This window comes from Saccopteryx bilineata, chromosome 8, assembly GCF_036850765.1.
Source record: "Saccopteryx bilineata isolate mSacBil1 chromosome 8, mSacBil1_pri_phased_curated, whole genome shotgun sequence".
Lineage (NCBI taxonomy): Eukaryota > Metazoa > Chordata > Mammalia > Chiroptera > Emballonuridae > Saccopteryx > Saccopteryx bilineata.
The window spans coordinates 50991102-51135280 of NC_089497.1; the positions used below are offsets into that span (position 1 = coordinate 50991102).

The following is a 144179-nucleotide window of genomic DNA, read 5'->3' on the forward strand; positions in this document are numbered from 1 at the left end:
AGCTGAATGAGTTCCCTTGAGGAGGATGAGACAAGGAAGAGCACTACACTGGGAGTAATAATAACTGGCTCTTCCACTAGAGCAAAGCAAGTTGTGTGACCTTGGACAATTTACCTTCTCTAAACCTCAGTCTTCTCATCTGTAAAAAGAAGGAGTTGGATTACCCCTCAGCTAAGCCTCCCACCACTTCTCATTCTCTCACTGGATTACTCTATGTCTGATTTATGAGTTACCAACTCTCCCTTTCCTAACCACCCAGGAAAGGAGAGGGCCAGGTTAGGACAGCCACTTACTTGCCATGACAAGAAATAGGAGAAACAGAAACAAGACCGCCTGTCACTTGCACAAGTTGCTGCTTCAGCGAGTTGTGGATTTAGATGAAAAGCGTGGTTATAATTAGAGCAGCAGCCCAAAGGCTCCAGCAGCCTCGGTGAGCACAGCTGGACCTGCAGGCAGCACGCACAGCAGCCTGAGAGGCTGCTCTCGCCGTGAAAATGATCTTTCTTACTTGGATTTTCTCCTTCCTCGAGGGGAAGAAAACTCATTGATCTAAAACTTCACTTCCCTTCCGGCTTCCCCTGCTAAATGGCACTCCAGTAAAGACTACTGTTGATAATAAATACAGGGGACAGAAAAAATCAGTAAGTTGAGCCGGGTCACATTGCCCCTTGTGATATAGTTTTATTTTTAACTTCAAAACACTTGAACTATTTCTGTTGAAGTTTTCTGTCCTTTCCCTGCCTCCACAGCAGGACTCTGTGCTCTGTGCAGCTGGTACACCTTCAGCCGCCTCCCGCGACCTGCTTGCTCACAATGGGGGGATGCAGGTGCAACAGATGCTGACTCAGCCCATGCCATTAAGGTAAGCTTTGCAGATGTGAGCAGGTGCACCAAGGAGACATTTGGAGTAGTGAACATGGGGACTCGGGCTGAGCTGCACATCACCGTTTTTGCTCTGGGCAAGAAGGTTGTTAAGCAAATTAATTACACATGGGCTGGTATATGTGCGTGTGTGTGGTTGGGGGGAGAATGTTAGTGCTGAGAATGAGACCCAGCCCTGAATAAACTCATGTTTTTAAATCAAAAAATCTTAGAGCAGGAGATTACCTGCTTTCTGACAGTTTATGTTCTTTCTTCTGCAATCAGCCAGAGAGGTTATGCAGTAAGTCTAAAGTGACACAGTGGTGATGAGGGGACACAGGGTTGAGGGCAGGCAGTGGTGAAGAACTGGATGGATGACCAAAACTCACGATTTCTATTTTCTAGAGTCCAAATGCTGTGATCTTTTTACCAATTCTCAAATTTTCAGCATTTGTTCTGTTAATTGCAAGTCATCCTCCTGTGGTTTAGATCCCATCCCTTGTGTCACGCTACCAGTTAATGCAGCACTATTGTGTTTACTGCATGTACTATTTAAGCTCTGCCTGCGAAGTTTAAAGCCTGCTTTCTTCTGATAACACTCCCTAAATATGGCTCTCTCCACCCCAGGGCTTTTGAATCCAAAATTCATCCATGGAATAAATTATGAAAGTATTTTAATAATCTTTTTTTTTTTTTATGAAAGGAGAGAGATAGATCGATTTACTGTTCCACTTATCTACGCATTCATTGGTTGATTCTTGTATGTGCCTGGACTCAGGATCGAACCCACAACCTGGCATATAGAGACAGTGTTCTAACCAATTGAGCTACCTGGCCAGGGCCAGAACTAAAAATATACGGCTCACAAAAATTAGGGGATATTTTATCGCTTCATATTTATTTCTAAAATATCCCCTAATTTTTGTGAGCCGTATATTTTACAAATTTGTTTTTTTGGCTTTCTTAAAAAAGATTTTATTTATTGATTTTCGAGAGAGAAAAAAGAGAGAGAGAGAAAGGGAGATAGGAGGAGCAGGAAGCATCAACTTGTAGTTTCTTCTTGTATATGCCTTGACCAGGCTAACCAGGGCCTCAAACTTATACAGACTTTTGCATACAAACCATAAATTATTACAGACTTGTCACTTGCACATCCAGAAGGACAGATGCAATTAATAACAATTGAGGAATTAGAAGTTGTAAAATGTAGCTTTTGGAATAACTGCATAGTGTTGGCAGGGATAAGGGAGCAGTGCTCATTTTCTTATTTTCCTCTGAGCCTTGCTGTGGGGTTACATAGTTTGGAGTTCAACTAAGGACATGCTGGGAAGTGGCTTATGCAGCAAAAGTGATTCTCTACACTCTGAACTTTGAAGTACCCGGGCTAAAGCCACCAATGCCAAGTAAAAGGAGATCTATCCAGATACCCTAACTCCTAGTTCCTGCCTGCCTGCCTCTGTAATATCCAGGCACATCCCATAACTCTGCTGTGGGTGTCTGGGTTAGAATTATGCCTGTTTGCGAGGTACAGTTAAGTGCATTTAATCCTGACGGGGTTTCCAGGGCACCAAGGTCTTCGAGGTGTTTGCTGGGGTGCTTTCCTAGCAAGACTGGGAGTGTTGGCTTAGGAGTAACCAAGAAGACAAGCTGATTAATAGCTACCCCGAGGTAATCCATTCTTGGCCAGTAATAAACAAATGGTAATTTAAAATACTAATACTAATAATATAAGCACCAGATATAAGCATTAACTAGCTAATTAAATAACCAAAGTTTAAAGGTAGAGAGATTTCTAGCATAGGAAGAAGACTGCTGGTAGTAAGGTTGAATAGATTTTGAAGGAGGATGGTTATATTTTTAAGTTATAGTGAAAGTGCTGAGATCATAGCTCGAAAACCCGAGACTATGGGACCAGATGTAAGAATTATCTTCAGCCAACTGGTTATGGCTGAAAAGAGAGCCTGACCAGGCGGCTTCACAGTGGATAGAGCATCGGACTGGGATGCGGAGGACCCAGGTTTCAAACCACGAGGTCGCCAGCTTGAGCGCGGGCTCATCTGGTTTGAGCAAGGCTCACCAGCTTGAGCCCAAGGTCGCTGGCTTGAGCAAGAAGTTACTCAGTCTGCTGTAGCCCCCCGGTCAAGGCACATGTGAGAAAGCAATCAATGAACAACTAAGGTGCCGCAATGAAGAATTGATGCTTCTCATCTCTTTCCCTTCCAGTCTGTTTGTCCTTATCTGTCTCTCTCTCTGTCTCTCTCTGTCTCTATCACACACACACTCACACACACACACAAAATCTTGAGACAAAGGGAATACTTTAATATTTAACTTTATACATTTGCTTTCTCTAGAATTAAATATCTCCATAATGGGGAAACATGTTTATAATGTATAATTAAAGTAACTAATTAATTGACTAGTTAATAGGTTAAGAGTTAAAGAATACCTCTGATGCTTAATTTTGACCTTGTCACTTCCACTGGCATGAAAACTCAGGAATAAATAATTATTGCCAGATGAGAAGGCAAAACAGTTAGTCACTGACATCATGTGAGGGGTGCTGAGAGGGCCCCTTGCCTAAAAATATCTCCCTGACATCAACCCTGTTTGCCAACTAACTTTAAAATTATAGTAAAGAATGTTAAAACTATTATCTGTTAATCCCATTCTCTTTTTGCTTGAGTCAGTGATTTAAATATACCTGCCACATGCCTTCTCATGACTTTCTTGGCCAGCGACACTTAGTTACCACCTCTTCCTCATTCCTCCAGGCTCTGTCCTATTTTGTCCTTGGTACCAGCTAAGTTGCCCACATGCCCTTGGCCACCGCCACACAGGTACACAGTGTGTGGCACTGTGGTTTCTACGGAATCTCTCAAAACATCAAGTTGAAGAGTGTGGGCAAGACACGTTACTTTTCTGGGCCTCAATTATGAAAATGAAGAGGTTAAATTAGACCCTTAAAATTTTTTATTTATTTATTGACTTTAGAGAGAGAGGAACATTGTGTGTGCTCTGACAGAGGATCAAATCGGCAACTTCTGTGCTTGGGAGCGATGCTCTAACCAATGAAGCTATCAGGCCAGGGCTAGATCCTTTTCTTTCAAAGTGAGGTGCTTGGACCATCAGCATTGTCTGAAACTTACCATTTTGAAAGGCTCAGACCCCACCCCAGTCCTACCAGATCAGAATCTGTATTTTAAAAATATTGCTCGGGTGATTTCTACATTCACAGAGGCTTTCTTCTTACCTGCTTGACCCAGATTTCTGCTTTGTCTCCAGGGTTTAGAACAAGTACACAGTCCCCTGAAAACAGTTCTGGCAGCATTCTGAGTATCTGTGATGAATTGAGTCTCCTGAAGTCTTTTCCATTCCGTTAAGGCTATATTAACCTAATAAAGTTGAAATTATTTCTTTTCCTTACTTAAAAAAAAAGCCCCAGATTAGCATACATCTGACATCATTACACTTTTGTCCTAAATTTGTTTCAAATTGCTGCCTTTGAAACAGGTAGCTCGCCTGTGTAGGCAGTGATACAATTAATAGAGCATTAGCCTGGGATGCTGAGGACTCAGATTTGAAACCCTGAGGTCACCAGCTTGAGCATGGAGTAGCCAGTTTCAGTATGGGATTATGGACATGACCTCATGGTTTCTTGCTTGAGCCCAAAGGTCGCTGGCTTGAGCAAGGGGTCACTGGCTCAACTAGAGATGCCACCATCCCCCCATCAAGGCTCATATGAGAAAGCAATCAACGAACAAATAAAGTGCCACAATTATGAGTTGATACTTCTCATCTCTCTCACTTCCTGTCTCTCTCTCTCAAAAAAAATAAGAAGGAAGGAAGGAAGGAAGGAAGGAAGGAAGGAAGGAAGGAAGGAAGGAAGGAAGGAAGGAAGGAGAAAGGAAGGAAGGAAGGAAAAAGGAAAGGGAAGGAAAGGAAAGGAAAGGAAAGGAAAGGAAAGGAAAGGAAAGGAAAGGAAAGGAAAGGAAGGAGGAAGGGAGGGAGGGAGAGAGGGAGGGAGGGAGGAAGGAAGGTTGCAAAGAAAGAAAAAGAAAGAAAGAAAGAAAGAAAAAAAGAAAGCAAGAAAGAAAGAAAGAAAGAAAGAAAGAAAGAAAGAAAGAAAGAAAGAAAGAAAGAAAGAAAGAAAGAAAGAAAGAAAAAGGGAGAGAGGAAGTGGTTCTTTCAAAACACTGCCATCTGTTGGATTCTATTCAATTTCATTCAATCAATCCTTATTCAGTAAATGTTAACTGAGTGCTGGGAGCAGTGTTAGCTGCACTCACTCTCTCAGTCCCTCAGCAACCATTTCACACATTCTCAGGTCATTTGCACTTGCTCTCCAGGCTCTCTTGATATTCCAGACAGAGCTCCTTCTGCTGCTGCAGGGAAAGTTCCCCTGCTCAGAGCACTTCTGCTGCTTTTATGGCTTCATCAGGATCTCCCTCCACCCACCGTCAGAGCAATGCTTCTCTCAGGTTGTCCTGATTCCCACAGCTAATCACAAGACAGAAGCAGCATCTCAATTGACACCTTCCTCTTTCTTTGTTTTCTTTCTTAATGAGCAACATAATGTAGGCAAATGTAATGCCAGTGGCCAAGGCCAGCCAGGTCCACATTGGATTCAGGCAGGTGGTAGAAAAACTACGGTGCAAAAAAGCATTGGGCCATTTTGTTTAATAACGTCTCACAATGACAGACAAGCACACAGGAAGGGGGAAAATCTACCCACATCTGTGTTTGGGTAGCCTTTAGAGGTCCATTTCTCTTGTTAGTCAGAGGGCAACAGCTCTCACAGCCTTATGGTCCCATGCTATCTTCAGCTCCCCTAAATCTGCCACCGTCTGTGTAACCACGTTGATGGGCTGCCTCACATAAGTGCTCTTATAGCAACTAGTGACCCAAAAAGGGATGTCAGGGCACTATAGAGAATAAAGTCCCTCGTCCCTGCCATGAACACTTGCTCATCTGGCCCACAGGACCTCCGGTTGAAAGCAGCATTCTTCATACCTAGTTCCCAAAGGATCTGGGCAGCTCAATATAGGACTGCCACCAACTCACTCCCCCTGGCAAGTCCCCAGCATTCTGCCCGACTGTACAAATGGCAGCCATCACCCATTCTAATAGGGTATGGTTTCCTGGGTTGTCATGGCAGTTCTGAAGATACTGCCTCAAGGAAGAGGTCATGGTAACAGCAGCCAATTTCTCCATCTCTGTTCCAGAGAGCATGATGCCATTCACTCCCATGTCCTACAATTCCAGCAACCAGGCTGCCAGGGGCCCGGTGGGTTTCTGCCTGAATTGTGACTCTAACTCCATCAGCTCTGCCTGGATGTAGGGCCAGATCATAGAGTGCTCCACTACCTGCAGAGGGGATTGTGCCCCTGAGGTGTTCTTGGCTACTAGGTTTTTACCTTCTGGGCGACCACCAGCCGGGCTCTGAGTCTACTGATGGCAGTCTCATCCTGAACTTTCTCCTCCTCAGAAGAGTAGGAAATGACTACAACTGTCAACTCAGAGCCACTCTGCCGGCACAGATGTAGCTCCACCTTCAGCACCTGCTTTGTCTCCTGCAGATGCCAGCTCCCAGCCTGAAGCTGGAACTTGAGCTCTTGAACCCACAGTTGTTTCTCTAACAACTGTTGCTGCCAACATTCAGCTTCCAGGGCAAATTGCAGCTCACAAAACCATAATTCCTTCTCCAGTGACTGTTTCAATTCCAGGTGCGTTGGTGCTCAGCTTGCATCTCACACTGCAGCTCTTGAAAGCAGTCAGTCTTTTTTTCCAGCAACTGTTATAGTTCCTGCCACTGTTGGTACTCAGTCTGCAGCTCATCCTGTAGGTTTTGAACTCTGGAAGCCTCTCACACAGAGCTTTTGGTTTCTGCTCTCAGGGCTGTAAAAACCACCCAGCCCACAGTCCCCAACAGGACAGCAACCAGGAGCAGCCACTCCTCTATTCCACCCTTCAAGTGTGTCGGCAGCTCCATACCAATGTAATCTGAATCCTGCCAACTACTCCAGATGTAATGCCTGTGATTGAAGCCAGTCAGGTCCACATTGGACTCAGGCAGACAGTAGAAAAACTGTGGAGCCAGAAAGCATTTGGCCATTACTGTTTAATAGATTGTCACAGTGGTGGATGAACAAACAGGCAGGGGAAATTGCTTCTCAGACAAACAGACAGCAAAATGGCCCCTCACAGAGGTGGGCAGGCATGTCACAGTCCACAATCTGTGCTGAGCACAAGCATCCATAACCTTACATAGACTATTTACACGTGGTACTGCCATGTGCTCGCACACTAATCAAGCAAAGTGCTTGCAACTAGTAAACCAGCAAGCAAGCCTAACAGCTGTTTTTCCAACAGCAAACATTTAAATTACAAACTTCAACCTAGAAAACAGATCCCTCAAGTTGCCTCTTTGACATCTGGAAGGTGTTCCTGGCTCATTCAGTATTGCTTGAATTCCTAAATGTTTAAGAAATAAATGCTTTGTGATGATTACTAGGAGCCACAGAGGGGAGGTGTAATGCCAGTGGCCAAGACCAGGCAGGTTCACATTGGATTCAGGAAGAAGATAGAGGAACTGCAGAGCCAGAAAATGTCGGGCCAATCCTGGTTTATTTTTTGTTTTGTTTTATTTATTTATTTTGTTTGTTTGTTTGTGACAGAGACAGAGAGATAGACAGATAGGGACAGACAGGCAGGAAGGGAAAGAGATGAAAAGCATCAATTCTTTGTTGCGGCATCTTAGTTGTTCATTGATTGCTTTCTCATATATGTGCCTTGATTGGGGGCTACAGCAGAGCAAGTGACGTCTTGCTCAAGCCAGTGACCTTGGGCTTGAAGCCAGCAACCTGTGGACTCAAGCCAGCGACCATGGGCTCATGTCTATGGTCTCATGCTCAACCCTGCACTCAAGCTGGTGAGCCCATGCTCAAGCTGGATGAGCCCACGCTCAAGCCAGCTACCTTGGGGTTTCGAACCTGGGTCCTCCGAGAACCAGTTAGACACTCTATCCACTGTGCTACTGCCTGGTCAGGTGAGACATATCCTTTTAATAGATACTTCCAATGTTTGACAAAAAACCAGAAGGGGAAAACAGCTTCTCATGGAAGTAGGTGAATGACCAGCAAGTGATCCACACCAAGGGCAAGCACCCATAACCTTACATAGGCTACACACACGTGGCTCTGCCATGGCTTATGCACTAATCATGCAAAGTACAAGCAAGCAAGCCTAACAGATGTTTTCCCAACAGGAGGGATTTGAGGGAATTCACATTCTTAAAGAAGTAAGGTAAAAAATATTTTTTACGATTATTCAACTAGCAATTTTATGTAAGATACATTTGAGTAAGGGAGAACTGAAAATCGGAAGGCCAGCCAAGAGCTGTGGGAATGATGCAATGGGAAGAAATAAAGGCCTGGACAAGGAAAATGACCATGGAAATGACCTTCCTGGTAAAGGAATGACTAACAACTGAGTAAGTCTTATATTAGACACTTTCCCTACTTTATCTCATTTGATCCTATGGGTTATTATGACTCCTATTTTATGGATGAATAAATTAGTGGTAGAGAGATTAAATAACTTTTCAAAACTTAATTAGCTAATAAATGAGAGTGTTTGTTTATTTACTGTATATTGGAGATTTCAGATAAGATCTCTTTGTGGAAGAAAATATAATCTGAAGTTTAAATGGCAAAAAGGAGCCCATAACATGAACAAAGAACAAGGGGAGAATTTTGGGAGAAATATCAAGTAGAAAGGCCCCTATACAGGATTAAGCAACAGGTTTGAACTATGAGCTCCAGAGAAGAAGAAAGAAACAAAGAAGCAAGCAACGGACACTTCCTTATTGCAGTGTAGATGTTTAACCCTAAAAACTTCACTCTCACCTGACCTGTGGTGGAGCAGTGGATAAGGTGTGGACCTGGAATGCTGAGGTTGCCGGTTTGAAACTCCAGGCTTGCCCAATCAAGGCACATATGAGAAATAACTACTATGAGTTGATGCTTCTCATTCCCACCCCCCTTCTTTCTCTCTCTCTTCTCTAAAATCAATAAAGAAAATCTTTAAAAAAGAAATCACTTCACTTTCACATTTGTATTTCCTGAAATGCAAAAGCATGGGAACTAAATACTCTTATTTTCTCAGTTCAGATGGGCACAGTATGGACATGGTCCAGAGGAGGACAAAAAAAGGTCATCAAATGGAAGAAGATGCTTCCTAATGAAGAGCATCTGGCTCCTGTACAGTTTGGAAAGATCCTACACATCGATACTTTCTGTGTCCTAACTGAAGGGGAGAGACTCCTTCTCTGATAGGCTCTAGTCATGGGCTTGCTTTCTTCCCAAATCATGGGAATGGACCACACAATGTCTCTGGGTCTCCAAGGGGACACAGTATGATGTAGCAAAGAGGACAGAATTTGAAGCCGAATAACCTAGGATGTGTGCGTGTGTGTGGTGTGTGTGTGTGTGTGTCCCGGAATCCTTGTCTGTAAACTAGAAATGGTAATACCCACCTTACATGGTCATTGTGATAATTAAATGAGATGTTATGTGAAAGCACATGTTAAGCACTAAAATCTTGTACTTCTTTTTCCATGATGTCCAAAATGCAGAAAAATCAACCTAGGAAAGTCAGACAAACCCCAGGGGGGATAAGGATCCTGTCACTGTACTGGAACAGAGGTTAGGAGAATGGGACATCTTACTCCCAAGACAACCAATGATTTATTTAATGTGATCAACTTGAGGCAAGAGCATTTGGCTCCAAATAAGGTGATCAATTAGCTGTTCAAGTTTGCCTGGGACCAAGAAGCATCCTAGGCCTGAGGACTTCCAGTGATAAAACCAGGAGAGTCCCAGGCAAAGCACGGCCATTGGTCTTTCTGCCTACCTAGCAATAATTAGACTATCAAGAATTTTGGACTGTCCTTTATCTCAGTGAGAAAAATTTTCTCCAGATATACAACAAAAGGTTCAGATGTGAGTTTTATGCCCTTAGGTTGTATTTACCTTTCTATATCTACCTGTCAAACTCCTCCAAAGAGTTGTCTCTATATGCTGTGTCTTTTTGCTCAGCACATGTCCTCTCTCAAAGTCACTTATCTGGTGTAGATCCAGAGACCGGCAGAAGATCTTTAAATAGCAACATTAAAAACAAAACCAGACAAAACAAAAACAGCAGCATTGTTTTCTGCATGCATTTAGTTTATTATTTTTTTTCTTAAAGGGGTATTTTCAAATAACTTCAAATATACGGAGAAGTTCCCCAACAAATGTTTCCTGATTCAATAATACTGCTCCTAAGATTCACTTTATAATGCTGAAGGATAAGAAATGAGTGGGCATCAAGTTCATCACCACTGTCCAACCAAATGTAATAAATTGGCCTTAAAGTTATCCTGGTTCAAAAATGTAAAGCCTATATGAAGTTTTGGAGAAATTTGAATATAAACTATGTATCACATGATATTAGACAATTATTTTTAGTTTTCTTAGATAAAATAATGGTATTGTAGTTACCAAAAAATGTATTTATTCTTTGAAAATAAGTGCTGCCCTGGCTGGTTGGCTCAGTGGTAGAGTGTTGGCCTGGCGTGTGGAAGTCCCAGATTTGATTCCTGGCCAGGGCACACAGGAGAAATGCCCATCTGCTTCTCTACCCTTCCCCCTCTCCTTCCTCTCTCTCTCTTCCCCTCCCGCAGCCAAGGCTCCACTGAAGTAAAGTTGGCCTGGGCGCTGAGGATGGCTCTATGGCCTCCACCTCAGGCACTAGAATGGCTCTGATTGTGGCAGAGTGACGCCCCAGATGGGCAGAGCATCGCCTCCTGGTGGGCATGCTGGGTGGATCCCAGTCAAGTGCATGCGGGAGTCTGTTTGCCTCCCTGCTTCTAACTTCAGAAAAATACAAAAAAAAAAAAAAGAGAGAGAGAGAGAAAATAAGTGCTGAAATACTTAAGGATGATGTGTCATGGTAACAGCAATTTATTTTCAAGAGTTTTGGCCAAAAATGTGTGAATGTGTGTGTGGAGAGAGAGAGAGAGAGAGAGAGAGAGAGGGAGAGAGGGAGAGAGAGAGAGAGAGAAAGCAGGAAAACAAAAGTGGCAAATACTAACAATTGTTGAATCTAGGTAGAGTATATTTGGGTGTTTATTGTATATATTCATTCACATTTAATGTATATTTGAAAAAAAAATTAAAGTTGAAGGAAAATTCACCTACAATGAATTGGAAAATCCTAAAGTAAATTAAAATTAAAATTTTTTTTTTCTTTTTCATCTCTTTTTTTTTTTTTTTTTTCCTGAAGCTGGAAACTGGGAGGCAGACAGACTCCCGCATGCGCCCGACCGGGATCCACCCAGCACGCCCACCAGGGGGCGATGCTCTGCCCATCCGGGGCATCGCCCTGTGGCAACCAGAGCCACTCTAGCGCCTGGGGCAGAGGCCAAGGGGCCATCCCCAGCGCCCAGGCCATCTTTTGCTCCAATGGAGCCTCGGCTGCGGGAGGGGAAGAGAGAGACAGAGAGGAAGGAGAGGGGGAGGGGTGGAGAAGCAGATGGGCGCCTCTCCTGTGTGCCCTGGCCGGGAATCGAACCCCGGGACTTCCACATGCCAGGCCAACGCTCTACCACTGAGCCAACCAGCCAGGGCCAAAATTAAAAATTTTAATATTGCATCTGCGACTTCTGAGTGCTAACCCTCTCCTAGACTAACCCAGTGCTGAAATTTTACTACAAACCTGCAGTATAGACCTTATGTAGGCTGCGTACATGTTTTTCCTTGGCCTAAAGAGTTGTTCTTAAAAATATTATTTGCCAACATTCAAAATTCCAAGAATTTTTATCTTGATATATTATGTAATAAAATATTTTGTAATATAATGAAATATAAAAACTTAGAATAGCAAACATGTGTAGATGACTTCCTATGAGACACATACTGTCCCAAGAGTTTCAGGTACTGTATTTAATTGAACTCATTTGCTCCTTACAATAATTAGGTACTATTATTACTCACCCTTTATATATGGAGAAACTGATGAACAAAGAGGTTAAGGAACTTTCCCAAAGTCTTGCAGATACAAACTTGTAGTGCCAGGGTGAAATCCTATGCTATCTGTGCCCTACACCATACTACCACCCACAAAAATCTGCACCCCAGTTTCTCTGGGAAGATCAGAAGACCTGGCAACACATTCGCATATGGGACCAACTGACCAGAGCCAAGAACTATGTTGCTCTGAAGACAGGGCATCTTCTCTTATGCTTGACAGATACCCCTTCAGCCTGCTTCTGAGGTCTTGGGAGTCTGGCCCTTGCACTAGCCACAGCACAGCTGAATATACTAGAGTGAATGACATGTGAGAGGTATTTCACAGACACCTGTACACTGCCCAGACTAAGCTGGATATCAGGCTGTCTTCTAAGTGGATTTGAAGCCCCAGTGAGATAGAGACCAGATGTTGGTGTAAGGGGGAGGTGGGGCTGGGGGATGGAATGTCGGGATAATTGTCAGTAGATAATGGAGGAAAGTTACAGGAAGCAGAAGTTACTGATGCCATGGTTGTTAAGATGCCCCATCAGAGGGCAGTGTGGATTGGTGAAAACAGTATCGACTAGGATGGCCTGGGTTGGGACCTGATTCCCACATTTAGCGGCTATATAACCGTGGACAAACTATTGAACTTCTTGACTTCCCTTTCCTCGACTAAGAATGGGGCAATGACACCGCCAGGATGGTGGAAGGAGTTAAATAAGAGAGAATATATGAAATCTCTCTGGCCTCTATTAACATAGATGGCCAAAATACTTTCTTACTAATCATTCATATTTATCTTTTTATATTTCCCCCTAGAGTTACAAAGCAAGAAGCAAGTAGGAAGCTATGGTAAGTATCAAGTTTGTCTTGGATCTTTACATTTTAGAGGTCCAGGTCTGGTTTCATTTAGCCTACAGCCTAAGGAGCTGGCAGACTGAGGGTTGCTAGAGCAGAACCTGGAAGAAGTTGAATGGGAGGAGCAGTGGGTGGAGCCGAGAAGGATTTGTGAGCAAAGATTTTTAGTAAAACTCTAAAAATCAGAAAAGCAAAAACTGCAGCAATAATCTAAATGCTAACAATTTCTTCACTTAGCATATTAATGAGTACCTACAATGATCCAGGCCCAGTGACAGGTGTTAGGGACGCAAGTGTGAACAACACCCGACATGGCCCCTGTCCTCCCAGCATGTTCCCTGGTGGTAGTTGGTTAAATAAATGACAGCACTCTCATTCTGGAATGTTACACTGCCATTATGAAGGAAGTTTGTAGAAAATAATTAATAAAACAGTCTAGTCTCATGTTATAATAACAAGTTAAAAAGCAGGACTCAAAATAGTATTCATAGTATTAATTTTGTAATATAAATCACCCATAACCCACAACCTAAAAATTACAATTGTCAACATTCCCTGGCTGGCTGGTTTAGTGGATAGAGGTCGACCTGGCACGTGGATGCCTCATGTTCGATTCCCAGTCAGAGTACACAAGAGAAGTGACCGTCTGCTTCTCTCCCCATTCCCTCCCTCTTCCCCTCCTGCAGCCAATGACTCAGTTGGTTAGAGTGTTGGCCCAGGGTGCTGAAGATAGCTCATTGGTGCCAGTGTCAGCATCAGGCATTAAAAATAGCTCAGTTGATTTGAGTATCGGCCCCAGGCAGGAGTTGTCAGGCAGATCCCAATCAGGGCACATGCTGGGGTCTGTCTCACTATCTCCCTTCCTCTCACTTAAAAAAGAATTGTCAACATTGAATTTCATTACATTCAGCATTTTTTTTCTTTTTCTTTTTTTTACTATCCTAAACATCTCTACTATATACATAAAATAAGCTATTGGAAAATACACAAAAGAATCTTAGAGTTATTATTTCTGGATTGTGGGATTATTAGTAATTTTTGCATTTTTCTCTATGATTTACTATATTTCCAAGGTTTCTATAAGATGCATGTATAAACAGGAAGTAAGTCAATTTAAACACAGTCACAGACACACTAGATCCGCTCTTCCGGCAGTCCTTTGTTTGATCTTTCCCTTTGCTTTTGGTGTCCGCAGGGCAGGGCACGCAAGCCTCCGCCTGGGCAGCACAGGCATTGTGAGAGATGCTTCAACCGTCACTGCCACATTCCTGTGGAGCTCAGTGTCTCCTGCATGGTGATAAACTGCCACCTGTCCTGTGGTGCCACCTTCCACATGTGCAAAGAGGCAGAGCACAAGCTGCTCTGCCCTTTAGAGCAGGTTCCGTGCCTCAACTCTCAGTATGGCTGCCCCCTTTCCATGTCCCGCCACAAGCTGGCCAAGCACTTGCAGGTGTGCCCCGCCAGCGTAGTCTGTTGTTCTATGGAGTGGAACCGCTGGCCAAACGTGGACTCTGCAACAACCCTTTATGAGAACATCATGAAAGAAACACCCAGTGAGGAGTGTTTGGACACAGCCTTGGCGCTCCAGGATCAGAAGGTCCTTTTTAGATCTTTGAAAATGGTAGAACTTTTCCCAGAAACTAGAAAGCCCACTGAGGAGGAACTTTCTACTAATGGCGAACCCAGCTGGGAGGAAATGGGAGGAGCCGTGGGTGGAGCGAATGCCGGTTTAGTACCACATAGCTTTCTGTTGGCCAAGAAGGGAGAGATGGCAGAGCTGAGTCAAGAAGAACGGGAGGTGTTGGCCAAAACCAAAGAAGGGATGGACCTGGCCAGTTTTAACAAGTGGGAAAATATTTTCAGCAAAGAGCTTGCAGCCTCTGCTTTAACAAGCTCATCAACGAGCTGTGAGAGCAAGAGCAATAAGGTCCCAGGGAAAGAACAGATTCCCAACAGCAATAACAAGGTAGGAGAGGACTCTGCCAAGGGGAAGGAACCACAAGAAACCCAGAAACAGCAGGACTGTCAGGCAGCTGTGGAAACGATGGGACTTGCCCCCTGGCAGGATGGTGTTCTGGAAAGACTGAAAACAGCTGTGGATGCCAAGGACTATAATATGTATCTGGTGCACAATGGGAGGATGCTTATCCACTTTGGTCAGATACCTGCTTGTACACCTAAGGAGAAGGACTTTGTTTATGGCAAACTTGAGGCTCAGGAAGTGAAGACTGTGTATACCTTCAAAGTTCCCGTGAGCTACTGTGGGAAGCGGGCTCGCCTTGGAGATGCCATGTTGAGTTGTAAGCCAAGTGAACACAAGGCAGTAGACACTTCAGATTTAGGGATCACCGTGGAGGACCTGCCCAAATCAGATCTCATCAAGACCACCCTCCTGTGTGCTTTGGAAAGAGAGCTCAAAGGTCATGTCATCTCTGAATCAAGGAGCATTGACGGGCTGTTCATGGATTTTGCTACACAGACATATAATTTTGAGCCAAAACAGTTTTGCTCAGGAACAGTGCTGGCTGACCTCCTAACTGACAACCCAGAGGGCCTCCATGTGGAACTCCACAGTGAGTGTGTGACCAGGAGGCACAACAAGAGCAGCTCTGCCTTCACTTTCACTTGCAACAGATTCTTCAGGAGGGATGAATTCCCCCTTCATTTTAAGAATGTCCACACAGACATTCAGTCAAGTCTCGATGGCTGGTTCCAGCATCGGTGCCCCCTTGCCTACTTGGGATGTACATTTATTCAAAACCATTTCCGTCCCCCAGGGCAAAAAGCAAAAGTGATCTATAGTCAAGAGCTCAAGAACTTTGCTATCAAGCCAGAAGTTGCTTCAGAGCTGAATGAAGGAAAGAAGAACAACCACCTCTCAGACCAGGGAGGAAAGAGCCAGGATTCTCTAACCAGTCTGCCCTTGGAGATTTTGCAGTACATTGCTGGGTTCTTGGACAGCATCAGCCTGTCTCAGCTCTCCCAGGTGTCTGTGCTGATGAGGAACATCTGTGCCACTCTGTTACAAGAGAGAGGGATGGTCCTCCTGGAATGGAAGAAGAAGAGGTATTCCCATGGAGGGACCTCCTGGAGAGCCCACAGAGAGGCAAGTAAACATTCATTCATTTATCCATTCATTAAACAAATATTTAAGACCCTTGTGTGCGCCAAGCACTGTACTAGGTAGGCACTGGGATTGTTCTAGATCACTGGAAATAAGATACAATTCCCAGGCTCAAGGTCAGTCTAATAGGAAAGACAGACCTATAAACATATTACTGGCAATGCAAATGGTAGTGCCTGTTTATGTGTGTGTCCTGGATATCTTCTGTTTGCTGACACACTCTCCAGCCTTTTCCCCAGGAGGCTGATCGCTGCAGACTGCCGCAGCTGGCTCCCTTGCTTCCAGTTAGGCTAAACTAATGGCAGCGCATCAGCAGGGGATGGGAGGGAGGGAGAAGAGTGAGGCTGACATTTCTATTCTTCTGGCTCCCTCACTGCATGCATTCTCCCTTCGTGACACTTAGCAGTGGCTATGTCCCTCCACAGAAGGTGGCTGTATTAGGTGGCTCTCACCACACAGTTTCTTATTCTAGTCCAGTGATCTAACCTTCTTCTTCCCTTTCAGGCCTACAGTAGTAAAACTCTAGATTGTTACCAACCCAGGTACTTATACTGTATCTGTGGCTTTCCTAAACCTTGTCCACAATTAGTATATCCTTCCTTTTTAAAATTCTATTCAAATTACCCCATTTGAGTGTGCCATCTGTTTCCTGCCTGGACTCTGATCTAGCCTGCCAACAAATTCCCCTCCATCCCATGTCATTTAATTTTTTAAAACAGTTTTTGCCTTCATTAAAGGCATTTTGAAATTCTCACATAATGTGGTCCACTGATTTCCTTGTTCAAATGCCTAGTAAAATTTTTCAAAAACACTCTGCTCCTTTTTCCCTGTCAGTTTATACTTGCTTAACAGTATTATCTCTTCTATCACCTTATACCATACAGGTGTGAAACTCCTAATTTATTGTAGTCAAAGTAACCTTAGCATCCTTTTCTCATGGTAAATATGTTGGTAATATGAATCACAAATTTATGTACCCAATGAGGTCAGTAATTCTATAATCTCACAGTTGAGTTTCTTCCCAATATGTGGCTGTTTGCAAACTGACATTGGAGAGTTAGAGTTGTTTACATCTATTTTTATTAATTATTTCTAAAACATCTTGTATACTTACTATTATTTATTCCCTGAGCAGTCTTCCTCAAACAATAACTGAGATTCTCCCTCATGTATCCATACCTGCATCCATGTGTTAAAAAGAAAAAAAAACAAACATGCAGCTGTGCAATAAAACAAGAAGGGGGACATGCGGGAAAATGGGTGGGGTTTAGACTGTGGTCCTGAGACAAGTCTTTTGTGCGGAGTTTGGAACGCTGGGTCCTGTGGGGGCAGAACGCTGCCCTTGCAAGCACTAGAAAAATTGTGTCAAGGAAAACAGTTAATCCCTATAGCCCTTCCTTACATACCTGAAAGACATTAGTTAACTACCCTTCTATGCACCTGAACCCAGGTTCTGTTAATTTACCTATGAGCAAAGAGGCCAATAAATTTGATGAGGCTGGCCCTGGCCAGTTGGCTCAGTGGTTGAGCGTCGGCCTGGCGTGCAGGGGACCCGGGTTCGATTCCCAGCCCAGGGCACACAGGAGAAGCGCCCATTTGCTTCTCCACCCCCCCTTCCTCTCTGTCTCTCTCTTCCCCTCCCGCAGCCAAGGCTCCATTGGAGCAAAGATGGCCCGGGCGCTGGGGATGGCTCCTTGGCCTCTGTCCCGGGCGCTAGAGTGGCTCTGGTCCCGGCAGAATGATGCCCCGGAGGGGCAGAGCATCGCCCCCTGGTGGGCAGAGAGTCGCCCCCTGGTGGGCGTGCCGGGTGGATCCCGGTCGGTTGCATGCGGGAGTCTGTCTGACTGTCTCTCCCTGTTTCCAGCTTCAGAAAAATAAAAAAAAAAATTTTTTTGATGAGGCTGCAGTGATCTGGGCTCTCAGTCCTAGAGGCTGGGAGTCTCCCGTACCCATCTTTCTCTGTAAACAAACAAACAAGACACTGACTGCCACCCAACCAAGTGCTAGAAAAGCATGATTGAGACTAAGCCCCTGCGAAAATTGTATAGTCTAGAATTGCCTAATATTTTCCTCTGTAAAATAAGGTACAAATCATTTAATTTACATACTAGAATTCCATTATTTTTTGGCTCATATTTGTTCCCAATGCAATGATTGCTGCCCGCCCTTGAATATCATTTGGGGTAAACAAATTTCCTTGTAGTAAGAAAGAAAGAGTTTAACTGGAGTATCCTTTAACTCCAATTAAATTCTCTTTCTGGAGTTAAAATGGCCCTTTAAAGTAAAAAAGGATATTGTTCTAAAGTCCCAGGAAACACTTTTCTTACATAAGAACAATAACGAAAAACTGAATGTGAAGTGGTCAGATGGGAAAGGTATCAGTGACTTTGCCACCACATCTTAGGTAGAAAGAACAGAGGGTATTTGAGTACCAGACTCCCAGATTGCTACTCAGATTTCTGTTCTAAGATTTATTGTATGTCATAATACTTTTAGTTTCAAGCAATGCAAACCAACTTAAAGTGGTATAAAAAACAAGAAAAATTTATTGGCCCCAAATAATTAAAAAGTCCAAAGGGAATAGCTTCAGGTAATGCTTGATCTAGCAACTCAAGAAAATGCCCCAAATGATATTTTCTTTTTATTTATTTTATCTTTACTTCCTCAACAGTGGCTCCATTCTAAGACATAGTGCTCCCGTGGTGGTCCCTGGTGGTGGCCAGCAGTTCCTAAGACAGCAGTTCCCCAGTCTAAGTATAGAGGGGGAAAGAGAATCTGCTTCTTGATATCTCAAAAAAGGCAGTTCTGGAGTAGAGCCTCATTGAAACTAATTGCCCTGATTTGAACCAAGTATCTATTCTAGAACTGGCGTGTGTGTGTGGTGGTAGTAGTGGGGGGGGTTTCAATATGCAATATGCAGATCAGTATTAATCATTCCAACACAACCGCGTGGCCAGCTAGGAAGATCGTCAGTGGAAGTGGGGAACCAATAGTTGGGTGCTAGAGAGGAAACTAGCAAAATGTCTGCAGTAGCCACTAACCCCTCTCTGGAAACTAAGAACAGGAGAAACAGAAAGGCATTTACTTATACTGTCCAAACAAAGCAGGCCCGATGGGGATTGCCCCAGTGTTCACTTTCGAGCTTCTGTCTTTCCCAACAGGTCTGGCAGTTCAGCAGTCTCTTCTCTAAAATCCACCGCTGGGAATTTAATGAAGTCGCCTCCATGTCTGAGCACCTGAAGGCCTGTCCTTTCAACGTTGTAGAGCGCAAGACTGACCCAATTCTTTTGACCAGCATGTGTCAGCCCCGTGAGCAGGCCCAAGAGAGCTTAGTCACCACCTTTAGAGCCAGACCACAAGGAAGAAAAGCCAACTAAAGATTCAGATACCACCATTCTTGAATTCCTCAGAGTTGCTGAAAGTAGGACAGAGCACGGCTTGGGGGACTTCCCTCTGTAAACTGCATATGTGCTTATCTGGATGGATTAGAACATGCAATGGCCTTCAAAACCTGAGCAGTTGCACAAGGTCTAAGACTCTCCTAGGTCCTGCCTTATACAATTGCTATAGTGCCATGTTGATGACTTTTTTTCCTTTCCTTTTTTATTTCTAAAATAAATCAGTCTGAAGAGAAATGGGTAACTCAAGGTCATTGAGGAAGATAAGCTCCATTTCTTAAGAGATGAGAGAGCAATGAATGCTATAACCAGCATAGGTCTGCCCTTATATGGGGGAGGGGTGTTTCAGGTTACAGGCACGTTCAAATTTGTGGGGCAGGCAATGCAGAGATGCCAACTGAGGTGCCAGTCCTCCATGGGGAAGGTTCTGGAGCTGAGGTTGTCCTGATGTTCAAGTCCATGGCTGTTTTTAGTTGGCCCACCATCCCTTAGCCCAGACAGTGCAAACACAGCCCGATGTAATAGAGACCTAGGCTAAGCACAGCACCCTTGAGGACACCACAAACCAAAAGATAAAAGACAGAAATAAGGTCACAGTTCTTTTTGTGTGTACTCTTGGCAACATATAGGATGACCTTAACAAATGAAGAGTCCAAAAGGTACACTATATTTGTGGAGAAAATTAGGACAAAAAAATAGCCTTAAGCCTACATTTATACATTTTAATAATGACAAGAGCCAAGATTCTTTTCTTCTGAAAATTATATTCTAGGTCTGGATTAGGGAGAACATAGGCATAGCCCAGAACCAGCACTCACTGCAGGTCCTGTGGCACCAGTCTCCTGGTCCTAGACACCAGTGGAGTGGCCCGTGGGGCAACCTGGGAAGGAAGTCATGGAACATAGTGGTTCCCTATGATTGCTTCTACCTATTACCGGTCATGACTCCAGACTGTCAGAAATGGGTGACACTGCCAGTCTGGGGTAACAAGGAGTGAATACTCACAAGAACAAAAGTAAGAGAAAAATGCATAATAGAAATTGACTTCCCCTAAAGTAGGCTTTCTGGGAACTGCTGACATTATGCACTGAATATTCTTTGTCGTGAGGGACTGTCCTGTGTGTTACAGAATACTTCACAGCATCCTTAGCCTTTAGTCATAGATGCCAGTAGTATCCTCACAGCTGTATCAACCAAAAATGTCTCCAGACATTGTGCAATATCCTCTGAGTCACTCCTGATTGAGACCCACTGCCCTAAAGGATGACATACCAGTGGCAGTGAGTTAGGATCAGCTTCTTAGGACAGCAAATCTTTTCTCTCACACAGTTATCTGTGATGATTGTATCCACTTTTCTTTATTTACTAACTAGGTTTTTGTTTTTGTTTTTAAGTGAGAGGAGGGGAGGTAGAGAGACAGACTCCTGTATGTAACCCAACTGGGAACCACCTGGCAACCCCCATCTGGAGCTGATGCTCGGAACCACCAAGCTATCCTCAGCACCTGGGGAAAATGCACGAACCAATCAAGCCACTGGCTGCGAGAAGGGAAGAGAGAGAAAAGGAGGAGAGGGAGAGAAAGAGAAGCAGATGGTTGCTTCTCATGTGTGCCCTGACTGAGGATCAAACCTAGGACATCTCCATGCCAGGCCAATGCTTTATCCGCTGAGCCAATCGGCCAAGGCCATTTACTAACTAGGTTTTAGAAACCTGATGATTTTGAGTTGCGAAGCAGATGGAGCTGATTTGTTTGTGGTCGCTTCATGTTCTTGGGTCATGTGCTAAACCATATCCTTTCAGCCCTTTCTAGTGGAGCTGAAGCCAGAAAGATTAAGCTGCTTATCTTATGTTTATATCCCTTTCACCTTAATTGGTGCCATTTTCTCAGCAGTTTCAGTTGTCCTCAAGCAAGCGCAGAAAGGGAATGGAGGACAGGCATTGTGGGGAAGTAGAGAACAAAGAATTTAGCCATCCACACAAGTTTAATCTCTCTCAGTGCTTGCTATTGCCTGACTCTCTCTCTCTGAACATGGTTCAAAGCTGGTGCAGAGGAAGTAGAAGGCACCACTGAGAACAGTCAGGAGGCTCTCAAGCAAGTCCCAGGACAGAAGTAGGCTCATCTTTTCATTATAATGTGCTGCTTGGTACTATTTGGTAATGTAACTATTTTTCCTCCTCCTTATTGTTCGATTTATATCTCACATTTGTATATAAGGCACGATTTTCTAAAAATATAACTAGAGTATGAGCTAAGGTTTTATTCAGTGAAGACGAGTAACAGGAAACAACTAAATACTACAGTGAGGGGGAAAAAAGGAGGAGAGTTCTCAAGTATCAGTTCCATTGTTTTGGATCTAGCCCTTCCTCTATGGAGAAAGAGAGCTCCTAAAATCCATTGTGGGGGTTTTATTTTACTAGAAAAAAATGAGAGGAGGGTGCTATAGGCCAAAGGAGATGAAAAGTGGGGGCTCCTGTGATGGTGAAAAGTATGGCGGAAGGAAGGGAGCAGAGGGTCTCCCTGCACGATGGGGGGGGGGGGGGGAGGCAGGAGAGTGGGAACAGGGCCACACTGCTGTGGGCCGCACACTTCCACTGCCCGTGACTTTCTCTGTTGCCGCCTTCAGAGCAACATTCAATTGATCAACATCATCAAGCCCATTTTATAAGACATATCATTGTATATGTTGTAACAAAGCAGGGTACTGTGGTGCACGCACTGCTCAACACAAACAAGCACAGTTTATGGTGAGAGGCCAGTTGGAGCAAAAGGAAAACCTTTTACAGAGACTGAATGAGATGGAAGATGACCTGGCCGGTGAGATGAGGCTGTAGCGAGCGGCATGAGCAGTGGGCATCATCAGACAGGGGCAAGACAGTGAGTCATGGCTTCAGACCAAGAAGCATGGAGGGGAGTGAAAAGGGACTGTGTAACCAGGAAGAGGAGCCTGGATGCAGAGATGTCTATGAGTAAAGCCCTTGATGAGCATCGCTACCAAAATATTCAGTTCAGAGTAGCAATCAGCCAAACTCGGAGGGTGAGGTCTGTAGAACTATTGCTCTAATAGCATAGGGAACTGGAGACGTTTCTCTCTTAAAACAAAGGGAAATGTGAAGAGTAAGGTGGGATGTAGAGATGTAACCAGAAAATCACTGCAAAATTCTGATCTATGTGTGATGTCAAATAAAACTGAAGTCAAGAATGAGATTGTGTATCTATGGTGACTTAGCTCTGTATATTGGAAATCCCAATGTCCCTATAAACAAATAAAAGCTGTTGTATGGCCCTGGCTGATTGGCTCAATAGATAAAGTGTCGGCCCAGTGTATGGCTGTCCCGGGTTTGATTCCTAGTCAGTGCACACAAGAGAAGCTATCATCTGCTTCTCTCCCCTTCCGTCTCCCTCTTTTCTCCATTCTTGCAGACCATGGCTTGATAGGTTTGAGCATCAGCCCCAGGCACTGAGGACAGCTCTGTTGATTTGAGCATTGGCTCCATATGGGGGTTTCTGGGTGGATCCCAGTTGGAGCACTAGTGAGTCTATCTCCTCTCCTCTCATTTAAAAGAAAAAGAAAGCTGCTTTGCACTCTGAAAGGCTAACTGGGTGAATCTTTTAAGTTGGTCTAGAGACAGATATGTGACTCACCAGCAGAAGTCATTGTGGAAACAAAGGAGTATGTGTCCTAAAGAGAAGACAAGGAACAAGCCTAAGGGATACAGTGTTCTGGGCACTGAGGAAGTCCTGGAGCCCATGTGGGTCTTGGTCACTGCTCCTAACTCCCACTTTCTTCTTCATCTTTTATTCAAAATTATTATTATTTTTTTGTGTGTGTGTGACAGAGAGAGAGAGAGACAGAAAGAGGGACAGACAGGCAGGAAGGGAGAGAGATGAGATGGATCAATTCTTTGTTGCGAAACCTTAGTTGTTCATTGATTGATTTCTCATATGTGCCTTGACCTGGGGCTACAGAAGACCACGTGACCCCTTGCTCAGGCCAGTGACCCTGGGTTCAAGTTAGTGAGTCTTGCTCAAACCATATGGGCCCGCGCTCAAGCCGGTGACCTTGGGGTTTCAAACCTGGGTCCTCCACGTCCCAATATGATGCTCTATCAGATTGCACTGTGCCACCTCCTGGTCAGCTCTTCATCTTTGAACGCTGGACTCAACTTCGGACACTGGTTACAGCACAGACTTCTATGTCTTACCAACCAAAGATTCCCTACACCAACCAAATCCCTGTCTTCGATTCACATTTTGTTTGATTTTGCCTACCATCTCCTACCCATAGCCTTACAGAGCCCAGCGGCCTGGGCTAGGATAAACCCACTGTGCCCTGCCCTCTCATTCCCCCTCATCTCCATACTTGGCTTGGTGATTTCCTTTTTGCCCATCACTGGCTGTCCAAATGTCCTCATCATTTTTCTTCTTTTTTTTTTAAATTTTTTAATTTATTTATTCATTTTAGAGAGAAAGACAGAGAGAGAGAGAGAGAGAGAGAGAGAGAGAAAGGGAGGAGCAGGAAGCATCAACTCCCATATGTGCCTTGACCAGGCAAGCCCAGGGTTTCGAACCAGCAACCTCAGCATTCCAGGTCGATGCTTTATCCACTGCACCACCACAGGTCAGGCATCCTCATCATTTTTCCTGTCAGCCTCAGCCCTGAACCACACAGAAGCTCATGAGCATCTTCCATCTGCCCTCTCACTTGGCTGTCAAATTCAGTCCTCCAGCTACAAAGAAGCCTGGACTTTCCTGAGCAGAGGACAGTCTCTGGCTCAGTCTCCTTATCACTTCATCGAAGCCTGTATTCAGTTATCTTTTGCCTTTTTGTTGTTGTTGTTGCCAAATCTCCCTTTTCCCTCCTTCGTAATCCCTAATGTGTGCTGCTTCTTCAAGAATCATCATGTCCTAAAAGAGTGTAGTCATTACTCCCAGGCAGGCCTCTCACAACTGCTCAAGCCAGTAGAAGCCGACACAACCTGGCCTTCTGTTTTCCCACCTTACCCCCATTCCCTAGGCTGATCTATTTTGGACTGGATATAACTACAGCGGAAGAAAAAGGCCCAGCCCTAGACATCAAGTCACAGGGGAGTGGGCAGTGGTAGGAGGGAGTCTTCTGGATATGCCTGAAAGAGGGAAAGGGAATTGGAGCCTTGAGAGTCAAAGCCATTGAGGGATGCACAAAAAGCACTATTTACCCCAGCAGAGAGGTGAAACATAGTCCCATTTTATTTCCAATTTTAAGACTGAGCAGAGAAACGACATCTCTTCAGGGAAGGAAAGTAAGCCAAAAGCACAACCAGGTAAACCAGGCAATCTACATATACCTTCCCAGGTATGCAAACCAGCAAGCTCAGAGCTCACCAAAGCAGAAGGCAGAGCTTGGGGCGTCAGAGGGAGCATGCATGGGGAAGGAGGAGGGACAAGAAAAGTGTCTGTGAGCTCACAGAGGGTAGAGAGGACACTGGAGGAGAGCTCCTTCCTCCTGCTGTCTCTGCCGTGAGCCCTAATGGAGAGGGAGAGGGAAATCTGCCTAAAGCCTCAGGCAACTCATGACATCCTATCAGACACTTGCAGCAGGACGGGAGTGGCTGGACGCAGAGCCACTTTGTACATGGGAAGTCACCGTGCAGAATACAGAAGGGCCATTTATTGGAGAAGGTTGACGTAATTTGCAGGGAAGAGTCCAAAGCGGCCGTGGCAACGTCCCCGCCACCAGCCCTCGTCCACCATCTCAATGTCAGTGATGATGTCATCTGGATCAAAGGAAATCTCATCACTTCCCTCTGGAGAGGAAATTAACAGGATGTTAGGATGGTCAGACAAGAATCTCCACCCCTGTGCTCACTCTAAGCCTCAGGAAGGGAAAGAGGCCTGGTCTTCTTGATGCCAAGCACGGACCCTTCCCTGACCCTCAGAATTCATCCCCCTCTCTTGTTTCAAGGGCCTTCAGGCACAAGACCCCTCAGGCACTCCCAACCTACCTCCTTGGTAATCATACAGGGCTACAGCTGAGATCCCAACCCCAGCCGGACAGCCTGACGATCCTGTAGTACGAGAAATATAAACATGGTCTCACCAACATGGAGAAGAAAAGCAAACAGGTTCTTCTGGGTAATGGGACAATTCTTCCTCTTAGCCTCCCCTGGACCTGACAAAATTCAGGAGCTGATTCTCCCTTGACCACTCACCAGCCTGCAAGGAGGGAAGAGAGGGATTCTCAGGCTCCAGCACTTCCTCGTAGTCCCCTTCTGCTTCATCATCTTGCTCATATCTGTCCAGCTCCCCGACATCCTCGTAGTCATTCTCAGGCTCAGGCTCAGGCTCAGGGGCTGCTTCATACACTGGTTCTTCCTCTACCTGGAGGCCTTCCAGAGTCCTGGGAGGCAAAGCTGGGGCCTCCTCATTGTCCTGAGAAGAGAGTGTGGAGCAGGGTGACTTGAACCCACCCGGGGTCGCATCTCCAAAACCTCCCAGTGGAGAACTGCTCAGACCCCACCCATCAGCATGCTTCCACTTCTACCCTCCACCCTTGCTTCTGTCCTCTCCCAGGACGCACAGTCTCTCACCCATTCTTCATTCCTTAGCTTCCTCCCACACCTGTCCTCTCAAAAAAAAAAAAAAAAAAAAAAAAAAAAAAAAAAAATATATATATATATATATATATATATATATATATATATATATCAAGAGATGACAGGAGGGGAATGTAAAATGTGTGAGGGAGGGGAAGTGGGAAGCAAGTCAGATCCCTTGAAAGACCAAGAAAACAATGAAATAAAAGCACATTGTTGGGAATACCACAGCTAGGATCCCTAACTCTCCTAGTTTTTCCAGGACTGGGTGTGTTGGTCAAATAAGTTTGTAAATATGATATAGAGTATGTCTGTAAAGTCATGGTGCACTTTTGACCGGTCACAGGAAAGCAACAAAAGACGATAGAAATGTGAAATCTGCACCAAATAAAAGGAAAACTCTCCCAGTTTCATACCTATTCAGTGCAGTTCAATGTGGGCTCACGTACAGATGTTTTAGGGCTCCTTAGGTAGCTATCCCGTATAGCCTCTATAGCAGGGGTCCCCAAACTATAGCCAGGGCCGCATGCGGCCCCCTGAGGGCATTTATCTGGCCCCCCGCAGCACTTCCGGAAGGGGCACCTCTTTCATTGGTGGTCAGTGAGAGGAGCACAGGATGCATCCACATCCTATGCTTCTGGAGTACTGTATGTGGCAGCACTGCAAAGCGCTGCGTCACTCACATACAGTACTACTTCCGGTGACCCGGGACGCATGCATCATGGCTCTGGAAGCGCATCATATCACTTGTTATGGCTAACAGTGACAAATATGGAACCGGACATTGACCATTTCATTAGCCAAAAGCAGGCCCATAGTTCCCATTGAAATACTGGTCAGTTTGTTGATTTAAATTTACTTGTTCTTTATTTTAAACATTGTATTTGTTCCCATTTTGTTTTTTTTTACTTTAAAATAAGATATGTGCAGTGTGCATAGGGATTTGTTCATAGTTTTTTTTTATAGTCTGGCCCTCCAACGGTCTGAAGGACAGTGAACTGGCCCCCTGTGTAAAAAATTTGGGGACCCCTGCTCTACAGACTCGTCACTGACTGATGGCCTACCAGAACGGGGTTTCTCCACCAAACTGCCGGTTTCCTTCAACTGCTTATTCCACCGAGTAATGTTATTCCTATGTGGTGGCACTTCGTTATAAACGCGCCGATATTCACATTGCACTTTGGTCACAGATTCGAATTTAGTGAGCCACAGAACACACTGAACTTTCCTCTGTACCGTCCACATCTCGACTGGCATGGTCATGGGCTGCTCTGCTATATACACGGTGTTACATCATCATCTGCGCATGTGCACATGCTGCCACATCATCCTACAGAAACTGGGAGGGTTTTCCTTTTATTTAGTGCAGATTTCACGTTTCTTTCATCTTTTGTTGCTTTCCTGTGACCGGTCAAAAGTGTACCATGACTTTAGGGACACACTGTATATGTTTGCTCACTTATAGTTTGCATTGGGTGTGGGGGACAGGCTGCAAGCAGGCAGGATCGTTATAGACTAAGGCTTAGGGAGTTTTTGGGGTTTTTTTTTTTTGTATTTTTCTGTAGTTGGAAACAGGAAGGCAGTCAGACAGACTCCCACATGCGCCCGACCAGGATCCACCCGGCATGCCCACCAGGGGGCGATGCTCTGCCCATCTGGGGCGTTGCTTCATTGCAACCAGAGCCATTCTAGTGCCTGAAGCAGAGGCCATGGAGCCATCCTCAGCACCTGGGCCAACTTTGCTCCAATGGAGCCTTGGCTGCAGGAGGGGAAGAGAGAGACAGAGAGGAAGGAGAGGGGGAGGGGTGGAGAAGCAGATGGGCGCCTCTCCTGTGTCCTCTGACCGGGAATTGAACCCGGGACTCCTGCACGCAAGGCCGATGCTCTACCACTGAGCCAACCAGCCAGGGCCGACTAAGGCTTAGTTTTAAGACTAAGGCTTTCCCACCCTAAGTGACTTTGTATCAGAGACTTCCTTGTTTGTATATTGGATTAAAGGTTTTGATTTCTACACTATAAAATGGGACAGACCCAGAGCTTGCTCTCTCTCGGTTTCTGAGATTAGCATTAGAGGAGAGATCAGAGAAAGGAGAGTAGAGAAAGGCTATGTGGAGGAGAGAAGAAGTAGTCAAGATGGTAGAGTGCTGAAGGAGAAGCCAGTTTGTGCAGAGAGAAGGAGATGGGCGACAGAGGTGAATAAGGTTGGTGAGGTAGAAAACTTTGATTCTAGGAAACTCAAATAAGTCAGTGGCTTTGGGAGCCATGAATGGAAAGGAAAATGTTTTCCCATTGTGTGTATTTCTTGCCTGCCAGGTGCAAGCTAGAACAAAGATGATGGCCCACCAGTTCTTGGCTCCGTTGTTTCATTACCATCTGTCTGAATCAAATGCGAACCTGCATGGGCCAGGCAGCTGTGATGGTGGCTGTGGCTATTGGCTTTACAGGGTGGTTTCCCAGAATGCAGAACTATCAGTATTAAGATCAAGACAGACCCAGACAGACAAAGATGGTTGGTCATACTCTATGGTCACCTTCATATGACATGAGGAGATGGGGAAGGAACAGAGAATCTCTGGGGCTCTGCTTACCTCTGGGGCTTTCTGCCTTGAGGGCAGGGAGGGCACTGGGGGTTCCCTGCTGCTTCTCACAGACTCAGGCTCTGACAGTGGAGGTCTTGAGGGCAGGGTGGGCTCTGGATACTCCTTGCTGGTTCTCACAGGCTCAGGCTCTGACATTGGAAGTCTTGAGGGCAGGGAGGGCACTGGGGGTTCCCTGCTGGTTCTCACAGGCTCAGGCTCTGACATTGGAAGTCTTGAGGGCAGGGAGGGCTCTGGATGCTCCCTGCTGGTTCTCACAGGCTCAGGCTCTGACATTGGAAGTCTTGAGGGCAGGGAGGGCACTGGGGGTTCCCTGCTGGTTCTCACAGGCTCAGGCTCTGACGATGAACTCCCTGCTGGAGGCCAGACCTTTGGAGAATAAAGCATCTGTCCAGTAAGCAAGCAAGCAAGCCTCCATCTTCTCTCGTATACCGTCCTACAGCACCTCCCTCCCACCTCTGCCAATCCAAATCACACTCAAGACGGGCTCTGATCTGAAGCGGTGGCTCCTTTCTCTTAGTTCCTACAGGAATAATGGGCGGCCCTGGCTGGTGGCCTGTCTTCTGTTACACTGCACACATCTTGTGGCTTTTTTCTACCATTCTAGTATATATGAGAACCAATTACACAATCAGACTGAACTCTTCCTGAAGACGGGAACAGCACTTATGTAGAATTTGCTTAACACAGGGGAAGCCTTTGCTTTATTTTCTACTAGTGATTTGGACCCTTCAGGCCCCTATCTAGGCAAGGAATCCTGGCTATGAATCCCAGAGCGCCAAGCACTCACCTCTGAGGAGATTTTCTTAGGCAGCGGGGCTGGCAGCACCGGCTCTTCCACGGTGGCTGCTGGCTGCTGAGCCTCGTGGCTTATCTTTACCAGGGCCTTTCTCTCCTGCTGCTGTCTGGCCATCTGCTGCGCTCTCTCCTCTTCTTCCCGCTTCTTCTTCTCCTCAGCCATGGACTCGAATTTTGCCTTCAGCCCACGGGCACCACTAGAAGCTATAGACACAAGCAAGAAGAACTAGGGTTCTGTTGGTTCAGGGGAAAGGTGGGGTTGTGGTGCTTGAAGGAAGAAGAGCCATCAGTTAATCATCCAGGAGAACAAATGGAGAGGGAACTTAAGGAAGGGAAGGTAGAGAGGTTGATGCAGGAACGAGGAGATTATAGGAGGGTGGTGAAGCCTTGAATCCTAGATTTCTGTGAAGCCAAGCCATGTGACCTCAGACCCTTGTCCTTTTTAAACCATAAGACTTGGTCCTCTAACTTGCATCCTTCCCTGCTCACATTCCTTAAATCTGTGCACCCTCTGACCTCCACCCACCCTCTTCCTATCATCCCAGCCATCTATCCCTATGTGTTCTTCCCCAGTGGCTCCTCATCCCTGCCTCCCTGGGTCCTCTGCTCACAGTTCCTCCTCCAGTGTCACTCTGCCTTTTTATCCACTTAACCTAATTTTTCTGGGAGAGGGAATCCGGGAATATGAGGGTAGGGATCAAGTTTACATCAGCTAATCTAGATAGGCTAACAGAGGAGGTGGTCTGGGGAGAAGACTGAGAAGGGAGACGCAGATGAGGAGCATAGAGAAAGGGAATTATTACGACTTACCAGCCTCTATGGGAGTTGTCTTCTTATAAGCTGTGGTTGGGGCCTCCATTTCATTGAAGCCAACAGCACTCTGCAGGAGAACAGGAGGTGTGTGTGTGGCGGGGGGTAAGGAAGTTGCAGTGACTCAGAACGCAGTATAGAGATTGAGGCCACCGTGGGAGGCATCCTAACCACTTGATACTCAATAGTTGGCCAAGGTGTTCTAATACCATTGTTTTGTGGCAGAGAGAAGGAAAGGGGGGTTTGAAACTGCTCGGCTCAGCTCTCCTTTTTGAAACACAGTGGACCTAGAATCTCAAATCCGGCCGCGTGGCATGCAGCAAAGCCTCTGAGTGATGCACGAAGAGGACTGGTGTAGGGGAGGACAGCGGCGTGGAGTGGAAAAAGACAACAGATTGGGATAAACGATGCCAAACAATCAATGAAATTTTAGAATTTTTTTTTTCTTTTTCTGAAGCTGGAAACGGGGAGAGACAGTCAGACAGACTCCCGCATACGCCCAACCGGGATCCACCCGGCACGCCCACCAGGGGGCGATGCTCTGCCCCTCCGGGGCCTTGCTCTGCAGCGACCAGAGCCACTCTAGCACCTGGGGCAGAGGCCAAGGAGCCATCCCCAGCGCCCGGGCCATCTTTGCTCCAATGGAGCCTTGGCTGCGGGAGGGGAAGAGAGAGACAGAGAGGAAGGAGGGGGTGGGGGGTGGAGAAGCAAATGGGCGCTTCTCCTGTGTGCCCTGGCCGGGAATCGAACCCGGGTCCCCCGCACGCCAGGCCGACGCTCTACCGCTGAGCCAACCGGCCAGGGCCCAATGAAATTTTAAATAAATTCCAAGCAATCAATAAACTTCCCTTGGAGTTTATCTGTCTCCCTGTCTCCCTCTGCCTCCATTCCCTTTCCTAAATTAAAGCTCAAGCCTCAGAAGACATGCTCATTAGATGCCGAGGACAGTTGATGGGGGAGTGCAGGTCACCAGGAGGACTGCACGGTACACCTAGCTTTTTTCCATCTTTTTTTCCATCTTTGCCTCTCACTCTTTTCCGTGCACTTCTGGTGCAGTTTGGGAAGTGATTCTCAAAACATTAGTGTTCTGGCACTTTACCTTATCCACTCGGTCCTTCTGGATTCCATACTGACCACCAAAGCCCTTGGCATAATCTGCAGGACAGAAAGCCTGGGAGTCAGACAGGAGTTAAAATGCTGGAAATGAGTGGGAAGAGGGAGCAGGGGGAAGAAAGATCAGAAGACAGGAATGTGGAAAACAGAGAGAAGGATGAGGAAGTGTGAGAATCAGAGGATAGGGAGAGGCATAGATGGGAAGAGAGCCAAGAGGGTGGGGAGAAAACACTTGGGAGTGGATGGAGGGGAGAGAGCTGGGAATTGGAAACATAGAAGGAAAAAAGTGACAGAAAAGAGAAAAATGTAAAGGAAGAAACAGAAAAAGTGAGGAATGCCCTGGGCAGGTAGCTCTGTTGGTTCAGCATTGTACTAATACACCAAGGTTGCGGGTTCAATCCTCAGGTGGGACGCACACAAGAATCAATCAATGAATGCGTAAATGAGTGGAACAACAGACCAATGTTTCTCCCTTGCTCTCTCTCTCTCTCTCTCCCTTTCTCTTTCCTTCCTTTATCTCTCAAATCAATCAATAAAGAAATAATTAAAAAGAAAAATACGAAGGGCAGCCCTCCAGCCACCCCCAAGTTGTCCCAGAGAGGATGGGGACCTCGCTCTTGAAGGGCCTCTGCTGAGGCAGAGGAGCCTTTGAGAATCACAGCCGTCACGCTCCTCACCACCAGGCTGTCTGTCTTCATCCATTTTTCAATAGCCTCTTTTCCTTTTCTCTTTTCTTTTCCTTATTTTTTCTTTTCTTTTTTTGGCCCCCTTTCCTTTAGCCTCCCTCTTCTGCCCTGCCCCTAATCCTACTGTTTTCCTCTCCAGCCCTTTCGGTTTGCCGCCACTGGCCCACCCACACATCCACTTACTACTACTCTTCACCCACCACCTCCATCGCACACCTGCCCTGTGTTCTGGGTCCTCTCTGTCAGCTTCCAGAAAGGAAGGACGAGGGCCCTGTGGTACCCTCTGACCGCCCTCCTCTCCAGCCCCAACTTACCTGTCTGGGATTCATGTTTCTCTGTTTCTCCCTTGTAGTCATACCCCAAAGCTGCCTTGTCCCGTTTATCCTTCTCTACCCCGTAACGGCCGCCAAAGCCATGAGAGTAATCTGTGATGGAAGGAGCAGTCATGAGAGCCCTCTCTAGACCCACAGGAAAAAACCATTGAGGACAGAAGTCAAGCAGAACGGGTGATTGGGGTGGGAGGAGAGCAGGGCTCAAGTACAAGTGAATTAAAGAGAGAAAAAGGTGTTCTAAGCCATCTTTGGCAAGCTTAATTGTTCACTCTTTTTCTCTTTTCTCTCTTACTTAAATGCCAAGATGAGAAGATCATTTCAATTTTCTCCCTTCTTCAAGAAAAGGCAAAGTAGCCCTGGCCGGTTGGCTCAGCGGTAGAGCATCAGCCTAGCGTGCGGAGGACCTGGGTTCGATTCCGGCCAGGGCACACAGGAGAAGCGCCCATTTGCTTCTCCACCCCTCCGCCGCACTTTCCTCTCTGTCTCTCTCTTCCCCTCCCGCAGCCAAGGTTCCATTGGAGCAAAGATGGCCCGGGCGCTGGGGATGGCTCCTTGGCCTCTGCCCCAGGTGCTAGAGTGGCTCTGGTCGCAACATGGCGACGCCCAGGATGGGCAGAGCATCGCCCCCTGGTGGGCAGAGCCTCGCCCCTGGTGGGCGTGCCGGGTGGATCCCGGTCGGGCGCATGCGGGAGTCTGTCTGACTGTCTCTCCCTGTTTCCAGCTTCAGAAAAAATGAAAAAAAAAAAAAAAAAAAAAAAAAAAAAAGAAAAGGCAAAGTATAGAGAATATAAGAGGAGGCTTCCCGGGCGGTGAAGGGTGGAAGGCACAGCCACATGAAATGCACGCCTTTCCCGGCTCCCATATGAACACTTAGAAATGTCAGCTAAAATATAACAATCTGTTTTGTTGTTGTTGTTAGTCATGAAGCTCAAATGAAAATAAGAAAAAATTATCCTGGCTCCAAAAACAAATAGCTAAGTCAAAGCAATAGATATGAAAATAATTATGAGCTGATGTCCCGAAAACCCAAGGATATTTTAAGTCCCATATTTAATGCCTAGAGTCAGAATCTAGGGTCTGGGGTTCTAATGTCAATAAAAGAACAGAAGGCTGAGGAGCATGAAATGAGTTTCTGCCCACTGCTATAAAAGAGTTCTAGAAAAATTCTAGTCACTTGTCCAGGGAAATGGTAAGGGGGCTTATATTTATAGTTTGTTCAAGAATAACCTATAGGGGGGAAATTTACCTACAAGATGTGGAAACTACAGGCCCACACTTGAGTGTATGGAATACAAATATCCAATTTTATGCTACTTACATGTACAAATTCTAAGCTGAGAAATTAATTTAAATGTTTACCTAAGAAAAGATATACCGACCAGGCGGTGGTGCGGTGGATAGAGCGTCGAACTGGGATGCGGAAGACCCAGGTTTGAGACCCCGAGGTCGCCAGCTTGAGCATGGGCTCATCTGGTTTGAGAAAAGATCACCAGCTTGGACCCAAGGTCGCTGGCTTGTGCAAGGGGTTACTCGGTCTGCTGAAGGCCCATGGTCAAGGCACATATGAGAAAGTAATCAATGAACAACTAAAGTGTCGCAACAAAAAACTAATGATTGATGCTTCTCATCTCTCTCCATTCCTGTCTGTCTGTCCCTATCTGTCCCTCTCTCTGACTCTCTCTCTGTCTCTGTTAAAAAAAAATGCATGCTACCAAGTATTAAAAGGACTGATATTGCCACCAGTGACACATCCTTGACCTTGGAGCATAGAAATTTCAAAGAAATAAAGTTACCTTTCTCAAACTAGAAGCCCTTAAAGAGCTTTGCTGTTGAAGTTGCTCTGTGGTAGTTTCAACAATGAGGTAAAAAAAAAAAAAAAAAAAGAAAAGACATACCACAGAAAGAGTAAGCATCAGAAAAATGTCAAAAATATGAGACAGGCCCTGGCCGGTTGGCTCAGTGGTGAAGCATTGCCTGTTGTGCAGGAGTCCTGGGTTCGATTCCTGGCCAGGCCACACAGGAGAAGTGCCCATCTGCTTCTCCGCCCCTCCTCCTCTCCTTCCTCTCTGTCTCTCTCTTCTCCTCCCGCAGCCAGGGCTCCACTGGAGCAAGGTTTGCCTGGGCTCTGAGGATGGTTCTGTGGCCTCTGTCTCAGGCGCTAGAATGGCTCTGGTTGCAGCAGAGCGGCGCCCCAGATGGGCAGAGTATCGCCCCCTGGTGGGCGTGCTGGGTGGATCCCGGCGGGGCACATGCAGGAGTCTGTCTGACTGCCTCCCCGTTTCTAGCTTCGGAAAAATACAAAAAAAAAAAAAAAAAAGAGACAAAGTAGACCTTAAAACTAAATGCATTATATGAGATAAGAGAGCTATAATACAATAGTAAAAATATTCATCAGGAATATGAATGTAGATATAAAACTATTAATAGAATTAAAATTCATGAAGCAAAAACTGACAGAAGAAAAAAATAGACAAATTCATGATCATAGTTGAAAACTATAACACCTTTCTCTCATTAATTGACAAAAAAATTTAGACAAAGGAATCTAAAATTATAGAAGGTGCAAATTACATTATCAACTAGCAAGATCTAATTGACATTTACAGAACACTACAGCCCAAAACTGCAAACAACACTGTTTTCATGTATCTAGAACATTCACCAAGATTCTCTTCTTGATTTCTCTCTTTTAAAATTTTAGAGAGAGGAGACAGAACAGGCATGGGAGGAGGGTAAGAAATATCAACTTGTAGTAGTTATTTCTGGTATGTGCCTTGACCAGGCAAGCCCAGGGTTCTGAACTGGTGACCTCAGCATTCCAGGTCGACCTTTTATCCACAGCGACACGACAGCTCAGGCAATGATTAGTTTTAAATTTAAGTCAAAGATACATGTTAAAACTTAAGGATAACCTCCTAAAATAAAGGAATAGAATACCTTGTTTTCAACCCATTAGAGAAAAAAAGGGCCCAAGAAAACTTAATCCCATAGAAAGTGATAAAGGAGAAAGAGGCAAGTACACACTTGGATTTAAAAATAAATGAAATAGTGAGGAATTGGGTCATGGAACTAAAAGGGAGTTGATAGCAGCTGTTGCTACTGAAGACTGAGCAGAATGGCAGGGCAGTCAGACTGCTAGGGCTGAAGGGCAGGGTCCTTGCCTTTCTGGGATGTGTGTTTTTCCACTTCTCCTTTGTAATCAAAGCCAACTGCTGACTACAAAGAAAAGGAGAGAGAATTTGTTAGAGTCGGAGCTGACAATTTCCTCCCTCTCTCACCTAGCCTTACTCCCAGCTCAGCCCAGAGGTTCATTTATAGGGGCCCAGGGCTGTGTATGGGGTTTAATGTAGAAACATTTAGCGCTCTGACAGGCTGGTATACCGACCAATGAACATGGGCTCTGGAAACAGAGAGTTCTAGATCAAGCCCCACCTCCCCTACTTTTAGTTGTTTACCTTTAGGTATGTCCTTTAATATTTGAGCCTCAGTCTCTCCAAATATAAAATGAAAATAGGTATACCTGTCTCAATAACCTCAACTGTGAAATGAAAGAAATGATCCCTCTTTGTTTGGGATATTGTGGGAACTAAATGGTGCCAGCTATGTGAAGTGTTTGCATTGGGTTACCCAGTAAATTAGTGCTTTTCTTTCTAACTCCTGTGAAACTAAAATGAGATAATAGAGCCTTGTAAACTATAAAGCATATTCACATGTAAAAGAGAATATTCTATTCCTAATTAATTACACTTTGCCTCTTTTCACTTCTTATACAAGAATGTGGATTTTGGTGGGATGAGAGGCAACCGGGAGAATCTGGATCCTAGCTGCTCTTGGGACTGGAGAAAAGTTTTGACCAGCACCTAATATTACCACCTAGCTACATCTCCAACTGGCTCAGTAACTATGGGTCTCTAAGCCTAGCTTTTGCATCTTAAGAGCTATTAGTACGTACTGTTACTTTGTTTTATGACACACTGTTTGTTTAGGTGATTCACTGAATCAATCACCATAAGTAGAAAGAATGAACAATGAAGCATTAGGCAAAGGCAGAAAGGAGCCAAGATGGAAGAAAAATTTCATCCTGATTAGAGAAGACTGTAACATGCTCCATATTCCATTACTACCTTAAAATTTACCCTCTACATGTTTCCTTTCCTTTATAGTATGTTTTTAATTTTTCTGATATTTTTTCCATCTACAACAAAATAACATCTAACACTTAGCTGTAAGGATTCAGGCCCACCTAACAAACAATGAAAGGTTAAAAAAGAATCCCAGCTAACTGTAAAGGAGATGTCCTCTGTGTGTGCAGCTGTGGCGGAGACACTATTCTGCACCATAAAAGTAAAGATCAAAGAATTTGTTCTACTAAGTCAGTGGTAGTCAACCTGGTCCTTACCACCCACTAGTGGGCATTCCAGCTTTCATGGTGGGTGGTAGCGGAGCAACCAAAGTATAAATAAAAAGATAGATTTAACTATAGTCAGTTGTTTTATAAAGATTTATTCTGCCAAACTTAGCGAAAATCTGACACAAACTATTTGGTAAGTAATTATTATTATATGCTTTAACTTGCTGTAACTCTGCTTTATAAATTTTATAAAGTAAAGTTACTTTCCTATTTTATAAATCACCATTACTGTGGAACCGGTGGGTGGTTAGAAAATTTTACTACTAACAGAGATACAAAAGTGGGCGGTAGGTACAAAAAGGTTGACTATCCCTGGACTAAGTATTCAAACTGAGAACATCAACAAGTTATTAGTTGCATTCCCATGACCACTCTGTTATCTGCAATCATGCTGTCATATTTTCTCTCTTTAAAACTATCTATCTATCTATCTATCTATCTATCTATCTATCTATCTATCTACTTTCTTCTTCTTCTTATTATTATTATTATTATTATTATTATTATTGTACAAAGGAGTCTTTAAACACCTGGATTTCAGGGATTTGGTGCTAAATCTTGTGAAATGTAACCTTTACCTTCCAAAAACAATGTAACCCTAATTAGTTGTTTTACTTGATTATTTGCTGCTATGGTAGAAACATTTAAGCTGACGTATCTATTTTCCCAAAAGGCATAAATATTTATAAGGTTTGGATGTTTGACCAATAGAGGAGCTTTGAGATTTTCCTCTTCTCTTTTTATGTATACAGGTATAACAAAAATCAATGGTTTGAATGATTCCTTATTCAAACAGAGTTTGAGAGTCTTTGTCTGGTTTAAATTACCACCTTTCAGCTCAGCACGTGGCCTCCAACAGTGGCACCAAGGAACGTGCTGAAGGAGGTCACAGGAGCTACCCTCATAATGAACCCCCCTCCTTGATCCACTGCCCTATTCTTCACAGGAGAAGCATAGACCCACATTCAAGGGGGAGTGTTTGTAAGTCCCACATGCTCGGAGTTAGGTGGTGTGGGAAGAGAGTTGTCACTTACCTTGTCTGTCCTGTCTTTCTCCACTCCGTATTTGCCCCCAAAACCTCTGGCAGCATCAGTCTGGGAAGAATGCTTCTCTACCTCAGCAATATACTCATGGCCCACAGCACTCTGAGAAAAATCAAGGATGGAATGAGTGACAAGATAAAACTGACCGTAAAGAAATAAAATGATACAGAGATGGGATAGGATGGAAGAATACAAGAACATGCATTCTGGGTCAGACTCATAGTCTCTGACAGTGGTGCCAAGGAATACATGGTGGAAAAGCAAGGTGACTTCTAGAGCCTCGCACATCCTGATTCTTCTTTAATACCATCAAGAACCCATCATTCAGGAAACTCCCACAGGATAGGCTGGGAAGCAGAAGAATATAGAGACTAAGAAGACAGATCTGTGGTTAAACCAGAAACAAAAAGAAAGCTAAAACAAAACTTTGTGCATCAAAATAGAAATGAGCCTGACCAGGCGGTGGTGCAGAGGATAGAGCTTTGGACTGGGATGTGGAAGGACCCAGGTTCGAGACCCTGAGGTCACCAGCTTGAGCGCAGGCTCATCTGGCTTGAGCAAAAAGCTCACCAGCTTGGACCCAGGGTCACTGGCTCCAGCAAGGGGTTACTCAGTCTGCTGAAGGCCCGCAGTCAAGGCACGTATGAGAAAGCAATCAATGAACAACTAAGAAGTCACAACACGCAACGAAAAACTAATAATTGATGCTTCTCATCTGTCTCCACTCCTGTCTGTCTGTCCCTGTCTATCCCTCTCTCTGACTCTCTGTCTCTGTAAAAATAAATTAATTAATTAATTAATTAAAAATAAAAACTTTATATAAAAAAAATAGAAATGAGAATAGTTACTGGGGAGAGACCAAAGGGCACTGACTGGATGCCTTAGTCAGGATTGAAGGTTCACATAAATAGCCAGGTGCTTTTGTCTGCACCTTTTCTCCTATATGACACCTGAACCCTAAGGTTTATCAGTAACTGACTGTACCAAAGGAGGCTGGCAGACAATACTGCCAGCAGTTCAACATGGCATGTAACTTAAATCTTTTCTGTTCTGTTCCACTTTTTATTCCATCTACTATTTTATTTTCTATTTGGTTTTAAAAATTATATCTTTTATAATACATATAGAAGCTTTAATAATTTGAGAATTGAGTACTACTTCAAGCCAAATAACGATGCCTTGCAGAGTCTGAAGAGTCTGAGCTACAAAGAAATTAGAAATTTCTTTTTCCTCCTGTATTTCCAACCCCATGCTAGGATAAGCAATATCAATACAGAGCTTGGTGAGAAGCACTGCCCTGTATAAGCTCCTAGAAACTGGTTTTGCAACATTTTGGGGTCTGTGTAAATCAATTTTGCTTGTTGAATTGAAGAAGGAATGACTGCTCTTTTTCTAGGAATATTGTGGGAAAATACAATGCCTACACTGTACTTCACACAGTGACTAAAACAAAATACCTCCATTTTATTTTTTTTATTTTTTGCAACAGAGGAAAAGGCAGACAAGGACCTGCAGGAAAGGAGAAAGATGAGAAGCATCAACTCTTCGTTGCGGCACCTTAGTTGTTCATTGATTGCTTTCTCATATGTGCCTTGACTGGGGAGCTACAGCAGAGTGAGTGACCCCTTGCTCAAGCCAGCAACCTTGGGCTCAAGTTAGTGACCTTAGGCTTCAAGCCAGCAACCTTTGGGCTCAAGATAGCAAACATGGGGTTTTGTCTATGATTCCATACTCAAGCCAGCAACCCCGCACTCAAGCTGGTGAGCTTGTGCTCAAGCCGGCAACCTTGGGGTTTTAAACCTGGATCCTCTGCGTCCCAGTCTGATGCTCTGTCCACTGCACCACCTCCTGGTCAAGCAAACAAACTAAATACCTCTTAAGGGTGAACTAAAGGCTTTTATTGGGAGGGAGAGAAAGATAGGCAGACAGACAGACTGGAAGGGAGAGAAATGAGAAGCATCAACACACAGTTGCGGCACTTTAGTTGTTCATTGATTGCTTTTCATATGTGCCATGACCCAGGAACTGCAGCTCAGCCAGTGACCTTTGGGTTCAAGCCAGCGACCATAGGATCATGTTGATGACCCACACTCAAGCTGGCAACCCCATGCTCAAGCTGGAACCTTGAGTTTCAAATCTGGGCCCTCAGCATCCAAGTCAATGCTCTATTTACTGCACTACCACCTGGTCAGGCTCTCCTTGAAAGTAAACTTTTTTCTTACAAGTTATCCTTCAAGTTAGGAAAGTCAATGGAAAATATGATTCAATATACAAGTATCCTTTTATCATACTTTTATAGCATCTAGTGGATAAAATAAAAACTATTCAGGCCCTGGCCAATTGGCTCAGTGGATAGAGCAATGGCCTAGTGTACAGATGTCCTGGGTTTGATTCCTGGTCAGGGCACATGTGAGAAGCACCCCTCTGCTTCTCTTCCCCGCACTCTCCCCCTTCTCTCTCTTTGCCTCTCTCACAGCCAGTGGCTCAATTGGTTTGAGTGTTGGTCCTGGGCACTGAGGATAGCTCAGTTTATCTGAGAGCAGGCCTCAAGCATAGAGTACAGATTGGTTATTTGAGCATCAGCCTCAGATGTGGGTTGCCAGGTACATCCCAGTTGGGGCACATGCAGTAGTCTGTCTCACTATCTCCCCTCCTATCACTTAATAAAAACACAAAACAACTATTCATATTTGAGGGCTTCTCATGGATAATTTCAATTTCACATAAATATTTTTCATACCTATGTGCACATTATACAATGTATAATATATATATATACATAAAACACTAAACATACAGTAAAAAATAATAGGAGAATTGGCAACACAGACATGATACACAAACATTTAAGGACAGTAAATTATTTTAAAACATATTTTTCCCTTCTCACTGGTGCTCCCTGTCTCATCAGTCTAGGGTTTATGATGTGGCTGGGCCGACTCCAGCCAGCCCTTTTCAATTCTTGGCTTCCATTTTTTGCTGTCTATATTTTATGTGTTGATATAGGAGGAAAAATAATACATATACTATATGGACACTATATTTTAAAGCCCAAATGAATATTAAACTTTTGAACAAGTTTTATACCATAAAACCAACAAATGAATGAATCTATCTTCTTTTTTTATTAAGCAAATTTCTGCCTTTCAACTCACCTTGTCCATCCGGTCTCTTTCCACACCAAACCGACCTCCGTAGCCATGGGATGCTTTGGGTGCTGTTTCCATCTCCTTCTTCTTGAGTCGATCATGCTCCTCTGATACTTTGTTCCTCAGCTGATGGATGCTGGAAGTAACCACAGACAGAGACTCATCTAGCACAGGGAAATCAACAAACCCTACTTCCCAGCAAAATGAAAATCTTCAAGTATGTTCTGCTTATTTTTAGCAATAACCTGTTTTCCCAATGTCTCCCAGAGCTGGGTCTGGGAGTAAGAGATTTGGGTGGCCCGTGTACCATAGCCTAATTCAAACTTTCCATAAGCCAAAAGTATTTTCTCTAGTCTGTTATTTTGCTCACTAAATAACTGCTAATATTTAGTCCCATTTTCCAAGTTCCTAAATATTAGGACAATATTCTAGTAACTAGGGAATTATTTTCCTCTCTGAATAAATATACTTTCTACAATTAGGTACATTATCTCAAGAAGCACAAAAATATTTATATACACTTCATCCATAGAATCTAGTTTCAAGAGTCCACTTTAAGGAAATAATTTTATTTTATTTATTATTATTATTATTATTATTTTTTAGAGAGAGAGAGAAAAGGGGGAGGAGCAGGAAGCATCAACTCGTAGTAGTTGTTTCTTGTATGTGCCTTGACCAGGCAAACTTGGGCTGTTGAACCAGTGGCCTCAGCATTCTAAGTCAAGACTTTATCAACTGTGCCATCATAGGTTAGGTTTTTGTTTTGTTTTTTTAAGATTTTTTATTTATTGAATTTTTTAGAAAGAGAAAAAAGAAAAAAATAATTTTAAATATGGAAAAGCTTAATGTCTAATGATATGCACTAAAACATTGTATACAATATATAGTAATAGAAGAACTAAGAAACAACTAATATGACTGACCAATAACTGAAGAATAATTAAGTAAAATGCAATATTATTTTTAAAAATTATTAAATTTTAAAAAATTTTTTTTAGAGAGAAAGGAAGGGAGAGAGATGAAACGCATCAGCTCAGTTACGGCACTTTAGGTGTTCACTGATTGCTTCTCATATGTGCCTTGAAGAGGGGGGCTCCAGCTGAGCCAGTGACCCCTGGCTCAAGCCAGTGGTCTTTGGGCTCAAGCCAGCAACCATGGGGTCATGTTGACGATCCCACTCTCAAGTTGGCAACCCTATGCTCAAAGCTGAAGGAGCTTGCACTCAAGCCACTGATCTTAGGGTTTCAAACCTGGGACCTCAGCATCCCAGACTGATGCTCTATCCACTGCGCCACCACTGGTCAGCTGCAATATTATCTTTCTAGCATACTAGAAAGTCACTTAAAATGATGGTATAGGTCTTATAACGAAGGAGTCACAGAAGTCACATTGAGACTGGCAGGAAGGGCAGAGATGAAAAAGGTCTGCCCCACTCCCACCAGCAATGGCTGAGATTCAGAGGGATATCTCAAATACGAGGCAGGGGTGCCCTGAGAAGCGTGGGGCCTAACCTCCAATGTGGGCCCTCCCAGAACTAGAGCACCTGAACTAGAAAGATGTGGCCACATAACATCTGGCTGTGAAAAGCAATGGAGTTTTTGTCTGTCAGAAGAAACAAGAAGTTGCTAAAGATACAGGTACACTCTGGAAGGGCCAATGCAGAAAATTTAGTTCACAGCCGTTCTCCCTGGGCTCCAACAGAGGGCAGGCAGAACAGACCGGAGTTGGGTGACAAGAGTATGGAGTTTGTGGCTTTGGACAGAGATCGGGGAGAAAAGCCACCAGGGTCCCTGTGCTGAGTCATTTTTTTTTTTTTTTTTTTTTGTATTTTTCTGAAGCTGGAAATGGGGAAAGACAGTCAGACAGACTCCCGCATGCGCCCGACCGGGATCCACCCGGCACGCCCACCAGGGGCGACGCTCTGCCCACCAGGGGGCGATGCTCTGCCCCTCCGGGGCGTCGCTCTGCCGCGACCAGAGCCACTCTAGCGCCTGGGGCAGAGGCCAAGGAGCCATCCCAGCGCCCGGGCCATCTTTGCTCCAGTGGAGCCTCGCTGCGGGAGGGGAAGAGAGAGACAGAGAGAAAGGAGGGGGAGGGGTGGAGAAGCAAATGGGCGCTTCTCCTATGTGCCCTGGCCAGGAATCGAACTCGGGTCCCCCGCATGCCAGGCCGACGCTCTACCGCTGAGCCAACTGGCCAGGGCCCTGAGTCATTTTTTAATACATTTTTTAATAGAGGCCATCTTTTTTAGGTGGAGTATTCCCCTCCCTGTGGCATCTGCCTGGGGAAAAGAAATTGCCCCCCACACTGTGGACTCCCTCTTGCTGCCCCCTGCAGAGCTTAGGCCCTGCTGAATATTCAGCTGCCTTGGCCAGGTGTAGAAGCATGGGCAGACTCAAGGAGTGTTGGTGACTGAATTGTCTGGCTTTGACGTGGGATTCACTTCCCACCTTCATGTGAACCTGATTGGCACTTTCCCCTCATGAAAGAACTGATAGAACCATCCTCGTGGCTTCCAGCAGACCCACCCTCTGAGCTTTGGAGGACCCACCTGCCTGACTCAGAGTGGCTTTGCTGTGCTGAGGTTGCATCACTTGTATCTGGGATGTAAGCCACAGCCACCACCATCCCTGAAGCATGACCAGCACCTCCCCCTCATGGGAGATCCACTAGCCTTATCCCCCTGAGTGCACAGTGACTGAGCCTAGCAAGCAGCTGTCAGGTGGAGGCAGCCGTAGGTGGGTCTCTGGGTGCCTGGGACTTTGCTGACCTGTCCCCAATCCGGTGTTAGTAACAGCTAGCCTTGGTGCACAGTGTTGTCCTTCTGGCACACACAGCCAAGCCCAGGAGAGACAGCCACAAACTGTGGATCATTTGTAGTTTCAAACAGGTTGGCAAGAGCCAGGAAAAGACAGTGACTGACATTGGTTAGCACCAGAGTCTTCCTAAGAGACCCAGAACCAACACATCCAGTGGCCAGATTCAGATATCACAGCAGTATCCAATAAGCTTCATAAGCAGCTATCCAAAGGAAAAATTCAGGAAGCACCAAATCCAGCTGAGATTCAGATATCACAGCAGGATCCAATAAGCTTCATAAGCAGCTATCCAAAGGAAAAATTCAGGAAGCATCAAATCCAGGTGAGGCAAATTCCCACTTCGTGAGGTCAGCACCAGTCACGCCATGGTCAGAGCTGAACTTCACAGTCAGCTAGCCTGAGGGCCAATTGCATGCATGAATGGGCCATAGCAATCAAAACTCAATTACGACAGATGTGCCCACATAACACATACAAGGGACATTCCTGGAGCATCCAACACACATAACAAGGAGAGACTGCCTCTGGATCCTATAGGATGCTTCCTACATAAGCCACACCACCAAGACTGGGAGTCACAGCAGAACTATCTACTACATAAAACAAACACAAAGAGGCAGCCAAACGGCAAGACGAAGAAACAGGACTTAAATGACAGAATAGAAGAAATCTCCAGAAAAAAGCTAAATGAAATGGAGGCAAGCAATTTCTCAGATTTAGAGTTCAAAGTAATGGTTATATGGATGCTCAAGGGACTCAGAACGATAACAGCATGAAAAAATTCATGTAAAGCATAAAAAAGGACCACTCAGAAATGAAGAATGCCCTGGCTGGTTGGCTCAGTGGTAGAGCATAGGCCCAGCGTGTGGATATCCCAGGTTCAATTTCCGATCAGGGCACATAAGAGAACCGACTATCTGCTTCTCCACCCCTCCCCCTCTCACTTCTCTGTCTCTCTCTCTTCCCCTCCCGCAGCTATGGCTCCACTGGAGCAGGTTGGCCTGGGCGCCACTCCGTCTCCCTTGAGGCCAGCTTTACCCACTACTTTCTTAGCATCAAGCAGTTTTGTGTTAACATGCAGCAGACAGTGATGATAGTTGCACAAAATTGTGAATTTGGTTAAATGGTGAAGTTTGTTATGTTAATTTTATCTCTATTATTTTATTAAAAATTCTCAAATGTCCTACAGGGGAGACACAGGAAGGTTTGGTGACAGAATTTCCCAGGTAGACCCTGTTCCTTTGGTCACCTATCAAATGGTGTGTGATCATCTAGTTTAAAAGTGGTTTTTAAAAAGGATGGGATGCCTTTGTTTATATTTCCTCACTGCTTTCTCTCACTTTTGATTTTTAAAGCATTTATAGAGTTTTATTTTGTCTACACATGGAAGACCCAGGAGTTTGAAAAAGGCAAGAGGGAGAATCCAGCTGACTATGAAAATGACAAATGAGGAGGATGGTTCCCTGTCCCTGAAAGACCCTTCTCTGGGAGAGGAGTCTAAATGGTAGTGTCTTCAAGACACAATAAACTTCTGTGCTACAATGTTGGGATTTTGCAATTTTGTGAGCAGACTCTTTGGTGTGACTTGCTGATAGTCAAGTTAATGAACTCCCATCCCCAGATGAGCCCTTAACAATTTTGGAAATTCTGAGAGTCTGTGAAAGAGTGGGGTTCATCCCTTGTTCTAGAGTATAATCTACAAGAAAGTAGCTGCAGCTTCTCCTGCAAGCTGGCCACGTGTGGGTGGCATGCACTGTAGGGAGTGTTGGTTCTAGTCCCTCATCTCCTATAATAACAATAATAAAACCTAACTATATTGTTTAAAAAAAACAATACCTAACATCAAGATTATACTGGAAGGCCTGACTGGTGGTGGTGCAGTGGATAGAGTATCAAACTGGGATGTTAAGGTCCCAGGTTTAAAACCCTGAGGTCACCAGATTGAGCACAGGTTCATCTGGTTTGAGTGCAGGCTCACTAGCTTGAGCATGAGGTCACCGGCTTGAAATGATCCCATGATCACAGGCTTGAGTTCAAGGTTATGGTCTTGAGCCCAAGGTGCTGGCTTGAGCAAGGAATCACTGGCTCAACTGGAGCCCCCTGGTCAAGGCATATATGAGAAGCATCAATGAACAACTAAATGTGCCACAACTATGAGTAGACACTTCTCATCTCTCTCTAATCCTGTCTCTCTCTCTCACACACACGAAAGAAAGAAAGAAAGAAAAGAAAGAAAGAAAGAAAGAAAGAAAGAAAGAAAGAAAGAAAGAAAGAAAGAAAGAAAGAAAGAAAGAATACACTGGAAGGAATAAACAGGATGGATGAAACAGAAGATCAAATCTGCAATTTGGAAGATAAAGTAGAAAAAAAAAACACCAAATTAGAGCAGCAAAAAGAAAAACTACTAAAAAGAATGAACACTTTAAGAACCACTGAGACAACATGAAGCATCAGAACAAAACCCACATCATAGGGGTGCCAGAAGGAGAAGAGAGAGAATGCAAGGTTCCAAGAACATATTTGAAGAAATAATGATTAAAATCTTCCCAAAGCTGGTGGAGGAAAAAGATACATAAATTCAGGAAGGGCAGAGAGTCCCAAACAAGTTGAACCCAAGAGAACCACACTAAGACACATTATAACTAAAATGGCAAAGATTAAAGACAACGAGAGAATCTTAAAAGTTGCAAGAGAGGCCCTGGCCAGTTGGCTCAGCAGTAGAGCATCGGCCTGGCGTGCGGGGGACCCGGGTTCGATTCCCGGCCAGGGCACATAGAAGAAGCGCCCATTTGCTTCTCCACCCCCACCCCCTCCTTCCTCTCTGTCTCTCTCTTCCCCTCCCGCAGCCAAGGCTCCATTGGAGCAAAGATGGCCCGGGCGCTGGGGATGGTTCCTTGGCCTCTGCCCCAGGCGCTAGAGTGGCTCTGGTCGTGGCAGAGCGACGTCCCAGAGGGGCAGAGCATTGCCCCCTGGTGGGCAGAGTGTCGCCCCTGGTGGGCGTGCCGGGTGGATCCCAGTCGGGCACATGCGGGAGTCTGTCTGACTGTCTCTCCCCGTTTCCAGCTTCAGAAAAAATACCAAAAAAAAAAAAAAGTTGCAAGAGAAAGTTACCTAAAGGGAGCTCCCATAAGTCTGTGAGTTGATTTCACAACAGAAACATTGCAGGCCATAAGGGATTGGCTTGAACTAGTCAAAGTTATAGAAAAGCAAGGATCTATAACCAAGACTACTAAACTCAGTAAGGCTATCATTTAAAATTGAAGGGGAAATAAAGAGCTTCCCAGACAAGAAAAAGCTAAAGGAATTTGCTACTACCAAAGCCATATTACAAGAAATGTTAAAGGGCCTGCTTTAAGAAGTAGTAGTAGTTGTAGTAACAGTAGTAGTAACAGTAGTAGTAGTAGTAGTAGTAGTAGTAGTAGTAGTAGTAGAAAACATAGAGGAACATAGTTAAAAGAATATTATGACAGCCTGACCAAGAGGTGGTGCAGTGGATAGAGCGTCGGACTGGGATACAGAGGACCCAGGTTTGAGACCCCGAGGTCGCCAGCTTGAGCGTGGGCTCATCTGGTTTGAGCAAAAGCTCACCAGCTTGGACTCAAGGTCACTGGCTTGAGCAAGGGGTTACTCGGTTTGCTATAGCCCCCAGTCAAGGCACAGATGAGAAAGCAATCAATGAACAACTAAAGTGCGACAACAAAAAACTGATGATTGATGCTTCTGATCTCTCTTCGTTCCTGTCTGTCTGTCCCTATTTATACCTCTATCTGACTCTCTCTCTGTCTCTGTAAAAAAGAAAAGAAAAAAGAAAGATTATGACAATAAACACATACCTGTGAATAATCACTTTAAATATAAATAGCTTAAATGCTCCAATCAAAAGACATACCATATGGCTCAGTGGTAGAGCGTCGGCCTGGCGTGCAGGAGTCCCGGGTTCAATTCCCGGCCGGGGCACACAGGAGAGGTGTCCATCTGCTTCTCCACCCCTCCCCCTCTCCTTCCTCTCTGTCTCTCTCTTCCCCTCTCACAGCCAGGGCTCCATTGGAGCAGGGTTGGCCCTGGCGCTGGGGATGGCTTTGTGGCCTCTGCCACAGGTGCTAGGGTGCCTCTGGTTGCAACAGAGCGATGCCCCAGATGGGCAGAGCATCGCCCCCTGGTGGGCGTGCCGGGTGGATCCCGGTCGGGCGCATGCAGGAGTCTAACTGCCTCCCCTTTTCCAACTTCAGAAAAGATACAAAAAAAAAAAAGACATAGGGTAGGCCCTGGCCAGTTGGCTGAGTGTATAGGGCGTCAGCCTGGTGAATGGATGTCTCAGGTTTGATCCCTAGACAGGGCATACAAGAGAAGCAACCATCTGCTTCTTGCCAGTTCCCTCTCCTCCTTCTTTTCTTCTTCCCCTCCCATAGCCAGTGGCTCAATTGGTTCAAGCATCAGCCTCAGGCGCTGAGGATAGCTCAGTTGATTTGAGCATTGAACCCAGTAGAGTCGCCAGGTGGATCCCAGTTGTAGTGCACGTGGGAGTGTGTCTCCTCTCCTCTCACTTAAAAAAGAAATGGACATAGGGTAGCTGAATAGATAAGAAAGTAAGACCCATATATGCTGTCTCCAAGAAACCCACCTCAGAATAAAAGGTATACACAATCTGAAAGTAAAGGGATGGAAGAAGGTATTTCATGCAAATGGAAATAAAATATAAAAGCTGGAGTAGCAATACTTATATCTGACAAAATAGACTTTAAAACAAAGGCTATATAAGAGACAAAGAAGCACAGTACATAACAATAAAAGGACAATCCACAAGAGTAAATAAGCCTAGGATAAGGCCAGCATTATCCTAATTCCAAAACCAGGTAAAAACATGAATAAGAAAGAAAATTACAAGTCACTATCCCTGGTGAACATGGATGCTAAAATCCTCAACAAAATATTAGCAACCTGGATCCAGCAATACATGAAAAAGATCATTACACCACGATCAAGTGGGGTTTATTCTGGGGATGCAAGGGTGATATAATATCTGAAAACCAATAAATGTGATACACCACTCAAACAAAATGAAAGATAAAAATTGTGTAATCATGTTAATAGATGCAAAAAAAGCATTTCATAAAATCTAGCACCCATTTATGTTTAAAAAAAAAACACTCAGCGAAGTGGGAATAGAGAGGACATATCTCAACATAATAAAAGCCAGATATGACAAACCCACAGCCAGTATCATACTTAATGGGCAAAAACTACAATCATTTCCCTTAAGATTAGGAACAAGAGAGGAATGTCCCCTTTTACCACTCTTATTCAGCATAGTACTGGAAGTCCTAGTCACAGCAATAAGACAAGAAGAAGATATAAACGGCAACCAAATTGGAAAGAAAAAAGTAAAACTGTCATTATTATTAGATGACATGATACTGTATACAGAGAACCCTAAAGCTTCCATCAAAAAAACTACTAAAACTGAAAAATTAATTCAGTAAACTAGCAGAATACAAAATAAATATCCAGAAATCATTTGCATTTTTATACACCAACAATAAACTATCAGAAAAAGAAACTAAGAAAATAATTCCATTCATAATTGCTTCCAAAAGAATAAAGTACCTAGGAATAAATTTAACCAAGGATATAAAAGACTTGTAGTTGGAAATGACAAAATACTAAAGAAATTGAAGAAGATAGAAACAAGTGGAAGCATATACCCTGTTCATGGACATGAAGAATTAACCTCATTAAAATGTCCATACTACTCAAAGCAACCTAGAGATACAACACAATTCCAATAAGATACCAATGACATATTTCACAGAACTAGAACAAATATTCCAAATTTTTACATGGAACCACAACAGACCCTGAATAGCTACAGCAACCTTGAGAAAGAAAAAAAACAAAGCTGGAGGAATTATGCTACCTGATATCAAACTCTACTACAAGGCCATAGTAATCAAAATAGCATGGTAGTGGCATAAAATCAAACACAGATCAATAGAACAGAATAAGGGGTCCAGAAATAAATCCAAGCCTTTATAGTCAATTAATACAAAGGAGGCAAAAACATACAATGGGTAAAGACAGTCTATTCAATAAATGGTGTTGGTAAAATGGGACAAATATACCCAAGAAAATGAAACTAGGTCACCTTTTTACATCATGCACAAGAATAAACTCAGAATGGATTAAAAACTTACATGTTAGATTTGAAATTATAAAAATCATAAAAGAAAACATAGGCAGTAAAATCTTGAACATCCCTCATAGCAATATTTTTTCTGATATATTATCTTGTGCAATGGAAACAAAAAATAAATAAAATAAACAAATGGGACTGTATCAAACTAAAACACTTTTGTATAGCAAAGGAAACTATCAACAAAATGAAAAGATACCCACTGAATAGGAGAACATATTCATCAGTTCATCTGATAAAGGCTTAACATTTGAAATTTATAAGGAACCTATAAAAAACCCTATATAAAAAAATCCAAGAATCCTGAAACACTAAATTGATAGCATTTATGCACCCCCATGTTCATTGCAGCGTTATTCACAATAGCCAAGATCTGAAAACAGCCCAAGTGTCCATCAGTGGACGAGTGGATAAAAAAGTTGTGCTATAAAAAAAAAATTGTGCTATATTTATACAATGGAATACTACATGGCTGTAAAAAAAAAAGGAAATCTTACCTTTTGTGACAGCTTAGATGAACCTGAAGGCTATTATGCTAAGTATTACAAAATAAGCCAGTCAGAAAAAGACAAACACCATATGATCTCACTAATATGTGGAATCTAATAAAGACAATAAACTGCAGAACAAAATAGAAAAAGAGGCATGAACTTATGAAGCAGATGGACAGCTGTCAGAGGTGATGAAGATGAGGGGACAGGGTGAAAGAAGGTGAAAGGATTAGCCAAAAATATATACATAACATAGAGATACAGACAACAGGTGGCAATAGCCAGAAGAAAAGGGAGGGGTGGGGGTTGGGGGAGGAGGACAATAGTGGGGAAACTGGAGCCAGAAAGAGACTTTGCTCGGGGCAGAGGTTGCATGATATGGAGTGTAGATGGTGTTATATTGAGTTGTACAGTTGAAACCCATATTGTTTGATGAATCATGTCATCCCAATAAATTTTTAATTAAAAAGGCCTAGCCAGGCCCTGGCCGGTTGGCTCAGCGGTAGAGCATCGGCCTGGCATGAGGGGCACCTGGGTTCGATTCCCGGCCAGGGCACATAGGAGAAGCGCCCATTTGCTTCTCCACCCCCCCTTCCTCTCTGTCTCTCTCTTCCCCTCCCGCAGCCAAGACTCCATTGGAGCAGAGATGGCCCAGGCGCTGGGGATGGCTCCTTGGCCTCTGCCCCAGGCGCTGGAGTGGCTCTGGCCACGGCAGAGCGACGCCCCAGAGGGGCAGAGCATCTCCCCCTGGTGGGCAGAGCGTTGCCCCTAGTGGGCGTGCCAGGTGGATCCCAGTCGGGTGCATGTGGGAGTCTGTCTGACTGTCTCTCCCCGTTTCCAGCTTCAGAAAAATACAAAAAAAAAAAAAAAAAAAAAAAAAGCCTGGCCAGGCGGTGGTGCAGTGGAAAGAGCATTGTCCTGGGATGCTGAGGACCCAGGTTGGAAGCCCCAAGGTCGGTGGCTTGAGTGTGGGCTCATCCGGGTACGGGCTCACCAGCTTGAGCATGGGGCCACTGGCTTGAGTGTAGGAGCACAAATGTAACCCTATGGTTTCTGGCTTGAGCAATGGGTCACTGGTTGAGCTGAAGCCATTCCCCTGCTCCCGTCAAGGCACATATGAGGAAGCAATCAATGAATAACTAAAGTGCCACAAGTACAAGTTGATGCTTCTCATCTCTCTCCCTTCCTGTCTGTCTTTCTCTATCTCTATCTTGAAAAAGAAGAAAGAAAGAAAGAAAGAAAGAAAGAAAGAAAGAAAGAAAGAAAGAAAGAAAGAAAGGAGAGAGAGAGAGAGAGAAATGGACCAAGGACCTGAATAGACAGTTCTCCAAAGAGGACAGTACGGATGGCCAACAGACCTATGAAAAGATGTTTAACATTAATCATCAGAGAAATGAAAATTCAAAGCACAATGAGATATTATCTCACACCTGTCAAGAGTGGCTATCACCAGTAAATCAACAAACAATATATTCTGCTAAGGATGTGGAGAAAAGAGACCCCTCATGCACTGTTGGTGGGAATGCAGATTGCTGTGGCCACTATGGAAAGCAGTATGGAGTTACCTCAAAAATGAAAATGAATGGCCTTATGACCCAGCAATTCCACTTCTGAGAATATATACAAAGAAACCTAAAACACTAATTCAAAAAAATACACACACCCCTATGTTTATTGCAGTGTTATTTATAATAGTCAAGATGTGGAAGCAGCCCAAGTGCCCATCAGTAGATGAGTGGATTAAAAAAACCACGACTACTGGCCTGACACATACCCTATTTACTCTTATTAGCAATAATGCACCTTAGTTTCACCCTAATCGGTGCCAGCTCTCCTTTTCCAAATATACAGCCACATGTAATCCTCCTTCCAACAGGCATTCTGCCTCTCTTCACAATATTTAAAGTAGATCATCTGCTGTGGATGTAAAGCTAGTGACCATCCTTAGATGGTACATTTACACAGTAGAATACTACTTGGCCATAAAAAGAAGGAAAGCTTACCTTTTGTGATAGCATGCATTGACCTAGAAAGCATTGTGCTAAGTGAAATAAGCCAGACAGAGAAAGAGAAGTACCATATGATTGCACTTATACGTGTAATCTAATGAACAAATTAAACTACCAAACAAAATAGAAACAGACTCATAGATACAGAGAGCAGACTGACAGCTGTCAGAGAGGAGGTGGGGGGGGGGGGAGTTGGGTGTAAAAGGTAAAGAGATTAAGCAAAGAAAAAAACCCCATAGACACAGAGAACAGTGTGGTGATTACAAGAGGGAAAGGGGGGTGATGTGGTAGAAAAAGATAAAGGGGGGATAAATGGTGAAAGAAGACTTCTCCTGGGATGGTAAACACACAATACATATACAGATGGTGTCCTACAGAATTGTACATCTGAAGCCTATATAATTTTAGTGACCAATGGTCACCCCAATATATTCAATTTAAACAAATAAAGTAAATTTAAAAATAAAATAAAACAATGGTTATAAAAATTGTAGCATTGAGAAATTGATCTACTATTAAGTATTTTGTTTTATGTTCTTGCCAAAAATGAATGCCCTCCATTCCCACCTGCAATCTAAGAATTCTTATGGAACTAAAAACTAATAAAAGCTAGCTAATGAACTTGACTGTTATCACTAATTGTTGTAACACTTTGGAGCACCTCTATCACTAAGAGGATGTAACACAAAAGGAAGGCATTGTCCTTACTTCACTTCCACCTTCACCGTAAGGGTAGAGAGCACCTCAGTATATCAGTTTGGTCTGGGATATGGATAGGTCAGCACCAACACCAATAAGTAACAATTAGGACTGATACTTGGACACATATATAGACCCCCTAGAATTCTGAGAAACATTTGGACAAGAGCACCCTAAATAAAAGAACTGACTTCCTATAGCAAGAAATGGAAGTTTAGGAAATTGAGATAGTGATGTTACTGGAATTTCACCAGCTCAAGAAAACCAGATCTATTGGTTACAGGTAGAATGGCCATCTCACATCAGAGATTCTCCTTTTTCATGGAAGACTAGATCCATCTGGTGGCCTTGTAGTATAAACCCGCCAAAGATCTTTTTTAAAAGCCTTCTCAGCTTTAGTCACAGTTAATTTTAGAAAGCTGGCTTTGAGCCAGGTGAAATTAAACTAAGTGCTGGAAGAACCTTCTGTTCCTGTGCCTGTTCTAAACCCTCTGGCAGCAGTGAGGGCAGAGATCCTGTGCTGCTAATTCAACACCACCAACGCTTTAGAGCTGTGTCAAAGCGGAGACTGGTTCCCAGAACATGTAAATGACTGATATTTCCCAGCCAAAGAAGTCAGATAAAGAATGAAAATGGAGTTAACCATTACTTTTTTTTTTAATTTATTTATTCGTTTTAGAGAGGAGAGAGAGAGAAAGAGAAGGGCGGGGAAGGAGCAGGAAGCCTCAACTCCCACATGTGCCTTGACCAGGTAAGCCCAGCGTTTTTTTGAACTGGGGACCTCAGCATTCCAGGTCGACGCTTTACCCACTGTGCCACCACAGGTCAGGCACCATTACTTTAAAATGGAAAAACTCTACAAAGTTTTAGTGAGTCCAATGGTTGCTACATGGGTCATAACTATATTAAAGTGGAAAAAAGTTTTTAAAAGGGAAATGAGATTTAGTCACATCCAATGGATGACAGCAAGGCTAGTCAGAGGATCATGCCAATACACAGTATAATTTGAATGAAAATGTGAGGACCAAAGAAAACCAACTTATCAAATTCTTTAGAATGTAGCTGAAGCCACTTTAAGTAGGTCTTAATTATATCATTCCTTCATTCCATAAATATTAATTAAATACTAATTAAACTTTTTTATTATTTATTTATGTTTTTTTTACAGAGACGGAGAGTGAGTCAGAGAGAGGGATAGACAGGGACAGACAGACAGGAATGGAGAGAGATGAGAAGCATCAATCATTAGTTTTTCGTTGCGTGTTGCGACACCTTAGTTGTTCATTGATTGCTCTCTCATATGTGCCTTGACCGCGGGCCTTCAGCAGACTGAGTAACCCCTTGCTGGAGCCAGCAACCTTGGGTCCAAGCTGGTGAGCTTTTGCTCAAACCAGATGAGCCCGTGCTCAAGGTGGCAACCTTGGGGTCTTCCGCATCCCAGTCCGACGCTCTATCCACTGCGCCACCACCTGGTCAGGCTAATTAAACTTTTAAGTGTGAGACATTATTAGGCCCTGAGGACACAAAGATGATTAACGTATAGAGGTAGTGGTCAGGTGGAAGAGACAGAGAGAAAAACACAAAGTTACAATTCAGCATGCTTGGTGGCATACCTGAGAAACTTTTGACGCATTAACTCTCCATTTAAGTCTTTAATTTTTTTCAGAAATATTTTTATGTATTCAAGTCCTGCACATATTTTGTTAAATTTATGCTAAAATATTTTATGTTATTCTGGTGATGATAAGTGGCATTTATTTTTAACTTTCAATTTCCAATGTCCATGGGTGGTATGTTGAAATAAAATTGACTTCAAAAGTAATCTTGCATCCTGTGATCTTGCCAAATGTACTTAATGGTTCTAGTAGCAGATTATTTTATAAATTCGTTAGGATTTTTTACATCTGTGGTCATATTGTTTGTGAAGAAAACTTTATAGACTAAGTTAGTCAGCTCAATTGCTTTTACTTAGTAATAAAAACAAGATCTTAAATGGAGAGATAGCCCACGTTCATGAATTGGAAAACTCAAACACATTAAGTTGTCAGTTCTCTCCAAAATGATCTACAGGTTCAATGCAATCCTAACCAAAATACCAACAGGCGTATTTGTAGGAATTGACAAGCCTATTCTAAAACATACGAAGGCCTGATCAGTCATGGCACAGTGGACAGAGCACTGACCTGGGATGCTAAGGTCTCAGGCTCAAAACCTCAAGGTCACTGGCTTGAGTGCAGGCTCACCAGCTTGAGCATGGGGTCACCAGCTTGACCATGAGATCATGTCAATGATGGCCACTGGCTTGATCCCAGGGTAACTGGCTTGAAGTCCAAGTTCGATAGCTTAAGCCCAAGGTTGCTGGCTTGAGCAAGGGCTCACTGGCTTGGCTGGAGCCCTTTGGTCAAGGCACATATGAGAAAGCAATCAATGAACAACTAAAGTGCTGCAACTACGAGTTGATGCTTCTCATCTCTCTCCCTTCCTGTCTCTCTTTCACTCTCTCTAACAAAATAAATAATATTAAAATGTATGTGGAGGCCCTGGCCGGTTGGCTCAGTGGTAGAGCGCCGGCCTGGCGTGCAGGAGTCCCAGGTTCGATTCCCAGCCAGGGCACGTAGGAGAAGCGTCCATCTGCTTCTCCACCCCTCCCCCTCTCCTTCCTCTCTGTCTCTCTCTTCCCCTCCCGCAGCCGAGGCTCCATTGGAGCAAAGTTGGCCCAGGCGCTGAGGATGGCTCTGTGGCCTCTGCCTCAGGTACTAGAATGGCTCTGGTTGCGACAGAGCAACGCCCCAGATGGGCAGAGCATCGCCCCCTGGTGGGCATGCCGGGTGGATCCCGGTCAGGCGCATGCAGGAGTCTGTCTGACTGCCTCCCCGTTTTCAACTTCAGAAAATAAATAAATAAATAAATAAATAAATAAATAAATAAAATGTATGTGGAAATGTAAAATCCTGTAATAGTAAAAGTTTTATTATTTTAAAGGAAAGCAAAATTGGAGGACTATTTGATTTTATGACTTGTCAAAAAGCTACAATAATCAGCACAGTATAGTACGGGACAGGGAAGAAATACAGCTCAATAAAATCGACCCCCATATATATGACCAAAGATGCCAGTGTGAGGCAGCTGTGTTAGGCTTGCTCGCTGGTTTACCAGCTGCAAGCACTTTGCCTGATTGGTGCGTGAGCACATGGCTGCACCACATGTGTGTGACTTAATGTAAGGCTATGGTTGCTTGCATGGAAGGGGATTGTGGATGGCGATTGCCTGTCCACCACTGTGAGGGGCCATTTTACTGTTTGTTTGCCTGAGAAGCAGTTCTGCCCAGCCTGTGTGCTTGTCCACCATTGTGAGACTATTAAATAGAATGGCCCAATGCTTTCCTGTTCCATAGTTTCTATACCGTCTGCCCAAATCTGATGTGGACCTGCCTGGCCTCGGTTACTGGCATTATAGCTAGGTAAGAGTCAATGAGGAAAGAATAGTCTTTTAATGATGTTAGAATAATGAACTACCCATATGGCAAAAAATGAACCTCAATCTTTGTCTCTCACTGTACACAAAAACTAATTTGATCATAGACTTAAATGTAAAAGTTAAAATTATAAATACTTCAAAACATAAGATAATTTTCACAGTTTTGAGATAGGCAAAAATTTCTTATGCACATAAAGCACTAACCATAAAAATTTTTGATAAATTAGACTTAACCAGAATTATTATCTTCTGATCTTCAAAAGATGCCATTAATAAAATGTAAAAGGGAGTTGCACTCTGAAATAAATATTTGCACAATATATACCTCACAAAAGATTTGTATCCAGAATATATAAAGAACTCTTAAAACAATACAAATACAAACAACCCACTTTAAAAGTAAGAATAGCCTGACCAGGCGGTGGCGCAGTGGATAGAGCATCGGACTGGGATGCAGAGGACCCAGGTTTGCGACCCCAAGGTCACCAGCTTGAGTGCGGGCTCATCTGGTTTGAGCAAAAGCTCACCAGCTTGGACCCAAGGTCGCTGGCTCGAGCAAGGGGTTACTCAGTCTGCTAAAGGCCCACAGTCAAGGCACATATGAGAAAGCAATCAATGAACAACTAAGGTGTCGCAATGAAAAACTAATGATTGCTGCTTCTCATCTCTCCATTCCTGTCTGTCTGTCCCTGTCTATCCCTCTCTCTGACTCTGTTTCTGTAATAAAAATAATAATAATAATAATAATAATAATAATAATAAAGTAAGAATAAATTTCTGTCTGGCTGTAGCTATCAAAAATCTTTAGGTTTTTTTTTTTTTAGTTCTTTTTTTAAGGCTTTATTTATTCATTTTAGAGAAGACAGCGAGAGGGAGAGAGGAGGATGAGCAAGAAGTGTCAACTCCTACATGTGCCTTGACCCCGCAAGTCCACAACCTCAGCATTCTGGGTCAACACTTTATCCGCTGCGCCACCACAGGTCAGGCTAGAAGTCTTAAAAGGCTCAGTTAAATGATTTCCAGAAAACATGTAGCAGACTTCTAAAACCTGATAAAACCTAAATTCATTTCCACTCAAAAATCTTTTTTTTTTTTTTTTTGCCCGACCAGGTGGTGGTGCAGTGGATAGAGCGTCAGACTGGGATTCAGAGGACCCAGGTTCAAGACCCTGAGGTCACCAGCTTGAGTTCGGGATCATCTGGTTTGAGCAAAAGCTCACCAGCTTGGACCCAAGGTCGCTGGCTCGAGCAAGGGGTCACTCGGTCTGCTGAAGGCCCGTGGTCAAAGCACATATGAGAAAGTAATCAATGAACAACTGTCTCGCAAAGAAGAACTGATGATTGATGCTTCTCATCTCTCTCAGTTCCTGTCTGTCTGTCCCTGTCTATCCCTCTCTCTGACTCTCTCTCTGTCCCTGTAAGATTTTTTTTTTTTTTTTTTTACTAAGTGAGAGGCGGGATGCAGAGACAGACTCCCCATGTGCCCTGACTGGGATTCACCTGCCAAGCGTCCTACTGGGCAACACTCTACCCATCTGAAGCCACTGCTCTGTTGCTTGACAACCAAACTATTTTAGTGCCTGAGGCAAAGTCATGGAGCCATCCTTAGTGCCTGGGTCCAACTTGCTCAAACTATTTGAACCATAGCTGTGGTAGGGGAAGAGAGAGAAAGAGGAGAGAGAGTAAGAGAGATAAGGGGGGAGGGGTGTAGAAGCAGATGGTTGCTTCTCCTGTGTGTCCTGACAAGGAGTCAAACCTGGGACTTCCACACACCGGGCCGATACTCTACAGCTGAGCCAACAAGTCAGGGCCAACTTAAAAATCTTAAACCATCTATTTGTGTATAGAGGTTATTGAACTAAGGAAATAAATGTGTGTTAAAGTAAAACTAAAATAAACTAAATTTAAATAAATAAATAAATTTTAAAAAGTGAGAAAAAAGATTTAAACAGACACTGAAATGAAGATATGAAGATACATGAATGGCACATCACTAATAAAGATACTAATGGCACATCATAAAAATACAAATTAAAATCTACATACTGCAAGAGTGTTTAAAATTAAAGATACTAACAATACTAAGTGTAGACAAGGATGTGGAGCAATTAAAAATCATATATTATTGGTAGGAATGAAAATGATAAATTCCTATCAGAAAATAATTTGTTAGTTTCTTAAAATGTTAAACACACACTTAATATATAAATCATCAATTCTGCTCCTAGGCATTTACTCAGAGAAATAAAAATATAAGTCAACAAAAAGATCTAAATCCAAATGTTCACGATAGTTTTATTTGTCATAGCCCTAAACTGTCAACCTAAATGTCCACCAACAGGGTAACAGGTAAAACAAATTGTGGTATATCCATACAATTGGATACTACTTGGCAATAATAAAGAACAACAGACTGATAACACACAAGACCATAGATAGATCTCAAAAACATTATGCTGAGTGAAAGAAGACAGACACAAAAGAATGAGTTCTATATTATTCCATTACATAAAATTCTAAGACAGGCAAAACTATTCTGTCTTGACAAGAAGCAGATGAGTGTTGACATGCATCCAGGAGAGGGAGTGGGGTATTTGACTGTAAAGAGGCACATGAGTATGAGTGGGCAAGAGTGGCAAGAAGAAGATGGAGAAAAGGACATGGTCCTTGAAAACCAAGCACTTCCTAGGATACACTAGGCTGCTTGAAGCTGCCTGGCTCAGGACTCCTTTATGCAACAGATGACAGGTAGATAGAATCATTTGAGCTATTCAGCAATTTCCCAAACCACACCCCAAGCTAAATTTGTTTTAGGTAGACCTAAAAAAGAAAGATGATGGTGTGGGGTAAGGTAGTGAGCTTAGTGTGAACCACAATCACTTCCTTTTCCTGCTTTGAGTCATCTCAGTTCTGCAGCTACTGTTCTCCCCTTCAACTTCCTCCTCTCTCAAAGCCCTTAGTGATTCCTGCATGATCTTAATGATGGCTTAGCCCACACTAGCCAGAGATTACTAAAGGACTTGCAACTGGAAAGTCATCTAGCGATCTTTATGATCCCAGGGGGAAAAATGAGAATCTGAGGAAGAGAGGTGACTTGTCCAAGGTCACCTGGCTAGTCGCTAGCAGAGACTGGGATTTTATACCTTAGTAACCTAGGTAAATGGGAGGGGAGTAGGTTTTGTGTAAATATCTTTACTATTTATTCTATCATATGTGGATCCAGTAATGTTTATAAGGGAAAATGTAGGGTCACCACATTTTATAACTCCAGGGGTCTCTAGTCAGCGTCATGTATGTACTAGATTGTGCAACACAACAGCTGACGTACATACCACTTAGGAAGGAAAAGGATTGTCATGTTTATGTTAGGTTTTTAGAAAAAGAATCTGCCTGACCTGTGGTGATGCAATGGATAAAACGTCAACCTGGAATGCTGAGGTCTTTGGTTCAAAGCTCTGGGCTTGTCTGGTCAAGGCCCATACGATAAGCAATCAATAAACCACTAAAGTGAAGCAACTATGAGTTGACACTTTTCACTCCCCTCTCCGTCTCTCTACTCTCTCTGTAAAATCAATCAATAAAATTTTTCTTAAAAACAAAACAAAGAAAATATAATTAAACTAATCTATATTAACAGAAAAGAGAAATAAAATTATTGAGTTGCTAAGAGGTGCTAAGTACTGGTCTAGACATGTTAGCCCATGAATTCTGCATGGTAGCTATTATTAGCCCCATCTGAGAAAGAAGAAGCTGAGATTCCAAGGGGTTCTCTGTCTGAATTCACATTACTGGTAATGGCAGAGCTGTGAATCCAAACTCAAGTTCTGTCCTTAAGATCATGGCAGGGATTTAGGAATGTTGCTTAAAATGTTCTATTCCTACTACGTATGACACAGGCACCGGGAAGGGAAAAGGTACTAGGAAAGTTTGCATCTTGATCTTAACCGTTCTCAGGATTCCCAGGGCTGAGTGGCCTTTTTTTTTTTTTTTTTACTTTTTATTAATTTCTGAAGCTGGAAACGGGGAGAGACAGTCAGACAGACTCCCGCATGCGCCCGACCGGGATCCACCCTGCAGGCCCACCAGGGGCGATGCTCTGCCCACCAGGGGACGATGCTCTGCCCCTCCGGGGCGTCACTCTGCCGCGACCAGAGCCACTCTAGCACCCGGGGCAGAGGCCAAGGAGCCATCCCCAGCGCCCGGGCCATCCCTGCTCCAATGGAGCCCCGGCTGCGGGAGGGGAAGAGAGAGACAGAGAGGAAGGGGGGGGGGGTGGAGAAGCAAATGGGCGCCTCTCCCATGTGCCCCGGCCGGGAATCGAACCCGGGTCCCCCGCACGCCAGGCCGACGCTCCACCGCTGAGCCAACCGGCCAGGGCCTGAGTGGCCTTTACTCAGAAAAAATGGGGCCATCTTTTATTTTAGATTGTTGAGCCTACAGAGAGCATAAAAAAGCTTTCTGCATGACCCTGATCCATTTTTTGTTCACTTCCCCAACTGCTGCCAGAATTGCTTTGTTTGTTTTAAGAATAATATTCATTACAATTATTTAAGATAAACCATCTATATCTCATTAAACAATGCACAATGCTCAGTATTATCAAATTGTGTAAAAATGTACCAAGTTTTCCAAGTGTGTTGTTTGTGCAATGTGACCATCCGCTGACATGTTTTTCCCCTGATATTTTTTAAATCTAGGGGACAAAGAAGTAAAAGCATTTTTGTTATAGTGGAGGGAGGGAATTATAATGGAGCTTAGAGCTGTATTAGTTTTGCCAATTTGTGTGTAGTTGTCCACTTTTGCTTTTAATTTTGCCCTTGTCATACTGTTTCTTGTGTCTACCTTATTATTAATATTTGATATTCTGAAACTATCCTAAGAAGACAGCCTTGGTTGGATGATCTCAAATAATCCAGGGAAGAGAAGAGGGAATCTCTCAATTCAAATATACAATATATCCCACAGAAACCCTTAGATATAGCTGTACCTTCTCTTTATGATATCAGAGTTTTTTGTTTTTGGTAAAATATTGGGTTATAATCTTTAAGATCGCTAAACACCACTACTAAAATAGTTTTAATTGACAGGCTTCCCAAGTGTCATATTTCTTCATATCACTTTTCATAGCTTCCAATTTCTCCTAAGTAGCCAAATACAAATATTTATTTTCAAAATCATTCAGACCAAGCCTGAGCAGGTGACGGCGCATTGGATAGAGCGTTGGCCTGGGACGACGCTGAGGACCCAGGTTTGAAACCCCGAGGTCACTGGCTTAAGTACTAGCTCATCTTGCTTCAGTGCAGGCTCTCCAGCTTGAGCGCAAGATAACTGGCTTGAGGCTAAAGGTCGCTGGCTTGAAGCTCAAGGTCACTGGACTGAGCAAGGAGGTCACTGGCTCAGCTGGAGCCTCCCAGTCAATACACATATGAGAAAGCAATCAATGAACAACTAAGATGCTGGAACGAAGAATTGATGCTTCTCATCTCTCTCTCTTCCTGTCTGTCTCTCTTGTTAACAACAACAACAAAAAAGATTACTCAGACCAGGCGTGCGACCTGGTAGTGTCCTCATTTTACAATATTTATTCTGAGTTCTTTACCTTGACATCTTACTGAATCCTCCTTGGGCCATCTGAAATCACCCTATGTTCCAGACATACATTTACATTCAGATAGATAGATGATAGATAGATGATAGATAGATAGATGATAGATAGATAGATAGAATGATAGAGAGAGAGAGAGAGAGAGAGAGAGAGAGAGAGAGAATAAAGTATGATACAACCTCAGCATTTGAACCATTTCCTCTCTGAATCCTTTATATAGACTCACTTGGGGGAAACAGCTGGTTGTTAGAAATAAAAAAGAAATAATGACAAAGCAATCAATGAACAACTAAGGTTCCACAATTACGAGTTGATGCTGCTCATCTCTCTCCCTTCCTATCTGTCTGTCTTTGGTTATCTCTCTGTCTCTCACTTTTAAAAAAATGAAATAATAAGGTTGGGGGATAAGAGGAGAGACACGAGATAGAAATGCACAATGACACACACACTTAGGAACACACAGATTCAAGAAAAAAATGAAAAGACACATAAACACAAACTACCTTTTTCCTTCCTTCCTCCCTGAGTTCCCAAGTTGTCCTTGGGCTCCTCCCACATCCCTTTCCCTCTTCCTAGTCCATTTGGCACCTACTTGATATGCTCGGTGCGTCCAGAGCCCTCGATGGTCTTGGCTCCCCACCGTTGCTCCTTCTCAGAGATGTCATTCTGCAGAAGACAACACTCAGCAATAAGTGATGGCAAGAGAAGTGCCACACTGAGAGAGGCCCTGCAGCTGACACACACGCCCTCCATGTCCCCTGCATCTGCTGCCTTCTTCATGTGTACCCACCTGGCCCCCATGTTAAATTAAACTGGTGAGCTCTGAAACCTCCCTTCCTACTGCATCCCTTACAGTTTCCCCTTCAGGTCTATGACTTTTGAACCCCCCCAAATTACAAAGGTCTAGCCCAAATCCTGGCTTATGGGCCAAAGGAGACACAGGTTGACCTGCTCCTTCAGCATAGCCTGTCATAGCCCATCAATCACAATGTCCAACTACTTTCTCCGTCTCACCTGTCTCCTCCCATCCTCAACATTGGATATCATGCATGCCCTACTCATTATAGACAACTGCCTGCCCTACCAGTCAGTTCCACTGCGAGGGTTATCTCAGCTCCAGACTGTCCTTTTTTAAGTCCCCCCGAAGGTTACAGAGTGGTCCAAATGCCTTCCCTCCACCTTTCTGTATCCAAGCAAAGCTGTTTCCAGACTCACCACAAAGTCAGGGTCTGTGTCCCAGTCATCACCCTGGTTCTCCACGGAAACAGACACATCGTGTCCTACTACAGACTTCCACATCTGAGGGTGACAGAAGATGGCAATGATTAGGGAGAAAATCAAGAGAGGGGTAACAGGAATGCTGAAGTCAATGATACAGCAGCACAATGCTTCTTGACGTTTTTTGTTAGAAGATAATAGAAGCTGAGGCAAAGCAGATGGCAGTTTTAGGAAAGTAGAACACCTCAGTCTGGAGAGGAGTCGTGGGTACATTAAGTAACACTAAACGACCTGGGTGTCAAAAGTGCTGGGATCATTCATTTGCCAAGAGATCAGCCAGGCAGTGGCTTGAATTCATAATCAACGAGGGGTGCCCGAACATTGCTAGAATCACAGCTCCATTTCACTCAGGTTTCTACAGGACTCCTTTTATAGCTATCAAAACATAGATTGGTCCATCTCTTGATAAAGTGAATATCTACAACCTGCTTAACTATTAAGAAATTTTCCAATTCCTAGTGCAAGTTCTGCCCCCTGACCTCACACTCAGACCAGCCACTAAACAGCTGCATGGAGCCAGTAGGGCTGAAATTCCTACACTGGACAATGGGGCCCTTGGTGGCACCTGACCACAGGGAAGCATCATTTGCTGAGAATAAGTCATTTATTTTTTCATTAAAAAAAAATTTAATTACTGTATATTTCAAAAGAAGACAACTGAGCCAAAATGGCATGTAATAAATCCCTTGTTTTGAACATTAGGAGTTATCAGATTTTTATTAATAAATGATAACGAACTGTAGAGAACACCAGCTTGAAGGGCTATGAGTTGTTATTCCACTGGGGCACCCCCCGTGTTTCCACTGGCCCTGCCCACCATGCAGAGGGGGAGCTGCACAGAGACTCCACATCCGTGGGATCCTGGATCTTGGCGGGGAGAAGAAACACACTGCGCATCTGCTCCGGTGGCTGTGAGACCACTTGACTCTGATACCACGTGCTAGCTGGCAACTCCCCTGCCCGTTGTTCCCTGCTCACACTCTTCATCCCATTGGTCTTTTCCCATGCTCTTCACTGTCTCTTAAAGCAGTCTGCCTTACAACCACTAACGGGACACAGCAGCGCTTCCACCCAGACCCTCAGACTCTGATTTTCCTCTCCACTTGAAAACTCCTTTTCCATGCTCTTTGAAAAATGACTTAGAAACCAGCCCAAGGGAAGTTTGTGGTAGATTGGTTAAAGAGATACAAAGAGGATGTTGGAGAAGTATTGACTAAGTCAGCTGCACTGTGGGATGAGTCACTGCTGAGACCTGCTCTACCTTCCCCTGTGGAGCAGCAATTACAGATGCGGGGGTGGAGGGTAGGTAGACAAGAGCTGGGCCATAGCTCCTGGGCTGCTCTGCAACAACAGGAGTTCACACAGACACCTGGACAGGAGGCGTTTCTGAAGTATTTTGGAACAACGAGGCAGCAATGAGGACTGGTGGTCCTGTTCTCTTTCCTGTTCTTCCTCCAAGGCCTCAGCCGGACTCTCCCAGAAATCTCCCGTCCTCATGTATTTTTGAAACAAAAGGAAGTTTATGACACAGAGACAAGTGAATATCCTTGAGCTACTGCCAGAAATAGGGAAGCCAAGACTTACTATCTATAGGTGGGAGACTGGAGAGTAACGTGGCATAGAGCAGTGGTCCCCAACCTTTTCTGGGCCACAGACTGGTTTAATGTTAGAAAATATTTTCACGGACCGACCTTTAGGGTGGGACGAATAAATGCACAAAATAAAATTATGCGACCAGCATAAAAACTGTGGTATTTTAAATATAATTGCTGAACTTACAAGACAAGTGTCAAGAGTAAGTCTTAGACGGATGTAACAGGAAATCTGGTCATTTTTTAAAAATAAAACACCGTTCAGACTTAAATATAAATAGAACGGAAATAATGTAAGTTATTTATTCTTTCTCTGCGGACCAGTACCAAATGGCCCACAGACTGGTACCGGCCCACGGCCCGGGGGTTGGGGACCACTGGTATAGGGCATGAAAGGGTATGATGCCTAGAATATCATGTGCTAACAAGGGCCTCATCATAAGGCTGCCTTATAGCATCAGTGAAGACGACGGACAGGGAGTCAGAAGATACCCCACTATGTTACTAAGCCGCTGTGGGAACATGGGTAAGGGAATCAACAAAGAGTATGTACTTATTTGTCAGGTACCAGAGTAGGCAATTTACAAATACTGACTTAAATAATCTGTTAAATCCTTGAATGTCTCAGATACTCAGTTTTCCCCAATGGAAAACTAAATGAAGAGGTTAACCTAGCTAATCTATAAAGTCCCATCCATTTCTGACATCCTGGGATTCTGTGATCACACAATCACACAAACTATCCCTAGTCACACCATCATTTGACCTCCACCCATACTCGGTTCTCAGCACTGGCGTACATGAGCAAGTGCTTCCTGATCTTTCACAATGTCTTTTATGTGAATTGTGTCTTCCTGCTAGAACATACAGTCTCCAAGAGCAGAGACTTCGTCTCACCTCCTCGGGTCCTCCTCCCAACCCTCCCAATTCAGTGACTAGGAGCACCAGCCCTAAGACAGGGTTGTAGACTTTCAGCAGAAACCAGGGGTCCTGGATTGGATGGGTCCTGAATCATGTTCCCTGGGCTCCAGCCCCCCACTTTGCACCCCCAGATGCTCATTATCCACAACCGCTCCCACCTAGGCCTTCTGGCCATAAAAGGTTAAAAGCCTACTAGCACCGACTCCATCTGTCAACAAGGACTAACAGCCAGGTAGGTTCCCGTTTCCCCAGCTCTCACCTTGCTCCCTTTCCCACCGCTCAGAGTACCCACCTCCAACAGTGCGAGTGTCTGCTCTCGGCTCCCAGCTCTTCACGGCGGCGACACTGGGCTCCTTTTCTGGCTGCTGCTACTTCTGAGCAAGAAAATGAGCTGCTGCTTCAGTTCCGTGTTCAGGTTTTCTGTCATTTCCTGCCTTCGTGTCCTCACAGCTACTTCCTGAAGTTTGAGTCAGTTACTTCTGCTTAGGCACTTGAACAAAAAAGGACTAAATGCTTCTCTGCCTAGTCTTTTGCAAGGCTTGGAGGGTCATGGGGAAGTTAAAAAAAATGCTCTTACTCTGTTTATATCTGGTCAGGGAAGCAAAACATTTAACCGGAAAGCATAACTTAATGCTGTAGAACAGCATTCGTGTCTTAAATAGGCAGGCAATTGCGTGTGTGATAGTTGAGGAATGTAGACAGTTTGGTATTGGCTGAAGTAATCAAGTAAGGCTTGGTTCAATCCCCAGTCAGGGCACATACAAGAGTCAAGCCATAAATGCATAAATAAGTGGCTTAACAAATCCATGTTTCTTTCTCACTTTCTGAACTCATTAATAATAATAATTAATAATAATAATAATAATAAAGGCTTAATGGGAAAAATGCCTTTATGTGAATCTTGTACAGAAAGATTTAAACAGAAACTCACTTTTATAAAAACTCAGTTTTACCCACAGCACTTAAAACTGGGGTTTGCATATAGTAGGTGTTCCAATAAATATCGATCAATTGAATGATGGAAGGGAATAAGTCACAGGGGAAAGGCAAAAAGACAAGGAGGGAGAAAAATTCAGATTGTTCAGGGGACAGTGAGGAGACTGAGCTAACCGATAGAAAGACTCGGTTGCACACAGCAGGAAGAAGTCTGAAGCCACTTGACGGTGCCAGACGATGGGAGGTCTGGGGCATTCTGTACTACTGTTCATGGTTTGCTGCCCCTCCCTCCTTTTTGAAGTCAGACTTGCCCAGGTCACTTGTCTTGGACAATGAGATGAGTAATGAAATGCATCACTTTCTGGTGGCGACTTGAAGACCAGAGCAATCCTTTTGCCCAGTGCCTACCACCTGCAATTTTCCAGTCGGTCCGTCCTCAGTCACACAGTGGCAGGGTCCCCAACTAAGAATGACAACACTCAGTGTTTTGTGAGGGACTTGGAGACTTTGATTAGAAAGTAATCCTTTGTGGTTTTAGCTACTGAAAATTAGGGGGTGTTTGTCATAGTATGACCTAACCTCCCTCTCCTAACACTTTTCTTTTTCTTCAAGTGAGAGACAGACAGGAAGGGAGAGATGAGAAGCATCAACTCATAGTTGTGTCACTTTAGTTGTTCATTGATTGCTTTTTTTTTTTTTAATTTTTTTTTTTTTGTATTTTTTTTTTCTGAAGCTGGATACGGGGAGAGACAGTCAGACAGACTCCCGCATGCGCCCGACCGGGATCCACCCGGCACGCCCACCATGGGGCGACACTCTGCCCACCAGGGGGCGATGCTCTGTCCCTCCGGGGCATCGCTCTGCGGCGACCAGAGCCACTCTAGCGCCCGGGGCAGCGTCCAAGGAGCCATCCCCAGCGCCCGGGCCATCTTTGCTCCAATGGAGCCTTGGCTGTGGGAGGGGAAGAGAGAGACAGAGAGGAAGGAGGGGGGCGGTGGAGAAGCAAATGGGCAACACTCGTATGTGCCCTGGCCGGGAATCGAACCCGGGTCCCCCACACGCCAGGACGATGCTCTACCGCTGAGCCAACTGGCCAGGGCCCATTGATTGCTTCTTATATGTGCCTTGACCAGGGGGCTTTTAGCTGAGCCAGTGACCTTTGGACTCAAGCCAGCCACCATAGGGTCAGCCAGCATGCCTATAATTCCATGCTCAAGCAAGTAACTGCACTCAAGCTGGATAAGCCTGTGCTCAAGCCGGTGATCTGAGGGTTTCAAACCAGAGTCCTTAGCATCCCAGGTTAATGCTCCATCTACTGTGCTATCACCAGTCAGACTAGCCTCTCCTAATCTTGATTGAGGTGTTGTGACCTTACTTGCTCTGTAATAAACTCCCCAGTGGATTTAAGAAAAGACTAGATGAAACTAGTCTAAGGAGGGGATTTTGGCATTAGAAATAAGTAATACTTTAGTCACTTCCAAATCTAAGGATTCTGTGCTTGGGGTAGGGAGGTTTATTTAATGATCTCTCCTATTTCATTACTTATTTATTGTGGCAGTACCAAAATTATTTTAAGAAAAAGTAAAATTGTAGAAGGAGAAAAATCTTTTAGATCACTGTGATCCCAATTCAGTGATGAAAATAGGAATGATCTGACCAGATGTTGATACACTGTCCAGGGAGTTTTTAGAGAAACCCTAACATTAGAGAGGACCCCAAGGAATTTCATCTCCTTAGCAAATGTCCCATGTTTGTCCCAAGCAAAGGCAGTGAACTGTTTGTTGCACATAGAAATAGCATGAGCTTTGAAGACAGGTAGATTTGGTTCAATTCACTTATTATACCTTGAAAAACTGAGCTAGCTTTTCTCAAGCAGCAACTTAATATAAATACATAGCAATGCCTCGCCTTAGACTACCCAGAGGGACCCCTGGAGGCCTCGTGTTTTCAACATGCACCAGGTAAGAGTTCTCCCAGGCACTGGCCCAGCTTGTTTGGCTCTGTGTTAGGATGAAATAGCCTCCCTCTCCTTCCTTACCCTGGCTGGCGGCTAGCAGCTAGGCTGGAAGGACACATGTAGCCGTTACTGATGCTGGTCAGTGAGAAGGTCTGACCACGTAGAGCTTCTATCCCTCTATCCATCCCTGGCTACCCCACTCCTACATCCCCTATCTCCCTTCTTCCCCTCAGCACGCGAACGCATGAATGAAAGCACCCACGTATTTATACACACACACCACCAGTTTTTCATTCTGAAAATAATTTTATTATTTTACAGTTATTCAGGAAAGTTCCTGGGTTGGGGTGACCAATATTTGGTCACCACAGAACAGATGATTAGAGCAGATCAGTCAGTTCATTAGTTTCCTCTCCTCTTTGGGTGGTGAGAACCGGCTGGGAAGACATCATATGCGTGAAGAGAAAATAATCAACAGAGAAGGGCTGAGGTGGAGGGGAGGCAGGGAACAGGCACAAATGGAACTTGATCCTGCCGTCACTCTCAGGCCTAGATTTAAATATTTTGTCTTCTCCAAACTAGCCCTCCATTTTCCTTAGCTCTGTTACCACAGAGAGATGAACATGAAGTTGAGAAAGTAGGATAACTGTTACTAACAGCAAAGCAGTTTAGTGTTCGAGAGGCTAAGAGGCTAGAAGAGGTCCCCCACACCAGTCAGATCTCCTTGGTTGGAGGTCAATGCCTACCTAGGACTGGCTCCTAGTGTACTGTCGTAGGGCTCTACAACATTCCTGAATTTCAGGCATATCCAAGTAATGCAGAGTGACAAGCAGCTGAATCCCGCTGTCATACAGCCAGTACTTCCTGCCTGTCAGTGACAGGAAAGGCATGGGCCACTCAGTACCTTCGTATACACACGGTCGAGGGCTTAAGCGGTGGGATCCTCTCCTTACAGCCGAGGACCACAAATCTTATACCAATGACGTCTGAACAGCCAGAGAAGGAGATGTCCTTCCCTGTGATCCAACAGCTCTAACCCTAGGGAGTTACTTCTTCAGCTCCCAGCCAGGAAACCTAATCAGAGATCCTATGAGATAATGTCTCCCAGAAATTGATTACGATGGGTCCACCTTCCCCTTGAAGCAGCAGAAAATATAAGGTAAACGAAGCAAATAAAGTATCAATCAAAATGATACTGGACTTTGATTATTAGGTTTATTGGAGCCTCCCTTCTGGCTAAAAAACACTTCTCTCAGCTTCTCTTCACAGGACCAAAGGGGATTAGGAAATTCCAAGTTCCGAGAGGAGTATTCAAAAGACGAGAATGAAGTTTACAGATGGCCCGTGAAACATAAAATAAATAGGACATGAATCATTAAAATGTAGATGGCCGCCAGCAGACGCACGCGGGTCCGGGAATAGCACACTGAACGGAGGACTCGCTTCCACCCAGCACCGCTCCATGACTGAAAGAAAAACTGGCAGTCTGAGTTTAACCCTGTAGAGAGAGAGATGGCCCTTTTCCTTCCCCAACCCCTGTAGATCTGAGATCTGAGAGAAAGTCCCCTCAAGGTCAACAAATGGCAAATTCCACCAGTTTCCTCCAGCCTCCCATATTCTCCCAGCCTCAGCCCCACCCGGTGCTCAGTGCCTGGCATTCCACATTCCTCATCTCTGACCCCTTGCCTCCACACAGCTGGCCCGCCCTGTAGGATAGAACAGTACTCTCTACCCCTCTTACCCTTCGACAACTGTTGCCTGGAATGTCTATTAACACCTTCTGCTCCTGAGCGCCACAGGAGCCAATGAGAGGAGTCCGGGCAGAGTCCCATTCACTGTGCTCCAACCTGTGTTGAGAAGAAATAGAGAGACGTAGCATTGGTTCACAACACGTGAGGCGGATGGGGCTAAGTCAGCCCAGCCAACCTGCCCCATGCTGTAGCACCAGGGACCTGCAGCGAAGGCTGCTCGCACACCCCCGCCCGTGCCCAGTGCCCAGGCACCGGGGACCTGCAGCGAAGGCTGCTCGCACACCCCCGCCCGTGCCCAGTGCCCAGGCACCGGGGACCTGCAGCGAAGGCTGCTCGCACACCCCCGTCCGTGCCCAGTGCCCAGTGCCCAGGCACCGGGGACCTGCAGCGAAGGCTGCTCGCACACCCCCGCCCGTGCCCAGTGCCCAGGCACCGGGGACCTGCAGCGAAGGCTGCTCGCACACCCCCGCCCGTGCCCAGTGCCCAGGCACCGGGGACCTGCAGCGAAGGCTGCTCGCACACCCCCGTCCGTGCCCAGTGCCCAGTGCCCAGGCACCGGGGACCTGCAGCGAAGGCTGCTCGCACACCCCCGTCCGTGCCCAGTGTCCAGGCTCCGGGGACCTGCAGCGAAGGCTGCTCGCACACCCCCGTCCGTGCCCAGTGTCCAGGCAGCAGGTTTCTTTCAGCGGCGGTAAAAGGTGCTGCCAGGAAGTAACTGCCAGGAATTGCCTGCCTACTCCCTATCAGATGCTGGTTCTTTACAGCCATTTCATCTTCAGGTTTTGAAGCTAGTGTTATTTTCTTCATCTAAGGCTGGAAGAGGTAAAATTAACTGTCATTGGTGGCACAGCCAGTAACAGAATTCAAAACCCACATTTACCTCTAAACAACATGCTCTCTTTTTCCACTACACCACACCTGACTTACAGAAAGTCACTAATTTTATTTTTCATTTATTAAAGGCTAATGGGAAAAAGCATCAAAGAATTAAACTGAATGACAGCCTTTACTGCTTTCTGGGTTTGTTTTGGGGGTTTTTTTTGCTGACGTGTTTATTTAATACTAGAACTTCTCCATTTAATGAAGAAGCTGCCTTTACCCACTCAATGGTTCCTTCCCAAAAACAAGGACCATTTCAAAGAAGCTGCAGGTAACACAGCACATCTGATCAGGCATTTGCCTTGAGGAAGGCATGTTTTAATTGTGGTGGGGAGAATGGACCTCTGATATTTCCCCCAATGGAGGAATAGCCGTTAGCCTGCCGCTCCTGGCCTCTCTTTGCAGTCACATACTTTCCTCCAGGCGACAAGAAACACTTTAATCTGATTTGCGAGTCTGGAAACAAAAACTGGAAAGCTCAGCCTAGGTCCGTCTGCCTGTTTTCCTCTCGTGAGACCTGCCGACTGCAGAGTACACCTTCGTCTGTTCCTGCACGGGATAAATGGGACAGACTTGATCTGGAACAGCCTGGTCTATGCTACTATGTAGGTCAGTCTGTCAACTTCTGTAGGCTAGGCTGAGGAAGGAGGAGATGTCTGTAGGTACGTACTGGTGAGCCAAACAGTGCTGGCTGCTTTTAAATTGCAAGGCCATTGCGTTCCACACACACTACAGAGGCACGTGAAGGTCTGATTAAAATGACAGTAACAGGCCTAGGTAGGTGTACTTGACTGGCTACCTCTATTTCCATTCCACATCTGGGCCAAAGAGAATTGTGGAGGGACAAAGTCTGGATGTATGTGGTGAGCCCACAGACTCAAGAATCACCCTGAACTAGTTTCAAGTTGGCTTGGAACAGGTTAATTACACATGAGGAAGAGACCCCCCCTCAATGGGTTGAGTTTCACAGGTCTAAGCAAGTCCACAGCAAGCAGCAGAGAAACATCCATGGGTGCAGAGGCCTGAAAATGCTCAGCGGAGACAGTAAGACTGTGGTATCTCCAGAGCCCACCCTCCAAGTTGCACACAAAGGTGCAAAGGAGTGATGAAAATTAAGAAGTTGTGCATATGCTGGTTGGGAAAGAGTGTTATTTTATTTTATTTTCATTTATTTATTTATTTATTTTTCTGAAGCTGGAAACAGGGAGAGACAGTCAGACAGACTCCCGCATGCGCCCGACCGGGATCCACCCGGCACGCCCACCAGGGGGCGACGCTCTGCCCACCAGGGGGCGATGCTCTGCCCCTCCGGGGCATCACTCTGCCGCAACCAGAGCCACTCTAGCGCCTGAGGCAGAGGCCACAGAGCCATCCCCAGCGCCCGGGCCATCTTTGCTCCAATGGAGCCTTGGCTGCGGGAGGGGAAGATAGAGACAGAGAGGAAAGCACGGGGGAGGGGTGGAGAAGCAAATGGGCGCTTCTCCTGTGTGCCCTGGCCGGGAATTGAACCCGGGTCCTCCGCACGCTAGGCCGACGCTCTACCGCTGAGCCAACCGGCCAGGGCTAAGAATGTTATTTTAAATAAGACCTGCTCACTAGGGCTGCCCCTCTGCCACCTAAACTTTGCAAGCCATTAATATCACAAAATGCCACTCTCTGAGGGAAGAGGCAATGTTTGTAGGTGGCTATCCCATCTCCCACCGGCTACAATAAAATAGCCTGCTTTTAATGTTTCTTTCCATGAAAAGGGACATCCAGCAGCACAATAATCGTAGCCACTCTCTACTCTCTTTTGCATAGCGATTCTCTTGACTGGTGAGTGGGCAATAAGGAACTTGGGATATGTAGAACCCCCAAATCACACTTGGAGCAAACTTCCCCAAAGAAGCACAGTTTGCTGTTCTAATTATACAAGCGTGGGTTCTTCTGCAAGCAAGTCTACCTTGACCTAACACGGCCTGTGGCTGCGAGGGGAGGAAGCGCAGAGTTGGGAAGTGCATTTGCTAACACATCAAAAGCTAGATTCTCTTATATCAGCTTTGTGAAGTGGTCTCTTAATCTGCCATATATTTAATCTTTGTAAGAAAGTTTCAATTGATTCAGATCTCAGATAGGAATGGGGTTGCCATTTAACTGGTTCTCTGAAGAATCCTACACCTACCTCAGAGTTATTGTTGGGATATAAAAGATACCTTGTTTCACCCCGCATGAAATAAACTGTCAATGAAGGGTGATCTTCTTCTTCTTCTCTAAGAACAACTGCTCTGGAAAGTGCAGGCCTCCTAGATTCCAAAACTACAGTCTTAAGTGACTACAGTGACTCTCAAGTCACTGCAGCACCCGTCCCAAGGTGAGAATTAGATCCTAATTATTCCCCAGTCTGGTTGCTGAAAGGTCCACGGGCCAGAGGGGAACACAGGGTCTCTCAGCCCTTTACCGTCTGATCTGCTCCTCAGCCACGGAGAGGGCGCTCTCAGCAGCCACTCTTTGGTCTCGTTCTTCATCCAGAAGTTTCTTTAAATCATTCACCTCCTGTTTAGTGTTGCTCAGCTCCTTTTGGGCTTCTGTTAAACTTCAGGACAAAGAGAAAACAAACAGCATCACTAGATGCAGATCGCAGTTGCTGATACAAGGAATTCCAAGTCTTCATAAGGTTATAATGCAGGAAAATATACAGAAGCTTGTACAAACACAAAGAATATATTAAAAGCACAACTGCAGAGTGATAAAATGAAGATATAGAAAATATCTTAAGTGATTTTAGGGACTGAATAAATATCTTTCATTTGAATACCACTGGATTAGTGGTGTAAATGTGTGTACGTGATGGTGCTACTGTTTTTGCTTTACAAATTTTTTATACTTAATTCGTTAGTTATAATTGTTACTATTTAATCCTCACATTAATTCTGAGAGGCCAATAAGACGAGATGAAATATCGGATCCATATAATGGGCTCCAGTTCAATCTAGATGACTGTCCGATTTCGGTGTGCGTCACAGTGCTGGAGGACTAAGTGGCTTCCCTACCTTAGTTGTGGGTCCTTCATTTCTTCAGTCTCACTCTTCCTGTGAGCTCCATTCATTTCCTGGGGAGCTCCTAGTGCAATATCTGTATTTGGTGCCCCCTAGAAAAAGAAACTTAGCAATTCAGTGATGAAAGTACTTAAGAAACTGAACCAGGGCAAAGGAGAAACCGTTTAACATCAAAGGGAATAAGAAATCTTAGAGATACCTCTGCTTGTAATTCTCTTCAAGTACAGATTTAGAAGCGAGAATCACCTGACCAGGCAGTGGGGCAGTGGATAGAGCGTCGGACTGGGATGCGGAGGATCCAGATTTGAGACCCTGAGGTCGCCAGCTTGAGCGCAGGCTCATCTGGTTTGAGCAAAAGCTCACCAGCTTGGGCCCTGGCCGGTTGGCTCAGTGGTAGAGCGTCGGCCTGGCGAGCAGAAGTCCCGGGTTCGATTCTCGGCCAGGGTACACAGGAGAAGCACCCATCTGCTTCTCCACCCCTCCCCCTCTCCTTCCTCTCTGTCTCTCTTTCCCTCCTGCAGCGAGGCTCCATTGGAGCAGAGATGGCACCGGCACTGGGGATGGCTCCTTGGCCTCTGCCCCAGGCGCTAGAGTGGCTCTGGTTGCGACAGAGCGACGCCCCGGAGGGGCAGAGCATCGCCCCCTGGTGGGCGTGCCAGGTGGATCCCGGTCGGGCGCATGCGGGAGACTGTCTGACTGTCTCTCCCCGTTTCCAGCTTCAGAAAAATACAAAGGGAAAAAAAAAAAAAGCTCACCACCTTGGACCCAAGGTTGCTGGCTTGAGCAAGGGGTTACTCGGTCTGCTGTAGCCTCAGGGTCAAAACACATATGAGAGAGCAATCAATGAACAACTAAGGTGTCACAATGAAAAACTGATGATTGATGCTTCTCATCTCTCTCCGTTCCCATCTGTCTGTCCCTATCTATCCCTCTCTCTGACTCTGTAAAAAAAAAATAAATAAAATCTTAAAAAAAAAAGAATCTTCAGCTCTAATATATTAATCTCCTACATATAACTCTCAATTAATTTTATTCCAGAATCTCATTCTTTTTTTTTTTTACAGAAACAGAGAGTTAGAGAGAGTTAGAGAGGGATAGATAGGGACAGACAGACAGAAATGGAGAGAGATGAGAAGCATCAATCATCAATTTTTTCGTTGCAACACCTTAGTTGTTCATTGATTGCTTTCTCATATGTGCTCTGACCGTGGGGCTACAGCAGACCGAGTAACCCCTTGCTTGAGCCAGCGACCTTGGGTCCAAGCTGGTGAGCTTTGCTCAAACCAGATGAGCCCGCGCTCAAGCTGGCGACCTCCGGGACCTGAACCTGGGTCCTCCTCATCCCAGTCTGACGCTCTATCCACTGCGCCACTGCCTGGTCAGGCCAGAATCTCATTCTTGAATCTCTCTGCTCAAAACTTTAAAGGCTTACCACTGAAATCTTTCTTCCAGTAGAGGCTCGTGGATTTTCCAGAAGGTGTTCTGATCCTTCCCTTGTTCAACAATCTCTCCCAAACCTGTTCTCTGTCTTTCCTGCCCTATTTATCTTCATAATAATTCTCAATCTCCTCCAATTTCAACAATGGACTCCATTCCACTGTTGCCAACAGCTCTGCCTACTTCATTCCTCAGATCCAAATCTCCCTACAGCTTTTTTATTTCTTGAAGCAAAATCAAAGCTTTCCTATTTTCAGAATTCCAAAAGCCTCCATCATCACTGTTTTCCACTCGTTTGAAAGATTATCCACTGGCTTTTTTATTTCTTTCCTACTGCCTCACTAATCTTTTTTCTTCTAATCCCTTCTTTAATTTTTTCCCAAACCTTATTCCCATTTCAATTAACTCCCCTTTTCTCTCTCACTTTCTTCCATCACACCTAATAATCTTCAGCCTGAACACACTGGCCTCCTCAACGCTGCTTATTTACACTCAGTTTCATAACTTTTCCCAGCCTCCAACTTCTTCTTACTCACTGCCTGTAGCTCTTGAATTTGCTTCTGCAAGACTGCACAGTGATTATAAAGGTTACTGTAGTGCTGCTGGTTCTCGCGAAGACTTTGATTGGGATCACATAGCTGCATTGAAGGGGCATTTTTCTCTTCGAGTGGTTGAGAAAACTGATAGAGGACTGGATAAGCACCGTCCCACAGGACTGTTTCAGTATAAAGAGTACTTAGGCTAGAACAATGGTACTGTGGGTACTTAGGCTAGAACAATGGTACTCCATCAAAGTGAGAAAACTCAGATTTTTTTGACTGAGAAGGGAAAACAATTTGGGAGAAGTAGCAGAAAACCTGACTTACTGAAAGACCAGGAAGAGGAAGCCCACAAGCATCCTAACAGGGAAGGCATCCCAGGTATGTAAGAGGATGGTAGCCGCGATCCAAGTTAAAGTTACTAACAAATGACTCTAATCCCCCGAGGTTAAGACGGTTGGAGGTAGAGCTATCATCTAAAAATTCATACAATTTAAGATTTCTGGGAATATTCTTCAATACTGTAGAAAGTTACAAGTTACAAGAACGTCAAATAAGAAATTATAAGATATGGTTAGGAGGGCCGAGATGACAAAGTGGCCCTTCCCTATAGAAGTATGTACTGTCCACTCCAGCCTGCTTCCCTAGAGTATCTGGAGTGGCAAGGCTGGGGTTTGGGAAAAAGCAAGTTGGCTTCTTTAGTTCCGGAATATCAGACACACAGCAAGGCCCACAGATGGAGTGCAAGAGAGCAGACCTCTCACCTCTACTCTTGCCAGCTAATCACGTCTGAGAAGTCCCCCTCCCCGTTCCTGAGACTCTTCCCTGTTACACACTGGTGGGAAGTGTAGAGGGGCTTGTTGGGAGATTTGTGGGATATTATTATTAACAAGTGATTATTATTAACGAGTGATAAGAGATGGGGAAATGATGCCGGGGAGGAAGGCTTCTTAAAGGAATTGGCTATTTTACTCTTAATGAATGGACGTCTCCAAATTAACCCAAGGACTTTCTCCTAAAGCGAGGAAAGGAAAATGACCCTGTGTCCAGTACTTGGGGTGAGCAACCCATGCTCCGAGAAAGGTAAAATGTCTGTACCTGAGCATATGCTGGAGCTTAGGGTTCATCAGCTTCTATTTAGCTTCTTGTTTCCAGCCACAGAAGCAAAAAACTGAATTCCAGCCTAGCAGGAAAGACTTACCTTTCTGTTCAGTAATTGAATTCTTAATTCCTTTTGGTGAATTTCCTTTAAGTTGTCATTAAGCTGAGTCTGAAGAAGTTCTGTCTCATAAACTAGGTTTTGTGAGCCGTCTAAGGAAGCTGATGTCTGTTCAGATGCCTGCCGGGATACAAACATCGATGAAAATTTCCTCTAAGATTGTTCATGCTTAATTCCTTCCCCCCAGAAACTCTGTTCACCTCATCCGAAGTCATAAGATGGCTTGCCTAATAGTGACAGATGGGTACTTCGCTTGCCGGAAGCTGATGCGTCCCAGGAAATGGTTAGCCCTGAGTAGCACTTGGCATTAAAATTACTCACCTGTTTTTGGTATGGTACTTTGAAAGTTTCAGTCTGGGAGGAAGATCTCAATTCCCTCATAAGATTTTGCAGATGGCTGATCTGCTGATCTCTATCTGAAATAGCCATAAGGTATTGCTCCTTCATCTGTCTCTCATTCATTTCCCAGGAACTCTTTTCCATCCTAGAAAAAAAATGAAATAATCAGACAAAACTCTACTTGTGAGATAAAGACAACTCCATATTTAAAACACAACCATGGGCTGTTGAGATGTAGTAAGTATGAAATCAGAGAAAAATTTATATTGTAAACAGAACTGTGCAGCATGATGACGGAACAAAACTAAAACAAGAGATTCAACATCACTATAATCAGGAAAATGCAAATCAAAACCCAATGAGGGGCCTGACCTGTGGTGGCGCAGTGGATGGAGCGTCGACCTGGAAATGCTGAGGTCGCCGGTTCGAAACCCTAGGCTTGCCTGGTCAAGGCACATATGGGAGTTGATGCTTCCAGCTCCTCCCCCCCTTCTCTCTCTCTGTCTTTCTCTCCTCTCTCTCCCTCTCTGTCTCTCTCCTCTCTAAAAATAAATAAAATAAAATAAATTTAAAAAAAAAAAAAAAAAAACAAAAAAAAAAAAAACCCCAATGAGGGAAAAAAATGTTTCATGCAAACGGAAATGAAAAAAAAGCTGGGGTAGCAATACTTATATCAGACAAATTGGACTTTAAAACAAAGGATATAGTAAGAGATAAAGAAGGCCACTACATAATGATAAAGGGAGTAATCCAACAGGAAGATATAACTATTATAAATATCTATGCACCTAATATAGGAGCACCCAAATATATAAAACAGATTTTGATGGATTTAAAGGGCGAGATCAACAGCAATACTATAATAGTAGGGGATTTCAATACCCCACTAACATCACTAGATAGATCCTCAAGAAAGAAAATTAACAAAGAAACAGCAGACTTATTGGAAACACTAGACCAACTCGATTTAATAGATATCTTCAGAACCTTTCACCCTAAAGCAGCAGAATATACATTCTTTTCAAGTGCTCATGGTACATTCTCTAGGATAGACCACATGTTAGGGCACAAAAGTGCTCTCAACAAATTTAAGAAGACTGAAAACATATCAAGCACTTTCTCCGATCACAACGGCATGAAACTAGAAATGAATCACAGCAGAAAAGCTCAAAAATTCTCAAACACATGGAAACTAAATAGCAGGGTGTTAAATAATGAATGGATTAAGAATGAGATCAAAGAAGAAATAAAGAAATTCCTAGAAACGAATGACAATGAGCATACAACAACTCAAAATTTATGGGACACAGCGAAAGCAGTGCTGAGAGGGAAGTTCATAGCACTACAGGCACACTTTCAGAAGCTAGAAAAAGCTCAAATAAACAACTTAACCCTGCATCTAAAAGAATTAGAAAAAGAACAGCAAGTAAAGCCCAAATGTAGTAGAAGGAAGGAAATAATAAAGATCAGAGCAGAAATAAATGACATAGAGGCTAAAGAAACAATACAGAGGATCAATGAAACTAGGAGCTGGTTCTTTGAAAAGGTAAACAAGATTGATGCACCTTTAAGTAGACTCACCAAGAAAAAGAGAGAGAAGACTCAAATAAATAAAATTAGAAATGAGAGAGGAGAAATAACAACTGACACAACAGAAATACAAAATATTGTAAGAAAATACTATGAAGAACTGTATGCCAAAAAACTAGACAACCTAGATGAAATGGACAAATTCCTTGAAACGTACAATCTTCCAAAAACCAATCTGGAAGAATCAGAAAACTTAAACAGACCAATTACACCAAAGGAGATCGAAACAGTTATAAAAAAACTCCCAACAAAGAAAAGTCCGGGGCCCGATGGCTTCACAACGGAATTCTACCAAATATTCAAAGAAGAACTAACTCCTATCCTTCTCAAACTATTTCAAAAAATTCAAGAGGAAGGAAGACTTCCAAACTCCTTTTATGAGGCGAGCATAATTCTGATTCCAAAACCAGGCAAAGACCACACAAAGAAAGAAAATTATAGGCCAATATCTCTGATGAATATAGATGCTAAAATCCTCAACAAAATATTAGCAAACCGGATCCAACAATATATGGAAAAAATCATACACCATGATCAAGTGGGATTTATTCTGGGGAGGCAAGGCTGGTACAATATTCGTAAATCAATCAATGTGATTCATCACATAAACAAAAAGAAGGAGAAAAACCATATGATAATTTCAATAGATGCAGAAAAAGCATTTGATAAAATCCAGCACCCATTCATGATCAAAACTCTCAGCGAAGTGGGAATACAGGGAACATACCTCAACATGATAAAAGCCATCTATGAGAAACCCACAGCCAACATCATACTCAATGGGCAAAAATTAAAAGCAATACCCTTAAGATCAGGAACAAGGCAGGGGTGCCCCCTTTCACCACTCTTATTTAACATAGTCCTGGAAGTCCTAGCCACAGCAATCAGACAAGAAGAAGAAATAAAAGGCATTCAAGTTGGAAAAGAAGAAGTAAAACTATCATTATTTGCAGATGATATGATATTGTATATAGAAAACCCTAAAGTCTCAGTCAAAAAACTACTGGACCTGATAAATAAATTCAGCAAAGTGGCAGGATATAAAATCAATACTCAGAAATCAGAAGCATTTTTATACACCAACAATGAACAGTCAGAAAGAGAAATTAAGGAAACAATCCCCTTCACAATTACAACCAAAAAAATAAAGTACCTAGGAGTAAACTTAACCAAGGAGACTAAAGACTTGTACTCGGAAAATTACAAAACATTGATAAAAGAAATCAAGGAAGATACTAACAAGTGGAAGCATATACCGTACTCATGGTTAGGAAGAATAAACATCATTAAAATGTCTATATTACCCAAAGCAATTTATAAATTCAATGCAATACCAATTAAAATACCAATGACATGCTTCAAAGATATAGAACACATATTCCAAAAATTTATATGGAACCAAAAAAGGACACGAATAGCCTCAGCAATCTTAAAAAAGAAGAATAAAGTGGGAGGTATCACACTTCCTGATATCAAGTTATACTACAAAGCCATTGTACTCAAAACAGCCTGGTACTGGCATAAGAACAGGCATATAGATCAATGGAATAGAATAGAGAACCCAGAAATAAACCCATAGTTCTATGGACAACTGATATTTGACAAAGGAGGTAAGGAAATACAATGGAGTAAAGACAGCCTCTTTAACAAATGGTGTTGGGAAAATTGGACAGCTACCTGCAAAAAAATGAAACTAGATCACCAGCTTACACCACTCACAAAAATAAACTCAAAATGGATAAAAGACTTGAATGTAGGCCGTGAAACCATAAGCATCTTAGAAGAAAACATAGGCAGTAAGCTCTCCGACATCTCTCGGAGCAATATATTTGCTGATTTATCTCCACGGGGAAGTGAAATAAAAGACAGGATAAACAAATGGGACTATATCAAACTAAAAAGCTTTTGCACAGCTAAAGACAACAAGAACAGAATAAAAAGACAAACTACATAATGGGAGAACATATTTGACAATACGTCTGATAAGGGGTTAATAACCAAAATTTATAAAGAACTTGTAAAACTCAACACCAGGAAGACAAACAACCCAATCCAAAAATGGGCAAAAGAGATGAATAGACACTTTTCCAAAGAGGACATACAGATGGCCAATAGGCATATGAAAAAATGCTCAACATCACTAATCATTAGAGAAATGCAAATTAAAACCACAATGAGATATCACCTTGCACCAGTCAGAATGGCGCTTATCAACAAAACAACACAGAATAAGTGCTGGCGAGGATGTGGAGAAAAAGGGACCCTCCTGCACTGCTGGTGGGAATGCAGACTGGTGCAGCCACTGTGGAAAACAGTATGGAGATTCCTCAAAAAACTGAAAATCGAACCGCCTTTTGACCCAGCTATCCCACTTTTAGGAATATACCCCAAGGACACCATAGAACGGCTCGAAAAGGAGAAATGCACCCGCATGTTTGTGGCAGCATTGTTCACAATAGCGAAGATCTGGAAACAGCCCAAGTGTCCGTCAGAGGACGAGTAGATTAAAAAACTTTGGTACATATATACTATGGAATACTACTCAGCCATAAGAAATGATGACATCGGATCATTTACAATAACATGGATGGACCTTGATAACATTATACGGAGTGAAATAAGTAAATCAGAAAAAAAACTGAGATGAATCCATACATAGAAGGGACATAAAAACGAGACTCAGAGACATGAACAAGAATGTGATGGCAACAGGGGCGGGGGGGGGGGGGGTTGGGGGAGGGGGGAGGGGGTGAAGAAGGAGAGAGGGGTTAGGGGAGGGGAGGGGCACAAAGAAAACCAGATAGAAGGTGACAGAAGACAATTTAACTTTGCGGGAGGGGTATACAGCACAATCAAATGTCAAAATAATCTAGAGATATTTTCTCTCAACATATGTACCCTGATTTATCAATGTCACTGCATTAAATTTAATAAAAAAATATTAATATTAAAAAAAAAAACCCAATGAGATATCACTGCAGTCAGAATGGCTATCCGTAATAAATCAACCAACAACTGCTGTTGGTGAGGGTGTGAGAGAAGGGAACAGTGGTGCACTGCTGGTGGAAATGCACACTGGTGCCACCGTAGAAAACAGTACAAAGAATTGCTCAAAAAACTAAAAATAGATCTACCCTATGACCCAGCAATTCCACTTTTGAGTATCTGCAGAAAATAAACACATTACTTAGAAAAGATACATATACCCTTATGTTCACTGAAGCATTGTCTACAATAGACAAGATTTAGAAGTAACCAACTTAGGTGCCCATTAATTAATGAAGAGATAAAGAAAATGTAGTGTGTGTGTGTATATATGTATATGTGTACACACACACAATGGAATATTACTCATCAATAAAAAGGAATGAAATCTTGCCATTTGCAATAATAACATGGATGAACCTAGAAGGTATTATGCTAAGTGAAATAAGTCACAGAAGGGCAAATACTGCATGGTTTCACTTATATATGGAATCTAAAAAAGCAAACAAAACAAATAAAAACAGGCGCATAAATACAGAGAACAAACTGAAGGTTGCCAGAGGGGAGGAGTATGGGCAGATGATTAAAAAAGGTGAAGGGAGCCTGACCAGGTGGTGGCACAGTGGATGGAGCCTCGAACTGGGACATGGAGGACCCAGGTTCAAAACTCCGAGGTTGCCGGCTTGAGCGCAGGCTCATGTGGCTTGAGCAAGGCTCACCAACTTGAGCTCAGAGTCGCTGGCTTGAGCGTGGGATCATAGACATGACCCTGTGGTCGCTGGCTTGAGCCCAAAGTTCACTGGCTTGAGCAAGAGGTCACTCACCCTGCTGTAACCCCCAGTCAAGGCACATATGAGAAAGCAATCAATGAACAAGCAATTAACAAACAACTAAGATGCCACAATGAAGAATTGATGCTTCTCATCTCTCTCCCTTCCTGTCTGTCTGTCCCTATCTGTCCCTCTCTCTGACTCTTCCTGTGGAAAAAAAAAAAGGTGAAGGGAAATATAGTCAATACCACTGTGATAAGTTTACACAGTGACAGATGGTTACTAGACAGTGTGGTCATCACACTGAGGTAGATGTCAAATCACTATATTGTACACCTGAAACTAATATTGAATACCAACAACACTTAGAATAAGTATTTGGTGTTAGAAATCAGGATAGTGGTTATTCTTTGGGTATACAGTGACTGGGAGGGGACATAAAGGATTGTTTCTGGGATGTTATTGTTTCTTTTTTATTTTAATTTTATATTTTTCAGCTTTATTGAAGTATAAATGACAAATAAACAAATAATGTTTCTTGATGTGGGTTCATTATATGAAAGTGTTCAATTTATGGAAACTATAAAAAAAGAAAACTATACACTTAAGATCTGTGATTTGTTTTAAATGTATATATGTCAACAAAGGGCTTAAAAGTGCAAAAAAATTCAGCTGGAAATACTGGGAAATACTTCCCAGAAAAGCAGGCATTTAGTCTGAACCCTGAACAATGACTCAGGTTTACATAACGGGAAAAGCATTCCAGGTTCTGGGAACAAACTGAGTAAAAGGAACAAGAATGAACATACTACATAGAGTGAATTTTGTTTGCTGTAGTCGATAGTGTGTCAAGTAGATAGGTAGGAAATGAGGATGAGGTCAGATCCTGTGAGGCACTGAACACACGCTCAATAAAACCTCTGTAAGCAATGGGAAAGCACTGATTTGTCAGAAAGGATGCAGTAGCATCATGGCTATGAGGCTGTCTCGGTAGTCTGATGGACCTGGGTTTAAACAGCGGCTCTATCACACACTAGGCATGAAACTCACATTTCAAGTTAATCTCTCTGAACCTTATGGTAAAATAGGAATAAACTACCTACTCCTTAGGATTGTAGGAATTTAATGAGATATTTGACGTCATGAACCAAACATAGAGAGTGGCACACTGTAATCACTCAGTAAATATCAGTGGCTGATGTTTCTATTCATTTATTCTCTGAATTTGACCAAGAGGGAAGATTCTTTTTGATCCCAGCTAATGTTCTTTAGCACCAGAAAAAAACTGCCTCTGTCATATTGTTTAGTTCTACTTGTCTCTATACTATACCTGAAAAAAAAAAACATTAAAATAATAAGCAAATTTCTATAGTATCTCTTCATGTTCAATAGCACTAATGTCTATTTTTTTCCAATAATAGAAGATCTGAATTGCATCTGACTTTTTTTTCATACTCTCTACAAATAAAAGTAATTTTCTTTTTTCCCCTTTTATTGAATTTATTGGGGTGACACTGGTTAACAAAATTATCCAGGTTTCAGGTGCTCAATTCTACAACACTTCATCTGTATACTGTATCAGGTAATTTTCTAATTGATACATATCTGTTATGAAGTAATCCTGCTTGCCTAGGAGATAACTTGGATTATAGTCAAAATATTTTTCAAAAAGGCAGAACTAAAATTTATAAACTATTTTTTTTTTTTTAACAGAGACCGAGAGAGAGTCAGAGAGAGGGATAGATAGGGACAGACAGGAACAGAGAGAGATGAGAAGCATCAATCATCAGTTTTTCTTTTCTTTTTTTTTTGTATTTTTCTGAAGCTGGAAACGGGGAGAGACAGTCAGACAGACTCCCGCATGCGCCCGACCAGGATCCACCCGGCACGCCCACCAGGGGCGACGCTCTGCCCACCAGGGGGCGATGCTCTGCCCCTCCGGGGCATCGCTCTGCTGTGACCAGAGCCATTCTAGCGCCTGGGGCAGGGGCCAAGGAGCCATCCCAAGCGCCCGGGCCATCTTTGCTCCAATGGAGCCTTGGCTGCGGGAGGGGAAGAGAGACAGAGAGGAAGGAGGGGGGGGGTGGAGAAGCAAATGGGTGCTTCTCCTATGTGCCCTGGCTGGGAATCGAACCCGGGTCCCCCACACGCCAGGCCGACGCTCTACCGCTGAGCCAACCAGCCAGGGCTAATCATCAGTTTTTCGTTGCGACATCTTAGTGGTTTATTGATTGCTTTCTCATATGTGCCTTGACCATGGGGCTACAACTGACCGAGTAACCCCTTGCTCGAGCCAGCAACCTTGGGTCCAAGCTGGTGAGCTTTTGCTCAAACCAGATGAGCCTGCACTCAAGCTGACGACCTCGGGGTCTCGAACCTGGGTCCTCTGCATCCCAGTCCAATGCTCTATCCACTGTGCCACCGCCTGGTCAGGCTAAAATAAATTTTTATTACAAGGCTACTATGGTTATGGTGTGGAAAGAGCCCTCAGTAGAGCATGGGGCTAAGGAACAAACCTAATTACTTGACAGAACTCAGACATAAAAAGGGCTATCCCACACTGACCCCTTAAGTAAGAGAGCACAGGAACACAGCAGAATAAGCAAAACAGTAACCACAAGTGGAAGAGAAGGGTTATGGTATAAATCCAGGCTCTCCTGAGAAGCCAAACCCAAGGCCCACAGAATATTGAATAACATGTTTCAACTTTTTCATGGTTAAAAAGCCCATTTCTCCCCAGTATTTCAAAAGCAAGATAGGGCAGGGCATCTCCAAGATTAGCTAAAGAAGCTGATCCTAATGTCAGTGAAATCAACTCGGTTTTCATATCCTTTTTCCCTCGAACAATGAAGTAAACTGTCTTCCTTTCCTTTCCAAATTTACTCATATTCACTTGATGTATAATTTTGCTTCTTTCCAAAGGTGAAAGGGAAAGAGAAAAAGGCTAAAAGAAAGGTGGAAAGGGAGAAAATGAGGGCAAAAAGGATCAATAAGGCAGAAATTGTTTCTTATCTCCCTTTTTCTCTTCCCCAAAGATCAACTTTATAAATAAAGTGCCCTTTAGGAATACCCTTTTTAGGAAATATAAAGAGGAACAGGTGGCTGAAAAATAAGCCCTTAATGCTTTGCAGCCCTTTGTAGGTTGCTGTGGACCAGCGCAGCTAGTAACTCTGGGTCCCCAGGGAGAACAGGGCAGAATTAAGAAAATAGACTCACTGGGATTGGGAGGCCTCTTCAATGCTGATGGCAATACCCGAGTGCCCCATAGCCCCGAGTATGCTTTATTACAGGGGTCCCCAAACTACGGCCCGCGGGCCGCATGCGGCCCCCTGAGGCCATTTATCCGGCCCCCACCGCACACCCGGAAGGGGCACCTCTTTCATTGGTGGTCAGTGAGAGGAGCATAGTTCCCATTGAAATACTGGTCAGTTTGTTGATTTAAATTTACTTGTTCTCTATTTTAAATATTGTATTCGTTCCCATTTTGTTTTTTTACTTTAAAATAAGATATGTGTAGTGTGCATAGGGATTTGTTCATAGTTTTTTTATAGTCTGGCCCTCCAATGGTCTGAGGGACAGTGAACTGGCTCCCTGTGTAAAAAGTTTGGGGACCCCTGCTTTATTATATAGTCATATGCAAAGAAGGTCTTTGATACAAAGTCACACATCTGAGGCAAAAACAGGAATCCCCTCCCCCCCACCATGCATAGGTAAAATCAACCAACATCTGAACAAACAAAGAGTGAGAGGAAGATCATGTAAATTGCTTCCAGCAAGCAAATGAAGTGGGTGCAAATACTTAGCATCATAGCCAATATGGAGGTGGAGGGGCAAGAACTTAGCCTTTTGCTAAGCGTGGAATCTACAAAGGCTTTTTGCCACTTGCAGTCTACCACAGTAGGTTTACACTGGTAACTGGACACTTAAGATTTTTGTAGATCCAGGTGATCTAGATATGAGAGATAGCAAGGTGACACCAATCATCTCTGGAGGGCCCTAGTCAATAGTCAGCATCAATGTGTATCTGAAGGATGACACACTGAGAGCCCATCTCTTTATGATAAATGAAGAGTCTAACAAAATAAAGCAGGGGCAGTATTCTCTGAGGGGGTGGGGGCAGCTGAGGTTAAAATGGGGCAATTTATCTTTTCTTTTGAGGTTCAATTTCAGAAAGAATAAACAGAAGAAATTTGTATTCCCAGAGAGCAAAAACACACAGGTTTTACCTTCTCTGAAATCATCATCATTTGATCAAAACAAAACAAAAATGTGTTCTTGTATTACCTTGGGAATCTGCCAACCTTAATGAATGAGTTTGATATACATTCACTTATAACAGGGGTAGTCAACCTTTTTATACCTACTGCCCACTTTTGTATCTCTGTTAGTAGTAAAATTTTCTAACCGCCCACCAGCTCCACAGTCTTGATGATTTATAAAGTAGGGAAGTAACTTTACTTTATAAAATTTATAAAGCAGAGTTAAAGCATATATTATAATAATAACTACTTACCAAGTACTTTATGTAGGATTTTCACTAAGTTTGGCAGAATAAATCTTTATAAAACAATTTACTATAGTTAAATCTATCTTTTTATTTATACTTTGGTTGCTCCACTACCACCCACCATGAAAGCTGGAATGCCCACTAGTGGGCAGTAGGGACCAGGTTGACTACCACTGACTTATAAGAACGTTCATAATGATGATAAACAAAAATCTTTACTCCATAAAATTTAAATCACCAAATTCTATAAAGCGCTTTCCTCTATATACTTTGCTTAAGGTTTATTTTGAAATAGTGTATCAGTAAAGTGCATGTACACCTAGGATCTATGAAGAAATAAACCCCTTGTATACACGAAGAGGTCTCCTACAGTTGTTACAATAATTACTTTATTATATTGGCATCTATCATCCTGGTTGCCCTTTGTAAGCTGGGAGGAATGTAGACTGCACCTCTTATTTTCTGTATTTGCTTGCCTGTGGTTGTCCTGTAGCAACTGGTGAGCCAAAGCAGCTGCTGATTAATTGGCAGTGCCTTTCAACATGGAGATTCTCCTTTTAGTAGCAAATCTTGAAAGCTCTGGGTTTAATTTAATAAGATGGCATGTACCATATATTAAGCTAAATAATAATAAAGTCCCAACAATGAGGTTACAGTAGGACCTGTTTTTATGTGCTGTTAAGTATTTATGCTTTACCTTTTTTCTTTGGGTCAAATTTGTTAAAAACACTGAATTAAGGTAGAGCGTTGGCCTAGCGTGCGGAGGACCCGGGTTCGATTCCCGGCCAGGGCACACAGGAGAAGCGCCCATTTGCTTCTCCACCCCTCCGCCGCGCTTTCCTCTCTGTCTCTCTCTTCCCCTCCCGCAGCCAAGGCTCCATTGGAGCAAAGATGGCCCGGGCGCTGGGGATGGCTCTGTGGCCTCTGCCTCAGGCGCTAGAGTGGCTCTGGGCAGAGCGTCGCCCCTGGTGGGCGTGCCGAGTGGATCCCGGTCGGGCGCATGCAGGAGTCTGTCTGACTGTCTCTCCCTGTTTCCAGCTTCAGAAAAATGAAAAAAACACACAAACAAAAAACAAACAAACAAACAAAACCCAACCAGAATTACAGCTCCTATCTTAATTTTTTCTGCCCTGATAGTGTCATGTAGCAGTAATTCATCTGTTTCTTTAAAAGAAAGGGGGTTAGATTACTGGTTCCACACGAGATAGTATAGATGCATTTCTCCTTATTCCTCCCATTAAATATAGATTAAAAAAACAAAACAACAACCATATAAACCTAGGAATTATATACAAAAACAAACAAGACTTAGAGAGATGAAGAAAAGAAGGTGTACCAGCTAGGGAGCCTAGTCCTTGAGGAATGACCTGGTTCTTTAATTCCATGTAACTGAAACTGGGTGTTGGAATATCCTACAGCCTGGAAACACTGAGTGCCAAGAACACTCTGCTCACTTGCCAGTGCACCAGGAAGGGGCAGCCTGGCGAGACACTCAACTCCAGGTGAACACCATGGAAAACCCCCAGTACCTTCCCAATCCCGGTAACAGAAGTACATCCTTGCCTAGAGGTAACTAGATGCACCTCACCCTCCCTGCCAGGTGCTATCAGGAAAAGCCAAGTGTGTAACCTGGACTGCCGCCACCACCCAATGGTAAAGAGGTGCCTCTCTCTGACTGACCCCACCCCTATTGGGGTGTCATGCAGAAAACAAGTGAGATCTGGGCATCCATCTCCATCCATGAGAAGGGAATGGAGCGCTCCTTCCTGTCCCTGCAGAGGCAGTATTTAAAAGGTCAAGAGGAAAGTTTGGACTTTGGGCACTATGCAGTGGTAACAAGGTACCCCTCCTCAACCATCCTCTGTAGTGTCAGTGGAGACTGAGTAGGGAGCCTGGACTTTCACCACTGCCCAGTAATAATAAGGTGACTTCCACATCCCATAGTGGTATGGGACCACAGGTTGGACTTCTACTCTCACTGGACAGTAATGAGATGACCCTCTCCACTGATTGTGCTGTCAGTGCAGTACAAGCGGGGAGCCAGGACTTCACCTCTTCCTGGCAATATCGGGGTACTCCTTCTCTTTAGAGCTATCAAAGGAGGCTGAGTGTGGAACCCTCTGGACTTCACCCTTCATCTGGCAGTGAAGCGGCCATGCCCCTCGTCCCCTGCTGGTGTGGGATCAGTAGAAGTTCACTAAAGTAGATGACTTAAATAAGACTTCGAGTCTTATAACAATTTCCAAAATGTTCAGGATATAACTGAACCCACCATAATAAGAATCAAGGATGTCACATTCTAACCGCCAGGGAAATCAAAATTTGATTAACAAAAGAAAATCATCAGATTACAATGAGATGACACAGATGGTGGAATTACATTACAAGGATTTTAAAGCAGTCATATAAATATTTCAACAAGCAATTACTAACACACTGGAAACAAACAAAACTAGAGAAAGCCTCAGCAAAAATATAGAACACATACAGAAGAACTGAACGAATACTTTAGAACTTAAAAATACCATATGCAAAATAAAAAGGGAACTCAGCGGGCTCAACAGTAAAATGGAGGTGACAGACGAAAGGTATCAGTGAACTGGAGAGAAAACAAGAGAAATGGATGAATCTGAAGAAAGAGAAAAATGAGCAATAAATTGTGTATGTCAAAAATTAAAAAGGCCTTGTTAAAAAGATAAAAAAGATAAGCTGCAGACAGAAAAAAATACTGGCAAATCACATGTCTAACAAAGAACTTGTATCCAGAATATATAAAAAACTCGTAAAACTCCACAGTAAAAAAAAAAAAGTTAAATAGAAAAAATGGACAAAACACATGAACAAACATTTCATCAAAAAGGATAAAGGACTGTCACACAAGCACATAAAAGATGGTCAACATTATTAGCCATTATGCAAATTAAAACCACATTACATATTAATTAATATCAAATGCTGACAAGGACACAGCATTTGACATTGAAGATGGATCACTCATATATTGCTGGTTGGAATATAAAATGGTATAGTCATTCTGGAATATAGTTTTACAGCCTTTTAAAAAACAAAACATTATACTTACCATATAACCTAGCAATTGCACTTCTGGGTAATTATCTCAGAGAAATGAAAACATACTGTCCACATAAAAACCTATACACAAATGTTTATAGCAACTTTGTTTATAATAGCTAAAAATTAGAAATGACTCAAGTTCTTTAATGAGTAAATTGTTAAAAGCAATATATTCATAACATGGAATACAATTTGTCAATAAAAAGAATGAACTACTGACAACATACAACAAAGTTGATGGATCTCAGGGCATTATGATGTGTGAAAAAGCTTATTTAAAGAGGTTACATATTGTATGATTCCACTTATAAAACAGTCTCAGAATGACAATATTATAGAGATGGAGAACAGATTAGTAGCTGCCAGAGATTAGGGATGAGAGGGTGGAGAGGAGGGAGGGGTAAGAGCGTGACTATAAATTAGTGGCACAGGGGACATATTTGTGTTGATGAAACAAACAGTTATGTATATCTGAGTTGTGGTGGTAGTTACATGAATCTACATATATGGTAAGACTGCAGAGAACTATACACACACAGCAAATGAATATAAAATTGGTGAAATACAATTAGGTCTTTAAATCATACCAATGTCAATTTCCTGGTTTTGATACTGTATTAGAGTTAAGTAAGATGTGACCATTAGAGGAAACTGCATGAAGGGCACATGAGAGCTCTCTGTACTATTTTTACAACTTCCTATATACATCTATAATTATTTCATATTAAAAAGTTAAAAAGAAAAATAGAAAACTGGAAAAAGAAGCCAAAGAGCAGAGATCGTCGTACCTGAGTTGATGTAGCTCATGCTGCCAGGAGAGGTTTTCCTGCTTGAGCTCTTCTTGTATAATCTGTAATGATTTTGTTTTATCTTGATATTGCTGAAGTTGAGCCTTCAGTGGATGTAACTCAGTGACCTCCTGGTTAATCTCTAAGTACTGCTGCTGCAGATTCTTCAATTCCTTCAGCTTTAACCAAGAGGAAAGTAAAAGGGAGATTCATCATATTTCTTCTTTCACCCAGCTATAAGTGAATTAGCAGCTCCCTAAATCAGTCAGACACCACAGCAGACGACCAGCACCTAGCAGTCAACTGACATATCGCTGTAGCATGAATCTCTAGAATGGTGAAATATAAGCAGCCAGGTTGATGGGAATCACTCCACAAAGCTGCCATCAGGGCTGTAGGGCCTACCATTCCTGTAACTTCTATCCCTGGCCCCTGCTCCCAACATCCTAAGTTCCCTCTGGATCAACAATTCTGACATGGGAGAGACCTAAGGGACAGAAAGCTTCTTTGTGAGTGGTAATTCCCTAGAACAAAAAGTATCAACACAGACTGGTTTTCTATTTAGCCATGTACCCTGATTGGGTTCCTAAACTTTCTTATATGAATGCCAACCTTTACGCTACCTTTTTTATTTTTTACAGAGACAGAGAGAGAGAGTCAGAGAGAGGGATAGACAGGGACAGACAGACAGGAACGGAGAGAGATGAGAAGCATCAATCATTAGTTTTTTGTTGCGACACCTTAGTTGTTCATTGATTGCTTTCTTATATGTGCGTTGACCGTGGGGTCTTCAGCAGATGGAGGAACCCCTTGCTCAAGCCAGCGACCTTGGGTCCAAGCTGGTGAGCTTTTGCTCAAACCAGATCAGCCCGTGCTCAAGCTGGCGACCTCGGGGTCATGAACCTGGGTCCTCTGCATCCCAGTCCGATGCTCTATCCACTGAGCCACCACCTGGTCAGGCTACCCTACCTTATCTGATGATTATGATATGAAGAACGTGGTGATGCCTGGGCCCACAGGGTAAGAGCACTTAGGCTTTGGAATCAGTTATCCTGCTCACACAGGTTGTGTGACCCTCTGCATGTTCCTCACACCCTCTAAGCCTTAATTTCCCTCACCTATAAAATGAAGATAGAGTCCCTATCATAAGAAGAGGAAAAATAAAAAAAAATAAAAAAATTATCGTATTTCCCATGTATAAGATGCACCTTGGCCCTGGCCGGTTGGCTCAGCGGTAGAGCGTCGGCCTAGCGTGCGGAGGACCCGGGTTCGATTCCCAGCCAGGGCACACAGGAGAAGCGCCCATTTGCTTCTCCACCCCTCCGCCGTGCCTTCCTCTCTGTCTCTCTCTTCCCCTCCCGCAGCCAAGGCTCCATTGGAGCAAAGATGGCCTGGGCGCTGGGGATGGCTCTGTGGCCTCTGCCTCAGGCACTAGAGTGGCTCTGGTCGCAACATGGCGATGCCCAGGATGGGCAGAGCATCGCCCCCTGGTGGGCAGAGCATCGCCCCCTGGTGGGCGTGCCGGGTGGATCCCGGTCGGGCACATGCGGGAGTCTGTCTGACTGTCTCTCCCTGTTTCCAGCTTCAGAAAAAAAAAAAAAGATGCACCGTAATTTTGGGGCCCAAAATTTGAAAAATAATGTATTTCATAAAGTTATTGAACTCAAGTTTTACTCATCATAAAATTCATACAACTCCTCATCACTGTCATAACTCCCATCCATTAGCCTGTTCTCATCTGTGTCTGAATGACTTATCACTGTCTTCATATATTGCCTTGTCCTCAGTTCCATTTATGGCATTTGAAATGCCACACTTCTACAATCACTGTATAAGATGCACCCAGTTTTTTTGTTGTTTTTTTTTGTTTTGTTTTGTTTTAAATTCATTTTTAGAGAGGGGGGAGAGAGAGAGAGAGAGTGAGACAGAGAGAGAAGGGGGGAGGAGCTGGAAGCATCAACTCCTATATGTGCCTTGACCAGGCAAGCCCAGGGTTTCGAACCAGCGACCTCAGCATTTCCAGGTCGATGCTTTATCCACTGCGCCACCACAGGTCAGGCAAGATGCACCCAGTTTTTAGACCCCAATTTTTTTGAAAAAATGTGTGTCTTCTACATGAGGAAATATGGTAATGTGTTACACACATAACATTAATGAAGATGATGATGATGATGATGACACAATGATGATGGACTTGACTTTAACCAGCAAAACTGAGTATCTGTATTCCAGGTGTATCTCCAAACACTTTATCCCCAATACTAATTAAAAAGTTTGGTAGTAAAAAAAATGTCAGGATTTTTGAGCAAAGAGGGGGCCTTGATCTGTTTACCCACTCCAGAAACATTACTACAGCTAAAATAAAGGCATTTTTAAAAGCATAAAACAAAAGAACAGAAAGAACAAGAGAGGGCTCAGCTGCAACAAAATTAATTTTGGAAGCTGAAAAGTAGATGCATAAGTGGTAAATGAAGTAACAGATCTGGGAAAGCCAAATCTTAAGCTGGCAGTAGAAAAAGACAAGAACCTATAGAACTTACTCCACAGAAACTTCAAAAGGCTCAGAAATTAACAGCACCAGGTACCTCTGGAAAAGACGGTGATGGAGACAAGAAGGAGGTAGCTGAAATAAGGAGGATTAGATGACAGCTGCCTAAGAAACAACTGTACCTCTAGATACCCTCTTGAAGTCCACACTTTTTGTTACCTTGACAGGCAACTCAAGTTTTATTCTCTGGAGAAGGTAAAAGAAGTGTCTCTGGACTATAAAACACCAGGCACAGCTAAAGGTAAAGGTATTGCTCTAAAGCAGTGGTAGTCAACCTGGTCCCTACCGCCCACTAGTGGGCATTCCAGCTTTCATGGTGGGTGGTAGTGGAGCAACCAAAGTATAAATAAAAAAATAAATGTCAAAATAACCTAGAGATGTTTTCTCAGAACATATGTACTCTGATTTATCAATATCACCTCATTAAAATTAAAAAAACATTAAATACTTAGCACAATGCTCATAAAAAAAAGATAGATTTAACTATAGTAAGTTGTTTTATAAAGATTTATTCTGCCAAACTTAGTGAAAATCCAACATAAAGTACTTGGTAAGTAATTATTATTATATGCTTTAACTTGCTGTAACTCTGCTTTATAAATTTTATAAAGTAAAGTTACTTCCCTACTTTATAAATCACCATTACTGTGGAACCGGTGGGCGGTTAGAAAATTTTACTACTAACAGAGATACAAAAGTGGGCGGTAAGTATAAAAAGGTTGACTACCCCTGCTCTAAAGCAAGAGTGATCAAGTGAATGTCTTCTTTCTGAACGTTTGAAGCCTTTCCCCTACTCAGGTTGGAGAGTGCTGGCATAAGGCCTTAACATCCATGCATGGAATGAAAAAGTCTTCTCTAGAAAATATGACTGTCCCAAGAGGACCTACAACACCAACATGGGGGACTACCTACAGAAAGCTCTGCATGATGACCCTACAATGAAACTTGGAGTTGGTAAATTCCACCCACAAGCTTTTGAAACCCTACTCGTAAACATAAAGAGTAAACCAAGAATTAACCTCACCAAGAATGGTATTCAGACTGAGATGAAAAGAACCAAAAGAGTATTTGAAACAAATTATCAGGGGAAAATGTAATATAGTAAAAGATTTAAGAGAGAATATTGAAAATTAGAAATAAAAAAGTATAAAGAAAACTCAGCATGAGAAAACCTCAAAGAACAAAATTACCACCACTATTTTTGGAATGGTATGAACATATATCCATCAGACAACTTAAAAATGAAGACATCCTTAGAATTTATAAATATGAGAGCAAAAATGAAAACCTCTTAATAGGGTTCAAAAGATGATAATGAGAAAATCTTCTCAATACATAGCAAAAAATAAATAAAAGATAAGAAAATTATAGAGCTAATCCATAGGTCCTACATATAAACTGGATTTTCAAGGGGAAAAAAAGACAACCAAGAAAAAGTATTGATGAGGAGGGGAGTAGTAAGACATAAATCAAAAGATTTCTCAATTTTAATGAGTATAAATTCTTAGATTCAGAGGACTAGACAGAATGATGAATAAAAGCAGAATGAAACCAAAGTACATGATCATGAAATTTCAGAACACAGACTAAAAGATTCTATATATTTCCAGGGAGAGAGAGAGAAAAAGAGAAAGAGACCACTCATATGAAGGATCAGAAATCAGCAGCTTTAGACAATGAAAGCTAAAAGGCAATAAGACCAATGTCTTCACAAATTTTGAAGGTAAATTATTTTCAGTTTATAATTCTATATCCAGCTAAACTATCAATCATGTATGAGAGATCAAAAGACTTTTTCAATAAGTTTACCTCCCACATATCTTTTCCTAGGGAGCTACTGAATGATTTATTCCAACAAAAGATGGCACAAAACCAAGACAAGAGAGACATGGAATACAAGAAACAGAGGTTTAATAAAGGACAGAGGTGAAAGGAGATATTCTAGGATGAAAACTGTGTTTTAGGAGTACAGGGCAACTGGTTCATAAAAGAACAAATCAGAGAATCTAGGAGAATTTTCTTTGTGAAAATGAAATTAATAGGAATAAACATCTTGGGAGGAAATGTGAATAAATGGCAGTAAGTCTTATTTAGAGTATACTGAAGTGCAAAGAAAACTAAGTTAAAAACAATGTCTGAGCTCCAATACTATTTGTAGTCATAAAAATGTAAATGACTGTTCCATTGATCTGTATGCCTGTAAGAAAAAAAAATGTAAATGACTGTTAATTAAACCAAACTTAAAATTATATTTCATCAAGAGAATGGATAAGGAGCAAAGAGAACTAAAACCCTGTTAGCCTGTTAGAATAAAAAGAGGTGATATCTAATTCAAAGAATAAAACATCAAGATTATTAATAGTAGGCATGTTTAGATATGAGGAAACACCAAAATACTAAGCTAAAAGTAAACTGCCTTTAAAGAAAGAGAAATGGGTTGAGGTACTACTGTTTGTTTATCTCATCAAACATGTAGAACTTAATGACATTAAATATGTGTATAAATTTTTTTTTGTATTTTTCTTAAATGAGAAGCGGGGAGGCAGAGAGACAGACTCCCATATGCACCTGACCAGAATCCACCTGGCAAGCCCAATAGGGGTGATGCTCTGCTCATCTCGGGCCCTTGCTCCGCTGCAACCAGAGCCATTTTAGTGCCTGAGAGGCCATGGAGCCTCAGCACCTGGGCCAACTTGCTCCAATGGAGCCATAGCTGTGGGAGGGGAAGTGAGAAATAAAGAGAAGGTAGGGGGAAGGGTGGAGAAGCAGACGGGTGCTTCTCCTGTGTGCCCTGACCAAGAATTAAACCCAGGACATCTATACGCCAGGCCGATGCTCTACCACTGAGCCAACCAGCCAGGGCCATGTGTATAGAAAATTTTAACCCAAAAACTAAAATAAAAATATTTTTTTGTTTTATTTTAAAGGAAAATATATTCTTTATGCAATCCACTCATTCCTCTAGTCCAGATACTCTAAATGTTATCCTTGGAAGAGATCAGAGCATCAGAAAATGTAAAACATTTTCATTACTATACTATTGTATATTTATTATAGAGAAATAATAGATGTTTCACAACTTCATCATGTCCTCTCTATGGAAACAGACAAGAAATTTTTTGTAGGCCTCAAAATACTTAAAGAATAACTATTCTTATCTTAAACAAGTAGTGTTTTTCCTTTCCCTTTTCTAAAATATGGACACTACAGTTCATGTACTTGGTTTTTTAGCTCCCTATTTCTGATGACTGCCAGAAAGCTCAGAGCACTTAATGGCCCACAGTTCTAACAAAGAGTACAGGCAATGTGACATCTCCTTGGAATACTAAACTTACTCCTGGTTTAATCTTTTTCTTTCTATCCTCATTTTCTCCTCCTTCCTAATTCTTGTATTATATTGTCTTGAAAAACTGTTGGTCCTGGCCAGTTGGCTCAGCGGTAGAGCATCAGCCTAGCATGTGGAAGTTTGGGTTCGATTCCCGGTCAGGGCACACAAGAGAATCGACCATCTGCTTCTCCCCTCCTTCTCCTCCTACTTCTTTCTCTCTCTTCCCCTCTTGCAGCCACAGCTCCAATGGTTTGAGCAAAGTTGGCCCCAGGTGCTAAGGATGACTGACTCCATGGCCTTGCCTCAGGCACTAAAATAGCTGGCTGCTGAGCAAAAGAGCAGTGGCCCCAGATAGGCAGAGCATTGCAGGGTAAAGGGCTTGCCTGGTGGATCCCGGTCGGGGCCCATGTGGAAGCCTGTCTGTCTGCCTCCCTGCCGCTCACTTAATAAAAAAATAAAAATAAAAACTTCATATTTTAATAAGCTATTTCAAGTCATTTTCAGAACGAAGTGAGTATAGATAAACAAATATACAGGCAACTCTAAAGATTTTGCTCTCCACTTTTTAGGTAAAAATGTGTGCTTTTTTTTTTTTTCTTAGGGAAAAGTCCTAAGGAAGTTTAGACAGCTATGAAAACTCCAGAATGTTTTCAAAGTTGCTTGTTAAACCCTAGTAGAATCTCCTGGGCTAATTCCTGCCACTTGAATCCTAAGACTTTATTTTGGGAAACTTCGCCTTGACTAAGTAAAGAAGAAAACCAAAGTAGCCTAAATCCCTTTCAGACCTAGATAATCTCTGGGGTTGTCCTGAGGGAAAGAAAGATTAGGGTAGTCAGAGGTGATAAACTTCTGGGGTAGGCTGCATGTTTAAACTGTTAGAAATGGGAATATGTTATCTCTCATATTTACTGAATATGCAGCCAAATGACTGAAAGACTAGAAACTTCAAGGCCCACGAGACAGACTGAGGACAAGATATGTGGAAAGGAAGAGTTTATGGACAGATAAGTATCCACTCAGAAAGTATGCAGAAGGGCCTCAGCAAGTGCATGTATATAGTATCATTACATCACACTGTCAGGCCTTCATGTGATTTACAACCCTGCCTAGGCTTTCTGATTCTTTCATGGCAGATGTAAAAGCCTGTCTCAAAAGTTCTTGTAACTCTCCTAACATGATAGTTTTACAAAATGGAGAAAACAGTGTTTACAATAACAACCACTATTGAGAATAACCACCAATCGCTGATTATTACCATATAATTAACTACCCCTATGATAAAGATCATGGGAAATTTAACCCTTTGAATAGTACAAACATTCATGTATGTCCTCTACCTCTTGACTATCCAAAGTACGACTGTTCAAAAATTTTATTTTAAAAATGTATAAGGCAACATTAAAAAAAGGTAAATGAATATTCTTCTTGTTTCCATAAATTGGTTATCAAACAAACATAATTTTAAGTTAATAAAACTGTAACTGTAACTAATTCATTTTTTGAAAAAAACTCAACTCCTAGGGTTCAGTGAGCATGAAAAAAACTCATTACTCAAAGGGTAAGACAAGTATAAGACATATCAGTAGGAGCTTGCAATCTAATCAGGAAAATAACACACATAGACACATACATACACAATCAAGGCATTATGGGACAAATTAAAAGTACTACAAAAATACAAACAGAAGATAATAGACAATAAAGTGATCTGGAAGTGTAACCAAAGAGGATCTGAGCTCTGAGGTGACTTTTAAAGAGTGGTAATATTTGCCCCAAAAATGAAAATTGAGAGGACATTTTAGTTTGAAGGATGGTAACACGGGTGAGTAGGGAGTACTAGGTAGGATTACTGCATAATGAGAGCAGTTTGGCTGTAATGAAGAGTATGAGTCAGGAAGCAGTAAGAGGGAAGACTGGAAAGAAAGGTGAGGACAAATTATAGGATCTTAAATGCCAGACTAAGAAGTTTGAATCATAAGCCTCATGTAGAGATAGCACAACTTTTAAAGGTTTTGATTAGTGCAGTCGTAGTGGAGTTTCAGAAAGATTTATTCAGCAGTGATATATACAATATCCTGGAGAGATGACAAATTGGAAGCAATAATATTACAACAGTTTAAGGGTAAGGTGTTAAGGACTTATTTTCACTTAGTTAATGGTGGAAAGGAAAAAGAAATATTTGAGTCATATTATGAATAAAGAAATGATGGACCTTGATGATTAGATGAATTGAAATCATAAGCAGTTATGAGCCTTAGGGAACAAAAGACTATTACTATGAGTTCTAGAAACATGGAGATTTTTTATAAAGCTGTCTTGGCTTGTGAATATCCAGCAGATAAAAATGTGGAACTAGGGTTGAGAGATACAAAGTTTAGTCTCTAATATTTATAATAGATAAGAATAGTAAAGCAAGTCACTGAATGAAAGTTAATTCAGAATCTATCATAACAGCTTTGAGGAAAAAGATTTTGACTTAGAAGATAACACCTGGGTGGTATAAATTACAGCTCTGAGGTATATACTGCCCCAATAAAAAACTTTTTGCACCTGCATTCTGAAAGCAATGACAAAAGGTCAAGCTCCTAGGACAAAATCAGCTGAACTCAAACTACTTTAAAAATATAAACAAGCCTGACCAGGCGCTGACGCAATGGATAGAGCGTCAGACTGGGATGCGGAAGACCCAGGTTCGAGACCCTGAGGTTGCCAGCTTGAGCCCAAGGTCGTTGGCTTGAGCAAGGAGTCACTCAGTCTGCTGTAGCCCCCCAGTCAAGGCACATATGAGAAAACAATCAATGAACAACTAAGGTGCCACAATGAAGAATTGATACTTCTCATCTCTCTCCCTTCCTGTCTGTCTGTCCCTATCTGTCCTTCTGTCTGACTCTGTCTGTCAAAAAATAAAAAAATAAAAAATATATAAACAAGTATTCATAAATTGTGTTGATGTCAAAGCCATTGCTGAAGGGAGAGTTTGTTCAGAATACAAAAGTCAAAAGACCATCTATAAATACTGGATATTACAAAAGTCAAAAGACTATCTATAAATACTGGATATTAAGTGTAATATGAATGAACACATTACCTACAAAAAAAAGTCTGCAATGGACTTTACAGTAAGGAAGAATGAATGATCTCTTCACTAGGGCTAATGTTAAAAACTAGAATTTTCAAATTTTTAAGATAAAAAAGTTCAGCCATTTTGAAGCCTTTATTTCCTATTTTGCCTAAGTACATGGGCTTGACAGAGTAGAGACTGTCAAGAAAGTGAAAAGAGTAATGTCACAAAGTAGAATCCCCTGATGACCTGGTTGGCTTATATACATAGTTCTGGTTTTGCCTATGAATCTTGATGATCTAGAATTTTTCAGAATAAAGACCTGGATTAAACTACTAGATCTTACTAACAGCAGAAAATGTAGCATTAGAGATCCTCTTTATCTTTCTGACTGAAAAAAGTTAGGTATGAAAGAAAAGTGAGTAAATGTTTCAGTCTGCAAAGAAAACTTTACTAGTCATTTAAATGTACTATGACAAATTCTGGAAACATTTAGATATGTGTTGTGTGTATAAAATATATAAAACATCTCTCCACTTCTTAGACCTTTTATAACCAACAGAGTGTTTTATGCCAAGGAAATTTATAACTTTTTAAAAATGGTGATGACAAGGCCCTGGCCGGTTGGCTCAGTGGTAGAGCGTCGGCCTGGCATGCAGAAGTCCCGGGTTCGATTCCCGGCCAGGGCACATAGGAGAAGTGCCCATCTGCTTCTCCACCCCTCCCCCTCTCCTTCCTCTCTGTCTCTCTCTTCCCCTCCCGCAGCGAGGCTCCATTGGAGCAAAGATGCCCCGGGCGTTGGGGATGGCTCCTTGGCCTCTGCCCCAGGCGCTGGAGTGGCTCTGGTCGCAACAGAGCCATGCCCCAGAGGGGCAGCGCATCACCCCCTGGTGGGCAGAGCATCGCCCTCTGGTGGGCGTGCCGGGTGGATCCCGGTCAGGCGCATGTGGGAGTCTGTCTGACTGTCTCTCCCCATTTCCAGCTTCAGAAAAATACAAAAATACAAAAAAAAAAAAAATTTAAAATGGTGACGACAGGTTTAAAATATAAATGTTTCTGTGTTTCTCTAAGACCAAACAGAACCTGAGGAATATATATTATACTGTTTCTCAGTTCCCATATAACATGTAAAATAATGTATTTTTTTTTCTTTAGAAATTGTAATTTAAAGAAAGATTCAAAAACTCTCAAAGATCAGAAAGAGAAAACCATACACTTACTAATCTGTCTCGGTCATTTTGGAGTGATGACATAGCTTTCTTTAAACTCTGCACTTCAGCTGGGCTGGTTGCAGGCTGGGCTGCAGACCTCTGTTTCCCTTCCTCTGTCCTGTGGTGTTTCTCCAGTTCCTTCAACAGGTGATCTCTTTCATTCTGTAGACTAGCCATAGCCTTGGAAAAGGACTGCACTTGGTTGTAAGCATCTTCTAGTCGTGAGGACAGGTGAAGCAGTTGCTCATCTTTGGATAAAAACTGTTGGTTAAGTTTCTCAAGGTGAGGCAAGCTCTTATCCTCACTGGAATTCACTGAAAAGGCAGCTTCAGAAACAAGGACATTTCTCTCTCTGCTTAAGAGGCCCCGTTCTTCTTTCAGCTGTGCCAGTTCCCTCAGACTGGTATCGTATTTCCTTTTCAGTTTATCAAGCTCTTCATTGGCGTCGTCTCTACTATTTTGTAGGGAACTCATAGACCTTCCAAAAGACTGGATTTGTGCGGTGAGATCTTTATTTTCTTTGGTGACCACGAGTAATTTTTGTTCCATTTCCACCAGGTCTCTGGCTAGTTCTGCTACCCTTTCTTCTGCTGTTTCTGTTTCATTTCGCATTATCCTTGCATCGTGATGAAGATGCTTTAGTTCCTTCTTCATTTTATCTTCAATTTCACCTACCTTTTTGGCAGCTTCCACTTGAGCATGAACCAATTCCTCTTCCAGTTCTGCAATTCTCTTTTGAGAGGAGGAAAGGGTGGTATTTAAATTTTGCACCTCTTCTTCTTTTACTTTTAATTGGGCCTGACATGGTCCTAAAGCGCCTTCTTCTTGCAAGGCCGTCAACTCTTTCTTTAGTTGGGATATAGATACTTTCAAGCTGTCAATCTCTTTAGATAAACCTTGTTTCTCCTCCTGTAGAGCAATGGAGGACCTCTGCAGATCCTCCTTTGCTTCCTCAGACTTCTTCAACTTTTCTTCTAATTTAGCATATTTACTTTGCAGCTCCATATTCTGCTGAAGTTGAACTTCAAGCAGTTGTTTTTGCTGACAGTCCTTTCTCGATATCACTTGGTTGAGGTCTTTCCTATATTGGACGAGTTCTGCATCTAGCTTGGCATTCTCAGAATTAAGATCATCCATATGACTTCTCAAGCATCGAATTTCTTCCTTAAGCTCATTATTCTCAGCAGCAGCCTCTTGGATGAGCTGGTCTTTTTTTAAGATTACAGAGAGATGTTGCTCTTCCAGCTTTTGATAGTCATCTAAAATACGGTCTCTGTCATCCTGGAGAGAAGACACGGATTTAATAAAGGAATTCAATTGAGCCTTCTGCTGCATGTTTTCCTTTTTGATGGATTTAAGTGTTTCCATGAGCCGACTGGTTTTGTAAACAGCTTTTCTGTTCTCTTCTCCTAAGACAATTTTCTCTTCGTCCTGGGACAGCAGGTTTTCTAATTCTCTCATTTCTTTATCATGTTGCTGGTGCAGTTCAGCAACAGCTTCTTGGATTGCCTGTTCCTTGGCAGAAAGTAGGCTTATAATCTTCTGCTCTTTCGTGTTTATTTCTTCATGCAGCTTACTGGTCAGTTGTCTGGAGGCCTGAAGATCAGTCTCTAGCTGTTCATAACTGAACTTATAATTTTGGATATCAATTTCTTGCTTACTTATTGTTTTTTCAAAGTTGTCTTTATTTTCCTTACATTCTTTGAAAGAATTATTTAAATCAGTCCACTGGCCTCTGAGCATCTTAAGTTCTGATTCTAATTTAGCTAAGTCATTCTGAGAATTGTGGTATAGATGTCGAGTCTCTTCTAGCTGGGACAGAAGTTCTTTGTTTTCCCCCTGTAGAGTATCACAGACCTTTTGTTGAAGCTGGACCTCTGTCTGGGTCTTGGACTCCCAGATCTGCCTGTCATGTTCAAGCCTAGGAAAAAAGAGAAAAGGCCCTAAATTACAGATGTAAAGGAAAAATTACTTGATGCCTAAGAAACACATACAGCATCATGTACTCAGATCTACAAATAAATATTCATAACTAAAAGTGTTCATCTTTGAAATGAAAAGATATTAGTTCTACTGGATGCTCTGTATTTCTGTATTAAAGGTATACTGCACATACTGATTCAGATATTTAAATTATAAACTCCAAAGTATCTTGCTTATTTTAGCGACATGGTTTGGGACACTCTGGAAAGTAATAGTTTCTACTACCATGCTTTACTTTGCTCTAGATAAGTTAATGGTTGGCCCTTTAAGAAATAATCTTAAGGTAAGAGAAAATAAGCAGAAGGATACTATTAAAAGTGGAAGAGTATAAAGTGTGGGCATACTGTTAGTTCTTGAACTTGAAAAGTGACATAAAAATGAAGTTTGACGAAAATTACTCTAACACACATATGCAGTATGAATTGATGAGGACTATGAGAAAGGAAGAAGAGGTTATCACTTGGGAGGGTAAGGCAATGACTTGAGAGTACTATGATGCAAACCCAAACTAGAGCAGTGGAAACAGAAATGAAAAGAAAGGGAAAAATCTAGGAGGTTCTCAACAGAAAGATGGGGAAAGAAGCAGACATGAATTTTCATGTTAATTCAATTGTAGCAGAAAATCATTTGCAAAATAAAGAAAAATGAGAGCAAGAGAGAGAAGTGAGAAAATGTGTCTTCCAGGGAAATTTAAGCCAAAATCAGTCATATAAGAAATAAGACTTTCTTAGCCTGACCAGGTGGTAGTGCAGTGGGTAGAGCATCGACCTGGGATGCTGATGACCAGGGTTCAAAACCCTGAGGTTGCTGGCTTGAGCACAGGTTCACCAGCTCAAGCACAGGGTTGATGGCTTAACGTGGGATCACAGACATGACCCCATTATCACTGGCTTGAAGCCCAAGGTCGCTGACTTGAGCTCAAGGTCATTGGCCTGGTTGAAGCCCCCTAGTCAAGGCACCGCAACTACAAGTTGATGCTTCTCATTTCTCTCACTTCCTGTTTCTGTCTAAAACAAACAAACAATAAAAACCAAAAAAACTTTCTTTGCCTTCGATTACCTTCAGAAGAGCAAAAAATTCATTTACCTAGAAATGTTGATCTTTAATTCCTCCATATGGATGGACATCTGCCTAAGTTGATCCTTTAGAATACTGCAGTTCTCCTCTTTGTGTCTAATTTCTTCTTCTTTAGTTTGAATAGCATCACTGAACTTCCTCTCCCATTTCTTGGCTTCATCTATCACCCTGTCTCGATCATCCTGGAGGGAAGACATGCTCTTAGTGAAAGCAGCAAGCTGGGCCACAGTACTATCCAAATTTTCCTGAAGTTGTTTAACTTCCTTGTCTTTCTTATTCAAAGTATTCTGAACCTCTCCAAATATCTCTTCCAAGAGGACTTTTTCTCTACTCAATGCATCCAGTTTCTCTTGCATATTTTTCTTCTCTTTCAGATATTTCTCTTCTACTTGCTCCAGTCTTCGCTCAAGATCTTCATCCTTTTGTTTCATTTGGCTTTTAATTGATTCTTTATTTGACTGAAGTTCCTTTTTCAACTTGAGATTTTCTGCTAGGACCCTTGCCGCTTCACTTTGAGTGTCATCTAGCAGAACCCTGAAGGTTTTTAATTCTGTGTCTGCCTTCTTACTATGTTCATTAGCTTGAGCCAGATTTTCTTTGGTTGTTTCCAAATCTTTTTGGGACTCAGTTTGAACAAATTCAAGAGCCTTAACAGTTCTCTCTAGAGCACTAATTTTCTCCTGGTACTTGATGCAATCTTTCTGTAGCTGCTTTATTTCTTGTTGTTTTTCTTTTAACAGTTCCTGAAGTTCTTGTGTGTGGCTTTTATTGCTGGGTTCTTTCTGAGCACCTTGTATTTTCTCTAAGTATTCTTTTCGGATTTTTGATTCCACCTGAGATCTCTCCTTGACTAACTGCTGTTTTTCTTCTTCTAATTCACTCATACACTTTTTAAGGTTCTGCATTTCAGATTCTAACTGTGTATTTTTTATTTGGGCGTCTAAAACATCCTGATGATAATTCCCAATGCTTCCATTAAGTTCTGCTAACTGATTCATAAGTCTCTCTTCCAAATCATCTTTTTCTTCTTCTGCTATGTTCTTGAGTTTGCTAACTCTGGCAAGTTCTTCTTGGATTTGCTGATTTAAAAGGTTTATTTTAGTTACTTCTTCTTGAAGCACTTTTAGTTCATCATCCTTTGCTGATATTCGACTGAGTAAACTATTTTTCTCATTTTTTAAAGTCTGGCTAAATTCCATTTCTTTCTGTTTCTCCTCCTCTAATCCAGCAATTCTTTCTTTGAACTGATCAATCTGCTGTAGGTAGTTATTAATTGCATTATGTGAGCTGACTTCCTCACGTGTGTCAGGATTGACAATGGCTTCTGGCATAAAGGATTCTGAATATTCAGGCCTCGTGCTTATACTCAAAGAGTCTTCCTCATTAGCCTCACCTGGGACAGACTGGCTTGCCTCTTCAATGATATGCATTTGGTTATCACGTTTCTCAGTGGCCTCTTGGCTAGCTTGTCTGGCTATATAATCTTCTATCTGATGCTTTAAATCTTGAATTTCTTTATTTAGAGAGTTCTTTTCTGTCTTTAAAGCCTCAAACTCTTTAGAAAGGGTTTCATTCTCTGTTTTGATCCTTTCTAGTTCCTCCTTCATGTTAGAATTCAAAGAAGGTACTTCCATAGTATCTTTAGATGTACCTCCTATAGGGTGTATCTCTGCTCTAAGCTGGTCATTTTTTTCTTCCAACTTTAGGATTTCCTGCTGTTTAGATTTAGCAAACTTCCTCATCTTTGCCTTCATCTCTTCCATTTCACACTTAGCTTCCTGCAACTGCTTTTCCACCTCTTTTTTGCTTGCCTCTGTGCCCCTGAGCTTGCCATACAGTTCTTTTTTCTCTTGCCTCACAGTATCTACCACATGCTGAATTCTTTCTGCTTCATTACTAACATTTTCATAGGACTGCAGAAGAATTTCATATTCTTTTTGTAAATCTTTGTGTTTCTCTTGCCATTCAGTGCTTTCTGCAATCTTAGCACATTTCAAAGATTCAATTTCCTTCACTAAGTTTTCTTTGTCTTCAGTAAGACCCTCCAAAGTTAATTTCTGACTTTCACATAAACTGTTAAGATTTTGCTTTTCCATTGAACATTTGAACATATCTGTGATAAGTTTCTCTTTTTCTTCCTCGAGAACAGCTAACTTTTCTAAGAATGTAGCTTTTTCTTGATTTTTAGTTAAAACTTGGCTTTCCAAATCAGTCAATGACTTGGTGAGACAGTCAATGGTATCTCTGGTTCCAAATAGCTCGTCTTGGAGATTTTTATTTTCTTTTAGCAGTTCTTCTCGGGAAATGAGGGCAGCTCTCAGTTTCCTCAGTATTTGATGTTTTGCTTTACTTTCTTCTCCAATATCTTTTGGTTTTTGCTTCATTTCATCAAGTTCCACATATAACTGCTTGATCTTTTCATCGTGTTCTTTGGCTTGCATTTCCAGCTGTGTATGCAGAGCCTTAATTAAATCCTCTTGTTCTAGCATCTCTGACTGTACTTTAGTTAAGGCTGCTTCTTTCTCATTAAGCTGTCCAGAAAGGTATCTAACTTTTTCCTCCTTTCTGTTTATAATTTCTTGTAGTTCATCTAGTTCAGGCTTTAATTCTCTCAAACATTCTAATCCAGCAAGTTCTAGTTGACTGCTTTCTAATTTCTGCCTCAGGCTTTCTGCAAGGGTTTCAGCTTCATGGAACGCTGTTTTCAGATTCTGGATTTCGAAACCCTGTTTATTTACCTGCTCTTGTAGCTGATATATCTCTTCTGATTTTTTAGTGAGCTCACTTGTTGTTGAACTAACCCTCAATTCTAACTCCTTTTTCTCAGTCTCTATTTCTTCGAGCTGGATTTTAATCTGAGCAATAGAAGTATTGCCCTGCAGAGCATTTCCATCTCCAGGAGAAGCAGGCCAGTCTGGGCACAAGTCAGACTCTAAAAGAGGTTGCTGCTTCATGGCTTTGGATAAAGGTTCTTCTAAACTTTGAGTAGGAGAGCCTGGTTCCTGCTGGTTGGTGCCTGGGAGTTTTCTATCTACAGACTCCCTTATTTGAATATGGCAGTGTTTCAGTGGGTCTCCAATGTTCTCAATTTCTTTGTTTTGCTTATCAAACTGTTCTTGCAAGTGATTATAGTCATCTTTTTGTCGCTTTAGCTCCTCCCTAAGATGTCTTTCTTCCTCCTGTGCCTTTTTAAGAATCATTTTGCGAGAGATTAATGCTTGCTGTAGCTTCTTTTGAAGTTGCTCCTTTTCTTTTTCTAGGTTCAGTATCTTTTCTTCCAGTTCTGGTTTCCTGTACTCACCACCACCTGCAACAGGAGGACTGCTCACCACTGTTTCTCTTACAGGCTCTGCTGAGCCTCCATCACCTGCATCCTTGTTACCTGTGGTTAACTTTCGGATAACTGCTTGGTTTTCAGTGATTTCTGCTTGGAGTAATTCTGCTTGCTGTGTCTTCTCTTGGAAGTTTTGATTCATCTGTTTGATCACAGCCTTTAATTCTTCTTCAGCTGCGGCCTTTTCTTCCAAATTCTTCCTTAAATGCTCTAGTTCTACTTCTTTCTCCGATATTGTCTGTTTTAAAGAAATTTCTATTTCTTGGCATTTGGAAGTCACACATTTTTTTGGGCCTTCTTTACCTTCTTTCCCTTTCTCCATTTCTCCTCTCCCACTCTCATTAAATGGGACCTCTTTTCTACATTCATCTTTCACTTTGGACAATTCCTCTTCTAATTTACTGACTCTTTGTAGAAGTTCTTTTCTGTTAATAAGAGCTGCCTGGAGCTTTCTCTTTCTCTGCTCATTTTCTTTCTTTACAAGGTCTAATTCATGCTGGAGTTCTTCTCTACTTACTAGCCCTGCTGGGTTCAACTCATCAAAAGTCTGTTTAAAGCCAGAAACAACTTCTTTATCTTCTTCAATGTGTCCTTTTGCCTCTTCAGCTCTGGATAATAAATTCAGCTGTTCTTTAAGAGTCTTAATTTCAACCCCAAGAGAAAACTTCTCTTCATTTAGCTGAACCATTTTTTCACTCATACTAAAGCTGATTTCTGTCACTTGCTGGTCCTTCTCCTGGACTGTTTGTTGCAAGCTTTCCACATCTCTCTTTTTCTCTAGTAAGAGTTGATCCATTTTTGCTATTTCAAGTTCCTTCTTTGACAGATCCTGTGAAAGTTCTTCCATCTTATGTGAGATATCCCTCAGACGTTCTATTCCCTCAAGCACTTCACCTTCCTTCTTCTGCAGCTGGCTTTGCAGGCTTTTTATCAGTGTACTCTTCTCAGAACACTGAAACATGAGGTCATCCAGTTCATTCTGTAAAACTCCAATTTTCATATCTTTTGATTTAGCTTCTATACTGAGGTTATAAATCTGTTCAGTAAGCAAGTTGTGATGCATAGTTTGACTTTCATGGTCAAGGTTTCTTTGCCTTTCTGCTTCTGCAAGATTCATTTCCATTTGTTGTACCTGAGCAAGAAGCTTGTCTCTTTCTTCAGATAGAGCAGTAAATGCTCTGTTGGTGTCTTCAGCATTTTTCTTAAACTCATCAATCAACTGCATTAAGTTGTTTATTTCTCTAGCTTTTTCATCTAAATTTCCGCCATAGGCTTCCTCTGCCTTACGAAAGTTAATCTCAAGCTCCAAAATTTGATGTTTTAGCCTTTCCAATTCATGCTGGTGACACTGACAAATGCCTGATGCAGCAGGAGGAGGATTATCAACATCATACTGTTTTGTTGATTTCAATTCTATTCTAGAGTCATTTGAAGACATTTTCTCAGATGTTCTATTTTGATGTTCAATGTTCACCTGCTCTTCTTTTACAGTTCCTGGAAGACTGCTCTCTTCATTTGACATTGAGGGAAAATGCTGCCCTGTATCTTCACACTGTATTTTCACTGTAACTGGAAGTATTCCTTCATCCTCTTCCTGGTTCGTTACTTTTTGGTTAAAGGACTCAGGTTCCCCTTCAGCCCTTTTGTCCTGGAGCTGCAACTTAAGAAATGCAATCTCTTCCTGGGCTTCTTTCATTTCCAACAATAAAATTGACAGTTCTTTATCTTTCTGAAAAAATGTTTTCTCTAGGACATCTTGATCACTTTCTTCTGTAGAAGAGTTGTTCTTGTTGAGCCTGGTACTATCAATCATGCTGATCTATTTTTAAAATATGAAAGAAAGAAAAAGCTTCAATGAAATGTTTTATAAGAAACAGCCTAATTAACAAATGGCATTTAGTGCATTTTCTAAAACCTGAAACATTTTAGTCCAAATCTTCCTCCCACCAAAAAACTGCTAAACACTTGTGCTTGACTGTTGGTGGCACAGTGGATCGAACATCAACCTGGGACATGCTGAGATCCCAGGTTCAAAACCTTAAGATCACCGGCTTGAGTCCAGATCATCAAAATAATTCCATGGTCATTGGCTTAAGCCAAATAATCACTGAGCCCAAAGTCACGGGCTTCAGCAAGGGGTACCTGGCTCAGCTGGAGCCCTCCTGCCTCACGTCAAGGCACATATGAGAAGCAATCAATGAACAACTAAAGTGACGCAACTACAGGTTGATGCTTCCCATCTCTCTCCCTGCCTGTCTCCCTCTCTCTTGCAAAAAACAAACAAAAAAGAACAGAACTGTAAACAACAACAACAAAATTGCTACACACTTTTAAAGTCAGTTTTTATTTTCCAAATTTGACCTCTGAGGTAACCCTCTCATTTCTACACTGAGGTGATATTCATAAGACCTAAGGAAACCTGGAACTTATTTTCTAGATATTCCTTACTTATGAAACTATATAAGTCCTCATGATGTCAACAAAAGCTTAGAAATGTGGCAAAACTATGTATAATGAAACCAATTTTAGCATAGACTAACTGATTTAAACAACTGTTAAGCTCCTGCAGTATCTCATAAATGCTATAATGAAACAACTTTGAACAAAATATTATTTGAGAACCTGCTGTAGACTTGAGATAAATTACCAGGATCAAATAATCAAAAGGAGCTTTGCCAAAGGTTAAGTACAAAATTAAGGACTTATTTGACAAAATACTACCATTATTATTATAAAGATTACTGTGATAAACTGCTCAATCTCTATAAATCACTTCTATAATTTTTTTTTAGGAAAACAAAAGTAAAATCTCATAGTAAATTTAATTAGTATTTTATTAAATGAGTTTGGGACAGTGTATGCAATAAAATATCTACCTTTATCAATAACACCTTTACTTTCCGGAAAAAAATTCCAATTTGACAGAAGACTGTCAAATAATATAGTAGTCAAGAGTACAAACTCTACAGCTTAACTGCCCAAGTTCACAGCCTAGTGCTGCCTTCTACTAGCAGAAGCTGGCACATAGTAAATATTCGATGAATATTCGATGAATATTATCTCAATATCATTCTTAGCCACTGAGTAAGAAAAAAGGTTCATTATTCTGTAATTATTTATTATTTTAAGAAAAGTTATGTCATCAGTTTCATATGCATTATTTTTAATCATTTAAAACTCTTCAGTCTCTGTATTATTCACAGTCACTTTTCTAGAGACCAAAACTAGAAACAGTATTGGGACAGGGAAAAAATTCCTTTATAATTTCTTTATGTCACATTCCTATTTATCCATCCCCATACACATTAAAGACCTGATATAGTCAAGGCACCACTTCTGCCAGAAGATTTCAATATAACTCCTTTTTTGTTCTCTCTCTTAGCCTAAATATTCTTATTTCCTCTTTTCTAACTATCTGTCATGATGTCTGCCGCTCCCTATGGCATCCACAAAGTTTAACTTTTTGGCTATAGTAAAAAAAAAAAAAAATGTTAGCCCATAAGGAGAGGGCTGAAAACCAGAGAATTTAGCTCTTTCTAGTCACTCTCATTATCTTTTCTCCTAAAACTAGCCTGCATCTTTCAGCTGAGTTCATATAAAAATTTTCTACTCTCTCTCATCACCATTCCTTTTGCAATTTCTGTGTGTTTTGTCTTTCTTTTCCATTGTTTCTTATTTGTTCTCCCTTCTGGTTGCTCTGTTTTTCTTTTCTTTTCTTTTTAACAAACTCCAATCTTTCTTATCTGTTATTCTTTCTTGAACTAAGTTATCTTGTTCTCACTAGCCACTGCTGCTAAGCATCTTAAAACACATAGTGCCCCCTGGCCAAACAAAATTTATTTTTATTCTGTCAGTCCTCACATAATGTACAATTTTCAAATATCAGGATTTTTTTTTTAACATTTTGTGAACAAAGACCCAATGGCCCTGTGAAACAGCAATGAATATAAGCGTGGTAGTTAATTTTATTATCAACTTGGTCAAATATTATTCTAGCTGTTTTTGTGATGGTATTTTTAGTTGAGATTAATATTTAAATTAGTAGACTTTGAGAAAAGCCTATTGTCCTCTATAATGTGGGTGGGCCTTATCCAAGTAGTTAAAGGCCTTAAGAAAAAAAATTGGCTTCCTCCAAAAAGAAGAAATTCTGCCAACAGTCTGTCTTCAGACTTGAACTGTAAGTCTTTCCTGAGTCTCTAGCCCAGGGGTCCCCAAACTATGGCCCACGGGCTGCATGCGGCCCCCTGAGGCCATTTATCTGGCTCCCACCGCACTTCCGGAAGGGGTACCTCTTTCATTGGTGGTCAGTGAGAGGAACATAGTTCCCATTGAAATACTGGTCAGTTTGTTGATTTAAATTTACTAGTTCTTTATTTTAAATATTGTATTTGTTCCCGTTTTGTTTTTTTACTTTAAAATAAGATATGTGCAGTGTGCATAGGGATTTGTTCATAGTTTTTTTTATAGTCCAGCCCTCCAACGGTCTAAGGAACAGTGAACTGGCCCCCTGTGTAAAAAGTTTGGGGACCCCTGCTCTAGCCTATTGCTGGCCTACCCTATATATTCTGAATTTGCCAGCTTCCACAATTGCATGAGCCAATTCCTAAATAAATCTCTCTATATGTACATTTCCTATTAGTTCTGTTTCTCTAGAGAACTTGAATACAATAAGTAAGCAGATACTTCTGTTAAGAAACTACATTATTTCTCAAAGCCACTTATGACTTTATCACTGACTTCTTGACTAAAAGAAAATAGCTAATTAAACATAATACAGCTAACAGTAATCTTATGTCAACAGAATATTAAGAAAGCACACAATTATAGTAATTTTCAGGTTATAAAAAGCACCTTCATCCAAAAATACTCTTTAAATATAATCCTAAGTGAAACTGTGTGAACTGATTGGAGGTGGTACAGATTTTATCTAATCGCTTTACTGAGAAACTTTTTTTGAGATGGGCAAAAAAGTTGAGAAAAATGATAACCCAGTATGAGAAATGGGTTATCAAATCTTTTTTATTTGTTCAGGACAAATATGAACCATTATTATAAAGATAAGGATACAAAAAAAACCCAAATATTCAGAAACAAATGACTATATGGGTAATAACCATTATGAGTTTCTTAAATAGACCTCACTTTCTAAGTCATTCTGTCAACATTAGAAAATTGCAGAAGTGTTCAGGTTTGAAGGTTAAGTCCTCTCAGTCTAGTTCACATTTTGGTTATTTTAAGATCACATCACTTACCTCACTGACTTCTCTATCTGCCCCTCCAACTCTATTCTGAGCCTCCAGGAAAGTAATCTGAGAACAGAGTTTTTCTGAAAGTCACAAAATAAATATCCTTAGAATATGTAGTGTTTAAAAAACCAGAGGCATGATATTGTGTGTGAGGCTATTTGAGACGCATGGAATAATCAAGAGGAAAGAGGTGCCCTCTCCCTCCCAGGAGCACCCCCATGCCCTTCTTCCTTCTTTGGCAAACAGTGGTCGGCAAACCGTGGCTGGCTGGCGAGCCACATGCTCACTCAACTGGTGTATGAATCGCACGAGCCCCCCCCCCCCACTGCGTATCCTGCAGCACATCTCCCCTCACCTGACCGAGGGACCCACACCCCCGCGCACACCTGCGCCCCATGTCCTGTTTTGTAGTAGACCTACATTCAAGGGTCCAAAGAGCTGCATGTGGCTCCTGAGCCGCAGTTTGCCGACCACTGCCCCAGAGAAAGAAGCAGAAGGTATTTTGTGGTTCCCAACCTCTCTGGGCCTTGTTTTCCCCACCTGAAAAATGAAGATGGGGAAAGCTGAGGCTTTCTTAGAAAGGAGAGGGGAAAGGGAAGGGAGGAAGGGACAGAGAAGGGAAGGAGGAAGGAGAGAGGGGAAGGGGGAGGGGAGGGAGAAGGGGAAGGGGAAGGGGAAGAGGAAGGGGAGAGGGAGGGAAAGGAGGAAGGGGGCGAGGGGAAGGGGGGAAGGAGAAAAGGGGAAGGAGAGGGGAAAGGGGAGCCACATGCTCCTCAACTCCTGCATGAATTGCAGGTGGGGCTCGCGAGGGACCTACACCCCCCCCCCACCCCCGTGTACCTGCGCCCGCACGTGGTGTTTTGTGGAAAAGCCACACTCAAGGAACGAAAGAGCCACATGTGGCTCGCGAGCTGCCGTTTGCGGACTAGGGCTCTAAGGGTCCCCACTGGACTTCCAACCAGGGGAACAACAGACAGCAGCCACTTGCCTGGCCTAACTCCTGAACTGCTTCCAAGGCCCCCTTTTCTCTGACTTCCCAGTGAGCCCGGGCAGCCCCACCTGGGCTCTCTCCTGTGGCTTCTTCTATCCTAAGCCCTTCCTTGTTTCACTGCCCCCAGTTTTAATAAACGCACTTTCAAAATAAAAAATTAGTAAGAAAAACAGACAAACAAAATAGCTTGGGGGAGATAAAAGGAAAAAGAAATAGAAAGTAAAGTGAAGATATAAGATAGACTCATATTAGGTGATAATAATTAACCTGAGTAAAGAATAATAAATAGTGGAGGCTTTGAAGTAGAAGGACACCAGAGCATGTAATAAGCAGCAGCTATTGTGTAGCATAATTTTGGACTTCTAGGGTAATAAGTTTGCCTTAACTTATCCATACCCTACTATGTTCCTAACATACATTTGTATTAATATAATACTTACAGTGTCTTCAATTTTCTTTCATTTATGTTCACAAAGACATCAAATTTAGCACTAAAAGGGACCTAGCCAGTCTCCTCGATGACCATATGAAGTGAAAAAATGACATGACCTAGCTAATTCAAAGACAGCTGAAATCAGAGTCTAGTCTTCTGAGTCCTATCCCATGTTCTATTATAATGCATGTATCTAAAAAGCATGGTAGTACCTTGGGGGATAAAAGTATTGGGTATTAATATGCCCCCAAGGAGCTTATATTCTTTTTGAGAAGCTAAGATAGATATAGTAAAGAAAAAGTCCCCAGCATATTGCTCATACTATAATGCAAATGTCTCAACACGACCTACACGGGCCCTGATGACTAGATCTGCATTTATTTTCTAACCTCCTCTTGTACTGCCCCTTTTAATATTTAATCTACTCCCCAAACACATCTTTCTGCCTGCGAATGTACAAGGTTATTCATACCTCAAGGTATTTGTACTTCTTTTTCTCTGCTTAGAATGCTCTTTGCTCAGACTCTTTGCATGGTTGTTCATTTTTTATCATTCAGGTTTCAAGTTTTCAGAAAGGCCTACCCTGATCATGCTAATGCTGCTTTCCTCTTCCCACAGGCACACTTGCAGCAACCTGATTTATTTATTTTAATTGAGAGGTGGGGCGGCAGGGAGGTAGGGAGGTGGAGAGACAGATTCCAGCTTGCCCCCAACCGATCCACCAGGCAAGCCCCCTACAGGGCAATGTTCTGCCCATCTGGGGCTTCTGCTCTGCAGCTTAGCAACTAAGCCATTTCAGTGCCTAAGGTGAGGCCATGGATCCATCCTCAGTGCCCAGGGCCAACTTGCTTGAACCACTTGAGCCATGGCTGCAGGAGGGGAAGAGAGAGAGAGAAAGAGAGGGAGAGAGAGTGGGAGGGAGGGAGAAAGAAAGAAGAGGGAGGGGCAGAGGAGGGGTAGAGAAGCAGATGGTTGTTTCTCCTGTGTGCCCTGAGCAGGAATCAAACCCTGGACTTCTACAGACAGGTCCGATGCTCAACCGCTGAGCCAACCAGCCAGGGCCAAGAAAGATCCATCTTTAAAAGAAAAAATAAATCCATGCAATTCAGTCTCCCTACCTATGCACCTAGACCTGGCCTGAGTTATCCACAAATTAATTCAAATCCTACTCGTTTCAGTCACTGAACCCTTCAAACCACAGTCATGTTTCATATCGCATTCTTTTAAATATTTGACAAGTCATTATCAATAGTTTTTAGTACTGCAATGATAATTACAGTATTAGGCAAAACTATAACTTCAATCAGAGACAGGAGAAACACAACAAAGAGTTCAGAAGTAATGTCTTTCTTAATCCTTCTATTGATTTAATTGGTTTGAGCAAATGCCACCATTAACAGATCTCTAAAATTCCAAAGTAGGAACACTCAAGTACTGGATAAATGGGCTTCAAAAGCAATCAAATACTGACCTTCCAGTTGTTGAATGGTCTGGGCTGAACGAAGTGCCTGTTCATTTTTATCTTGCAGAAGCTTTGAATTTTCATTCTTTAGAGCATCATAGGCAGAGTGGAGTTCTTGCTCAGTCTTTTGAAGACTCAAAATGTGAGAGGTCTTTTCTTCCATTTCTGTTTTGTGCTTCTGCTCCAAAGCACTGTATTGGGACTGAAGGTCAGCCTGGGCTTGACCAGCTTGCTCAAGCTGTCCCAACAGATGATGCACTTCTTCCTGTAGGTGGTGTAACAGTGACTCTCTCTCTGCCTTTTCAAGTTCCATCTTCTCCATCAGAATCTTGTACTCCTCTTTTTCTGTTTCCACAGTGTTCCTAAAACTGTTATGTTCAGCTTCCATTTGCTGTAACTGTTGAGTCAGAGTCTAAGATAAAAAAGATAAAGCCTCCTGAACCATAACTATACTCCATCATTTCCATAAGCATAGTGGAGTGCCTCTTCTAGGTGAAGCATGGGCTAGACACTCAGCACCAAACCCACAACTATGGAAGACCATCAATTTTTGATTCTTGATACTTTTGACAGTTTGCATTTATTTGTGCCGTTAATTTTATATATTTACTTATATCATTATCTTTTAATTTGTCTCTCCCAATACAAAATAAGTTCAATAAGAGAAAGAACTGTGCCTGTTTTATCGTCACTGCTCTCCAGCACATATCACACAGTACTCAATAAATACTGAATAAATGAATGAACGAATAAATGAATCCAATCCCTGCCCTCAAGGAATTCCAAGTTCAGTGGGAGAGTCACGTTTTAAACAGATCATTATAATGCAAAATTATTGAGGCCATGAAAGAGATACTTACAAGCAATTAAAAGGACAAGAGGAAGAAAGGAAGAAAATTTACCAAAAGCCACATTTATATAACTATCCATTTGTATCTATCTAGTAAGTGACATGACTGGGATTTGAACATGATTATCTGATGAGAGCCAGGGAGGGGCCTCAGGGTCAGGGTATATGGTTTTTGTTAGGACTGGAGAGAAGGGAATATCTTTCAGTGCAAGAAAGTCCTTCTTAAGGAGAATTGAATATTGAGAAGAAAGGAGATGCCTGACACTCTCCAGCTGCATCCTGCACTCAGGTGACCAAGCAGAGAATGGAAACTGTGGCACCAATTACATATTACAATGTGGCTTTTTGAATGGGATAGGGCAGGGACACAGGGGATCCAAGGGCTGGTAAATGAGTAGCCCAAATAGTCAAACATGATTTCCTATTAGACAGGGAGAGGCAAGAGTCCACAAAAGAACTAAAAATATTAGAGAAACAAACCGAAAAGATCAAGGGACCTCAATGAGAAGGAAGATCAGGACAGTCTAAGAAAGGGAACAAGATGGGTTACACTCAGAAAATGGGATGCCTGAGTTTAAGATCTTAGGATATCAGCATCCTTGATCACCTTTAGATTCAAGGGAATATTGCACGGTGGGATTATTTCAAGCCAACAGAAAATCAACCAGCAAAAAGAAGCAAAGAAAGGACAGTACATAAAGTGAAAGAACCATCCGAGTCAGCGAAGAGGTAAACTGATAGAAAAGAAACTCACCAGAGGAAAATATGACATTCTAGAGAAACCGGGGCCTACATCTAAAATCCCAAAGGAAAAGAACAGCAACGGAAAGATGTGAGATGTAAGCATCACAAGGGAAGAAATTGTACTATACTGTTTTGCTCACAATGCATCACTACCACAGGGAGTACTGGTACATGAAAACAATAAATAAATGCCATCAATTCTCTGAAAACTTGCGACAAAATTTTATACCTGCCACCTGGCAAACTCAAGTAGAAACAAGTGCTCCCAAGGCAGGCAGTAAGGTCAAAAGGCAGTACCTGGTTCCTCTGCTCGGCAGCAGTCAGCTCCTGCTGAAGCACGTCCACGACCCGAGCGCGGCCCAACAAGGCTTCTTCGTGCTCTTCAAGTTTCCTCTGCAGCACCCTCAAGTTCTGAGAAGAAAATGTTTTAGACATAATGTGCTAACAAGTGAGCACTATTATCTGCTTTCCTTTCAAACTGTCATGTAGATTTGTGCACTTAAGATTTTTGGATGTTGAGTGGGACACCAGCATGCCAAGCTCCCCATCCAGCAGCAAGAAGGAATCTCCAAGAGTCTCCTCTAGAGCACTGACAACCACCAAACTGAGATGCAAGCGAGTCCCTGATTTAGGGAGCCTTTTTAATAATTAAAGAAAACAACACATATCCACTTTTGAAATTACGCAGTCAATGTCCTATACCAGGGGCCGGGAACCTTTTTGGCTGAGAGAGCCATGAACACCACAGATTTTAAAATGTAATTCCATGCGAGCCATACAATGACCCGTGTACATTCGGCATTATCCAATAAAAATTTGGTGTTGTCCCGGAGGACAGCTGTGATTGGCTCCAGCCACCAGCAACCATGAACATGAGTGGTAGGAAATGAATGGATCGTAATACATAAGAGTGTTTTATATTTTCAACGTTATTATTTTTTTATTAAAGATTTGTCTGCGAGCCAGATGCAGCCATCAAAAGAGCCACATCTGGCTCGCGAGCCATAGGTTCCCGACCCCTGTCCTATACCTAAAGAACATAGGTATATGTATATACATCTCCTCAACAAAGAGAACATTCTCTGCAGGCAAGAACCATTTCTCTTCTAGTGTCATGCATGCCACATGTACTCAATAAACATTTGTTAAATAAATTAATCTATGATACATGTATACATTAATACTTTACTTTAAAAAGTGTTATATTCTGAAACGTAATTTCATGGTGTATTCTGAAGGACTGCTTAGAACTTGGAAGAAGTTTTCAGTCAAACACAATTAAATGGATCTATTGTGACACTGGAGTGCCTTTAAGTACTACACTGCACTTCACGCTAAATAGGAACAAATATGTACCTTGAAGTTAGTAGATGATAAGCTCAAATAAACAATAAAGCCAATTTTCAAAATATACTCAATGAATTTTTCAAAATAATATTGATTTGATAAAAAAACTTCATGGGTTCAAAATTGATCCTTTTCATCTTTAATGTCTGAAAGTTTAAAACTGGCTTCATTGATTTGACGCTTTGGATCAGGTTTTTAACGTAGAAAGGTAGTAGCCTTGACCAGCAAACCAAAGAGAAACTAATTTCTGACTACATACACTTGCCATTTAAACTCAGCTTTTGAGTACCAACAACCTGGTTAAAGAGGCAAGGTAAGCATAAGAAAAAAGTAAATAATATGGAACAGAAGAACAAGACAACCAAAAAAAAAAAAAGCCAGTGAGCACGCTAAGACCATGAGAAGAGCAGTGGGTAAAGGTGAAAAAGTGGCTGTGACAATTACACTTTTTGGTTAACGTGATTACACGTTAACCAAAATGAAAGTCATTCTACTAAGTTTTAGCTACACACCTGTTGCATCTCTGTTTCCACCTCTGCCTGGGTTACTAACTGAAGAAGCTCATCCTCATGAAGACGAACTTGTGTTTCAAAGCGGGCATCTTTCTCTCGGACCACCTGCTGCATGGAACTCAACTAAAGACACACACCAGAGAAACTATACAAGTTACACTCCCCAAATATCACACAAACAAAACGCACAGACTATTCTCCAAGAATAGACACTGAGAACTGACAGACAATAGGTTTTTAAATTATATAAATTTTGAATGCCAAAGTTGATAATGTTGGAAGAGAGACAGGCCTGACAGTAACTTCTAAATGTGACAGAAAGCCTATTATCAAATTCAAAAGTCAGTCTAAATATAAATTTTGATTGCAAAGTATATTTCCATGGTTGCTAGAAATGTTTAAATATACAATAAGTATATATTTTTTTAATTTAAAGGAGATTAGAATATTAAACATACAAAGTAAAGTTAGAGTTCTGTTAAGCCCTATACACTTCTTTTAGTATCATATTCATGGTCAAAAACTTGCAATGAAATTCTCATACGTCAAACCTCAAAGGAAAGGATCTTTTATTCAGGATTCTCTGCAAATGAAAACATGAATCTTTCTTTCTAGACTTATTTTCAAAGAGTTGCTTCTACCAAAGGGCTTTGTGTATTTCCAAACTCAAACTACCTCTCCAGAAAGCTATTTTCAGCTGTCATTATTTGAAGGCTTCTAGCTCACCTTCATTTGTAACTGGCTCTTAACAGAATGAAATGGAAATAAACTGACTGACGGTGAGCTGCCCAGTATTAATGCTGTTTTGTTTTGAGGTTTTGTGTGTGCCTGCTTATTCATTTTCTTAAGATCTCTGCTGGAGCATGCCCACCAGCTATCAGGATGTCCATTTTGCTTTGGTCCTTAACTATTACTGATTTCTCAATTTGTGAAATCTTAAACTGACCTTGGCTTTCTTTAGTGATAGGACAAAAATCTTCAAAATTTTTGTGTGATTATCTGAATTTTGACATCACTATGAACTTGGACTCCTGTGTTTCAAGTGTATAGGCACTAGCTTCATGAGCCGAACACATCTACACATCCTTTCCCAAAAATATACCATATTCTTTTTCTTCTACCAGATTTGACTCACACCATTCACCACAAATGGAATACTTTCTTCCACCCTGTCTAGAATATTGTCTATTTGTCACAATTTTGCCTAAATACTGACTTTTCCATGTAATCTTCCTTGGTTGTCATACTCAAAGTAACCACTTTCACTTCCCAAAATCCTCTCAGTCTGTACTGCTGTTGCTATGCACTTACCTGGAACAACTTGGATTATGATGGTATGTTAATATGTTTATATATCTTGGCTTTCCATGTTTTAAGCCATTCATGGGTAAATACTTTATTTTGTATTTTTCCGTATTAAACTGCATACAGTGTTTGCATATACATGCCCTGGCTGGTATCTCTGTTGGTTAGTGTCATCCCCATACACCAAGGTTGTGGGTTCAATCCCAGGTCAGAGCACATATGAAAGTCAAACAGTGAATACATAAATAAGTAGAACAACAAATTCACTGTTTCTCTTTCTCTCTTATATCAATTTATAAAATAGAAACAATAAAAGCTAATAGATAAATGTAAGGATTTCAGGATATGCAATTTTAACTGTATATACAGCAGAATACCCCTCACAGACAGAAGGCACCACTAATATTCTGAGTAATCAATAACGTAAATAACTGATGGATAACTATTGTGCCAGGGCACTTCAGGAAAAAAAAATGTCACGAGTCAAAAGCATTCAAAAAAGAAAAATATGGGGGTTAGGTGGTCAAACTGGAAATTCAGAAAAACAGAGAGAAAGAGTTGAGGATACCAGTCCAAATAGTCTGGTCCTAGTATCAGATAAAAATACACTGATACTGAAGAATGTCAAATCCTAGTGCCACTTAATATTAAATCACATAACCTATACCACTTTCTCATTACATACTCACTAAATAATCTTCTGATTATAATTTAACTTCCTACTAGGAGTTTATTATAGGGAAATAATTGACCTAATCATTTGTATTTCTTTTAGTTTATCTATCAGTCTCTTGAAGTTAGCATGAGTCCATTTCTAAGAGAGTGAATTGCTGAGTGCTATTAAAATCAAGTTTCTGGTCCTATAAAACTAAAAACAAGATCAGTTAGGTTACGACAAATTCATCAAGGTAAATAACACTTTGAATTCTTCTACAAGCACACCCTTTTAATTACCAGTGTAACACTCTAGCTTTATACTTTCATCTAGCAAGATTTTAAAAGTGAGTGTCTAAATTGACTCATCATGTAATAACCTGTTAGATTTTTATGATTCTTTATTGTAATGATTACAAGGTACCTTCCAACCTACCTGAGCAGCTTGCTCTGCCTGTGTCTGGCTGAGCCGGGCTTGCAAAGTGCCAATGAGTTCCTCCTTCTCTTTGAGCTGTTGCTTCATCATTGAAAATTCTTCCATCTCTGTTGAATTCTTATCAAATTTAAGACACACAAGAAAAAATTATTTAATCAAAAGAATTAGCAGTCTTAATTCTTTTATCTCTCTTTCTCATCTGCCCTAAATACCCACCAACATCCTTCTAGTATCTACTTTAAAGAAGAGAATTGCATGTACTACAGTTTAAAAAAAATTATAAAACTATTTTTCAGAGGAAGAAAGCAATAACAGTATTTAAAAAATGTCTCTCATACAGAATGTCAGTACAACTAGGTAGCAAAACCAAAAACCCATAGACAATATTTACAATAAAACAAAAATGGTTATCCCCCAAAGCCCAGAATACAAAAAGGTATGGACAACCCACCAAAAAGCACAAAGCATGCAAGGTATTAGAATCTGAGAGAGGGCCTGAGACCTGTGGTGGCACAATGGACAGGAGGTTGACCTGGAATGCTGAGGGTGACAGTTGGAAGTCCTGGGCTTGTGTGGTCAAGGCACATATGAAAAGCAACTGAGTTGATGTCCCCCCCACCTCCCGCTTTCTCTCTCTTTTCTCTAAAACCAAGAAATCTTAAAAAGGAATCTGTGAGAGGAAACAACAGAACAACATCTGATGGTCTTGAAAACAGGAAAACACCCAGAGTCAAAAATCACTTAATGGAAAACACAGCTGTTCAGTCTTAGCATGGCAGCTTAAATTGGCATGACTTGACCAGTCTTCATTATTGGGTAAGAAGTATTAACTGGCTAGAACATTATAGTTCCTCTGAATGCTCAAAACTGACTTAATAGGGCTGCCTTCCAAGACACTGCCATGCACTAAGATATATGTCTAGGAATGAAATAAAAATTGAGCAGAAAAAGGATAACCAAAACAGAAGAAAAAGAAGGTCAATGCATGTGCTACAGGACTCATTATCAACAAGCCATATGTAGCTATAAAAGGCTTGAAATAGGCGTACTGTGAATGAGGAATTTAATTATTACCATTATTTAATTTTAATTTAAAAACTGAAGACATAAAATTTTTTCATTAAATAAAACTATGTAGCCTGACATGTGGTGGATAAAGCGTCAACTTGGAAATGCTGAGGTCACCGGTTCAAAACCCTGGGCTTGCCTGGTCAAGGCACATATGGGAGTTGATGCTGCCTGCTCCTCCCCCCTTCTTTCTCTCTGTCTCTCTCTCTCTTCTCTCTCTCTCTTTCCCTCTCTCTTTTCTAAAATGAATAAATAAAAATAAGTAAATAAAACTATGTTTTGGTATGATTACATTTCACTTGACTTATCACATAAGATATTACTGAATTGTCTTGCAAGTATTTTTTTTTTGAAAAAATTTTTTTTTCTTTCTTTCTTTTACAGAGACAGAGAGAGTCAGAGAGAGGGATAGACAGGGACAGACAGACAGGAACGGAGAGATGAGAAGCATCAATCATTAGTTTTTCGTTGCACATTCAAACACCTTAGTTGTTCATTGATTGCTTTCTCATATGTGCCTTGACCATGGGCCTTCAGCAGACTGAGTAACCCCTTGCTTGAGCCAGCGACCTTGGGCTCAAGCTGGTGAGCTTTTGCTCAAACCAGATGAGCCCGCGCTCAAGCTGGCGACCTTGGGGCCTCGAACCTGGGTCTTCCGCATCCCAGTCCAACGCTTTACCCACTGCGCCACCGCCTGGTCATGCTGTCTTGCAAGTATTAAGTGTGCATGTTGCTCCTAGTGTTACAATAAATACAGCTCCTACCTAACTGGGTCCAATGGACTGACTCATTTTGATATCTTTTGTATACATCTATATAACATTGTATTGTGTTCTTTTAAATGTTCTATACAGACTAACAGTTGATACCTATGTATATCGTAACTGGTAATTAAACTGACATATAAATACTTACTATTTTAATTATAATTGAACTTTTTCTAGAGAAAAAATAAGAATAGACACATTTTTAAGTTTAAAATGAAGTCATAGTTCATTCCACTTTATTTCTGGGTAGCATTCCATTACGTGGACATACCACAGTCTGTTTAGTCATCTATGACAGACATGAGTTATTTCAAGTTTTTGGTTATTATAAGTAAAGTTCCTATGAACAACTATATGCAAGTCTTTGTATGAACATATGCTTTCATTTCTCACAGACTTAGCTTTGAAGTTGATATGCTTTTCAAAAACTCAAATTATTATCCTAAAAATTATGGAATTGTTTCTCAATGAAGATGCAAATAGTAAAGGAAAATAATGTTTCAGCCGTCATTTCAGTTATTGCAAAGCTTTTAGGTATGTCTAGAGCAACTTAAGTAAATGAATCTATTTTCTCAACAGGAAATTTTATGAAATCTAAACACAGATAAATTAGTTCCAATGAAAATATAGCATCCAAATTGAGATATATGATCAAAACTGCTGGGATGTAGTGAAAGCAGTAATGAAGAAAGTTTATATCATGCAGGCCTATCTCAAGAAAAAAGAGAGATCCCAAGTAAACAGCGTAACATTACATCTTTTCTTTTTTTTTTTTTTTTTCTATTTTCTTTTCTGAAGTTGGAAACGGGGAGGCAGGCAGACAGACTCCTGCATGCGCCTGACCGGGATCCACCCGGCATGCCCACCAGGGGGCGATGCTCTGCCCATCTGGGGCTCCGCTCTGCTGCAACCAGAGCCATTCTAGCGCCTGAGACAGAGGCCCTAGAGCCATCCCCAGTGCCCGGGCCAACTTTGCTCCAATGAAACCTTGGCTGCGGGAGGGGAAGAGAGAGACAGAGAGGTGGAGAAGCAGATGGGCACTTCTCCTGTGTGCCCTGGCCGGGAATCGAACCCGGGACTCCTGCACGCCAGGCCGACGCTCTACCACTGAGCCAACCGGCCAGGGCCCTAACATTACATCTTAAAGAACAAGCAACCCAAAGTCAGCAGAAGAAAGGAAATAATAAAAATTAGAGAACTGAATGAAGTAGAGAACAAAATAAACTATACATAAATTAATACAAGTTGATTCTTTGAAAAGATTAACTGACAAACTCCTGGCTAGACTCATTAAGGACAAGAGAAATGACTCATATAAAGAAAATCAGAAATAAAAAAGGAGAGGTTACCACAGATATCATAGATACACAAAGGAACATACCAGAGTACTATGAAAGACTATATGCCACCAAATTCAATGACCTAGAAGAAATGGATAATTTCTTAGAACTATACAATCTACCTAGACTGAATCATGAAAAAGTGAAAACCTAAACTGACCAATAAACAGTGAGGTAATTGAAACAACCATCAAAACCACCCCAAAAACAAAATTCTAGGACCCAATGATATTATCACCAGTGAATTCTACCAAACATTCAAAGAGATCTGGTACCTATCCTTCTCAAAGTCTCCCAAAAAAACTGAAGAAGAGGCAATACTTCCCAGCACATTTTATGAGGTCAACATAAGCCTGATACAAAAACCTAAAAAGGCAACCCACCAAATTCAACAATCTAGAAGAAGTGGATAAATTCCTAGAACTATACAATCTTCCTAGACTTAGTCATGAAAAAGTGGAAAACCTAAATAGAACTATTGGCAGGGAGAAAATAGAAACGAAAATAGAAACAACTATCAAAAACCTCCCAAAAAATAAAAGTTCAGGACCAGACGGCTACACTAGTGAATTCTACCAAACATTCACAGAAGATTTGGTTCCTATCCTTCTCAAAGTCTTCTAAAAAATAGAAGAAGCAATATTCCCTAACACATTGTATGAGGCCAACATAACCCTCACACCAAACCCTGGCTAGGACAATACTAAAAGAGAAAATTACAAACCAATATCTCTAATGAATACAGATGCAAAAATCCTAAACAAAATACTAGCAAATCAAACACAACAACACATTAAAAAATAATACATCAGATCAAGTGGAATTCATTCCAGGAACACAGGAATGGTTCAACATACATAAATTGATTAACGTAATACATCATATCAACAAAATTTTAAAAAATCATATGATCTTATCAATAGATGCAGAAAAGGCATTTGATAAGATACAACATCGCTTTATGTTTAAAACACTCAATAAGATGGATATAGAAGGAAAATACAGATGACATAATTTTGTGTATAGAAAACCCAGACCTCATCAAAAAACTATTAGAAACAATAAACAATATATTAAAGTCATAGAATACAATATTAACATATAAAAATATCCTTTCCTATATACCAATGAAATCACAGAAAATAAAAAAAATTTTAAATTCATTTTACAATATCAAAAAATTTTAAAGATTACAATTTCTAGGAATAAACTTAACAAATGATGTGAATGATCTATACACTGAAAACTACAAAAAAATCTTTAAAAAGACTGAAAAAGACACAACAAAATAGAAAGATATTCTGTGTTCATGAATTAGAAGAATCAACATAGTTAAAATAGCCTTACCCAAAGCAATATACAAATTTAATGCAATCCCATTAAAATCCCAATGTCATTTTTTAAAGAAATAGAAAAAATCATCATATTTGTATAGAACTACAAGAGACCCCAAATAGACAAGGCAATCCTGAGAAAAAAACCAACAAACCTGGACGTATCACCCTGACTTCAAATTATACTACAAAGACATGATAAGCAAAACAGCAAGGTATTGGAAGAAAAACAGACACACAGACCAGTGGAACAGAATCGAGAGCCCAGATATGAAACAATATGTATACAGGTAAACACTTTTTGAAAAAGAATCCAAAAACACACAATGAAGAAAAGAAAGCCTCTTGAATGAACGGTGCTGGGGAAATTGGAACGCCACATGTAAAAGAATGAAACTTGACTACAGTTTGTACCCATGTATAAAAATTAATTCAAAATGGATCAAAGACTTAAATATAAGATCTGAAACAATAAATTACATAGAAAACATAGATACTAAACTTATGGCCCTTGGCCATAGAGAACATTTTATGAATTTGACCCCAAAGGAATGGGAAGTAGTAAAGACAAAACAAATGAATGAGACTGTCAAACTAAAAAGCTTCTGCACAGCAAAAGAAACCTACAACAAAACAAAAAGGCAGCCAACCAAATGGGAGATGATATTTGTAAACAACAGCTCCGATAAGAGGTTAATACACAAAATATACAATGAACTCACAAAGCTCAGCAACAAACAGGCAAACAATCCAATTAAAAACTGGGGAGAGGCCTGACCAGGTAGCAGTGCAGTGAGTGGATAGAGCGTCGGACAGGGACATGGAGAACCCAGGTTCAAAACCCCGGGGTCACTGGCTTGAGCACAGGCTCACCAGCTTGAGTGCGGGGTCGCTGGCTTTAGCAAGGGCTTATTCGTTCTGCTGTAGCCTCTGGGTCAAGGCACAAATAAGAAAGCATTCAATGAACAAATAAGATGCCGCAACAAAGAATGGATGCTTCTCATCTCTCTCCCTTCCTGTCTGTTGGTCCCTATCTGTCCCTCTCTTTGACTCTCTATCTCTTTCAAAAAAAAAAAAAAAAATTAAAAAATGGGGAGAGGACCTGAACAGACACTTCTCCCAAGAGGACATACAAATGGCCAACAGATATATGAAAAGATGCTCATCTTAACTAGCTATATGAGAAATGCAAATCAAAACTACAGTGAGATACCAGCTCACACCTGTTAGATTAGCTATTCTCAACAAGACATTAAGGTGATAACAAGTGTTGGAGAGGTTGTGGAGAAAAAGGAACCCTTACTCACTGCTAGTGGGAATGTAAACTAGTACAGCCACTATGGAAAAGAGTATGGTGGTTGCACCCAGGCCAAATAACTCGGCTGGTTGGAGCATCATCTGGAAGTGCAGAGGTTGCCAGTTTGATTCCCGGTCAGGACAAATACAGAAACGGGTGTGCCTGTTTCTCTCCTGTTCTCTTTTCCTCATTCTAAAAATCAGTAAACATTAAAAAAAAAATAAAGGAGTATGGTGGTGCCACAAAATATTAAGAATAGCTACCATATGATCCAGAAATCCCTCCACTGTGTATCTACCTGGAAAACTTGAAAACATTTTTTCACAAAGACATATGCACCCCATGTTCATCACAGCATTATTCATGGTGGCCAACATATGGAAACCAAAGTGTCCCTTGATAAAGGATTGGATAAAGAAGATGTAGTGCATATATACAATGGAATATTACTCAGCCACACGAAAAGTTGAAATACTGCCATTGTGATAACATGGATGGACACTGAGGCTATAATGCTAAGCAAAGTAAGTAAATTAGAGAAAGCTAAGAACTATATGATTTCACTCATGTGGGATATAAAACTGAGACTCACAGACAAAAGTATGGTGATTATCAGAGAGAGGACAGAAGAGCAGTAGTGGGGGCTAAAGAGAACCAAACATACGGTGACAAAAGGTAGTTTCACTCAGGGTGATGGGCACACACACAATGTACAGATCAAGTGCCATTGAAATGTATACCTGCAATCTGTGTGATTATACAGACCAATGTCACCCCATTAAATTTAATTCCTAAATAAAAATAAAGTAAAAAATGTTCAGATATAATGTAAAATATACACCAAATTTCAGACATAGTGCAGGGAAAAAAAATAACATAAAAACATTTTATTTCTTTCTCCTTTTCCAGCTTTGAGTTACATTATGTAGAAGTGTCTATCCAGTCCTTTAGCCTTAACATCCAGGAAAAGCATGGGATCACCAGAGACCTAATGCAAGGATAATATAACTTTATACAAGGTTCAAACTTAAACAAATAGATTTACATATATAAGCTACCACGTCAATTACTTGAAAATCATAATGAAAACACCCAGAAAACTAGCTTTAAAGAAGAGACTATGAAGGATAAAGATCCTCTGTTCTAAGAAAAGGCAGGATTGGCTTTCCAGAAGCTTTAGGAGGCCTACATGAGTCTTCAAGAGAGTCTATGGTCACACAGAAAGTGTCAAATAGGGATTTGAAAACATCAGAAAGAGTTAAAAGCAGAGTCTAGTATACAGTAGATGACCATTAAATAGTTGTTAAATGCATTTTTGAAGAATTATTAAAAATATAGTATGGTTAATGATACACACCACAATTCAAAGGTAAAAAAAAAAAAAAAAGGATAATATTTTCACCCTGGCCAGATAGTTCGGTTAATTCGAGTGTTATCCCAAAACACAGAGGATGCTAATTTGATCCTTGCTCACACCACCCACAGGAACGAATTGATGTTCTCATCTCTCCGTCTCCCTTCATATCTCTCTAAAATCTTTTTTTTTTTTAAAGGTAACTATTTTCTACAAGGAATCTCATCTAGCTTTTGAGTCCACTCAACAGAATAAAATCTATCTTCACCTCATCAGTGACCATAGCTCAGTCTCTTCAAGTTTTCACCAATGCTTTTTAGGTATTTTCACTATTGCTTGAGGATTTCATCCCAGTATATTACATCTTTTTTTTCTCCCTCCTTCTGATAGACTCCTTTCAAGGGACTTTCTAAATACTTGCAGATTTGAAGCAGAGATGTTTTGGTATTGATGCTCTGATCTAGCCTCTCAACCAACTAGGCATCCTCCGCAGGAAGGCTGGCCCAACCTGTTTACAATTTGAACCCACTGTTGAAAAGCATAGGCCTTATTATACATTCTGCTCATACAGATCCCACATTCTGCAGCCTCCTCGACCTGACCCCATGCCTCTTCCAGTCCTCTTAGCATTTGCATACCCCCACAGTCCTATCAGACATTCTAGACTCCCCAGTTGACACACATATGCAACGGGAACCAGACAGCCTACCATAGGCTCATTTTGTCAAGACCTCTCCTCTAGACCTTTCCAATAAACCATGGTTGGCGGCTCTGCATACAGAATATACTGAATGTTTGACTTCCCTAAAGAGGTTGAAGTTTTCCCAGGCTATGCCCTGAAAAACAAGTAAGCCCCTGTAGGGAAAATAGCTGTGGTTAGGCTTGCTCACTTGTTTTCCGGCTGCAAGCACTTTGCACAATTAGTGTGTGAGCACATGGCACAAAGCCATGTGTGTAGAGCCTACATAAGGCTGTGGGTACGGGTGGATCGCTGACCCGCCACAGCGAGGGAGGGGTGTTCCTGATCGCTTACCCATTACTATAAAGGACGATTTTCCCGATCACCAGGCTGCTGCCGCAAGAAGCGATTCGCCCCTGTCTGTTTATTTTCAGCCTCTGCGAGAATCCAATAAACAGGAATGGCCCAACACCTTTTGACTCCGTGCTTCTTCTGTGGTTTGCCCCAATCCAGTGTGAACACACCCAAGCTCAGCCACTGGCATTGCAACCCCCTTGCTCCAAGATTCCTCAGTCTCTCTGGCATTACTCCTAACCTTTGCCCATTTCCCAAAGATTTGATTGTGGAGTAGGAGGAAAATAATTTTTATATTATCTTGTAAGTATAATATTTTGAACATATTAAACTAAATTAAATATACAGGGTGTCCTCAGGTCACAACAGTCTTGATGTCCAACATTTCAAGTTTACAGCGCTCCCATAAAAACTTCAAAGAATTAAGACGTGAGTGTTTCAGCTTAGCTGTTAACATCAAACTTACAGACTACATGGTGAACTAGTTTCAGACTAGCCTGGAACAATTCTTTAAGAAGGTAGAGAGGGCCTGACCTGTGGTGGCGCAGTGGATAAAGTGTCAACCTGGAAACACTGAGGTTGCCGGTTCGAAACCCTGGGCTTGCCTGGTCAAGGCACATATGGAAGTTGATGCTTCCTGCTCCTCCCCCCTTCTCTCTCTCTCTCTCTCTCCTCTCTATAATGAATAAATAAAAACTAAAAAAAAAAAAAAAAAAAAAAAGAAGGTAGAGAGGCTTACAACACATCCTGTACCCTCTCCAGCAGCTGATTCGCAACATGACACACCTGTAGTAAAGGTAGAACCATCTCCAGCGTCTCCTGCATGTTCCTCAGGCAATCCTGATTCACCTGACCCAGTATCTCCAGCACCTTCTGCAGGTTCTCCTGCCTCTCCAGCTTCCTCCTCCCAATAGGTCACTCTCTCCCACCTTACCATGCCTCTTCCAGTGTGCAAGCCAACCACAGGAATAAAGGTAAGAATTTTTTTTAATACTCATTTTAGTCATTTTATCTGTTACTACTGTAAGGTGTATAATACAGTATATTTACCATATTTTTTGCTCCATAAGACGCACTTTTTTCCCCCAAAGAGTGGAGGGGAAAATTCCCATGTGTCTTATGGAACAAAAAATACAGTATTTTATTAAACATTTAAACATACCATTTGGTTCAGAATATTTATTTTCTTATTTTCCTCCTTAAAACCCTAGGTGTGTCTTATGGTCAGGTGCGTCTTATGGAGCGAAAAATACAGTGTGTCCTTTTCCATTTTGTGTGGCTTAGTTATATTTTAATGTTCTAGATGATGATTTTACAATTGTGTTAGGACAAGTGACTTAGGCTAGGGTATGTTTTGATTTACACCAAAATTCAGGTTACGTCACTGTCATAGGAACTAAACTATGTTATAACCCGAGGACCCCATGTATTGGTAAAATTAATTTCACCTGTTTCTTCTTCACCTATTGTAATAAAGCTGATAAAAAGGTTTAAATTATACATATGGATTACATTATGCTATTACGACAATATTGGACAATGTTGGCATAGACCAAAGTGAAGGGTAGGGGAAAGGAACCAAGAAAATCTTAGAAATCTAACTGTCATCTCTTTGAACACAGCACAAAAAATAATGGAAGAGGCAAGCCTGTTATATCACAAAAGCTTTCCTGAACCGAGACTCTTTTTAAAAGTTGAGGAGAATTGATTTCACACAAAAATAAGGATCTGGGCCCTGGCCGGTTGGCTCAGCGGTAGAGCATGGGCCCAGCGTCTGGATTCCGGGTTCATTCCCAGTCAGGGAACCCAGCAGAAGTGACCATCTGCTTCTCCACCCCTCCCCCCTTTCTTTCTCTTTTTCTCTCTCCTCCGCTCCTACAGCCACGGCTCAAGGGGTCTGAGTGAGTAGGCCCCAGTGCTGAGGATCCTTTCGTGCCCTTTGCCTCAGGCACTAAAATGACTTAGTTGAATGCAACATTGTCCCCAGATGTGCAGAGCATCGCCCCCTAGTGGACTTTCCGTGTGGATCCTGATCAGGGCACATGCAGGAGTCTGTCTGCCTCCCTGCCTCTCATACAATAAAAAAATAAGGATCCGAAGGATCAAGTTATATAGTCCATAAGATACATTAAAAAAAAAAATCTATGGAGCAGAATAATATACCATTTATAAGCTATAATAGGATATCAGAGATATGTTCAAAAAACAAATAAAAATTATACTCTTTCAACAGGTGTTAAAAATTATGAAAATTACACAAGGCAAGAAAGAAGAACATAAATCAGAATTAGAAAAACTCAGAAATTAGGTGACAGAACTCAGAAAGAATTTGATATAAAAGAAAATCATTTAAGAAAGACAAAACAATAAAAAACACAAAAATAAATAAACACAAAATGGAATGCCTTAAGTCAAAGAGAAAAATGAAGAAACTTATAAAATGAAAAGATAGAAAAAATTGAGACAAAGTGACAATGTTACAGATAAATCAAAGATGAAACATACAGCTAAAAGAAGTCACTAATGAAGAAAACAGGCCACACACAACAAGCTATATAATTCAAGGAAACTCTTCTGAAATAAAAATACATGAAACTAGATATCAAAAGAGCATACTGGGTATCTATAAACATTAAGAATGACAATCACGTGTACAGTCTAGTAAAATTACCAGGTTTAGGAAAGAAGGAAGGAAAAGAAGGGAAGGGAGGAAAGGAAAGAAAAGGAAGGAGAAATAAAAATAATTGATAAGTAACATGGATAAAATATCCACCGGGCACCTAAAAAGATGTATGTGTCAGATAATAAGCCAATACGCTTCAGTGAACTGTTACCTTAATGATTATGAGGTGACATAAACCCCTACCTGTGTAGCTTGCTCTGCCTGTGCCTGGGTAAGCTGAGCTTGCAAACTGCTAATTAGTTCCTCCTTCTCCTGGAGTGTACGTTTTAACTTTTCTATTTCCAACCTTTTCTTTGCAGAACTGGGGTCACGCTGAGAATGCAGGAGATAAAGTCATTTCTTTTAAAAAAAATTGCAATTAATATATTTTTGATCTTTTGCTCGAATTTGCCCTATAAAACCATTTGATTATAGTTTTATCAAAATGATAGGTGACCTGTGGTGGCACAGTAGATAAAGCATCACCTGGAATGCTGAGGTCGCTGGTTTGAAACCCTGGGCTTGCCTGGTCAAGACCCAGGTAAGAAGCAGCTATTATGAGTTGATGCTTCCTGCTCCTCCCACCCTTTCTCTCTCTCTCCTCTCTCTAAATCAATAAATAAATTGATAGGAATGAGAAATAACACCTTACCTAACAACAAGGATGACACTTTAAAAGTTTTACATTTTCAGTAGGGCCAACTAGCTCCTACTATACCCATCCTTCCTCATATAACAGCTATAAATTTAAATAAGAAATAAAAACAGCTACTTGATCATGAGGAGAGCAACAAAAAGCGATGATACTGGAGGAGAGTTGATAGTTGGAAAAAAATGTTTCCCATTTTTATGGTTTTTAGTCTGAGTGCAAAACCAGTCAGTGTCATGTAGGACTCAACAGAAAACTCAGTCTTACTGCCTCCAAGAACCAGAGGCCAAAACTGCTCAGTGAGGGGCAAACATCAGAAAAGAACCAGTTAGTGAGGGGAAATCCAAATCTTTCAACAGTCTACTTTTCGCCCCAAAAGTTCCTTAGGCGGAACCAGAGTTTGCCTCCCAATTGAATTCATCTCACCTCCCGCCAATGAACCTAGTCTCCTTAATGGAACTACACGGAATAATTTTATACTTTCTTCCACAAAGCAGTGGACAAGCACCCGGGGGTTGCCACCATTTCCTCAGCTACACTTTGCACAGAACATCTAGCTCTGTAATCGGTAGGTGTACAACAGTTTCCAGGGCTGCTGTGAGAAACTACTGGAACTTAAGTCATTTAATCCAGGGGTCTCAAACTCGCGGCCCGCCGAACAACAAAATTGTTCGGCGGGCCGCGAGTTTGAGACCCCTGATTTAATCCAATCCTTTTATCTAAATAGGAAGAAAGCGATGCTATAAACTGTTGATTTGTTTATGGTCTCAGAGCTTTAAAAAAAGGAAGGCATATTATAAAATGACTAATTAAAAAATCTAACAGCATAGCAGAGGAAAAGAACGTTAGAAGAAAACAATTTGGGGAGAGGTGGCTGCTACTGAAGTTAGGGGAAGAACTACCAGAGGGGAAACCAAGAAGTAAAAAAAAAGAATAATATTAAGAAATTAACTGAGAAGAATGAGAGAGCTTCTAAAATAAGTTTTGAGAAGTTAAATAAGGCTATTGATGCAGAAAAAGGAATGTTTTTGGAGCATTAGACCCAAAAAGAAAGATTAACTAGGGAGCTAACTAGTTACTCCAAAGACTGTGCCTAGAGAACCGATTAAAACCTAATTTCCCAAGAAATAAAAGTATTGAGAATAAGAATACTAGTGGGTCAAAGAGTGAGGCAAGATGAAATTAAGAAAATAAAAAGATTTCCTATGCAGAGTAAAGTCTAGGCCAACTGTGGTGTGCACTGTGATATATTAGCCTCCAAATATTCTATGCCAAGTTTGGAAAGGTAGTAAAGATGAGCATTGAAACAATACTTTAGTTTTAAAGGGCACCACTTTCCTTACTTCTCTATCTCCAATTTCAAACTCTTTTATTGGTGGTGGTCGATTTTCAACCTTTTTTTTTCATGGCACAAACACACACTAATTACTAAGGTCAGTGCCCCTGACTAAATACAACCATTTTCATCTCATGGCACAAATTAGTTACTAAAGAAGAAGAGGTCAGGGCCCCTTTTTCTTTAGTAATTAGTTTATGAGTGCGGAGAAACAAAGGTTGAAAATCACTGCCACCTTATAGAGAGGCCAAGGCAGTCTGATTCAGACTATAATGAATGAAGATTTAATCTACTACTATGTGGCCATATCAGGACATATAATATTCTAAATCAAGTCACTGAGTTAAAGAATTTCAGAGCTAGAAGAAACCTCGAGATCATCGGACTTAATCTTCTAACTAATGATGAAACTTCTCCAAAAGCTTTGTGCCTCTCCCATCTAAAGACCCTGCTTCAGTATTTACTTCTTCTCATTAGCCTTTTTAATTCTCTGAAAGTCTAACCCCCAACTAACATTTCATTTCCATGTTTTCTGTTGTTCTGTTCACTCTGTGTATGATTCATAGCCCAGCTAGACAGCAGGTTCAATAAGAAAGGATAGCATTTAATGCTGTATTTCTTTTCCTGACCAGGAGGGAGAACAGTGGATAGAGCATTGGACTGGGACACAGAGGACCCAGGTTTGAAACCCCAAGGTTGCTGGCTTGGTGCGGGCTCATCTGGCTTGAGCGCAGGCTCACCAGCTTGAGCGCAGGTTCATTGGCTTGAGTGTGGGATCATAGACATGACCCCAGGGTCGTTGGCTTGAGTCTAAAGGTCGCTGGCTTAGGCCCAAGGTTGCTGGCTTGAGCAAGGGGTTATTGGCTTGGCTGGAGCTCCCAGTCAAAGCACTTATGAGACAGCAATCAATGAACAACTAAGGGGCCACAACAAAGAATTGATGTTTCTCATCTCTTTCCCTTCCTGTCTGTCTGTCCCTATCTCTCCTCTCTCTCTCCTTCTCTCTTTCTCTCTCTCTTGTACCACATGCACACACTTAAAAAAAAGGGATAGCATTTGATGCTGTACTACTTTCACTTCATAAATATGTGATTAGTGAAGATCTGTTATATTGAAAGTCTTTTTCCACTTATATGTATTCTACGCAGTCACCATACCTTCAATAGTTGTCTCTTTGACTGAGGCTCTGGAAGCAGAGCATTCTCTCCTTGTGCCTTCAATTCTTCTATGTATCTATTCAAAGAAGTTACTTGGGCCTTAGCATGAAGTTTCACTTTTTTAATTTTGTCATCAGAAGCTCTTCTTTCATCCTATCAAAGAACAATGATGATAAATTCATAAATGTTTACTCATCACTTATCTACTGATAACAAAAGTAGGCATCATCTCACAACATCAGGGAAATATGAATCAGATTCTCTACTCTTTTAGTAAATACTCAGCAAGAATGAAAACAATGGTACCTGTAAAACTGCATCTTTCTGCTGCAGTTCAGCATCCTTCTGTCTAATGGTTTCTTTTAGCTCCGCCACCAACTGTTCTGCATAAGTCAGGCGTTCCACAACACCCTCTTGTGTTTTGTTATTAAATTCCATGTCAGATTCTTGAGGTAATTCCTAGTATTTAGACAAAGAAGTTGTCAATGCACCAGGAAAAAGGTATTAGCTTCTAAACAGGAGTTTCTTCATTCCAACTTTATCTTATCCCAAATCATATCCTTATTTAGGAAATCTTTCCAACTCTGATTCAATATAATTCTTACCATAGCCATTTACAAGTTTTTTGTAAATGTTAAGCATTTTCCAAACATTAGCTCATTTACAGTATTATTCAAATTTTACCAAAGAGAAAAATAAACAGAAGCAAAGACCACAAACCAGTAAGTGGGAGCACCCAAAATTTAAAATTAAAATAGTTGAATAAAATTCTCTTTAACCTCTCAGCAATAATGCTTGTCCTTTCAGAAAATTCAAGTTCTTTTGATTCCCTATGTGGTCCTCAGGAAATACAGCGCAAACTTGGAAGTTGATGGATGAATTTACAATAGCAAACAGTCTCAAGTTAGAAAAGTACTCCAATTCTGCCACATGTCATTCAAATCTTTCTATGGAAAAGGAATATATATCCAATAGCAGTTGAAACAAGCTAATATTAAACAAGTCTCTGGAGAGCAAAGGAAAAAGATCTCGTGAATCTCATTCAGGACTTGATTCCTATCCCTGTAGCTCTTAGACTACAAGCTTACAGAAGGTCCATTTATAAAGTCTCAGTATTATTCTTTTTTCTTTCTTTCTTTTATTTTAAATTGACTTGAGGGAGAAGGGGAAAGAAAGAGAGGGAAGGAAAAAGAGCGAGAAGAGAGAGAGAAACACTGATTTGTTTTTCCACTTTAGGCATTTATTGGTGGATTCTTGTATTTGCCCTCACTAGGGATCAAACCCAGAACCTCAGCCTATGGGGAGGATGCTCTAACCACTTGAGCTACCTGGCCAGGGCTTCAATATTTTTCTTAATCATCTTTTCATCTCTTCTACCTAGCACATGGGAGGCTGTTCACACCCTTCTACCTTAAATCATTTTCCTTAGAACATGGAACCTATGCCTCATCAGTTTAATTCAGAACAGAGCTACTTACAGGGTCTAAAGAATCCCTCATATTCTGATTACTGTAATATTCTGATAATTCATGTAACATTACATTTGCTAATCCTGAGATTCGGCTGAACATTTCTGCAGGAAAAGAAAACATAAGAATCAGTAAATATAGAATATAATCTTTTCCTATATTGGAAACCATATCATCTATAAGTGAAATAAGAAAACTGTGTAGGTGATATATATTAGAAACAAACAGTAGTATGATGGTATATTCTAAAAAGACATTTGAGTATGTATAATGCAGTCACACACTTTCCTTTTCAGGGACAACTGCACAGAGATGTTTAAGCACCATCACTAGTATTTTCAAGGTAACACACAAATACATGATTGTTTAGTGAGAACTAATGTACCTTACAGGTTATCCTCAACTCCAGTTTTTTCAACAGAACTTCATTTACAAACATGAACTTCTAACTGTTCCTTCCCTTCCCAGACTGTTCTCTGCTACTCTGCTAAATCTATCCCATGATTCAGCAAATTTTTTTATGTGCCCCATGAACCCCATTCTTTCAGAAAGCTATGATTTCCCTAAAATTTAAATATAATCCTTGTGAGTGAGCCCCATCTTGAGGGAACAGATCCAGGGAGTCTTGCTATGTGCCCTCCTGAAAACTGGGATGAAGGTTTCAGAGCTGGTGTGGTTGTAATTATGGAAAAGGTCACTGTCATTTAATCCTCAAATCAAGCCAATTGAGGTTCTCCCTTTACATACCATCTATCATTATAGAAAGCATTGTTTTATCTGCAACCTGGGTTAAATAAGTAAACATGTTATTAGGAGAAAAATAAACAAATATAATCTATTTCCTGAGTCACCTCATTATCCAGCATTTGTCATTGGGGCTGAAAATAGAGCTGGATGCATGAGAACATTCATACACTTAAATATACTTATAGTTCCGCCCTGGCTGGTTGGCTCAGCGGTAGAGCGTCGGCCTAGCGTGCAGAGGACCCGGGTTCGATTCCCGGCCAGGGCACACAGGAGAAGTGCCCATTTGCTTCTCCACCCCTCCGCCGTGCTTTCCTCTGTGTCTCTCTCTTCCCCTCCCGCAGCCAAGGCTCCATTGGAGCAAAGATGGCCCGGGTGCTGGGGATGGCTCTGTGGCCTCTGCCTCAGGCGCTAGAGTGGCTCTGGTTGCAACATGGCGACGCCCAGGATGGGCAGAGCATCGCCCCCTGGTGGGCAGAGCGTTGCCCCTGGTGGGCATGCCGGGTGGATCCCGGTCGGGCGCATGCGGGAGTCTGTCTGACTGTCTCTCCCTGTTTCCAGCTTCAGAAAAATGAAAAGAAAAAAAAAAAAAAATATATATATATATATACACACACACACACACACACACACACACACACACTTATAGTTCCATGAGCACTCTGAGGACTATATAGACTAAGATGAAATGATGCAGAATAGTATCGCCCCAAAGAATTCCATATTTTAATATCATAGGCTCCCTCTAGACTCAGGATTTATGCACACAGATGTTAACTAGAGCAGTGTTTGTGATGGCCAATAACTGGTAATAATCTGAACGTCCATCAACAGAGGACTAAATACATTTGATATTTCTACAAGGGAACGCTGTAGAGCCTTTTTTAAAAATAAGGCCGTTTTATACATATGGATATGGAAAATACCTAATATGTAGTATTGAGTGGCAAAGAAGGGTATAAAATAGCATGTGTTCTATGATTCCACTTGGAGAGAAAAAGGAAGAGGAAATAGATATGTGCTTGAATATGTTTAGAAAGTTTCTCAGGGAAAATATTATTTACAGTGCTTACTTCTGGAAGGTGAGGAATGGGGAAAAGGGTCAGTAGAGAAAGATATTTGTTTTTATATAACATCCTTTTGTATTAAATTTCATTTTACCAAAAGCCCATACTGCTGATTATAAAGTAGCTTATTAAAAATAGAGTGTTATAGCCCTGGCCGGTTGGCTCAGCGGTAGAGTGTCGGCCTAGCGTGCGGAGGACCCAGGTTCGATTCCCAGCCAGGGCACACAGGAGAAGAGCCCATTTGCTTCTCCACCCCTCCGCTGCGCCTTCCTCTCTGTCTCTCTCTTCCCCTCCCGCAGCCAAGGCTCCATTGGAGCAAGGATGGCCTGGGCGCTGGGGATGGCTCTGTGGCCTCTGCCCCAGGCGCTAGAGTGGCTCTGGTCGCAACATGGCGACGCCCAGGATGGGCAGAGCATCACCCCCTGGTAGGCAGAGCATCGCCCCCTGGTGGGCGTGCCGGGTGGATCCCGGTCGGGCGCATGCAGGAGTCTGTCTGACTGTCTCTCCCTGTTTCCAGCTTCAGAAAAATGCAAAACAAAACAAAACAAAACAAAACAAAACAAAAGAGTGTTATAGAGCCTAAGCTCTACTTATATAGAGGTTCCTAACAATAGAGTATATAATAATCAATGGTGAGACATTTCACAAATAACTTATTCCTAATAGCAGTTAACCTAAAGAAGTTTATAAATGATTTATTTTTTTTATAAGCAAGAGCAAAACCAACATCCTTCTAATTAATCCATTAATGCAAAGGGGTAAAAAAGAGAGGAATCTTTAAGAATCAAGCAGAAGGAAAATAAATTATCTTCTACAGACGATTATTTTTAGAAGAATCTGCATCTCAGAAGAATGGAGGTCCTCAAAAATATTTTTAAAAAGAAGATTCCCGGGCCTGGCCTGTTGGTTCAGAGGCTAGAGCGTCAGCTGGTGTGACCAAGTTCCATCCCCAGTCAGTGCACACAGAAGTAATCATCTGATTCCCTTCCCCTCCCTCACTTTCTTCTGTCTCCCTTCCCCTCTCACAGCCAGTGGTTTGATTGGTTCAAGCATGGGCCAGGGCACTGAGGATATAGCTCAGTTGATTCCAGCATCAAGCATTGACCCCAGATGGGGTTGTTGAGTGGATCCTGGTCAGGGAGCATGTGGAAGCCTATCTCCCCTCCTCTCACTTAAAAATAAAAATAAAATAAAAAGAAGATTCCTAAGTCTGTAAGTCTTCAGAGATGCCAATAGTCTCCTTAAAACTAAGGAAACACCTTTATATGGAAACCACAGTAATTTGGGAGTATCCCCGGGAGTGGGCAAGATTTGGTTTTCATTCTTTAAAAAATATGCTTTTACATATTTTATAACATATTTATAGTGTCATTTACCCATTACCCACAATTAAAGAAACAATATTTGGAGGATGCTTATTTTAACATGTTTTACTGATGGAGGTACAATAAAAAATGTTTGGAAATTACTGATGTAGTCAAACAAATTTAATGCTGCAAAGAGAAAAGCATTTAATGGTCTTTCCATAGACAAGGGGTGAAAAGTAAAAGCTGTGAAAGTGTACAATGCCATCATTTTTTTAGTTCTCTTCAACTTTTCCCTGTATCTATCTAGTCCATGATCAAATCCTGCCATTTTCCAAAAGAACATTTCCTGATATTCCATCATTCACTATAATTGGACCATCCAAATTTAATTACTGCATACTTCTGTAAGGCCTCCAGCCTCTCTCTACCCAGTTCTTCACTGTCATCTTAAAGAGCTGTGAGATTTTCTTTAAAAGCCCAGAGAGTTTCCAACTATTTCAAAAAGTGAAAATACTTATCCAGTAATTTTAAATATCTGTCTCACTTTAAACTGTCCTCTCCACAAAGAACAACTGGCACTCTTTAAATAAGTCAGACAAATGTATTTCTCATTTGTCAATGGGTTTGTCCTCCCCTTCACGCTCCTACACGCCACTCGCATTATGCAGAATAAACTGTCTCCACACTACCAAATCAAGTTTCTTTTCCGCCAGTACTCTCTTCACGAGCCCCTTTCCTCTTTTAGCCTTCCCATCTCTGCCTGGGATTTTAGTGTTGATGGCACTGCAAGAATCATCCCTCTCCGAATCTCTCTAGCAACTAGCAGGATTGTCTCATAGGCCCTCGTTGGCGTTAATCTCTCCAGTGTTTCTGTGATCTCCGCCCTCAAGACCTTTGATTTGTTTGGGTCCCGCCTCCCCTTCCGGACACGAAGTTTGTTTAGGGCCTGAGCAGGTCAGGTTCTTTCCGACATCAGCTGCTGCGTACCCAAGCCGCCCTAAGCAGGCCGCTCAGGGCAAGGCCGTGGGGGCAGGACTGGTCCGAGCGCCTTCTCTGTCGCTCCGGGAGGAGAAACGTCCTGGGCAGAGAGCGGACAGCGCGTACGTGCCCGAGGCCGCGCAGAGCTACTCCGAACCCCTCCCCCCCTCTTCCCGCAGGTCCAGCAGGCCTGTGGGTGATAGAACTAGGCCCGGCAGGGGAAGAGAGGCGAGTGAAGAGCCGGATCTCGAACTGAATCTGGAAGAGGCCGGGCGGGGAGGGGACCTGAGGTGGCTGCTTGGGCAGCTTCGCGAACCCTGTGGCGAGGGCTGCCGTGAAAAGACTGATGGAGGGGAGGAGTTGGGGAGCGTCCCCCACTCACCTGGAAGAGGCTACTGCCAGGGGCTCCAGCTGCCCCCTTCCAAATTTAAGCCACGTCAGCTCAGGAATCCCAAACACAACACCGACCAACGCCGGGCCCCGCAGGGCACTCAACCACTCGCTGTTGGGACGGAAAATGGGACTAGGGCGTGGGCCAATCAGGGCTATCGGCGGAGAGTTACCAAGGAGACCAGGCACGCCTTGTTTGAACTAACCCATCAACTATGACGCAAACCAATCATCGCCAGGAAATGCTCCACTTCCTCAAAGAAGCAGCCAATGGACTCTAAAGAGTAGTGTAGGGGGGAGGTCAAGTGGGAGCTAGCGTTCCGGAAGAAGATTTGGGTTCGAGCCGGAAATGGTTGGAGGACTGACGTTTTGGGAAAGGCTAGGTGTTTCCAGTGTCAGGTGTTTCGGCGGAGTTCCTCCAGTTCTCTCGCCGCGTTTGCCGCGGCTGACCCAGACTACCGTTTGGGCTTTTGTGTAGACCCTGTGGAGCGGACGCCTGCTGCCATTAAGGTTGTTGAATGAGCTGTGAGATGAGAGTGGGGATGTGGGTTTATGCTCTTAGAGTCAATAAAATGTAAGAGCCAGAGAGTTCTCTGATGACCTTTTTCATTTTACTGGTGAAAAATGAGAACCAGACTAAAGTGACATGCCCACAGACAAATAGCGACTTAGTGATGGAACTTTGACTAGAACCTGGTTGGTGTCTATCAGAGATGTCTCTAAGGACATGAGCGAGAGAGAAAAGCCATAACCAGGAAAGTGCCTCTTAGGAAGTGGCGCTTGAGCTGGGCCAAAGATGAGATTTGAGGAGTCAGGTGCTAGAATGGGAGTCAGTGAGGAGCTCCAGTAACAAGTTACTGAAATCATGCATTCTCTACCCAACCCCTACGGAAAGTGGGTAAAGTAGTCAGCTTCTGTGATTTCAGTTCATCTCTTTTTTTTTGCACTTTTTAAAAAATTATTTTTATTTATTTATTCATTTTAGAGGGGGGGAGAGAAGGGGGAGAGGAGCAGGAAGCTTCACCTCTCATATGTGCCTTGACCGGGCGAGCCCAGGGTTTTGAACTGGCAATCTCAGCATTCCAGGTTGACGCTTTATCCACTGCGTCACCACAGGTCAGGCCAGTTAATCTCTTAACAGAGTATTAGTTTGAATTTACTGAGGCATACTGTGTGCCAGGCAGTAGGCTAGCTCACTATATGCATCTTTTCACCCTGATGCCCAGTGAGGTTTTTGCTGGCCACCCATCTGAATTGCAGTCCCCTGCAATTACTGTATACTGTTCTTGGACCTGAAGATAGAGTTGAGACCAAAAGAGACAAAAATTCCTGCTGTTTCCGAACTCAATTTAGTGAGGAGAGAGAAAATGAAGATACATAAGTAATATAATATGATAGATGACAAAGTGCTTAGGTAAAAAGCAGAGAAGAGGTATGGTGTATGTGGGGGAGTGCAATTTTAGAAAAACAGACCAGGCTTGATGACTTTTGTTTGATCCTCTTATACTCAAAACTTGCAATGTGCAGGGCAGCCCTTCCAGAGCCTGACATGAACCACTGCTTGGAAGGTCTTCTGCAGGCTCTCCAAGAGTTTCTAGTTGAGGTCAGCAAATAGGGAACGTTGCGGAGTGTGAACTGCAGCTGTCTAGGGCTAAATCACACAGCTGACTACATCAACAGCTGAAACTGCTCCCTTATGATTTGTAGACCTCCGATGAAGCTGCTCTCTGTGTTATATTTAAATAGTCATTAAATATAATCCTCATTAAATAGGGTAAAAGTCTAAATTAAGAGATTTGGATTTTGTTTGAAAATATGTGTAAATACTTCCCCTGCAGAACTCTGGCTTCTATCAGTTATCAGCAAAAATTCCAAACAAATCCAGAGTATACCAAACACCTCACACTCAAAGCCTAGGAAAAGATCATTCTGAAATTCCTAGCCAGAGGCAGATTTAACGGCAGGCACACCGGGCATGCGCCCTGGGCCCCAACTTCTAAAGGGCCCTGCA

General features: G+C 42.1%; 3 protein-coding genes across 9 annotated transcripts; 1 reads left to right on the forward strand and 2 right to left on the reverse strand.

Annotated features, from left to right (window-relative positions):
• Positions 1-301: 301 nt before the first annotated feature.
• FBXO40 (F-box protein 40) lies at positions 302-22579 on the forward strand. 2 transcript variants are annotated; one of them, XM_066241870.1, is made up of 5 exons: positions 302-641; positions 750-862; positions 12735-12767; positions 13969-15879; positions 19059-22579. In XM_066241870.1, exons 3-5 carry the CDS (start codon positions 12765-12767, stop codon positions 19272-19274), a joined length of 2130 nt encoding a protein of 709 aa, XP_066097967.1. In that variant the 5' UTR covers positions 302-641; positions 750-862; positions 12735-12764; the 3' UTR covers positions 19275-22579. The 2 variants fall into 2 exon arrangements, with proteins under 2 accessions (XP_066097967.1, XP_066097968.1); XM_066241871.1 differs by lacking the exon at positions 12735-12767.
• Positions 22580-24498: 1919 nt separating this feature from the next.
• Positions 24499-66385, reverse strand: HCLS1 (hematopoietic cell-specific Lyn substrate 1). The gene is made up of 14 exons (XM_066241452.1): positions 66180-66385; positions 63312-63395; positions 62689-62762; positions 40814-40943; positions 37650-37760; positions 35366-35420; positions 32187-32297; positions 31173-31228; positions 30074-30143; positions 29256-29467; positions 28457-28834; positions 25485-25704; positions 25278-25340; positions 24499-25079 (listed from the first exon to the last, which is right to left on the reverse strand). The coding sequence occupies exons 2-14, from the start codon at positions 63393-63395 to the stop codon at positions 24943-24945; spliced, it is 1701 nt and encodes a 566-aa protein (XP_066097549.1). The 5' UTR covers positions 66180-66385; the 3' UTR covers positions 24499-24942.
• Positions 66386-69092: 2707 nt separating this feature from the next.
• On the reverse strand, positions 69093-142764 carry GOLGB1 (golgin B1). 6 transcript variants are annotated; one of them, XM_066241439.1, is made up of 18 exons: positions 136520-136668; positions 136214-136366; positions 133276-133404; positions 122217-122333; positions 119822-119929; positions 118260-118373; positions 116378-116780; positions 113489-113562; positions 104912-110055; positions 101852-103763; positions 91695-91873; positions 77962-78124; positions 77623-77760; positions 76419-76562; positions 74440-74537; positions 73848-73982; positions 70522-70627; positions 69093-70246 (listed from the first exon to the last, which is right to left on the reverse strand). In XM_066241439.1, the coding sequence occupies exons 1-18, from the start codon at positions 136649-136651 to the stop codon at positions 70112-70114; spliced, it is 9384 nt and encodes a 3127-aa protein (XP_066097536.1). In that variant the 5' UTR covers positions 136652-136668; the 3' UTR covers positions 69093-70111. The 6 variants fall into 6 exon arrangements, with proteins under 6 accessions (XP_066097536.1, XP_066097534.1, XP_066097533.1 ...); XM_066241437.1 differs by lacking the exons at positions 76419-76562; positions 133276-133404 and adding an exon at positions 142161-142764 and having other exon boundaries at positions 69093-70258; positions 136520-136672; XM_066241436.1 differs by lacking the exons at positions 76419-76562; positions 133276-133404 and adding an exon at positions 142161-142764 and having other exon boundaries at positions 119822-119944; positions 136520-136672.
• Positions 142765-144179: the final 1415 nt, after the last annotated feature.

Bases quoted from the DNA above. Each gene is read 5' to 3' on its own strand.
- FBXO40 (XM_066241870.1), top strand. The intron at 15,880-19,058 runs GCAAGTAAACAT...CTTTCCCAACAG, and splicing joins CCTGGAGAGCCCACAGAGAG to GTCTGGCAGTTCAGCAGTCT.
- HCLS1 (XM_066241452.1), bottom strand. From the start codon at position 63,395: ATGTGGAAGTCTGTAGTAGGACACGATGTGTCTGTTTCCGTGGAGAAC. The intron at 35,421-37,649 runs GTAAGTGACAAC...TTTTCTTTGTAG, and splicing joins AGAAAGACAGGACAGACAAG to TCAGCAGTTGGCTTTGATTA. The intron at 28,835-29,255 runs GTGAGTGCTTGG...TATTCTCCAAAG, and splicing joins CTAAGAAAATCTCCTCAGAG to GTCTGGCCTCCAGCAGGGAG.
- GOLGB1 (XM_066241439.1), bottom strand. From the start codon at position 136,651: ATGGAATTTAATAACAAAACACAAGAGGGTGTTGTGGAACGCCTGACT. The intron at 133,405-136,213 runs GTATGGTGACTG...CTGCATTCTCAG, and splicing joins CAAAGAGACAACTATTGAAG to CGTGACCCCAGTTCTGCAAA. The intron at 77,761-77,961 runs GTGAGTAATTTT...GTATCCCGGCAG, and splicing joins AAGTACCATACCAAAAACAG to GCATCTGAACAGACATCAGC.